Source organism: Muscardinus avellanarius, assembly GCF_963383645.1.
Source record: "Muscardinus avellanarius genome assembly, chromosome: 4".
Taxonomy (NCBI): Eukaryota; Metazoa; Chordata; class Mammalia; order Rodentia; family Gliridae; genus Muscardinus; species Muscardinus avellanarius.
In genome coordinates this window covers 401,156-523,051 of record NC_137789.1, presented here as the reverse complement: position 1 = coordinate 523,051, position 121,896 = coordinate 401,156, and the positions used below count along the sequence as shown (strand labels likewise).

At 54.7% G+C, this 121,896-nt stretch overlaps 9 protein-coding genes across 9 annotated transcripts; 2 read left to right on the top strand and 7 right to left on the bottom strand.

The window, feature by feature from the left end:
• Window positions 1–4,176: 4,176 nt before the first annotated feature.
• Window positions 4,177–7,075, bottom strand: SCRT1 (scratch family transcriptional repressor 1; the record flags this gene model as incomplete). The annotated part of the gene is made up of 2 exons (XM_080695147.1): window positions 4,177–5,081; window positions 6,961–7,075. 2 exons carry the CDS (start codon window positions 7,073–7,075, stop codon window positions 4,177–4,179), a joined length of 1,020 nt encoding a protein of 339 aa, XP_080551273.1.
• Window positions 7,076–8,773: 1,698 nt separating this feature from the next.
• On the bottom strand, window positions 8,774–21,596 carry TMEM249 (transmembrane protein 249; the record flags this gene model as incomplete). The annotated part of the gene is made up of 8 exons (XM_080694133.1): window positions 8,774–9,059; window positions 19,957–20,153; window positions 20,370–20,455; window positions 20,568–20,763; window positions 20,880–20,974; window positions 21,122–21,272; window positions 21,341–21,363; window positions 21,584–21,596. 8 exons carry the CDS (start codon window positions 21,594–21,596, stop codon window positions 8,774–8,776), a joined length of 1,047 nt encoding a protein of 348 aa, XP_080550259.1.
• Window positions 21,597–21,940: 344 nt separating this feature from the next.
• FBXL6 (F-box and leucine rich repeat protein 6) lies at window positions 21,941–24,924 on the bottom strand (the record flags this gene model as incomplete). The annotated part of the gene is made up of 8 exons (XM_080693958.1): window positions 21,941–22,091; window positions 22,490–22,736; window positions 22,823–23,072; window positions 23,313–23,420; window positions 23,494–23,622; window positions 23,887–23,950; window positions 24,074–24,232; window positions 24,515–24,924. The coding sequence occupies 8 exons, from the start codon at window positions 24,922–24,924 to the stop codon at window positions 21,941–21,943; spliced, it is 1,518 nt and encodes a 505-aa protein (XP_080550084.1).
• A 683-nt stretch (window positions 24,925–25,607) lies between these two features.
• SLC52A2 (solute carrier family 52 member 2) lies at window positions 25,608–27,225 on the top strand (the record flags this gene model as incomplete). The annotated part of the gene is made up of 4 exons (XM_080694991.1): window positions 25,608–25,737; window positions 25,828–26,701; window positions 26,797–26,920; window positions 27,013–27,225. 4 exons carry the CDS (start codon window positions 25,608–25,610, stop codon window positions 27,223–27,225), a joined length of 1,341 nt encoding a protein of 446 aa, XP_080551117.1.
• An 18,215-nt stretch (window positions 27,226–45,440) lies between these two features.
• ADCK5 (aarF domain containing kinase 5) lies at window positions 45,441–61,518 on the top strand (the record flags this gene model as incomplete). Its single annotated transcript, XM_080693734.1, has 15 exons — window positions 45,441–45,452; window positions 53,816–53,919; window positions 54,859–55,008; window positions 59,168–59,243; window positions 59,346–59,546; window positions 59,623–59,763; window positions 59,848–59,961; window positions 60,057–60,188; window positions 60,261–60,344; window positions 60,416–60,497; window positions 60,560–60,638; window positions 60,727–60,818; window positions 60,898–61,150; window positions 61,215–61,331; window positions 61,413–61,518. The coding sequence occupies 15 exons, from the start codon at window positions 45,441–45,443 to the stop codon at window positions 61,516–61,518; spliced, it is 1,743 nt and encodes a 580-aa protein (XP_080549860.1).
• Window positions 61,519–61,785: 267 nt separating this feature from the next.
• On the bottom strand, window positions 61,786–76,694 carry CPSF1 (cleavage and polyadenylation specific factor 1; the record flags this gene model as incomplete). Its single annotated transcript, XM_080693634.1, has 37 exons — window positions 61,786–61,833; window positions 61,923–62,061; window positions 62,141–62,270; window positions 62,343–62,498; window positions 62,572–62,619; window positions 62,687–62,753; window positions 62,825–63,001; window positions 63,081–63,233; window positions 63,313–63,454; window positions 63,537–63,621; window positions 63,695–63,785; window positions 63,860–63,976; window positions 64,730–64,882; window positions 64,957–65,100; window positions 65,194–65,283; window positions 65,362–65,568; window positions 65,648–65,822; window positions 65,896–66,032; window positions 66,110–66,288; window positions 66,360–66,501; window positions 66,577–66,687; window positions 66,824–66,913; window positions 66,984–67,064; window positions 67,140–67,214; window positions 67,278–67,372; window positions 67,441–67,492; window positions 67,570–67,692; window positions 67,769–67,856; window positions 67,944–68,037; window positions 68,114–68,224; window positions 68,293–68,432; window positions 68,541–68,687; window positions 68,783–68,934; window positions 69,054–69,134; window positions 69,251–69,384; window positions 69,467–69,494; window positions 76,551–76,694. The coding sequence occupies 37 exons, from the start codon at window positions 76,692–76,694 to the stop codon at window positions 61,786–61,788; spliced, it is 4,326 nt and encodes a 1,441-aa protein (XP_080549760.1).
• Window positions 76,695–80,768: 4,074 nt separating this feature from the next.
• On the bottom strand, window positions 80,769–84,690 carry SLC39A4 (solute carrier family 39 member 4; the record flags this gene model as incomplete). The annotated part of the gene is made up of 12 exons (XM_080694132.1): window positions 80,769–80,897; window positions 81,001–81,188; window positions 81,503–81,655; window positions 81,760–81,814; window positions 81,916–82,035; window positions 82,105–82,257; window positions 82,335–82,507; window positions 82,742–82,913; window positions 82,993–83,138; window positions 83,235–83,430; window positions 83,826–84,110; window positions 84,499–84,690. 12 exons carry the CDS (start codon window positions 84,688–84,690, stop codon window positions 80,769–80,771), a joined length of 1,962 nt encoding a protein of 653 aa, XP_080550258.1.
• Window positions 84,691–94,699: 10,009 nt separating this feature from the next.
• Window positions 94,700–98,013, bottom strand: VPS28 (VPS28 subunit of ESCRT-I; the record flags this gene model as incomplete). Its single annotated transcript, XM_080693736.1, has 9 exons — window positions 94,700–94,831; window positions 94,910–95,001; window positions 95,079–95,132; window positions 95,622–95,723; window positions 95,857–95,962; window positions 97,024–97,113; window positions 97,361–97,398; window positions 97,504–97,532; window positions 97,977–98,013. 9 exons carry the CDS (start codon window positions 98,011–98,013, stop codon window positions 94,714–94,716), a joined length of 666 nt encoding a protein of 221 aa, XP_080549862.1. The 3' UTR covers window positions 94,700–94,713.
• A 1,228-nt stretch (window positions 98,014–99,241) lies between these two features.
• Window positions 99,242–115,499, bottom strand: TONSL (tonsoku like, DNA repair protein; the record flags this gene model as incomplete). The annotated part of the gene is made up of 26 exons (XM_080694131.1): window positions 99,242–99,426; window positions 102,083–102,216; window positions 103,225–103,298; window positions 103,722–103,897; window positions 104,393–104,564; window positions 104,746–105,047; window positions 105,465–105,543; window positions 105,617–105,770; window positions 106,116–106,192; window positions 106,293–107,053; window positions 107,179–107,302; window positions 107,378–107,541; window positions 107,641–107,713; window positions 108,123–108,212; window positions 108,304–108,386; window positions 111,673–111,850; window positions 112,005–112,130; window positions 112,352–112,504; window positions 112,583–112,728; window positions 113,201–113,315; window positions 113,399–113,570; window positions 113,856–113,985; window positions 114,229–114,412; window positions 115,085–115,227; window positions 115,301–115,396; window positions 115,475–115,499. The coding sequence occupies 26 exons, from the start codon at window positions 115,497–115,499 to the stop codon at window positions 99,242–99,244; spliced, it is 4,116 nt and encodes a 1,371-aa protein (XP_080550257.1).
• Between the last annotated feature and the right edge of the window lie 6,397 nt (window positions 115,500–121,896).

Here is a 121,896-nt window from a genome sequence, read left to right as displayed (position 1 = left end):
GTATAGCTCAGAGGTAGAATGTTCCTGTACACAGTAAATAAATAAATAAGTAAGTAAGGCCTCAGGCTGACCCAAGGGTCGTGGAGCCATGGACTGGCCAAGGAGACCTGTTGGGGGCTGGTGGGGAGAGGCGCTTATAAGCTTGTGGCTGGAAAGTTACGTCTGTGGATGTTGAGAGGAATGAAGAGGGGCTCGTCCCAAGCCTTAGGGAGGCCACTTTCACCTTTCCACCCCTACCAACCCATCACCCTCAGAATCCTAGAAAATCGGAAGCAGCCAGCCAAGCCCTGAAGCTGTGGGGGCCTTTGGGAAGAAGTGGGCAGCTAGGAGCCTTCCTCCTTGACACTGCCACCTGCCAAGGTGTATGCAGATCCCGGAATAGGGTGGGTGGAGTACGGGGACAGGGCTATGGCAAAGGCAGCACTGCGGCCTTCATCCTTAAACAAGCTGCTTCACTCCCTGAGGCCAGATTCTTCATTGTCAATAGGGCAATCAAGCTCACCCAGTCCTGGGGCGGTGACAGTGAGGGTCCCTCTGCAGGAAGCCCTGGCCACTGACCCCCAGTATCAGGTACGCCTTGCCTTCGCTCCTGCGGTGAGCACTGGTGGAGCTCCGCAGAAGGAGCACCCATCCGCGTCAGCCCCCTGCCCCAGTCTTCAGACCCATGAGGCATGACCTGCTGGAGACACAGCTCCCCTGCTTCCCACTGGATGGAGTCTGGCCCCTGTCCTTGCCACAATGTGGGGTGTATGTGATACTGGAGATGGAACCCAGGGGCCTTCTACTTCCGGGCGACAGCCCCGACCTATTTTATATTTTATTTGGAAACAGGGTCTCACTAAGTTATTGAGAACCTAAGTGGCCGAGGCTGGCTTCGAACCTCCGCGATCCTCCTGTCTCAGCCTCCCAAGTGCTGGGATTACAAGCGTGCGCCACCACGCCCAGCTCCAGTGTGGGCAGTTTTGCTTGCTCTACCCTAGAGCTGACCCAGTTCTACCCCCTCGTGAGCAGTCTTTGGGCCACTCAACTCGTGCCTGCCCACCTGGCTGCAGGGCCATTGTGGACAGAGGTCCCCAGCCCTCTGCTCTTCCTACTCAGCACAGCCCTGTGTCCCATGAGCTCCAGGAATGTAGGTGGATGCAAAAGCCTCTTTACCCTGGGGCACCTCCCAGATGTCCTCCAGCAGAGTGGGAAGACACCCCTGGAATCTGGGCCTCAGGATGAGGCAGCAGGCCACAGGGAAACGCTTAGGCTTCAAAATCTCTGCCATGCTAATTTCTTCCAACAGCATCTCAGAGGATGAAGGACCTGGAGCTCTGTGGCTTTCTGGTCTGACCTGTGGGGAGGCAGAAGCCCCTCTAGGCAAAATAGGGGCTAGTGGAAGCATTCCAGGCCAGAAGAACACATACCTCACAGCACACACTCCAGCCATTCTGGGTCAGTCTGGGCTGTGCCTGACATGGGGCTAAAGCCAATTAATAATCGCACATCCTGGTACGGAGCAGAAAAGCCCAACACTGGACATGCCAACTGCTCTGCCTTCAGACAGGCATCCCAGCGCTTCAGACAGCCAAGAAGGCCTCTCCAGTAGAAGAAAGGCCTGGGCCACCCACCCGAGCTGCAACTTTTAGCACTGGACCTGCAGAGCAGGAAGATGTCCAGAGCCCCCCCTCCCGTCAAGACCCAGGGAAACACATCACATCAGTCAACACTCCAAATTCTATCAAGAGTGGCATTTATTCTCCTCGTGGAGGTGCGGCGCTCCGGGGGAGCTGGTGCTATTGTGCTTAGGAAGGAGGTCTGTCCGTCCGTCCGTCTGTCCGGCCGGCCCGGCCCCAAACGGGGGCGGAAGAGGGGCTCGGCCCGAGTAAAAATCCCTACCTGTTCAAGGTGGGAATATGTACAAGGCGGCGGTGGGGCGCAGGCGGGGGTGGGGGCGGGACGGGCCGGCGGCCACAGCCCCCACCCGAGGGCCCCGCACCTCGGGCCCTACTCGTAGAATCAGTACAAAATAGGTGCTACCTAAACGTTCCTTCTACCTGAATTCGCTAAGTCGGTTATTGTGCTGCTTAGTTATGGGGCAGGAGGGGGCCCATGGCTTTCCACGGCGGCAGGGTGTGGGGAAGCTGGAGGACCTGGCGGGCCCAGGGCCCTCGGGTCTTCTCCTTAGGTAGGTAGACAGGAGTGCGGGTGGGGCGGGAAGGGGCGCCTGTGTGTGCGTGTGCATGCGGCACCGGCGGCAGGCCCGGGCTCGGGAGCGATGCAGGCACCAGCCTGCTGGTGTGGGGAGGCCTGTATGTGGGCACTGCAATGCTGGGCCGGGCCACCCTGCCGCAGCCAAGCTTGGTGCTGGGATGAGGCTGGCACATCATACACTCCAGCTTGCACCTTGGCCTCACATGGCAGAGCCGCTTTTGCCAGGGAATCAGAGGACTGGGCACCTGTGTGGGCAAGGCCCAAGTCAAAAGCAGAGCCCGACTGCGCCCAGCACAGACCCAACTGAGGTGTGTGGGGCGGTGGGGGGGGGGGCGTCTGATGAGCTCAGGGACCCAGAGCTCCGCATCTGCGCGCTTCCCTGGCCCGCCCGCGCGCCTCCCCAAAGGTCGCTGCGCTCTGGCGGACTCAGCAACGGGCATGGCACAGAGTAGGTGCCCAATAAACGGTTGGTGAGCATGAACGACTGACGGAGGGGCCTTGGGTGCAGCCACCCCGCCCCTGCTCCTGCAACCTGGGCGCCGGCCGCCGGGCTCTGCGGTAGGGAGCGGGAAGGGGGTAAGAAAGTCTGCGCGGCCGGCCCCGCGCAGCATCCCTGATCTAGGGGCCTATGGGGTGGGTAGGGCGGGGGATACCTGATTCTCAGTAACTCTAGAGGCTGCGGCAGCTTCGCATGCAGTGCGCATTATTGCTCTATAGTCGGCATCGGACTAACTAAGAGGAAAGGGGAGCGGGCAGCCCCGGGAAGGGTCGGGAGGGGGTGGGGCTGCATGCAGTGACGTCACAAAGGCGGCGGCCAATGGGGCGGGCCCTTGGGGCGGGGTCGCCGCCGAGGCTTTGGCATAGACGGGCGAAAGTTGGCAACCGAGTGGGGACCGGGCCAGCCTCGGGGGAGGGGCTCACAGGAGGCAGAGCCCAGCTAGGGGCGGGGCTCGGGGCGGAAGAAGCGATCCTGGACATCCCAAGCCCGGGCGTCGGCGGGAAGGACAGGGGTTCGGCGCCCCCCCCCCGACCCGAGTGCAATCTGTTCATAAATAAAACGTACAAATACAGAAAGAAAGAAAGAAACCCGACGCGTCCGCAACCCCCCCAGGGGGCTTTACCCGCAAAGCGAATACAGAGGTGTGGAGAGGGCAGTGCACGCCTGCCTGCCGGCCCGGGTCTCCGTCCTCCGACACCGGAAGCCCGGTATGAGGGAGGGGCCCGGGGCCGGGCGGGAGCGGGGTCTGAGTAGGTCGGATAAGTCCATGCGAGTTGATATGCGTCATTATTATTCGTTATGGAGGACAGAGCCCGGGAAGATGGGCTGGAAGAATTCGGATTTGGCAGAGGATGTGAGGCGAGGGTAGGAGGGCGGCTCGGACGAGGCCCCAGAAAGAACCCGAGGGAGAGGGGCGCCGCCGCCCGTCCCCCTCCCCCAGCCCCCCGCGTCCAAGGCTCCCGGGAGTGCACGGAAGCCTGGGGGGCAGAGGCCTCTCCAGCCCACGCCCTCCTGCGGCTCCGCCGGCCTGCTGCCGGGGACGGACTGTCTCCCTGGACGTCTGGGCCCGGAAGGCTCGGGAAGGGAGGGTGAGGGAAGACCTGAGTCTCTGCCACGCGACCCAAGGGTGCAGAGGAGGGAGAAGGAGGGCGCTCCCTAACTCACCCCGCCCATGTCTTCAGAGACCCAACTAGGAGATGAGGTTCGGTTCTGGGTCTGGTCGACCCTATTGCTGGGAGAAAGCCCGGGGCACCCTGGAGGAGAGGGGAGGGGATTCGGGGTGGGTCTCCCCTCGGGACCCTATTGCTTGAAGGGGCTGGCGAGGCCCCTGGCGACCGACCGGGGCGGGTGGGCGGCTCCCTCCCCCTATTGCTGTGAGGAGGGCCCGCCCTCCGGCCCCTCGGCCCGCCCCGACGCCGGCGGAGCCTTCCCTGGGGGCCGTATTGCTGAGAGCCGGCCGGGCGGGCGCGGGCCGGGCGGCCCTAGGCCTGCACGGGGCTGAGCGGCGGCGGCGCGGGAGCAGCCGCGCCGCCGGCGCCGCCCTTGAAGCAGGCGGACTCGTAGTGCTTGTTGAGATAGGACTTGAGCGCGAAGCTCTTCTTGCAGCGCTTGCACTGGAAGTGCTTGAAGGCCGAGTGCGTCTGCATGTGCGCGCGCAGGTTGGAGCGGTCGGCGAAGGCCTTGCCGCAGTGCGCGCAGCCGAAGGGCTTCTCGCCGGTGTGCGAGCGCATGTGGCCCTGCAGCAGCCAGGGCCGCGAGAAGGCCTTGCCGCACACGCCGCACTTGTGGCGCAGGTCGTGCGTGAGCAGGTGCATGGCCATGGCCGGCATGGACACGTACACCTTGCCGCACGTCGGGCAGCGCCGCGCCAGCTGGCTGTCCAGGCTGCGGTGCGTCTGCTTGTGGCGGCTCAGGTTCGACGACGTGGCGTACGTCTTGCCGCACTCGCCGCACGCGTGCCGGCCCCCGGGGCCCGCGGCCCCCGGCCCCGCGCCCCGCGCGCCGCCCCGGCCCCCCGGCCCCGGCCCCGCGCCCCGCGCGCCCGGCGCGCCCCCGCCTCCCGCGTCGCCGTCGGGGGCCGCGGCGGTGGAGGGGGCCGCGGCGGCGCCGGCGGAGGCGGCCTTGCGGCGGGAGCGCCCGTCGGTGATGAAGAAGGCGTCGGCCGCGTAGCCCTCGCTGACCGCGGCGTCCCCGTTGATGTAGCCGCCCGCCGCGGTGGCCAGCTCCGGGCGCGGGGTGGGCGGCGGCGCCGAGCCCGAGGCCGCGGGACCCAGCTCTCCCCGCACGGCCGCCGCGTACATGGGCTCCGGGGACGGCCCTGTGAGCAGCGCCGCCTCGGCGTCTCCATCGTAGACGGACGCGGGCCCCACGCAGTCGCTGAGGTATCCTGCGAGCAGAGGCGGACAGACGGCAGGAGGGGACGGGCGCGGGCGGCGGCACACGCCGGGCCCGGAGGGGAGGCGAGCGGGGACCAGGACAAAGGAGAGGGGCCGGGAGCCGCGGGCCGGGAGGATGGAGATGGCGGGGGTGGGCAGAGGGAAGAGAGGAAGCAGCAGTGAGACCCGGCTCGGCCGCCGCCCGCCCGCCCGCCCGCACGGGGGAGGAGAGGCGCGTCTTCGGGCGCGGCCGCCCCTTCCCGAGCCTCAAGGTCAGGGGGGAGGGGCGGCGCTCCCTCCCTCCCTCCGCCCGCCCCGCCCCCTCGGGTTCTCCACACTTCGGCTTTCCTGATTATGCAACACACTGCAGCCCCGCCGCGCACAAAGCAGGACCTCCTGCCCGGGGACCCCCCCCCCCCCCGGCCAGGGCACCTCTCCCAGGCCCCTACCGGCCCTTCCTCGGCCCCCGGACCCACGCTCAGCCTTTATGCCGTCCCCCTCCGGCTGCTAGGTCCCCAACGAGCTCTAGGGATTTCTACCGACCCCCCCCACACACACACACACCCCGGCACCTCTGCTGGGTTCCCAGCGCTCTTGAGCACGCACTGGACTTCCCCCATAGCCGCTCCAGCCCACCTGCCTCCATCTACTCGTCCACCTCCACCCCTTCAGCCATCCTGGCCTTGGTCCTGCCCTGTTCACATTGCTCTGCTCTCCTCCGGCACCATGACCCCTTTGCAGGGGCCTCCCTGAGGCCTCCAGCAGGCGGCTACGGGGACTGTATGCCCGGAGACCGCTCAGCACCCTCCAGGGAACACCTCACAGACGCCAGCTGCAGGAGGTGGCTGCGTTCCTGCAACTGCAGCTGTGCCCAAGACTCAAGATGGATCTCCCAGCCTCAGTCACCAACGCGTGCCCCTTACCACCCAGGTCCTCCAGGCTGCACCCACCTCTCAGCCACAGCTAGCCCTGGGGCCCCTCACAGGAAAGTTGTATGCTGACCCGGGCACTCAGCACCCACTCCCGGTACATCCGCAGCCACCCTAGACACAGTCACATGGCGCACAGCGGCCTCGGAGTCACATGGTGCCATGTAGTGGCACACAGGCAGGCACACTCACACAGGGTCACACACAAGCGCACAGTCACATGGCCACACGCAGTCACATGGGCCCACACAGGCCCTGCTCCAGCAGGTCATGCTGCTGACACTCAGCGGCCCTCCGCCACCGCTGCCTGCCTGCTAACAGTTGCCCTTGAACCTGGGCATCCTTACACAAAGGGTTTCCCTCACTCCAGCACATGGGCTGTCCTTGCCCACATCTTCCTCTCTGACTCTGACTTCAGGGAAGACACTGCTGCTGCCTCTGCTGGTACCTTGGCCCTGACAGGTGGGCGGCCTGCTGGACCCCATGTCTACTCCCTGGACCTCCCAGCACTCTCCAGCTGGCACTAGCAGGGGTCCTGGAGGTGCAGCCAAAGAAGTTAAGAAAACAGTGAAGCGGCCCCGTTTTCTGGATGTGGGTCTGCATGTGCGGTACAGCTGGGTCCCGACGTGTCCGCGGTGTCCAGGCACTATTTGTCTCCGCGTGTGTCAGAGTGTGGGTCAGTGTGTGCTTTCCGTGCTTCTGTTCCACAGCCCTCCTCCCCACCTCTCCTGCATCCGCCTTCCCTGCCCAGCCCTGGCTGGGATCCGGCCTGCCTCTGCGCTCCCCTTTCCCCACCCCCTCCACGGCCCCAGTCCCAGCCTCAGCCTCCTGCCGTTCGGGTCCCTTCAGGTCTATTTTCCCTGACCCTGGCTCTCCGCCCCCACTCTCGGCTGCCCACTCATTCCAGCGAAGTCCCGGCGCCGCCGCCCGCCCGGCCCGCCCGGCCCAGCCCGGCTCGCACCTTTACCGTGCAGGCGTACTCCGAGGTCGCCGCGGGCACGCCCGTAGGAGCTGTCGAGGTCTGCCGAAGAGAACGTGTCAAGTTTGACCTTCTTGACCAGGAAGGACCTGGGCATGATTCCTGCGGGGCTCCGGCGCTGCGGGCCTGAGGAGCCGGGGCTCGAGGGGGCTGCGGCCGCGGCGAGGCCCAGTCACCATCCGAGGAGCGGCGGCGGCGGCACCGGTCCCCACTCTGGCCTGTGGACGCCGCCGCGCGAGTGCGGCCCTCTTTCCTCCTTCCTGCGCCGCCGCCTCTGCCCCTCCGGACCCCCTCTTCTTCGTCTTCTTTCCTTCCTTCCTTTCTCCTCTTCCTTCCTTCCTTCCTTCCTTCCTTCCTTCCTTCCTTCCTTCCCTCCTCTGGTCCCGGCTTCCCAGCCCGCAGTGCCGCCCCTGGACAGGCGGGGGAGGAGGCTGGGGGGGCGGAGAGGGGGGGAGCGGCTCCGTCCCGGGCCCGGAGGCTGCGAATGGGTGCAGGGCTGGCCCGGCCCGGCGGCCCCTTCCCCTCCCCCCCCCGCCGCGGCGGAGCCTCAGTCAGCGGCCCCCCATGCCCCCGGGGACGGCGGCGCCAGGCCCGGAGGCGGCGGCGGCGGGAGCGCCGGCAGCTTCAGCACCGCGGCCAGCGCCGGCCAGGGCAGCACCGCGGCCAGCGCCCGGGCGCGCTCCGCCGGGCTCGCCGGGAGGGGCGGGCCGCCGGGCTCGGCCGTCGGGCGGGGGTCCTCGGCGGGGGTCTCTGGGAGGCTCGCTTTATTGTTCTGCAGCCGGAGCGGCGGCGGCGGCGGGGGGCGGGGGTCCTCGGGGGAGGGGTGCGCGGAGGGCGGGCCGAGGAGGGGGAGGGCCGGGCCGGGGGCGGGGCTCGCGCTCGGACAGCTCCTGGCGGCCTCCGCGCCCGCAGCCGCCTCTGCCCGGGCGAGCCCGGCCTCCGGCTTTTAAAGCCGGGCGCGGGGGAGGGGAGCGCGGGGGGAGGCCGGCGGAAATGGCCGCGCTCCCCCGGCGTCCCGGGGATGCCGGCCCGCGCGGGGGGTCCCCTGCGGCCCGCGGAATGGCGGCCCGGCGGCCGGGCATTGTGGGCTCGAGGGCGCGGGGCGCGGGGGGCGCGGGGGGCGCGGGCGGGGCGGCGGACAGCCCTGCCGCAGTGCCCGCGGCCACCGTGCCCGCGGCCGGCCGGGCTGGGGTGCGCCCTCCCGCGGCCCGCGGCCACCCTGCCGGCGGCCTGACGTCAGGCCGAGGGCTGCGCGGCCGCACAATGGCTGGCGCGGGCGCCGAGGCTCCCGGGGAGGGCCCGGCGAGGCATTGTCCCGGCGCGGTGACCTTGCGCGGAGCCCGCCCGGGGCGCCCCGGCCGGCCGGGCAGCAGCGCGGCTCGCGGGGGGGTGGGGGGGGGCGCCGACCTTGCGGGCCGCTCCCGGGGGGGCGGCGAGGCGCAGCCGGAGGCGCGGGGCCAATTAGCAATTTGATTGCGGGGCTGGGGGCCCATCTGGAACGAGGCCTAATTACCGGGCGGACCCTGGGGGGGGGCGCCGCGGGAGCGCTGCTGCGGGCTCCGGACACCGCCCCGCCCCCACCGCTGTCCCGACTGTGCCCTCGCTGGTCCCGCCGGCCCCTGTTCTTCCCTTCTAGCCCCACTCCGCATCGCTTTCTGGGGGCCCAGGACTCTGTCCGCGCACCCCTCATTTTCCCATCCTCCACCTCCCATCTCGGCCCTCGAATCCTCTACTGCCCGTAGCTCCCCGCCTCTCGGTGCATCTCCGCCCCTCTGGCCCCCAACCCCTTGACCGACTAGAAGTCAGAACTCAAACACATGTGTCCCGCGTCCAGGAGCTCCCGAGGGACCATTCGGGCAGCCCTTGCTCGAGCTGCGCGGATGGATCCCTCAGCCCCCTGGGGCGCCCGGCGGGGAGGGGCAGCTGGGTCCAGGCCTTGGCCATCAGTCCGCCGCAGCCCGGGTGCAGAGCGCACATGGGGCCGCGCACAATTACGCGAGTCCTCCCCCGCTTCCCTGAAGACGTCCTGCCCAGCCTGCCTCATGCTCAGGATCTTCTGGAGGTCATGGTGGCCCCCAAACCTGAGGTGCGGCCAGGAGAAAGACAGCTAATGACTCGGGAAAGTTTCGATCTCTCTCTCCTGAGGAGGACGCCTGAGTCTCTCATGAAGAGCCAGGGTCTTGGGAAGCTAAGTTTCAAGAGGAAAACCAGCCAGAGAAAGCAGGTTGGGGCCCATCTCCCAGCTGCTCCAGGCCCTGCCTGCTCCTAGCTACTTCCTGCAAAGCCTCCCTGTGGGGTCTCTCCCGGCCATCTTGCTTACACCTGCAGCTCCGCCAGCCCCTCTCCCTTCTTGGTTGAGGTCCTGTTGTTGGTTCTATGGCCCTCTGACGCCCTCTGCTTCTCTACAGCTACACCCAGCAGGCAGCAGAAAGGCCAGGGGAGGGGAGGCTTCCCTTCCCACTCCCCTGTTCCCAGCACCTTCACCCCAACAAGGCCAGAGTTCCTGTGTACCCACCCACCCGAGGTCCTGTAGGCCCGATCTCAGCTCTTCCACAGCAGGGCTCCAGCTAGGGAATCAGGGAATCGTGGGCAGTCTTGTCCTGGGGGGTCCACCCCTCCAGCTGGACGGAGAAGAGTCGGTGGGCAAAGGATGAGGGGTTGAGTTGGGAAGGCCAGTGCTGTGGTTTTAGCTCAGAGGTAGAATGCCTCTGGGCTCAATCCCTAGTGGCGTGGGTGGTCACTACAGAGAAGGAGGTCATCAGCAGGAAGAAGAGGTCAAGGCTGAGGGACAGAGACGAAGGGTCATCCACGAGAATACAGAGATCATGCTGGGGGCAGTGGCACACACCTTCAATCTCAGTGTTTAGGAGGCTGGAGGTTCAAGGAGGAAGGAAGGTTCAAGACTAGCAGAAGGAGCCGGGCGTGGTGCGCACGCTTGTCATTCTAGCATTCGGGAGGCTGAGACCAGAGGATCGCGGTCGTGGACAGCCTCAGCTACTTAGTGAGGCCCTTTGCAACTTAGCGAGACCCTGTTTCAAAATAAAGAATAAGCCGGGCGTGGTGGCGCACGCTTGTAATCCCCATGCTTGGGAGGCTGAGACAGGAGGATCGCATGGGTTTGAAGCCAGCCTTGGCTACTTAGTGACGCTCTTAGCAACTTAGTGAGACCCTTTTTCCAAATAAAATATAAAAAAGGTCTGGGAGTATTGCCCGGAGGTAGAAAGCCCCTGGGTTCCACCCCCAGTACCACTAAATAAATAAATAAATAAATAAATAAATAAATAAATAAATAAATAAAAAATAGGGCAGGGGGTATAGCTCGGAGGTCAAATGCCTCTGGGTTCCATCTGCAGACCCACCAAAAAAAAAAAGGGGGGGCTGGGGATGTAGCTCGGAGGTCAAATGCCCCTAGGTTCCATCCCCAGACCCTCCCCACACACACACAAAAAGACTAGCACAGGATAACCTAGACCCTGTTTCAAAATAAAAAATGAAACGGGGCTGGCCATGGTGGCGCACACTTGAAATCCCAGCATTTGGGAGGCTGAGACAGGAGGATCGGGGTTCGAGGACAGCCTCAGCTACTGCTTAATGAGGTCCTCTGCAACTCAGTGAGACCCTGTTTCAAAATAAAGATTAAAAAATAGGCAGGGGATGTAGCTCAGAGGTCAAATTCCCCTGGGTTTCATCCCCAGACCCACAAAAAATATAAAGAATAAAAAATAGGGCTGGGGGTATAGCTCAGAGGTATAATGTCCTTGAGTTTCATCTCCAGTACCACAATAAATAAATAAATATAATGGGCCAATATTTTTTCTTTATGATACTGGGAAATTGAACCACCCAGGGGCATTCTACCTCCACGCTACATCCCCAGACCTATTTTTCACTCTTAATTTTGAAACAGGGTCTCACTAAATTGTGGAGAGACTCACTAAGTAGCTGAGGCTGGCTGTGAACCTGCGATCCTCCTGTCTCAGCCTCCCAAGTACTGAGATTCCGAGCATGCACCACCATGCTTGGTTTATTTCTTATTTTGAAACAGGGTCTTGCTTGCTAGGTGGCTGAGAGTCTCATAGCTAAGGCTGCCCTCGAACATTCGGTCTTCCTGTCTCAGCCTCTCAAGTACGGGGATCATAACCGTGAGCCATCATGCCCGACTATCAAGCTAATCTTTTTTTGGTTTTGGTGCTGGGGATTCTACCTCCGAGCTACACCCCCAGATCTGTTCTTTCTTTCTTTCTTTCTTTCTTTCTTTCTTTCTTTCTTTCTTTCTTTCTTTCTTTCTTTCTATTTGTGCTAATGATTGAACCCAGGGGCATTCTACCTCCAAGGTATACCCCCAACCCTATTTTTTATATTATTATTATTTTTTTTTTTTTTTTTTTTGCAGTACTGAGGATGAAACCCAGGGGCATTCTACCTCCGTGACACACCCTCAGCCTTTTTTTTGGGGGGCGGGGGCGGTTCCTGGAAACCCTTCTACCACCAGGCTACACTCCCAGACCTATTTTTTTATGTTTTTATTTGGAAATGGTCTCTTAAGCCAGCGCGGCTGGCTTCAAACCTGCATGATCCTCCTGTCTCCGCCTCCCGAGCACGGGGATCACAAACATGGGCCACCACGCCCGGCCCAACCTTATTTATTTTTTTAAATTTGTGTTACTGGGAGTGGAATCCAGGGTCTCACTGAGTTGCAAAGGGCCTCACTAAGTAGCTGAGGTTGTCCATGAACTGTGACCCTCCTGTTTTAGCCTCCTGGCAAATGCTGAGATTACAAGCATGTGTCACCATATGCCCAGCTCCCAACCTTTTTTTTTTTTTTTTTTTTTTGGTGGTACTGGGGTTCCCAGAAACCCTTCTACCTCCAGGCTACACTCCCAGTACCTATTTTTATACTTTTCTATTTGGAAACAAGGTCTCTTAAGCCAGCATGGCTGGCTTTGAACCTTTGTGATCCTCCTGTCTCCGCCTCCCAAACTCGGGGATTACAAGCATGGGCCACCATGCCCGGCCCAAACCTATTTATTTATTTTTTTAAATTTGTGTTAATGGGGGTGGAATCCAGGGGCTTCCTACCTCCAGGATACATTCCAGCCCTATTTTATAATTTATTTGGAAACGGTCTTACTAAGTTGCTGAGAGCTTCACTAAGTAGCTGAGGCTGGCTTCAAATCTGTGCAGTCCTCCTGTCTCAGCCTCCCAAGTGCTGGGATTATAAGCATGTGCCATCATGCCCGGCTTATTTTTTATTTATTTTTATCTTTTTGTGGTACTGAGGGTAGAACCCAGGGGCTTTTCTGCCTCTAGGATATACTCCCAGATCTATTTTACATTTTATTTGGAAACAGGGTCTAAGTTGCTGAGAGCCTCACTAAGTAGCTGAGGCTGGCTTTGAACCTGTGTGATCCTCCTGTCTCAGCTTCCCAAGTGCTGGAATTACAAGGGTGCGCCTCCAGGCCCGGGTTTTATTTTTTATTTATTTATTTATTTAATTTTTACAGGTCTGGAGATGGAACCCAGGGCCATTTGACCTCCAAGCAATACCCCTGCCCTATTTTTTTTTTACTTTTTTTTTTTTTTTTTTTTTTTTTTTTTTTTTGCGGTTCTGGGGATGGAACCCAGGGGCATTCTACCTCTGAGCTACACCCCCAGCCCTCTTTTTATTCTTTATTTTGAAACAGGGTCTCACTGAGTTGCAAAGGGGCTCACTAAGTAGCTGAGGCTGTCCGTGAACTGCAATCCTCCAGTCTCAGCCTCCTAAATGCTGGGATTACAAGTATGTGCCACCACGCCCAGCTTTTATCCTTTATTTTTAAACAGGGTCTAAGTTGGAGAGGGCCTCACTAAATTGCTGAGGCTGGGCTGGCTGTGAACCTGTTATTCTCCTGTCTCAGCTTCCCAAGTACTGAGATTACAAGCGTGCACCACAATGCCCAGCTTTATTTTATTTTTATTTTATTTATTTTTTGTGATACTGGGGATGGAACCCAGGGGCATTCTACCTCTGAGCTACACCCCTTCCCTATTTTTTATTCTTTATTTTGAAACAGGGTCTCACTGAGTTGCAAAGGGCCTCACTAAGTAGCTGAGGCCATTCTCAACCACGATCCTTTCTCAGCCTCCCAAATGTTGAGATTACAAGCATGCACTTTGCTATAAATGAACTTTTCACAGAACAAAGATGCTGAGGCCCAAAAAGGTTAACAGATGATTGGTACATAAAAAATAAGAGGCCAGTCCAGGCAGGTTAGCCAGACTCTGTCTCAAACTAAAAACCCAAAACGACTAAGCCAAGTGTTATGATGCCTGCCTGTAATCCAGTACTTGGGAGACTGAGATAGGAAGATTGCAGGTTGAAAACCAATCTCAGCAGTTTAGTGAGACCCTGTTTCAAAATAAAAAGGATTCCCAGGAGTGATGGCACAAGTCTGTAATCCCAGTACTTGGAAGGCTGAGACAAGAGGATCACAGGTTCAAGGACAAACAACCTAGCAAGAACCTGTTTCAAAATAAAATAAGCTGGGCGTGGTGGCGCACGCTTGTAATTCCCGCGCTTGGGAGGCAGAGACAGGAGGATCGTGCTGGTTCGGAGCCAGCCTTGCTGGCTTAAGAGACTCTGTTTCCACATAAAAATATTAAAAAATAGGTCTGGGAGTGTAGCCCGTGGGAGTGTAGCCCGGAGGTAGAAGGGCTTCCAGGAACCCCAGTACCACCAAAAATAAATAAATAAATAATAAATAAAATAAAATAAAATAAAAAATAAGAGCCGGGTGTGGTGGCCCACACTTGTAATCCCTGCACTTGGGAGGCTGAGACAGGATGATCGCATAGGTTCGAAGCCAGCCACGCTGGCTTAAGAGACCCTGTTTCCAAATAAAAAAGTATAAAAATAAGCCGGGTGTGGTGGCGCACGCTTGTAATCCCCGCGCTTGGGAGGCAGAGACAGGAGGATCACACAGGTTTGAAGCCAGCCTCAGCTACTTAGTGAGGCTCTCAGCAACTTAGTGAGACCCTGTTTCCAAATAAAATATAAAAAAGGTCTGGAAGTATAGCCCGGAGGTAGAAAGCCTCTGGGTTCCACCCCCACTACCACCAAAAAAAAAAAAAAAAAAAGTATAAAAATAGGTCTGGGAGTGTAACCTGAAGGTAGAGGGGTTTCTAGGAACCCCAGTACCACACACACAACAAAAATAATAATAAAATAAAATAAGAGCCAGGTGTGGTGGTGCCTGCTTGTAACCCCAGCATTTGGGAGGCAGAGACAGAAGGATCGGAGTTCGCGGCCAGCCTCAGCTACTTAGTGAGGCCCTTTGCAATTCAGTGAGACCCTGTTTCCAAATAAAGAATAAAAAATAGGGCTGCGGGTGTGGCTCGGAGGTAGAATGCCTCTGGGTCCCATCCTTATTACCACAAAATAATTAATTAGGAGGATTGGAGTTGTAGGCCCTGGGTTCAAATCCTAGTACCCCCCAAAAGGTAGGAGGGCCTGGGAGTGTATCTCGGTGGTGGAGAGCCCTGGAGGTGGAGGTGAAGAGCTGGGGTGCGTGCCTGTGATGCCAGTACTTGCGAGAATAAAGCAAGAGGAGTGCAGGCCCACAAGAGCCCCAGCAACCCTGCAAGGTCCTTCAGCAACTCAGCGAGACCCTGTTTCCAAACAAAAAATAAAATAGGGCTGGGAAACCCGGGTGTGATGGTGCATGTCTTTAAGACAGGAGAATCATAGGTTCAAGGCCAGCAACTTAGACCCTATTTCCAAATAAAACATAAACTTGGCGTGGTGGTGCACACTTGTAATCCCAGCATTTGGGAGGATGAGACAGGAGGATCGCGGTTTGTAGAGAGATTCAACTACTTAGGCCTCTGCAACTCAGTGAGACCCTGTTTCAAAATAAAGAATAAAATGCAGGGCTGGGGATGTAGCTCAGAGGTAGAATGCCCCTGGCTTCATCCCCTAGTACTGCAATAAATAAATAAATAAATTAATTAATAAATAAGGACTGAGGTATAACTCAGAGGTAGAATACCCTTGGATTCAATCCCAGTAACACACATTCACATGTGCGCGCGCACACACATCAATAAAACAGGGCTGGAGAGTACAGCCTAGAAGTAGAAATGCCTCAGCGGGCGTGGTGGGCACACTTGTAATCCCCGCGCTTGGGAGGCTGAGACAGGAGGATCGCACAGGTTCGAAGCCAGCCTCAGCTACTGAGTGAGGCTCTCAGCAACTTAGTGAGACCCTGTTTCCAAATAAAGTATAAAATAGGTCTGGGTGTATAGCCCAGAGGTAGAAAGCCCCTGGGTTCCAACCCAGTACCACCAAAAAAAAAAAAAAAAAAAAGCCTCTGGGTTCAACCTTAAATACTAAGAAGAAGAGGAGGAAGAGGCGGGGGAGGGGGAGGGGGAGGAGGAAGAGGAAATGATGATGAAAGGAAGGAATCATTTTTGGATCCAGAGACATGCAAATTAATGACAAAATGCAAATTTCAGGGGTATTTATTTATTTATTTATTTTTGCAGCACTGGGGATGGAACCCAGGGGCATTCAACCTCCAAGCTATACCCCCAGCCCTACTTTTTATTCTTTATTTGGAATAAAGAACAGGGTCTCAGTAAGTTGTGGAGGGCCTTATTAAGTAGCTGAGGATGGCTACGAACCCGAGATCCTCCTGTCTCATCTCAGCCCCCTGAGTACTGGGATTACAAGCTCGTGCCACCATGGTCCGCTTTCAGGCTTTTTTACTTAATTATAGAAAACATCAAACACGCACAGTAGAGAGAGCCAGATAATGAGGGGTCCTGGATTCCCATCACCACCTCTGCCAGAGACCAGCCCACTAACAGTCGACCCCCTACTTCCTTGTCATTTTGAAGCAAATTCCAGAAACCATTTCACAAAATGCCATTTCTTTTTCCCTTAACGAAGACTGGAAGAGCACACATGCCAGAGGGTAGGTGTGTAGGTGGCTAGCTAGGGAGCCACTCGGTGGGCCCAGCCTGCTCTGAGTCAGCCGAGCAGATGCGGCGGACGCTAACCCTTCAACTCCTACATCTTGAGACTCTGACTGATGGGGTGGGCCGGTGGCCCCGAAGCAACCCGATGTCGTCTTCTGCTCAGGCTTCAGCTGCCTGACCTGCTTAGACCATTGCCTCGGACAAGTCACTTACTTTCTAAGCCTGAGAGATGAATTATGAATTCCCTATAGTAAAACATCTTTTTCTTTTGTACTGGAGATAGAACCAGTGTGTGTGTGTGTGTGTGTGTGTGTGTGTGTGTGTGTATGTGTGTGTGTGTGTGTGTGTTGTGTGTTACTGGGGTAGAACACAAGAACACAGGGGTATTCTACTTCCAAGCTACACCACCAGCCCTACTTTATTATTTTATTTTGTTTTTTGTTTTAGTTGTTTTTTTTGGTGGTACCGGGAGTAGAAACCAGGGGCTTTTCTACCTCTGGGCTACACTCCCAGACCTATTTATTTATTTGTTTATTTATTTATTTATTGTGGTACTGGGAGTGGAACCCAGGTGCTTTCTACCTCTGGGCTATACTCCCAGACCTATTTTATATTTTGTTTGGAAACAGGGTCTCATTAAGTTGCTGATAGCAAGAATTACAAGTGTGCACCACCACACCTGGCTTATTCTTTTATTTTGAAACAGGGCATCACCAAGTTCCTGGGGCATTCTTTTTCTTTCCTTCTTTTTTTTTTTTTGTGGCACTGGGGATTTTATTTTATTTTACTGTGGTACTGGGGATGAAACTCAGGGGCTTTTTTTTTTTTTTTTTTTTTGGTAGTACTGGGGTTCCTGGAAGCCCTTCTACCTCCGGGCTACACTCCCAGACCTATTTTTACATTTTCATTTTTGGAAACAGGGTCTCCTAAGCCAGCGCGCGCGGCTGGCTTCGAACCTGCGTGATCCTCCTGTCTCTGCCTCCCAAGCGCGGGGATTACAAGCGTGCGCCACCACGCCCGGCCGAAACTCAGGGGCTTTCTATCTCCAAGCTACACCTCCAGACCTATTTGATATTTGATATTTTATTTATTTATTTATTTTGGTAGTACTGGGGATGGAACCCAGAAGCTTTCTACCTCCGGGCTATACTCCCAGACCTTTTTTATATTTTATTTGGAAACAGGGTGTCACTAAGTTGCTGAGAGCCTCACTCAGTAGCTGAGGCTGGCTTCGAACCTGTGCAATCCTCCTGTCTCAGCCTCCCAAGCGCGGGGATTACAAGCGTGCGCCACCACGCCTGGCTTGATATTTTATTTGGAAACTGGTCTCACTAAGTTGCTGAAAGCCTCACTAAGCTGCTGAGGCTGGCTTTGAACTTGTGATCCTTCTGTCTCAGCCTCCCAAGCACTGGGATTACAAGCCTGCACCACCACGCCCGGCTCGGCACTGGGGACTGAACCCAAGAACATTATACCTCTGAGCTACACCCTCAGTCCTATTTTTACTTATTTTTGTTTATATTTATTTATTTATTTATTTTGCAGGTCTGAGAATGGAACCCAGGGGCATTTGACCTCCAAGCTACACCCCCTGCCCTATTTCTATTCTTTTTTTTTTTTTTGCGGGTCTGGAGCTGGAACCCAGAGGCATTTGACCTCCGAGCTACACCCCCTGCCTAATTTTTTATTCTTTATTTTGAAACCGGGTCTCACTGAGTTGCAAAGGGCCTCACTAAGTAGCTGAGGCTGTCTGCGAACCATGATCCTCCAGTCTCAGCCTCCCAAATGCTGGGATTACAAGCGTGCCCACCACGCCCGGCTTTACTTATTTTTGGAAACAGGGTCTCCATAGGTTGCTGAGTCTTCCTACTTGCTGAGGCTGTCTCAATCTGCAATTTTCCTCTCTCAGCCTCTCAAATATTGGGATTACAAGCATGAACCACCATCTCCATCAAACCCAGGGAGTTTACAGCCCTACTTTTTTTTTTTTTGGTGGTAGTGGGGTTCCTTAAAACCCTTCTACCTCCAGGCTACACTCCCAGACCTATTCTTATTTTTTTATTTGGAAACAGGGTCTCTTAAACCAGCGAGGCTGGCTTTGTACCTGCATGATCCTATTGTTTCCACCTCCCAAGCACGTGGATTACAAGTGTGTACCACCATGCCCGGCTTTGTGTGTGTGTGTGTGTGTGTGTGTGTGTGTGTGTTGCTGGAAATGGAACCCAGGGGCATTCTACCTTCAAGTGACACCTCAGCCCTATTTTTTTTATTCTTTATTTTGAAACAGGGTCTCACTGAGTTGCAAAGAGCCTCACTAAGTAGCTGAGGCTGTCCACGAACCACGATCCTCCTGTATCAGCCTCCCAGAAATGCTGGGATTACAAGAATGCACCACCACACCCAGCTCTATATTTATTTATTTATTTATTTATTTATTTATTTATTTATTTATTGTGGGTCTGGGGATGGAACCCAGAGGCATTTGACCTCCGAGCTATACCCCCTGCCCTATTTTTCATTCTTTATTTTGAAACAGAGTCTCACTAAATTGCAGAGGGCCTCACTAAGAAGCTGAGGCTGTCTGCAAACCGCGATCCTCTGGTCTCAGCCTCCCAAACGCTGAGATTACAAGCGTGCGCCACCACGCCCGGCTTTAATCGTTTCTCTTTTTTTCTTTATTTTTGGTGGTACTGGGGTGTGTTACCCAGGGGCTTTCTACCTCCAGATTACACCCCTAGCCGTATTTTATACTTTATTTGGAAACAGGGTCTCACTAAGTTGCTAAGAGCCTCACAAAGTAGCTGAGGCTGGCTTTGAACCTGTGCGATCCTCCTGTCTCAGCCTCCCAAGTGCTGGGATTACAAGGGTACACCACCACGCCCGGCTTATTTTGAAACATGGTCTCACCATGTTGTGGAGAACCTCATTAAGTTGCTAAGGATGGCCACGAACCTGCAATCCTTCTGTCTCAGCCTCCCAAAAACCGCACCACCAGGCCCAGCTTGCCCCCCATTCTTTTTATTTATGTGTGTGTGTTTACTAGGGATAGAACATAGGGGTATTCTACCTTCAAGCTACACCCCTAGCCCTATTTTTTTTTATTTTATTTCGAAACACGGTATCACTAAGTTCTGAGGCTATTCTCAAACCTGCAATCCTCCTGCCTCAGCCTCCCTACAGGTATGCAACACCACTCCCCAGCTTGCCCTTATTTATTTTTTGTTTTTGCAGTATATAACTTACACAGCCAGTCCTGGTTCCAGGGACATAATGCCAAAAGCCCTGGGCTGATGCCACTGGACAGGTCGAGCAGATAGTGCATGTATCACTCACCTGGCACCTCTGGCCTACTGCCTGCTCCCCAAGAGTGCTGTCACCCAGGAGGGCTCAAGCGCTGGAGTGGGAGCTGGGGTGCTCTGTGGACAAGGAGCTCTAACAGGCACACAGCGAGCGCCACAGGGCCTTGCACTCTAGCTGAAGACTCTGGTATCCAACCCCAGGAAGGTGTGCAGCAGCAACTCTGGGGTATGATCCAGAATGCTGTGCAAGCCCAGGGGTGTCCTCTGGCTCTGTCCCAGTCCACTGCTGACTGCACTAGAGACAGGCCTGATCCAGACTGGAACAGTCAGATTCTGACTGACGAACTCTACTCTCTGAGGCTAGGTAGAACCAGCTTGGTGCTGCTGGCCAGAAGGGGCAGTGGGTTCTGACCTGTCAGCTGCTTGACTGTCCAGCCTCTTTGAGGTCTGGCTGCTGCCTGGGGCTCCTCTGGCCTATCCTGGGTTTGTTCCAGCCCTTGTTGAAGACAGGCTCCCAAGGCCCTAGAAGTCTGCTGGAAGGGAAGACCCTGGAGGGGAGCCCCCCAAAACAACCAAACAACCAAACAAGATACAGACATCTCTATTGAGAGGAAGGCCAGCAGGCAGGTCAGGCCTGGAGTTGGCCATGAGGTGGGCACCAAGGCTCACAGGGTGGGATGCTGTAGGGTGAAGGGCAGGGCTGGGTAGGTCCCAGACTCACACGTCCAGCTCAGACAGAGAGCCCTGAGAGCCACTGGGCGGCACACTGTAAGCTTGTTTCTTGCGCATCACAATGCCAGGGCTGAAGGCGGCCCCCAGCGGCCAGTGGCGGACCACATGTCGGTAGGACGTGGCCATGTGGTCAAAATAGTTAATGTTGAGTTTCCGGGCAATGTGACGACCCAGGTATTCCATTTGCTGCAAGAGTAAATGGTGGTGAGGTCTCCAAGGACTGGAGGCCCTGCCACCTGACCTCTAGGCACCACCTCCCTTCCCGGGGCATCCCCAACACCGCCTGACAAAAATCACTGCACCCTAAGAGGACGCCTGTATGCAAAATGCCCCCTCAGAGGCCCTGAAACTGATGGCTGATATTGTGTCCCGAGGAGGAGGTGCGCCTGGGGCAGAACCCACCTCATAGCGCTCTGACAGCTGCACCAGCACCAGCGGCTCCAGCTTATGGCCACAGAGGACCAACTGGTAAAAGCACCTCCCATAGGCTGAGGGGGGACAGTGAATCAGTGGGACCTCCAGGAAGCGACCACCTGGGACCAGCTATGGGTCACCTTCCCGTTCCTCCCTGCTTCCAGGCACAACCCTGCCCCAGCCCACCGTCAGAGCTGAGCGCCAGGCGCACGTAGACCAGATGCATGGGGCCCTGACACACAGTTCGGCCCTGGATGGAGAAGTGGTACATGCCACGTGTGTGGTTCAGCACGAGGCGGCGCTGGGCCACAGAGGAGAGCACCAGCCACAGGCCCACGCCCATGCCATAGGCCGGGAAACCCCAGGTCGTCTGCTTCTGCACCTGCGGGAGGGCCAGGGCACCAGGACCAGTGAGCGGCTGAGCCAGGGTGTCTGGGGTGGGGCGTCTCGGGAGGCCCTTGGGGAAGGAGGGCCACTGCCGGACTCCGGAGCTCAGACCTCTTTCAGGAACTCGGTGCTGACCAGGACCAGGCAGACCACGAAGAGCAGCGTCCCCTTCCAGAGTGTGTCCAGGTAATAGTCCAGCACGAAGACTGCAGGCGGTAGGGGTAGAGGGCAGCTTGTGAGGACAGCGGTGTGGCCACGGTGTGAACTGGGGCAGCGCCAGGACTTGGGCGCGGTTTGTCCTGCAGACCCGCCCAGGGCCCTGGCCCAACCCCCTAGGCTCGGCGCCTGCGCACCACCAGGCTGCTGCAGGGTGAACGGGTAGAAGCTGTTGTTCTTGAGGCGTCTGGCCAGGTGGTGCTCGGTACAGAAGAATCCTAGGGCCCAGAGCTGAAAACGGTTGCCATAGGAGGCCGAGGACAGGCCAATGTTCCGGATACTGGTGACCTAGGTCAGGAGGGATGTTTAGCCGGCACACGCCCGCTGCCGCCCACTGCCCGCAGCTATGCTCATACCTTCCTCTGCAAGTTCTCCAGGGCTGCGGTCCAGTAAGGAGCAGGAGCTCGCAGGCCACAGGTAGTGGTGCAGGCCAGGTAAAGGTCTGTCTGGCCTGTGCGTGGGTTCTAGAAGCTCGGGGCGGCAGGTTCTAGAAGGGGCCACTGTTGACCACTCTTTCTTTGTGGGCCTGCACTTCCTGGTCAGTCCCCACCCCCTGGTGACCGACCCTCTGCACAGCCTGGTTTACAGTTCTCACCTACCTAGCCTGGACATCCCAGGCTCAGAAAACTGCAGGCTGGCTCTTGTCCCTGGACCCTACTGAGAGCACGGGATCCCTCTCCCTTGCCACCAAGGCCTTGAGCATACCCAGAGACAGCTCATTATCATGCGGGACACACCCAGTCCAAGATTTGAACCCAACAGTGACCAAAGACAGCCCCGGCAGACTCCACAACACATAGCCCTGAGCTGCAACAGCCTACAGACGCTCCATCAGATATAAGCCTGTTCATCAGAAAGGGCCCACCCCGAAGACCACACAGAGTTCTTAAAAATGTTTTATTATAACAAAATGTTCAAACAACCCAAACTGGGAAACGATGCTGGGCAGGGCTGGCCTAGCTGGGGGAGAGGGGACTGGTGAGCAGCTGCTCCAGACACCACTGCACTTCCTCCAGGCCCCGGTAGGCACGCTTCAGACCCCTGGGGAGACAGCGGCAGGACTCCAGGTTGAGGTACTGCAAGCTGGGGCAGCTGCTGATCACAGAGCTGTGGAAAAGGTCACTCAGGAGGAAGCGAGCTGCTGCCCAGAGGCCTGGGCCTGGGAAGGCGGCACCCAGCCATGGAGCCCTGGCCGCCTGGGCTCTACCCCTGACCGGCCACCCACTGCCATCCTGTGGCATACCCGCACCCAGCACCTTAGCGCCCCAAAGCCAACGCCAAGCAGGAACCCAGCCAGTAGCACCCCTCCCAGACCTAGAGGTACTAGGCTAGGCAGCACACCTCCTCTAAAGCCCCCAGATGGGACCTTCTGGAAGCCGCCTCCCGAACCAGCAGTGGTCACCTGTCTGCCTTTCCCACTCCCAGGCAGCGTCCCTCTCCCTGAAAATCCTCCCCCAGGGCAGCAAGCAGTACTGGTTTCAAGGACTGGGGGAGGGGATGCTGACCTGACTGTGTGTGGTGTGACCCGGGTCCCCCTGAGGTTGAGAGCACGCAGGGCTGGGTGAGAGCCCGCAGGGGTGCCTGAAAAGGCGGCTAAGGCCTGCTCCAGGTCCTTGTCGCTGAAGCCCTGGCCGCTCAAGTCCAGTTCCCGCAGGGTGTGGTACCACTTCTGGGTCAACAGAGGGCTGCCCTCCTTGGCTAAAGTCAGCCTGTCTGACATGCCATACAAGCCCAGGTGCAGCTGCTCCAAGTCTGAGAGGAGAGGAGTGGGCATGGGCCACAGGATAGGCAAGAGCCCCCACATCCCACCTGCCCAGCACCACCCGGGGGCAGCTGACCGTGACAAGGTAGATCACGCAGACCAGCAGGTGTAATTCGGGCACAGCCACGAAGATCCAGCAGGCGCAGTTTGGGGGAGTTGTGGAGCAGGCGGCCCAGGACCTCATCGCTCACAAAGTTGCAGGTAGAGCTGGCGAGGCAGAGCTCCTCCAGGCTGGGGAAGCCTGGGCCCAGGGTTGCCCCTCGCCCAGAAGGCTTGGGCAGCCACATCAGGTTCAGCAGCCGCAGTACCTGGGGGCAAGGCTCAGGCTGCAGGTGGGGAGGAGGTGGCAGGTGGTTCAGGCAGGGCGCCAGGTACCTGCAGCTGGGGGCAGCCTTTCTGCAGAGTCTCAACAGGCAGCGGCAAGGGAGTGCTGTTGCGGTTGATGCCAGTGCTCACCTCCAGGACCTGGAGCTGGGGGCAGCAACCACCCTGCGGGGGGCGGGGGGTCAGCAGACTGCAGTCCCTCAGTGCAGCATTTAGCTCTACTCCTGCCCAGACCCACCTACCAGCAGCGCACCCAAGATGGCTGTCGTCTGGGAGCTGTAGGTCAGCCACAGCTTGCGCATTCTGGGACCTGCCTCTTCCAAAAAGCTCACGACGGCTGTGGACTCCACCTGGGGACCCAGCACAGGGTGCCTGTCACCTCCACCCAGGCTTCCTCTGGGCCCCTTGGGACTCGGGGCTCACCATGGAGTGCTGCAGGTCCAGGCTGTGCAGCTGGCAGGCTCTGGCTAGCATGACCAGAGAGTCAGGACTCACACCGTGGCAGTCTGAGAGCTTGAGGAAGGTGAGCCGAGGACAGAACTCACTAACCAGCTGTGGGAAAAGAGGCGGCCTGGGACTGGGTATGCAGGGGGAGAGAGTGGTGCCATGCCAATTTCTCCTAAGGCCCCACACGTGACCTGAGTTCTATCCAGGCAAGGCCTACCAGATGCCCCTGCCCCAGCACCTCCCCACTGAGGGGACAACAGGAAAAGAGAACCGGGCGGGCAGGCAGGCATCCCCATGGGGCAGCCCTGGGCCACTGCTGAATATCCCCAAGTGACCCAGTTGGTGTGCAGGGCAGCTCCTACCTCTCACCTTCAATACTGGGTGCACCTGAGACTTCCAGTGGATAAGGGTCAGCTTCTGTAGCTGTGAAAACCTGAGCAACAGCAAAGTCAAGCTGCTTTAGCGTCCCCATGCTGCCCCTGTGGCCAGCATTCTTTTCACCCACACGGAGAAGCACAAGCTAGGCAAGAGGATTAGGGCAACTGGGGACCCTCACCGATTGGGCATGAGCCACTCCAGGGATGCCAGGAGCTTCTTCTCTGCTTTGGCGCTCCCCTTGGCAGTGCGGCCAATCAGCGGGGGCGACAAGGTTATGGTGTGCCATAGAGCAGGCTGCGAAGCAGCCTCGTGCCAGCGGCGGCACACCCGTGCAGCCCTGGAAGAAGAGGTCCCTGAGGGTGCCTGGTCTTCGCAGGTGATGCCCGCGGTGGGATTTCCTAAAAGAGGCAAATAAGCTCCCTCGACTGGGGTCGCCACCTGAGCTCCTGGGGCTCCGAGTATATTCCCCGAGAAAACCTGCGCTCCCGCTGGGCGCAGAAGCACTAGTATATGCGCGCCCGGACGCTGACCCTCTGCACAGCCCAGCCACCCGTTTCGGGGGGCGCCGCAAGGCTAAGTTCCACCTGCGATCTATGCGGGGCCGGGGTATGTAGTGTACCTGCCGAGGAACGGCATGGGCCCATGGACGGCCACCAGCAGCCCGAAAATCTGCACCAGGACCTCCAAAGGAATGCGGTCTCCCCAGCCCGCGTCGGGCCCCTGCTCGGGCGCGGGTGCCGGCTCCGGCCGGGGCTTGACCCTGGGCTTGGGCATCGCGGCGGGGCCGGCCGGAGGTGGTCGCCGAGTGCGACGAGCGGCGCGCCGCTGCGTGCGGGCGCGGGCGGGCCCCGGGCCGGGCAGCACCAGCAGCACGCTGTCGGCCTGGAGCAGGTGGTACTCGGAGCCGCTGGGCGCCAGCCTATCCCACCACCAGTCCTCCGCCGCGCGAGCCTGCGCCCCAGCCAGCAGCCGGCCCGGAGCCCCGCGCCGAGCCCTCCGCCGAGCCCTCGGCGCGCCCGCAGCGGCCATGGCTGGCTACTGCGCCGCAGACACGCCCGCCGAGCTTGGCTTCCGGGGCGGGACTTCCGTCTCCGTAGGGCGCCCGGCTTCCGGGGCGGGACTTCCGGGGCGGGCGGGAGGCCCCGGAGCCCAGGGGAGGGTGGGAGTCCGCGACCCGCCCTGCAACTGTGGCTGGCCGCGTCCCGGGCGGGAAGGCGCGCTCGCGGGCGGGCGGAGCGCGGCCCAAGCCCTGGCGCCCCGACCCCTCCCTCGCCGGCGGATCGCGCGGGCTGCCCTGGGTTCGCGGCAGCCCTCGGTGCAGCGTGCGCCGGTCGGCGGTGGTGGAGAGAGCACGGTGGTGGTGGGTCTGCGCAGAGCGCTGGTCGGCGGTGGAGCAGCAGGGTCAGCGCCTCGGGTCCTGCGTCTCCGCCCCGGGCCGCGCCTTGGGCGGGCTTCCGGCTTCTGCCCGCTTTGCTGGGCTCTGGTCCCCGTACGGGCTCCGCGCTACGAGGGCACCCCTGGCCGCCTCTCCAGGTGCCCTGGTCTTGCAGTCTGGCTCCTCTGACTCCGGTTCGGTGTCGCACACCTGCCTCTTTCCTTCCAGCTGGAAGAGGTCTTCACCTCCCAGAAGAGCCGAAGTGTCTTAGGATCTAGGTGGGCAAAGAGTGAGCTGTAACCTTCGTGCTGCCCTGGAGGGGCCCGCGTTTGGCCCAATGGCAGCACCCCCGCTGGGCCGCCGGGTGCTGACCCACCTGCTGGTGGCCCTCTTCGGCATGGGCTCGTGGGCACCGGTCAACGGGATCTGGGTGGAGCTGCCCGTGGTGGTGAAGGACCTCCCCGAGGGTGAGTGGGGTGGGGGGGCGGCCGGGAAGGTGGGCGGGCTGCCGGCTGCCCCTCAGCCATGTGCCCTGACGCAGCCTCTTCCCCCTGCAGGTTGGAGCCTCCCCTCCTATCTCTCTGTGCTTGTGGCGCTGGGGAACCTGGGCTTGCTACTGGTGACCCTGTGGAGGCGACTGGCCCCCGGCAAGGGCGAGCGGGTCCCCATCCAGGTGGTGCAGGGGCTGAGCATGGTGGGCACAGCCCTGCTGGCCCCTCTGTGGGACCGCGTGGCCCAAGTGGCAGGGCAGCCCCACTCCGTGGCCTTCCTAGCGTTGGCGTTGGTGCTGGCGCTGGCCTGCTGCGCCTCGAATGTAACTTTCCTGCCCTTCCTGAGCCACCTACCCCCTCCTTTCATACGGTCTTTCTTCCTGGGCCAGGGCCTCAGTGCCCTGCTGCCCTGCGTGCTGGCCCTGGTGCAGGGAGTGGGCCGCCTGGAGTGCCTGCCTGCCCCCACCAACAGCACTCCCGGGCCCCCCATCTACTTCCCTGAGCGTTTTCGTGCCAGCACCTTCTTCTGGGCACTGACTGCCCTCCTGGTCACTTCGGCTGCTGCCTTCCAGGGTCTCCTGCTGTTGCTACCACCACCATCACCACCATCTGTACCCATGGGGGGCCCAGGGCCAAGCCTGCGGGTGGGAGCACCAGGAGCAGAGGAGGAGGAGGAGGCCTCGCCACTGCAGGAACCCTCCAGCCAGGCAGCAGGCACCACCCCCGGCCCAGACCCCAAGGCCCTTCAGCTCTTCTCAGCCCAGGGTGCCTGCCTGCTGGGCCTGCTGGCCGTCACCAATGCACTGACCAACGGTGTGCTGCCTGCGGTGCAGAGCTATTCCTGCCTGCCATACGGGCGCCTGGCCTACCACCTGGCTGTGGTGCTGGGCAGTTCTGCCAACCCCCTTGCCTGCTTCCTAGCCATGGGCGTGCTGTGCAGGTGCACCTGGGCCCCAAGCCTCTTGGTGGGAGTAACTTGGGAGCAGTGGCTGGGTCCTGGTGCAGCCAGTGCTGAGTCCCTGCCCATCTCTGCAGGTCCCTGGTGGGGCTGTGTGGTCTCTCTCTGCTGGGCATGCTCTTTGGCTCCTACCTGATGACGCTGGCAATCCTGAGCCCCTGCCCTCCCCTAGTGGGTACCTCTGCGGGTGTGGTCCTCGTGGTATGTATGGTGGGGTCCCCACACGAAGGGTGGAGGGGCCTGCCCTCGAGCAGGGGCATTGGCTCAGCCGCCTGCTCTGATCTGCCCCTCAGGTGTTGTCGTGGGTGCTGTGTGCAGGCGTGTTCTCCTACGTCAAGGTGTCCATCAGCTCCAGACTGCACAGCGGGGGCCGTCCAGCTCTGTTGGCTGCCGGCGTGGCCATCCAAGTGGGCTCCCTGCTTGGTGCTGCTGCCATGTTCCCTCCCACAAGCATCTACCATACATTCCGCAGTGGAAAAGAGTGTGGGGAGCAGTGTGGCCCCTAAGCCTGGCAGGTGGGACTCACCACACCGTCTCCACCTGGAGGCCACCACAGTGCCTAAGCACCTGAAGCCCAGGGAGGCTGCCCCGCAGGCCACTCATGGACGCTCCCCAGGAGAGCCTGGCACCATGGGTCAGGATGGGGACCAAAGAGCAGGCCTGGAGCTGGGGACGAGTTGGGGCTGTGGGTTTGCCCGCAGGCCTCCTGGCACCTTCATGGGATTTGCACAATAAAACATCTTTATTCAGTGGGAAGTTGTTAGTCCCACAAACACTGTGCCCTTGCAGGCCGGCCTCCCTCCTCAGGAACTGACCCTGGTCTGTTCAGCAGGGGCCACCTTTCCCCAAGATTCTGGCATAGTTCTTGGGCAGGCGTCCAGCCACCCCCAGGCTGCCTCGAGATCCTGGCACCACCCCAGCACTCCTCACTGCTTCTTGGAACGGCCCTGGGGGCGAAGGCCAGGTCCCAAGGCCCAACAGGCTGCGGCTGTGGGACTCAGGCAGTGCAGGACATTTTCAGTGAAGAGTCAGCTTGAAGCAGCAGGCTACTGCTCCGTAAGCGCCCGAAAGGTACAAAGGTCAGGTAGGATTGGGCTGTGACTGCAGCAGTTCCTTCTGCTCTTTTGTGACGGGAATGCAGAGCTTGCCCAATGGTACCCCAGAGTGGCCTGCCTGCATTTATACCAGGTGGTCGGTGCACGGTCTGGTCATGCTAGAAAGGGCTCAGTGAGGGGGACTTGGAAGAGCCAGGGTATAGATTCCAGCCTATCTTGGGACCCTCAGCCTAAGGCTGCCTGCCCTGGAGCCACTAGCCTCTAGTTTCTAGCTGCTTCTGTGGTCGGAGCCCCTAAATCCTCTACTGAGGCAGACCCTCTCTCTGGGCTGCTGGCAGACATCTGGTCCCCATCAGTCTGGGCCTTTGCCCCTTGGTGTCTGCAGGGAGCAGCTCTCCCCTTGGCCTGCCCTGGGCTGGGAGTTCTCAGGCTCTCACAAAAAAGGCTGCTGGAGCATCAGGGAAGGGGACTGGAAAGCTCACCGAGCTGGGGAGAAAGCCGCAGGACTTGCACGAAGCTGCTGCTGAAGGCTGGGCCAGGGCCTGGGCCTGGCTTTCTGTCTCCCTGCCTCCTGGGCAGGCAGGAAGGAAAGGCCCATGGGGTGGTCCCTCCGCTCAGAGAGGCAGGACACTGGCCGGCACCGGGCCTCTGACCAGGCGAGGCCCCACAGCTGAGGTCCCTCCCTTCCATTGTTCTCTTCGGATGTTCTTTCTAAACCTCAGAAGCCTCTCTGTCCTTGACTGTGTGGGTCTCCTCTTCCTCCTTCAGTCCCCCAAGGTCTTGGCAGGACCAGACGGGCAGGGCAGTATTCCTGTAGCCTTCGGGTGGCCAGCTCCCAGGTGGCTCACGGCCAGCCCTTCGCAGCTTGACCAGGTTGCATCCCTTTGAGGGTGGGACTTGGGTGCTGGTGGCAGGTTAGGTGAGCTTTGTCACTGGCGAGAGGAGAGATCCAGATGGCCTGGGATGAAGCAGGTACAGATGGCAGGGCAACCCAGCTTAGCAGGACCCAAGGTCTCATGTCCTCATCCCCAGCACCACCCCTGTCCCCTGTCAGCATCAGGCCCCAGGCCCGCCATCCCCTGTCCATCCTGGACTGGCGACTGCCAGGCTCCTTCCTGGCTTTCTTGCCACGGGTCAATGATTAGAGTCACATTCTGCAGCCCCTGCCCTGTGGCTGTGGTTGAGACTGTGTAAAGTGTGCCGGCAGCAGGCACACAAACCTGGGAAGAGGGGCAGGTCCCTGGGCCGTGCCAGCCCAGGGTGGAGGTAGGCAGTCGGTCTGGGAGCCACTGCTCTGGCCCAAGCCACTCCAGCCCCTTCCTGTTCTGCCATGGGGGACAAGGCAGAGGTCAGAACAACAAGAGGAGGAAAATAACAAGCCCTGAGAGGCAGATGACCACCACGTTGGGCTGCCCTGGCCAGAGTGCACACCGCCTGCAGCTGGACAAGGGGTCTCAGCCCTGGGGTGGGGGAGGATGGAGGAAACCCCTCAGTCCCTTGAAGCCAGAGAAAGGTCAGCCACAGGCAGCCTCCTTTCCCAGCATGCGGCCATCTCACTGAGGCGTGAGCACTGGACGAGGCCCATGCGGCTTTGGTGGCATGACCGCAGACCTTCACCTTCCTCCAGGCCCACAGCTGTCAGCCCACCAGGGCCCAAGAAGGCAGGTGTGCAGCACTCGGGTGAAAGGGCAGTTACAGCCTTTGATTTCTTGATTTATTTTATTGATTTATTTTTGCAGTACTGGAATGGAGCCCAGGGGCATTCCACTTCTGAGCTACACCCCCAGCTCTATTTTTTATTCTTTCTTTTCTTTTTTTTTTTTTTTTTTGGTGGTGTTACTGGGGGTGGAACCCAGAGGCTTTCTACCTTTGGGCTACACTCCCAGACCAATTTTATATTTTTACTTGGAAACAGGGTCTCACTAAGTTGCTGAGAGCCTCACTAAGTAGCTGAGGCTGGCTTCGAACTTGTGCGATCCTCCTGTCTCAGCCTCCCAAGCGTGGGAATCACAAGCATGCGCCACCACGCCCAGCTTTTTATCCTTTATTTCAAAACCGGGTCTCACTGAGTTGCGAAGTAGTAACTAAGTAGGAGCTGAGGCTGGCCTCGAGCCTTGGCCCTCCCATCTCAGCTGGGATTACAGGATGCTCCGCACCACCACGCCCAGCTACGGCCTTTAATTTCTATCAGTCAGAGACCCCATTGCCTGACCTGGGACCTAAGATGCTGTGCATCAAGGGACTCCATTCACTTGCTGCAACTCATGGGCTGCCTGGCCGCCTGGCTGGCAGGAAGCAAGAGCACAGCAGGTGGCCAGAGTGGGAAGGAGTCCCTGCCACCTGCCTCCGCTGTAGCTCTGTGGCTTGGAGACGGCTCGGTCTCTGGTGGCTGATCAGCACAGCCATGCTGGCCACCTTGCGATCCCTTCCGCCCATAAAACTGAGCTGGGCAGCAAGGCCTCTGTGGAATTAAGCAAAGTCCACCATTAAATATGCCTTAGGGTTTCAGTCATCTGAAGAACAATGGGAGCTGCTGTCGTGGTGCACGCTTGTGATTCCAGCGCTTGGGAGGCTGCGGCAGGAGGAGCGCAGGTTCATGGGCAGCATCAGCAACTTAGCGAGGCCCTCTGCAACTCAGTGAGACCGTTTTATTTATTTTCTTTCTTTTTTTTTTGGTGTGTGTGTGTGTGTGTGTGTGTGTGTGTGTGTGTGTGGGTTTGGGGGTGGAACCCAGGGGCATTTGACCTCAAAGCTACACCCCCCTGCCCAATTTTCTTTATTTTGAAACAGGGGCTCACTAAATTGCAGAGGGGCTAAGTAGCTGAGGCTGTCTGCGAACTGGGATCCTCCGGTCTCAGCCTCCCAAATGCTGGGATTACAAGCAAGCGCCACCATGCCCGGCTGAGACCCTGTTTTAAACTAAAAAACAAAAACAGGGCTGGAGGTATAGCTCAGAGGCAGAATGTCCCTGGGTTCTATCTCCAGTACTGTAAATAAATAATAAAGAATTATGAAAACTGTTCAAAGTATTCAGGAACCTAGCTGAAAAGAAGCACCCCAGAGGCAGCAGAGCCGACAGCTTACGCCATTCCAGGGTCTCCTAGATCCAACCCACTTGGCTTGGGTCTCCAAGGTCCCCAGGCCTCCCAGTCTTCTTAGGAACCTTATTCCACTTAATCCTACTCTACCACCTCCAGACTCCTCTCTGAGTACCCAGTACCTGGTCTCCTATCTCCTGTGTGCTCACCCTACTTCTTCCAGTTCCCTGACTTCCTCGCCTTCAGCGCACTCCAAGCTGAGCCCCCTCCCCAGTGTGCTTCAGCACCAACTCTAATGGCAGTACCAGACACTGATGACCAGCTCCACCCATCTTGCCAGACCTAAAGTCCCCTCCAATCGAGCACATGTCGGGGGAGATGTTGCTGGCCCACTGAAGGATGATTTTATCTGGCCTCTGGCTCTGTGGGGATGGAAACAGTGGCTCTTTTTATTATTAATATTATTATTATTATTATTATTTGTGTGGTACTGGGGTTCCTGGAAGCCCTTCTACCTCCGGGCTACACTTCCAGACCTATTTTATATTTTTGAAACAGGGTCTCTTACACCAGCGAGGCTGGCTTCGAACCTGCACGATCCTCCTGTCTCCGCCTCCCAAGTGCAGGGATTACAAGCATGCACCACCACGCCCAGCAACAGTGGCTCTTTATTCAGAAAACTGAGGACCTGTGATTTTCCTTTTTTGTATGTGTGGTGCTGGGGATGGAACCCAGAGGCTTTTTACCTCCATGCTATGCCCCCAGACCTATTTTAGTTTTATTTAGAAACAAGATCTCACTAAGTTGTGGAGAGCCTTACCAAGTTGCTGAGGCTAGCTCCAAACCTGCTATCCTCCTATCTCAGCTTCCCAAGTAACAGGATTGCAATTGTGTCCCACCACATCTGGCTGTAACGTTCCTCATGCCGAGAACCAGCACGATGCACCTTGCACAGCGGGCACCAGCTTGGGGGGATGACCTGGCAGGATCCTCCACACTCCCACAGCACATCCTCAAACAAGGCAAAGCTCCCGCTGGCCAGTGTGCCCTGCCTTCTCCAGCGAGCCCGCTGAGCTTTGTCAGGCTGGTCCAGCTGAGGAAGGACCTGCCTGTTCCTGGTCCAACCCTGGGTGCTCTGAGGTCAGATGTTTGCCTTACGGGGAGAGAGCAGGCCAGGGAAATGCCGTGGGAGGGAGCCAGGGCTAGTGTTGGGAGAATAGTAAACTGCCCTCAGAAAGAAAATATGGGCTGGTGCTGTGTGTCCAAAGGTCTGAGCCTAGCCCCGATGCTCCAGGGAGGAGGCAGAGCTTGGGTTTCACGACTTCCTTGATTGTGACAAACTAACACATACTTGCTTGAATTCACCAGGCATTTGTGGGCGCATGTGAGTAGGTAGCCCAAGAAAACTAGGGTTGCTCAAAGGATGGGAACTGGGGTGAAAATATTAAGGCAAGGAGTGTGACCCATCGGGAGGGCACCTGCTTAGCATGCCTGAAGACCTGGGTTCAGTCCCCAGCAGTGCAAAAACAAAAGCAAACACAGAGTTCAGCCAGGTACAGTGGCGCAGGCCTGTAATTCCAGGATTTGGGAAGCTGAGACAGGAGGGTTACAGGTTCAAGAGCAGCACATGAGCTGGGCGTGGTGGGCATGCTTGTAATCCCAGCATTCGGGAGGCTGAGACTTGGAGGATCTCGTGGTTCATGGACAGCCTCAGCTACTTAGTGAGGCTCTCTGCAATTCAGTGAGACCCGGTTTCAAAATAAATAATTAAAAATAGGGCGGGAGGTATAGCTCAGAGGTACAATGCCCCTGGGTTCCATCCTCAGTACCACACACACAAAAAAAAAAAATCAGACTAGGGGTATAGCTCAGAGGTAGAATGCCCTTTTGGGTTCAATCCCCAGTACAACACATACAAAAAAAGAAAATTAGGGAAAAGCTACATTTATTTATTTACTTATTTATTTATTTATTTACTGTAGAATGTCAGAGATTCCTCTCTGGGACTTGAGAGGGAGAGACCTGAAATTGTACCTGTATTGGGAATGGCCTAGAAAGATTTGAGAAAGCTCTGATTATTATATTTCAAAAATTGGTGAAAGGACTTGGTTTCTGCCAAAAAAGCAGGCAACTATTCCAATGTAAAGTAACCTAGCTAAAGGTAATTAGCAAGTCTATAGGAGAGGGGATCTAGGACTTCCTCATCCTCATTCTAAAGACAGGGTTACATAATAATTGGATGATCTAGCTAGGATGGGAGGACGGGCTCAACTTTCGACCATGACCTTTGTGAAAAGAGACACCTAGGTGGGGAAAGTACACCTTGGCAGGAGAGTAAGGGGAGGTACCTTACAGGGATGTTTACTATGTGAACAAGATGGAGGTCATGTGTATAAAAAGTCTGGTCCACATGTTGTATCTTTGGTGAATTCGTTCGAACCACCCCCTAATGTTACCCTTGGGTACATGAAGCTGTAACTCTCTTCTATATTTCTATCTTTTTAATAAACTTCTTTAAATCTTCAGCAAGAGTCTGGGATAATGTGTATTTATCCTTAGCTCAGGACAAGAACATGCGGTTTTTCTGTTTTTGTGGGGGTTTTTTTGTGTGTGTGGTTTTAGGGAAATTGTGTCCAGGACCCTAACAGGGGTCCCTGGGGACAGTTTCCCCAACAGAAATGGCTTGGACAATTGCCTCTCGTGCAACTGACAATTTTATTCTTTAAAACTAAGTTTTTTAGCCGAGCATAGTGGCGCACTCTTGTAGTCCCCGCGCTTGGGAGGCAGAGACAGGAGGATCGCGCAGGTTCGAAGCCAGCTGCGCTTGCTGGCTTAGGAGACCCTGTTTCCAAATAAAAAAAATGTAAAAATAGGTCTGGGAGTGTAGCCCGGAGGTAGAAGGGCTTCCAGGAACCCCAGTACCACCAAAATAAATAAATAAATAAAAACTAAGGGGTTTTTTTTATGTATAACTGCTTTATTTATTTTGGTACTGGGGAATTGAACCCAGAGGCATTCTACCTCCAGGCTACATCCTTAGCTCCCTTTTTAGATTTTTTTAAAATGTTGAAAGTCGTGCCTTATAAGTTGCTGGTCTTGAACCTGTGAACGTCCTCCCTCAGCCTTCTAATTACTGGGATTTCAGATGTGTGCCACTATGTCCCACCCCAAACACTTTATTTTAAAACTTCTGAACCCACTAACTGGCCTTAGAACCAGAATCATGAGAATTAAAGAATCGGCTCTGGCTGTTCAAACACCCGACTGGTAAGCAAGAAGCCAGAGCGCTAGGCCGGGCAGCAGGGCTGTGGCCTCCACTCGCCTCTGGCCTGGCTCTGTCTTCATTCACAGTTGGAGCTCAGGGCCGCTAAAACTAAGTTCTTTATATGCGACAGACTGGCTCAATCGTGATGGCCGCTGAGTCCGTTCGCTACCGAAATTATCTCAGAAAGGTGGACAAAGGTTTAGATGGTGGTTCTGCAGCCACTTATCTGCAGCGATTCTTTCCCTTTTATGAAATAAACTCCTTTAAGTTCCTATTCACAGCGCTAAATGTGGAGATTCCTCTCCGGGAAAGAATCTGACATGGACCAATGCCTCTTGTGCAATCGAACACTTTATTCTAGACACAAGATTTTTTATATTTCCCCATTTCCCCGTGATTCCCTAGTAGAAAAGTGCAAACACCCAAAATACAATAGTGAGATATACATGTAAATCACCAACCCTGAACAAGACAAAAGTAAGGCCTGTGACATCACAGGTCTTTGTGATTGAAATCAGTTCCATGACCCTGCAGGTGGGTCTTGTGCTTCAAGTCAGCCCCTTTGGCCTTGCCTTGCAGCTGCAGAGGCTTTTAGTGGGCAAATTCCAGAGGAACAAAAATCACACCCAAAATCACTTGAAGAATTCAATTTTTAAGAGTTTTCTTTAACCCTTTCGGAACCATTCATTCCTAGGGCTTAGTCCATATGGCAGGCATGGGGAGATATGGTGGTCCAGGGGGATGCGATGGAGGTCTCCCAGGTGTCATCTGTATTACCTTCTAAAGTCTGAAAGCTTAAGCAAGCTCATAACACAGTTTAGCAGGTAAACACCAAGAAATAACATGAAGTTTTTAGATTTAGTTGTCAGATGTACTTCTCTAGCAGCTGAGCACTTTTCCTCAAATGATAGGCTTATTAGAAGCCCATTCCTCTTTTAGTAATCCATTTCCACACCACACTCCTTCTGTAACCTGCTTTCAATCTTTCTAATTCCTTTCTTTCCCATTTGGGACAATCTCAGGATAAGCTCCTCTTCATACAAAAATGCTTTCTTATTCTCACCATATTTCCTTTCTTTCACACTTACACATCTATTATATCTGTCCTTTGTTCTGACATAGCTATTTTAACCAGGTGGTGTCGCCCTGTCTCCAGGCAGCGCCATCACTAGGTGCAAAGGTCAAGATTCCTTCTAGCCCTTGGCTCTATTTTAATGGTTAGAATGAAGGTCAAAGATAGGGAGGAATTCTGCATTTGTAATTGCGGTAGCAGGACTGCTTCCACAGTATCTGAATTCTGACTAGATTTACATCTTTGAGCAAAGCCGAGGGTGTTTAGAGGCTTAGACAAATTACTAGAAAATTTTCCACGGACTCAGTTTCTCCCACAGTCCTGATCTTACATCACTGGAGCAATTTGTGTGGAAAGTTAAAGGAATCATTACCAAAAGAATAATAATTATGAAAGAATATCTAAGAGTGGGGGAGTACTTTGGCCAGAGACAACACCTCTCCACGGGGCTCCGCCTACTTTAGGCTTTAGCCAATTTCCTGCGTGGGAAATCTTCACGCAGATGCCGAAGAGGAGGAAGTAATCTCGGCATTTATACTCAGTTCTTTATATCAAATCCTCATGGGAAATAGTAAATACCAAAATACATTGGGGGCATTAGGTAGAAACCATGTGCCATAAGTGGCTAAGATACAATCATAAAAGGGAATAAGCAAACATGGGGGGGGGAGCAGGACAATGCGACCTCGTGAAACATAGAAACTGATTAAGATCAGCCACAAGCCGAGCGTGGGGTGCAGCTTGTAATCCCAGCATTCGGGAGGCTGAGACCTGAGGATCACGGTTCAAGGACAGCCTCAGCTACTTAGTGAGGCCCTTTGCAACTTAGTGAGACCCTGTTTCAAAATAAAGAAAAAATAGGGCAGGGGGTGTAGCTTGGAGGTCAAATACCCCTGGGTTCCATCCCCAGACCCATAAATAAATAAATAAATAAATAAATAAATAAATAAATAATATTAGAAGGGCAGTGGGCATGGTGATGCACATCTGTAATTCCTGTACTTGAGAGGCTGAGACAGGAGGATCACAGTTTCGAGGACAGCCTCAGCAATGTAGCAAGACTCTCAGCAACCCAGTGAGACCCAGCTTCAGAACAGAAACTAAAACAGGCTAGTGTAGTTCAGAGTAGAACGTCCCTGGGCTCAATTCCAATCACACACACACACACACACACACACACACACACACACGCACGCACGCACACACGCACACACACACGCACACACACGCACGCACACGCACGCACGCACACACACGCACACACACGCACACACAAGCACACACACGCGCACACGCGCGCACACGCGCACACACACGCACGCACACACGCGCACACACGCACACACACGCGCACACACACACACGCGCACACACACGCGCGCACACACACGCGCACACGCGCACACACACGCACACGCACACGCACACACGCGCGCGCGCGCACACACACACACACGCACACGCACACACGCGCACACACACACACACACACACATAAATGAATACAAAGCTACTCTTAAAAAAGAAATACCAGCTGGGTGTGGTGGCGCAGGTTTGTAATCCCCGCGCTTGGGAGGTGGAGACAGGAGGATCACGCTGGTTCAAAGCCAGCCTTGCTGGCTTAAGAGACCCTGTTTCCAAATAAAAAAATATATAAAAATAGGTCTGGAGGTGTAGCCCGGAGGTAGAAGGATTTCCAGGAATCCCAGTACCACCAAAAAAAAAAAAAAAAGAAGAAAGAAAAAAGAAATACCAAGCCGGGTGTGGTGGTGCGCACTTGGGAGGCTGAGATCGAGGATCGCGTTTGAAGACAGCCTCAGATACTTAGGCCCTTGGCAACTTAGTCCCTGCCTCAAAATAAAGAATAAAAATAGGGCTGGGAGTGTAACTCAGAGGTAGAATGCCCCTTGGTTCCATACCCAGTACTGTTGAAAAAAAAAAAAGACATACCAAGCTGAATATGGTGCACACTTGTAATCCCAGCATTCGGAGGGCTGAGACAGGAGAATCGCAGCTCACGGACAGCCGCAGCTACTTATGATGCTCTTTGCCACTCAGTGAGACCCTTTTTTTAAAAATAAAGAATAAAAAATAGGTGTAGCTCGGAGATAGAACGCCCCTGGGTTCCATCCCCAGACCCAAAGGGAAAAAAAAAAAGAAAGGAGCAAAATTCCTCATACTTAGGGAAACTTCGCTTAAATAAGTTTTAGTTTTTAAATTTTTAAACAGAAGCCAGGTTTGATGGCGCACACCCTTAATCCTAGTACTTGGGAGGCTGAAACAGATGGAATGCACGTTCATTGCGAGCCTTAGCAAGTCATAGCAATGCCCTCTGCAACTTTGTGAGACCCTGTTTCAAAATGAGAAATAAAATAGAATTGGGGGTGTAGCTCAGAGATAGAATGCCCCTGGGTTCAATCCCCCTCAGTACCACACACACACACACACACACACAATTCTATGTGTTGGTTTCTATCTGCCTTAATTCCTTCCTAAAATTTTGAAACAGCCGGGCGTGGTGGCGCAGCTTGTAATCCCCACGCTTGGGAGGCTAAGACAGGAGGATCGCACACATTCGAGGCCAGCCTCAGCTACTTAGTGAGGCTCTCAGCAACTTAGTGAGACCCTGTTTCCAAATAAAATATAAAAATAAGTCTGGGAGTATAGCCCAGAGGTAAAAAGCCTCTGGGTTCCACCCCGAGTACCACCAAAAAAAAAAATTTTTGTTTTGAAACAGTCTTTTTCTCAGTTTAGATTTAGATAAAAACATTCTTTCCTCAATGACAAGAGATTGAGAGAGAAATCAAAATTTTATTTTACAGTAAAACAAGAAACAAATTAAGATCATTTATCTGTTTAAGTTGTAAGGTGCTTGGATCTTTCCTTTGGTTTCAGTTTCAAGTGAGCCTAAGAGTTAATTCACAGATGTTTACATTCCAGATAGGACTGGCTAAAATAACAAACTTCCCCAAAAATCTTGAATAGCAAGCTTATCTCAGTATAAACAAGAGAGCAGAAGAGAAAGCCAAGATAGCCAACTCTCAGCTCCTAACTGGCACGCAGGAGCTACTGAGCGGAGGCCTATTTTTTGTTATTTATTTTGGGGCAGGGCAGAAGCCACACACTCACACATAAACAGCTTGAACTCTCAGTCCTGAGGCTCTGGGCTACACTGTGTGTGTGTGTGTGTGTGTGTGTGTGTGTGTGTGTGTGTGTGTGTGTGTGTGTGTGTTGAGGGCTGAACCAGGGGCATTCCACCTCCAGCCCTATTTTACTTCTTATTTTGAAACAGGGTCTCACTAAGTTGCAGAGTCTCAGTAATTGCTGAGGTTAACTGTGAACCTGTGATCCTCCTCGTCTCAGCCTCCACAAGTTCAGAGAATACAAGTGTGTACCGTCAAGCCCAGCTTTTTTGTTTTTGAAAAAGGGTCACATTAAGTCCCTGGAGCTGGCCTTGAACCTGAGATCCTCCTGTCAGCTTCCCAACACTAGGATTACAGGCTTGGGCCACCACGCCCAATTCATGGGTTTTGTTATTAATCCAAAAATTTTCTTTTCTTTTTTTTGCGGTACTAGGGATGGAACCCAGGGGTATTCTACGTCCAAGCTACACCTCCAGCTCAATTTTTTATTCTTTATTTTGAAACAGGGTCTCACTGAGTTCCAAAGGGCCTCACTAAGCAACTGAGGCTGTCCGCGAACTGTGATCCTTCTTTCTCAGCCCCTAGATACTGGGATTACAAACGTGTGCCACCATACCCGGCATTAATTCAAAGCATGGTACATTGTTGCAGAGCCGGGCATGCAATTTGTCCTTCTAGATACTGCATACCTTAAAGACAGTATAAATGGCTGGCTGTGGTGGTGTAGACCTATAATCCCAGGATTTGGGAGGCAAAACAAAAACATGAGGAGACTCAGTAAGAAAAGCCTCTGAAATTTTTTGTTTGTTTGAGACACTAGGGATGGAACTCAGGGGCATTCTACCTCTGAGCTACACCCCAAGCTCTATTTTTTATTCTTTATTTTGAAAGAGTTTCACTGAGTTGTAGAGGGCCTCACTAAATAGCTGAGGCTGTCCTTGAACCAAGATCCTCCAGTCTCAGCCTCCCCGGTGCTGGGATTACAAGTGTGCGGCACCATACCTGGCTTCCTGTTTTTTTTTTTTTTTTTTTTCAAACAGGCATGGTGCTGCACACCTTCAAATCCAGAGGCTGAAACAGAGGGTTGCAGGTTCGAGGGCAACCTCAGCAACTTGTGAGACTCTCATCAACCTAGTGAGACCCTGTTTCCAAATATGAAATAAAATCAGTCTGGGGCTGAGCATGATGGCTCATGCTTGTAATCCTAGTAATTGGGAGGCAGAGACAGGAGGATTGCAGGTTTGTGACCAGTCTCAGCTACTTACTGTGGTCCTCTACAACTTAGTGAGACCCTGTTTCAAAATAAAGGGCTGGAGCCGGGCGTGGTGGCATATGCTTGTAATCCTGTACTTGGGAGGCTGAAATAAGACTATCGCACAGGTTCAAAGCCAGCCTCAGTTATTTAGTGAGGCTCTCAGCAACTTAGTGAGACCCTGTTTCAAAATTAAATATAAAATAGGTTGGAGTTGTAGCCCAGAGGAAAAGGCCCCTGGGTTCCATCCCCAGGATCACAACAAAATAAAGGCTGGGAGTGTAGCTCAGAGGTTGAATGCCTCTAGGTTCTACCAGTACCATAAGAAAAAAAGATTAAAGAAAGAAAGAAAGAAGGAGGGTCTTAACTAAGCTGTGGAGGGCCTCACTAAGTAGTGGAGGCTGGCTGTGAACTTGTGATCATTCTGTCTTAGCCTCCTAAGTACTAGGATTACAAGCATGCACCACCATGCCTGGCTTATTTTTCTTTCTTTTTTATTTCTTTCTTTCTCCCTCCCTCCCTTCTCTCATCTGTTCTTTCTTTCTTTCTCCCTCCCTCCCTTCCCTCATCTGTCCATCCCTCCTTCCTTCCTTTCTTTTTTTCTTTCTTTCTCTTTCTTTCTTTTGTGGTACTGGAGATTGAAACTAGGGGCATTTGCTGGGCGTGGTGGCGCACACCTGTCATCCCCGCACTTGGGAGGCGGAGACAGGAGGATCGCTCAGGTTCGAGGCTCGCTAGCTTAAGAGACCCTGTTTCCAAGTAAAATATTAAAAAATGGGTCTGGGAGTGTATCCCAGAGGTAGAAGGGTTCCATCCCCAGTACCACCAAAAACAAAAACAAAACAAAAACAAAAACAAAAAACAAAAAACAAACAAAAAACTAGGGGCATTCTACCTCCAGACCATATTTTTAAATTATGTATATATATATTTTTTCTTTTGTGGTACTGGGGATGAAACCCAGGGGTATTGTACCTCCAAGTTACACTCTCATCCCTATTTTTTAGTCTTTTTATTGGTGAAACAGGGTCTCACTGAGTTGCTAATGGCCTCTCTAAGTAGTTGAGGCTGTCCAAGAACTGCGAACGTCTGGTCTCAGTTTACCGAATGCTGGGATTACAAGCGGCAGTCATGTGATACAAATCCCCGGTCCTTGACACAGCCATGGGAAACCTGAAGCAATCAAGGTCCTTACCCTCAACAGGGATTCCTAGTGAAAGTATATACCAGCTCCTCTCCCAGCACCAGGAGGTCCCAGAAAGCCTACCTAGGCCTCTAGCAGCACCCAACCCCAGCAGTCTCAGGTCACCAAAGAACCTTAAAACCCAGGCCGGCACTATTTTATTTTTATTTTTATTTTATTTTTGGTGGTACAAGGGATTAAACCCAAGGGCATTTTACCTCCAAGCTACATCCCCAGCCCTATTTTTTTTTTTTTTTTTTTTTGCAGGTCTGGGAATGGAACCCATAGGCATTCGACTTCCGAGTTATACCCTCAGCCCTAGTTTTTATTTTGAAACAGGGTCTCACTAAGTTGCTTAGGGCCTCACTAAGTAGCTGAGGCTGTCTGCGAACAGCAATCCTCCAGTCTCAGCCTCCCGAATGCTGGGATTACAAGCATGCGTCACCACACCTGGCCCCAGCCCTATTATTTATTTATTTGCAGATCTGGGGATGGAACTCAGGGGCATTCAACTCCAAGCTACACCCCCTGCCCTATATTTTATTCTTTATTTTGAAACAGGCTCTCACTAAGTTGCAGAGGGCCTCACTAAGTAGCTGAGGCTGTCTGGGAACCGCGATCCTTCAGTCTTAGCATCCTGAATGCGGGGATTACAAGTGTGTGCCACCACGCTCGGCCCAGTCCTATTTTTTATTCTTTATTTTGAAACAGGGTCTCACCAAGTTACAGAAGGCCTCACTAAGTAGGTGAGGCTGTTTTTGAATCTGGGATCCTCCTGTCTCAGCTTCTCAGTACTAAGATTATAAGCATGCACCACAACACCCAGCTGGTACTGCTTCCTTCCTTCCTTCCTTCCTTCCTTCCTTCCTTCCTTCCTTCCTTCCTTCCTCTTTCCTTCCTCTTTCTTTCCTTCTTTTCGGTACTGGGGATGGAACTCAGAAGCCTCCACCACTGAGCTATATCCCCAACCCTTTTCTTTTCTGGGGGGAGTGCTGGTGACTAAACCCAGGGTCATTCTATCTCCGAACTACTTACATGCACCCTCAGCCCAATTTTATTTTTCTTTAGAAACAGGGTCTTGCTAAGTTGCTCAGAGCCTTGCTGTGTTGCTGAGGCTGGCTTTGGACCTGCATTCCTTGTGTCTCAGCCTCCCCAGGGCTGGGTACACACTCCCACACCCAGCTCCCAGCCCTTTTTTATATTATTTTGACACATGTTCTCACTAAGTTATAGATGCCAGCCTTGAACTTGCAATCTTCCTGCTTCACCCCGCAGCCCTGTGGAGTGATACCTGCCATGATTGCCGCTAAGTAACCATGATTGTTTCCCCCCCACCCCGAGTAGTTTCCCAGCACAACACACTCTATAAATAAACTAATCCATTAGAGTGGTATGTGGAGCTTTATGACTGGGCCCTGGCACCATCAGCTCTGGGAATCCACCCGACTCTTGGATATTAGCTTGAGATAAACCAGGTACCTTTTTTTTTTTTCACTACTGGGGATGGAACCCAGGGGCACTCTACCTCTGAGCTACACCCCCAGACCTATTTTTTATTCTTTATTTTGAAACAGGGTCTTACTGAATTGCAAAGGGCCTAAGTAGCTGAGGCTGTCGGCAAATGTCGATCCTCCTATCTCAGCCTCCTGAGTGCTGGGATTACAAGCGTGTGCCACCATGCCCGGCAACCCGGTACCTTCTGACTTGGATAAAGTCACTTTTGTCCTGGCCAAAACATATGGTGGCACATGCTTGTAATCCCAGCATTTGGGAAGCTGAGACGGGAGGATCTGGGTTTGTGGACAGCCTTAGCTCCTTAGTAAGGCCCTTTGCAACTCAGTGAAGCCCTGTTTCAAAATAAAGAAGAAAAAATAGGGCTGGGGGTGGAGCTCAGAGGTAGAATGTCCCAGGTTCCATCCCCAGTATTGGAAAAAAAAAAAAAGGTTGGGGGGTGTAGCTCAGAGGTAGAATGCTCCCAGGTTTAGTGTCCTGTACTGAAAAAACAAATAATAAAAAGCTGCCATGGTGGTGTATTCCTGTAGTCCCTGTAGTCCCAGTACTTGGGAGGCTGAGACAGGAGGATCGCAGGTTTGAGGACAACCTTAGCAAGTAGTGAGATTCTCATCAATCTAGCCTGACCCCGATTCAAAAATAAAAATAAAATAGAACTAGGGTATAGCTTGGAGGTAGAATTCCCTTGGGTTCAATTTCCAGCACAAGAAAGGAAGAAAGGAAGAAAGAAAAAAAGAAAGAAAGAAAGAAAGAAAGAAAGAAAGAAAGAAAGAAAGAAAGAATCAAGTAGGGTCTCATTAAGTTGCAGAGTCTTGCTAAGTTGCTGAAGATGGCTTTGGACTGTGACTCTCCTGTCTCAGCCTTTCAAGTACTGGGATTACAGGCACGGGCCACCACAGGGGGCTGAACTGTCCTCTGAATGTGTATTTCTTGCATTCCTAAGTACACCTGCCTGCAGTGCTACTCTTCATCTTCTCCGATCTGCATCTGCACCAGGACCAATAGGAACACAGTGTGTGTTCATTTGGGACGACAGCTGTGTGTGCGAAGAGGCTGATCCTATGACATGGTCCTGGGAGAGAGAGGCGCCAGGAGGAGGCGCTCACGTGGGAGGTGGGAATGTACCAGGGGCCAGACCTGGGGGAAAGGAGAGGTCGATCTCCAGAGGCGGGCAGGGTGTCCTGGATGCAGAGGTGGAGTCTTTCCAGTCAGGGGCATTTGAAGTCTGAGGTCGCCAACACTTCAGCCGGCTCACCCCACTGCTGGCCAGGCCTCCGGCACAGATGGCTACTCTCCTGGCATGCCGCTTGGCTGATCCAGGGCAGAGGGAGCTGGCTGCTGTGCTGCGCAGAGATGGCGGCCACCTGGGTGTGATGGGTGGGTTGGGCGTCACGGGTAGGGCCTAGAGAGGCTGTGGAGAGCTGGAGTGATGGCGCTATGCCAGAGGAGCAGGACGTGGGTAGCCATGTGCTTCTGAGGTAGGGGTGAGGGACCCTGCAGGAAGAGCCCCCCTCAGCCTCTTGCAGACCCCCACTCTGCCCTGCTCTGGAGGTCTGCCCTTGCTGAGCCCTCTCCAGCCATATTTGTCAGGTGTGTTTGGTTGCCCCAAGCACAACTCACCTCCTCCCCAAGGCTGCAGCACCCTCACCCTGAAACCAGGAAGGTGCTACCCCAGCCTGCCCTGCTGGAGTTCACCCATACTTTGGGGCAAATCCTGACATTTGGCACTAGAAATACTTCATGGTGTGTGTGTGTGTGTGTGTGTGTGTGTGTGTGTGTGTGTGTGTGTAGTGGGGATTGAATCTTGGTGTGTTCTACTTCTTTTTTTTTTTTTTTTTTTTTTGGTACTGGGGATCAAACTCAGGGGTTTTCTACTTCCAGGCTACATTTTCAGACCTATTTTATACTTTATTTGGAAACAGGGTCTCACTAAGTTGCTGAGAGCCTCACTAAGTAGCTGAGGCTGGCTTTGAACCTGTGCAATCCTCCTGTCTCAGCCTCCCAAGCTCGGGGATTACAAGCATGCGCCACCATGCCCGGCTTCTACTTCTTTTTTTGAACTGGGGATCAAACCAAGGAGCCTTCTACCTCTGAGCTACATACACCTCCAGCCCTATTTTTTATTCTTTGTTTTGAAACAGGGTCTCACTAAGTTGACGAGGACCTCATAAGCTGCTGAGGCTGGCTACGAACTGGTGATCTTCCTGTCTCAGCTGCCCATGTGGCAAACAAGTGTGTGTCACGTCCAGCTTTAGGTGTGTTCTACTTCCGAGATACAACCCCAGCCCTATTTTATTTTTTTCAGAACTGGGGATTGAAGTTAGAGGCATTCTACCTTCAAGCTATACCCCCAGCCATATTTTTTATCCTTTATTTTGAAACAGGGTCTTGCTAAGTTGCTGAGACTGGCTGCAAACCTGTGATTCTCCTGTCTCAGCATCCCAAGTACGGGTATTACAAGCATGTGCCACCATGCCCTGCTGATGTTAACCTCCTGATCAGCTGCCAGTGCTGGGCCAGGCCATTGACTGACATGCCACCCTGCTGAGTCTGGCATGTTCACCCACTCCTGGGGCTGGGTGAGTGTCCTGGAACTTCCAAGGTCCCAAATCTGCAGCAGTCCCTGAAGTCCTATCCCCAGTGACCCCATCCAGGATCCTCCTGGTCAGGCCCCCCTCAGCCTATTAGCCAGCCTGCCTCATGGCGCACACTTGGCTTCACAAGACTAAGATCTCACAGTCAGCCCCCCACCCCCACCTCACACACGGGCTGGCTGTACGTGGCCACCTGCTACAACTGCCTTTCCCCCCAAAAAAAGAAAGTGGGTCCTGAGAAGGTTAAAGTGAGACACCTCAGTCACATAGCGAAGGCTGAGCGGGACCAGTCAGGGGAACTGCAGACCTCGGGGTCCCCAGGCCCCCGCGCCTCACGCAGTCTTCTCGCTGCAGCCCTTACTGCTCCTGAAGTCCAAAGGGCCTGCGCTCCCGCGCCCTCCGCGGAGTGGTCGGGTTCTGGGCCCTGAGGCTTGGCCGCCCGTGACCGCTAGGGGGCGGCTGCGCAGCCGCGGAGGGCCTCGGGGGCGTGGCCTCAGGCCCCGCCCCGGGGCGTGGCCCGGCGCACGCGCACCGCGCGCCCTCTCGCAGGGCTTGCTGGGCACCCGGGCGCCAGCGATCGAGGAGGCGAGCGGAGCGTGGCGGGGACATGTGGCGGCCGGTGAGGATCCGCTAGTCCCGGGGCCTGACTCCCGTGGCCCCGGGCCCGAGACCCCGATCACCGCGGGCCCCGCCTCAGGGCCGGAGTCTCGCGCACGCCCAGCCCACCCCGCTCTCCCCGGACCCTGGGACCCCTCCGCCCCAGGCTCTGGGGATCCTCACGCTCAGACCCCGGGCGGCGCCGAGGCCCTGCGGGGTCCTGGCCCCCTTAGCCGAGGCCCCTGCCCGCCACGCCCTCTCGCTCCTCGGGGAAAGTGGACCCTGTTGGGGCCCGTTGGCCGCGCACCCCTCCCTTCCCTCCGTTCCTGCTGCCCTTCCCTCCCAGGCCCCCATCTTCTAACCCTGGAAATGTCCTCGCTCCTTCTGTCCTTGGAGCTGCCTGAATTATTGTCCCTTTCACAGAGCTGTTCCTTTTTTCTTCTTTTTTTCTTTCAGAACTGGGGATGGGACCCAGGGGCATTCTACCAGTGAGCTACATCCCAGTATTTTTACATTTAATTTAATTGTGTGTGGTACTGAGGATTAATTTCAGAGGCATTCTACCTCTGAGCTACACACACATCCCTATTCTAGTTTTTATTTTGAAACAGGGTCTCACTAAGTTGCAGAGGGTCTCTCTAAGTTGCTGAGGCTGACTTCAAACCTGTGATCCTTCTGGCCCAGCCTCCCAAGTACTGGGGTTACAGGCATCATGCCCTGGCTTATATTTTAATTTTGAGACAGGGTCTCACTAAGTTGCCCAGCTGGCCTCGAACATATGATCCTGGCTTGGGTTGCTGGGATACTGGCATGTGTCATTGCTGCTAGCTCAGTAGGTAGGGTGTGTGTGTGTGTGTGTGTGTGTGTGTGTGTGTGTGTGTGTGTGTTTTGTGGTATTGGGGATTGAACCCAAGGGTATTCTACCTCTGAGCTGTACTCCCAGCCTTATTTTACTTTATTTTATTTATTTATTTTTGTGTGTGTGGTACTGGGGATTTGACCCAGAGACATTCTACCTTTGAGCTAACCCTCAGCCCCATTTATTTATTTATTTATTTATTTATTTATTTATTCATTTATATATTTATTTATTGCTGTCTAGGGATAAAATCTAGGGGAATTCTATGTCCGAGGCTACACTCCAGACCGATTTTTTATTTTTATTCTTTCTTTTTTTGTTGTTTTTGTGATACTGGGGATGGAACCCAGGAGCATTCTACCTCCGAGCTACACCCTTAGCCCTATTTTTTTATTCTTTATTTTGAAACAGGGTCTCACTGAGTTGCAAAGTGCCTCACTAAGTAGCTGAGGCTGGCTGGGAACCATGATCCTCCTGTCTCAGCCTCCCAAATGCTGGGATTACAAGCATGTGCCACCACCCCCGGCTTATTCTTCATTTTGAAATAGGGTCTCAAAAGTTGCTGAGGGCCTCAGTAAGTAGCTGAGGCTGTCCACAAACCAAGATACTTGTCTCAGACTCCCAAGTACTGGGATTGCAAGTGTGCGCCACCACGCCTGGCTTCTTTATTCTTTATTTTGAAACAGGGTTTTACTACCTAATGGAGGGCCTCACTAAGTAACTGAGTCTGGGCTGGAACCTGCGATCCTCCTGTCACCGCCTCTCAAGTATTATAGGCATGCGCCACTGCGCCTGGCTCCAGTGTCCCTTTTTTTTTTTTTTTTTTTGGTGGTACTGGAAATAGAACCCAGGGCATTCCACCTCCGAGCTACACCCCCAGCCCTATTTTTTATTCTTTATTTTGAAACAGGGTCTCACTAAGTAGCTGAGGCTGGCCAAGAACCGAATCCCCCTGTCTCAGCCTCCCAAATGCTGGGATTACAAGCATGTGCCACCACACCCGGCTAGAGCATCCTTTTTAATTTAGACTTTTCTGCAGGGTGTGTGTGTGTGTGTGTGTGTGTGTGTGTGTGTGTGTTAGGGAATGCACTCAGCCCTATTTTTTATCCTTTATTTTGAAACAAGGTCTCACTAAATTGCTAAGGGTCTCACTAAGTAACTGAGGCTGGCTGGGAACCAAGATCCTCCTGTCTTAGCCTCCCAAATACGGAGATTGCAAGTGTGCACCATCATCACCACCCCGGTCTGGGTTTGTGTTTTTCTTTTTTTTTTTTTTTTTGGTGGTACTGGGGTTCCTGGAAGCCCTTCTACCTCCGGTATACACTCCCACGGGCTACACTCCCAGACCTGTTTTTTAACATTTTTATGTGGAAACAGAGTCTCTTAAGCCAGTGAGGCTGGCTCCGAACCAGCGCGATCCTCCTGTCTCCGCCTCCCAAGCGCGGGGATTACAAGCGTGCACCACCACGCCCGGCTGGGTTTGTTTTTCTCTAAAGCTGGCCTTGTGGGTTTAGATACAGATAGACAAGTAATCCCATTACCTTGCTGTGGCTTGCAGGGGCAACTCTGTTGTGTGGGAGTATTTTCTTGGCTGACCTGATGGAGCAGCGTATGTCGGGGATCAGGGATTGGGCTTTGGTACAGCACTTCTTGGTTTGCAAAGTGTCTTCACATATCCAGGCTTTTACTCCTCCAGGCAGGGCAGGTGCTGGCCTCTGCTCAGGAGCTGCTTGAAGCCAACAGGTGTAGCTGGGTCACAGAGGCTTCTGAATGCTCACTTGGTCCAAGAAGCCACACACTCTTTTTTTTTTTTGGTGGTACTGGGGGTGGAACCCAGAGGCTTTCTACCTCCGGGCTATACTCCCAGACCCATTTTATATTTTACTTGGAAACAGGGTCTCACTAAGTTGCTGAGAGCCTCACTAAGTAGCTGAGGCTGGCTTTGAACCTGTGCGATCCTCCTGTCTCAGCCTCCCAAGCGCGGGGATTACAAGCGTGCGCCACCACGCCCGGCCTGAAGCCACACACTCTTAAACAGGGACAGGGTATTTCTTAGTTATAGTAGTTCTGTGCCCATTTCCTTGTTTTGAGGTGGTAGGGCTATCTTTCCTGCTGGTAAGCTGCCTGGTTCTAGTCTCTCTCAGTTTATTTTTGTTTCAGGCCTTCTCCTGAGACTGGGCAGTTGTCTTTTCCTCTGGCAGGCTGGCTGTGGCCATACTTCATCCTTCTTCTAATCTGCTGTGTCTGATCTGCGAGGAATTTGAAAGCCTGACTCTTGTTCTGCCTAACAGCACACACTTCACTTTGTAGCATCAATTGGAGAATTACTACTCAGAGCTTGTTTTGCTACTTCATTGGTTTCTGTTTGCAGTGGAGAACTCTGGACAAGTATTTCTGCAGACAGATGTCTGCATGCTCCCTGTAGAAGCATGCCGGCCAGGATAGAGGAAGCTGGTCTCATTTTGTCTAAACTGGACCATGTGTGGGGCTGCTGGGACCAGTCAGGGCCAGCACAGTCCCAGGTCAGCGGAGATGTGTGATTGGTGGGAAGGAACTAAGGAACTGGTGTTGGGCCAGGGTCCTGACCTAGTCTTTTCTGACCGGTTTGCTGGCAGTTCGGTGGTCATGCTCTGGGTGGGTCTTGGGCACAGTGTTTGGTGGCCACAACCCTCCTGGCCTTACCTGAGAGAGCACTTTACACTGTGCTGGTGATGTGGTGGAGGCTGTACACCTGGACTTTGGTTTCCCCATCAGATCCCTGACAGCAGCAGACTGGTTTTATTTTTAAATAATTCCAATAGTGTTCTTTTCGCTAAAAGATTCACATATTTTAATGAAAGTGATGTTGAAGTTTGTCAGGTGGCTTGACTTTTTCTTTCTTTCTTTCTTTCTTTTTTTTTTTTTTGCGGGTCTGGGGATGGAATCCAGGGGCATTAAACCTGCCCTGCTTTTTTGTGTTTTTTTATTCTTTATTTTGAAACCGGGTCTCACTGAGTTGCAAAGGACCTCACTAAGTAGCTGAGGCTGTCTGTGAATCCCGATCCTCCAGTCTCAGCCTCCCGAATGCTGGGATTACAAGCGTGCGCCACCACGCCCTGCTTCCCCAACCCTTTTAATTCTTATGTTGAGACAGGGTCTTGATAAATTACTCAGGTCAGTCCGCAACTAACTTGTGATCCTCCTGTCTCAGCCTCCCAAGTACTGGGATTACAGGTGTGTGCCACCACGCCTGACTACATCCCAGCTTTTTTTTTTTTTTTTTTTTTTTTTTTTTTTTTTGCAGTACTGGAGATAGAACCCAGGGGCATTGTACCTCCAAGCAACACCCCCAGCCCTACTTTCTAGTCTTTATTTTGGTGGTACTGGGGGTGGAACCCAGAGGCTTTCTACCTCCGGGCTACACTCCCAGACCTATTTTATATTTTATTTGGAAACAGGGTCTCACTAAGTTGCTGAGAGCCTCATGAAGTAGCTGAGGCTGGCTTTGAACCTGTGCGATCCTCCTGTCTCAGCCTCCCAAGTACTGGGATTATAGGCGTGCACCACCATGCCTGGCTTGCAACTAATCTTTTTTTTTTTTTTTTTTTGGTGGTACTGGGGTTCCTCGAAGCCCTTCTACCTCCGGGCTACACTCCCAGACCTATTTTTTATACTTTTTTATTTGGAAACAGGGTCTCCTAAGCCAGTGCGCGCGGCTGGCTTCGAACCTGCGCGATCCTCCTGTCTCTGCCTCCCAAGCGCGGGGATTACAAGCGTGCGCCACCACGCCCGGCCTGCAACTAATCCTTTAACATGCATCCACTAAGCAAAATTATTCTCCTAGGTAACCGGGGTGACTTTTTATGCCCCCAAATACTAATAATCCCTTCGTGTTGTTGCTCAGTCCACACGCAGACTCGCTGTCGCCCTGGGAGCATGTCCTGGTGCGCTGTGCGGCGGGCAGGACCTGGTGGGCGCGCCCCGTGTGCTCTGCGCGCATCTGATCTGCTGGTCTGGGTCGTCTTCCCACTCTTTCCCCTGCCTCTTTGCTTCCTGTTATGAGACACTGCGAGTATCTACAGGGACGGTGCGTGCTTTCACACGGCCCGCATAGCGCTGCCACGGGGCTCATACTTGCTTTCTTTTCTCCCCTATGGTACTAGAGATTGAACCCAGGCACCTGCGACCTCTGAGCTACACCCCCAGTCCTATCATTTATTTCAAAACAGGGTCTCACTAAGTTGCAGAGGGCCTAAGTTGCCGAGGCTGTCCTTGAACATGTGATCCTTCGGTCTCAGCCTCCCAAGTACGGGATTACAAGCCTGCACCACCATGAGTGCCACCATGCTGGCTCATGATGGCTCTCTGAAGAGGCCGGGTGCTTTGCAGCACGTCGGACCCTGCGATGGCTTGTTGTATTTCAGAGCCGCTGATGTCTGCGAGCACTGGCGGCACTGGCGGTGGCCGCTGGTGATGTCTCGTCTTATTCAGTGGGCTAAAGTCTTGCTGGGAAGTTGAGAGTCACAGTGGAACCCTTGATGCCAGAGGAGTGGGCAGCAGGTGTGCGCCAGTATCATGGCCGTCCCGGCTTTCCTCGGCTAGTTTGGCTCGTCTTGCCGCATCCGTCTACTTGCCCTGCCAACTCGGGCTGGCCTCCCAGCACACGGTATCCGGCCCAGCAGAGGTGGTGGGGCCCCGGCCCAGATCCCCCTCCCCGCCCTCCCTGCAGGAAAACCCTGGCCCGACTCCAGCGCGCCCCACGCCCACTTTTTCTTCTGGAGCGCCCCCACCTCTGAGCAAGTTCCTTCCCGCGCCCGCAGGTGTAGCTCCTGCTTCCCAGCGACATCTGATCCTCTGGGGCTGCTGCGTCCACACGGAAGTCCCACCCAGCCTGTGCCGCCCTGTGGGCCCTGCGGCTCTGGCTGGTCCTTCTGGGCAAGGCTAGTCTGTGTGTGTGCTGTGGGCAGTGGCATCGGTAGGGGTGCCCCTGGGTGAGGGGTGGAGGTTGGGACCACAGCCTGGAGCCTGCACCCCGCGGCACTTCCTAGTGCCCTTTCCCTGGCCCCCTTTTTGCTGCCACTCTGGCACCGGGGGTGGCTGCGGCCAGGAGGTGCGTGTCAGATGGCCGCAGTGGGCCCGTGCCCCGTCTTGTCTGCCCGGGCCGCCCTTCCAGCCTCTGCTTTCCTTGTGAATCAGTGCTGCTCCGTGTGTCCTTGCCAAGCAGTTTGGTCAGTCCATTCTGGGACAACAGGTCATGGACCTTGTTGCTTGGCAGCCCTTGAAATTGTCTGCAGGGCTGCATGCTTGGCCAGAAAGTGATGGCCATCAGCTTCTTTGGCCCAGCATGTGCGATGATATATTCCTCTGTGCTGTGGGGGACATACAATATGTGGAGTTTTTTCCCTAAACACTGACTTAAAATTTACAGTTGAACCGAGTGTGGTGGCGCACGCTTGGGATCCCCGCGCTTGGGAGGCTGAGACAGGAGGATCGCACAGGTTCGAAGCCAGCCTCAGCTACTTAGGCTCTCAGCAACTTAGTGAGACCCTGTTTCCAAATAAAATATAAAATAGGGCTGGGAGTATAGCCCAGAGGTAGAAAGCCTCTGGGTTCCACCCCCAGGACCACCAAAAAAAAAAAAAAAAAAAAAAAAATACAGTTGAGAAACGTGTGTGTGTTTTACTAGGGAATAAGTCCAGGGGCGTTCTATATCTGAGCTACACCCCCAGCGCTATTTTATTTTCTTTATTTAGAAACAGGATCTTGCTGGGTTGATGAGAATCTCATTGCTTGCTGAGGCTGTCCTCAAACCTGTGATTCTCAGCCTCCCAGATCCTAGGATTATGATTACAAGCATGTGCCATCACACTAGCCTTGACAAACTTTTTTTTTCCCCCCAGTACTGGGAATTGAACCCAGGGGCCTTCTACCTCAAGCTACACCCCCAGCCCTTTTTTCTTTTTCTTTTCTTTTTCTTTTTCTTTTCTTGTGGTACTGAGGGTAGAACCCACGGGCTTTTCTACCTCCAGGCTATACTCCTAGACCTATTTTTCTTTTTTTTTTTTGTGGTACTAGGGTTCCTGGAAACCCTTCTACTTCTGGGCTACACTCCCAGACCTATTTTTAATATTTTTTAATTTGGAAACAGGGTCTCTTAAGCCAGCAAGGCTGGCTTCGAACCTGCGCGATCCTCCTTTCTCCGCCTCCCAAGCACGGGGATTACAAGCGTGCGCCACCACACCTGGCTCTATTTCCAATACTTAATTTGGAAACAGGGTCTCACTAAGTTGCTGAGAGCCTCACTAAGTACCTGAAGCTGGCTTCGAACCTGTGCAATCCTCCTGTCTCAGCCTCTCAAATGCTGGGTTTACAAGCATGTGCTACCACACCCGACTCTATTTTTTATTCTTTATTTTGAAACAGTCTCACTAAGTTACAGAGGGCCTCACTAAGTAGCTGAGGCTGTCCCCAAACTACAATCCTCCTGTCTCAGCCTCCCAAGTATTAGGATTACAAATGTGTGCTACCACACCAGGCTTGACAAACTTTTTAAGGCCTCACAATTCAAGTAAGATTGGAAGCCAGGCCCAGTAGCGTGTGCCTGAGTTCCAGCTACTTGGGAGCTGAGGTGGGAGGGCCACTTGAGCCCAGGAGCGCTCAAAACAGTTTGGGAGACCGAGGTTGCCAGTGAATGTCTGCAAGCCAGGGTGGCTCCCTAGCCACAGTGGAAGGCCGCATATTTTCTCCTAGCCGGGCTACGTGCATTGTCCCCTCTGCCTCTGCACCTCTCCCTAGGGAGGGGCTCCCCAGGGTCCTGCCTCTGGGGTCTTGATGAATTGTAGGCTTTCTGTGCCTTTTTTTTTTTTTTTCCAAAAAATGACCCATGTAGGGCCACTTCTTACAGTTATACTTTCTGATTGTGTAGCAGAGCATTGTTGATATTTCCTCTGTGATAGGGCCCATTTTTCTTTGGCCCCTGGTTACAACAGCAGGAAATAGGTCACAGGTACCACCAAAAGACATGGCAGCCAGGCCAGGCACAGTGCTGTGCACCTGTCATCTCAGTCCTTGGGAGGATGTAATAGGATCACAGGTTTGAAGCCAGCCTTGACAACTTAGCTACACTGTCAGCAACTTAGTAAGACCTTGTTTCAAAATAAAAAATAAAATATGGCCAGGAGTATAGCTCAGAGGTAGAGTGGCTGTGGGCTCACTCACCAGTACAAAACAAAGAGTTATGGTGGGACTTGGCAGTGATGAGCCAGGTCCTGCCGAAACCTTTCCCTAGACACAGTTGGGATAGTTTCAATGAGAGGCCAGAGGCCTTTCCTCTCCTGGTTACGCTGCCCCTTAGCCATGCTCCCGGGAGGTAGCTGTCTCTTCCGCAGCCTGGTGCGTAGCCTGGCTGCTGGCTGACCGTCGTGGTGGTGGTGGCTGGGAATGACTGAGTGCCAGGACGTGCAGCGCCGGCTCGGGCTCCCAGCCCTGCAGGTGCCTGCGGATGGTCACAGAGGCAGGGCCTCCTGCATGCCGTTTGCTCTCTGCAGGTGCGATTGTGCCACTTCCACTGGGCTCTGCTGCGGAGTAGGCGGAAGCCCTGGCGCTGTCCCGCCACGTTTTTCAGGAGGAACCTGAGGGGCTCACCTGCACGGTAAGGGGTCTCCCTAGGTATGACATGCACCCCACGGACAGGCGCAGAGGTGGAGGGCCCGTGACCTGCCGCCTGGTCGGCCCACTCCAGGGCAGGTTCTCTGTCAGCAGTGCTACCACGAGTGGATGCTGGTGAATCAGGAGGAGTGCGGGGAGCACCACCCCCTCTGGCAAACCATGGGGTGGAGGGGGTGGGGCTGCCATTAGTTGGGGGTCAAGAAGAGGTGGACAAGAGGGTTCCAAGCAGAGAGAAAAGCTGCCAAGGTTCTGAGGCCAGCAGAGCAGCGGTGGGCGCCAGGTGTGAGCAGGCCTCAGCCCGGGACAGGCAGGACGCGTGTCTGAAACTCATTGTGGCTTGGTGAGCAACGTGGAGGACCTTGCTCCCCGCACACGGCACGCAGACCTGTGCCTGGGACAGACGTGAGACTGGAAGCGACACGGCTGGATGCTCTGGTGCCGGCCGTCTTCAGCGTGTGGGCACCTGCTGTATACGGCAGTGCGGAGACCTGTTTGGTTCCTTGCTGTGAACTTTCAGTCGGGCGTGTGCTGACCTCAGCTACTGCCCAGTCTCACTGTCCCAGCACTTACTGTCTGGTTAAACGGTCAGGTGAGGGCGGGCTGTGATTGAGCAGTGCATGTGGCCTAGTCCTGGGGGTACAGACCTGCCCACAAACTGCTCCTGTCTGACCGAGAAGCCATTTCACACTGTGGCCACAGCTGGACTCGCGACAGGCTGTGGGGGACTGCCCCTGAGGGCTGCCTGGCGTCCCTGCTGTGGTGGGATTGAGGGAAGGGGGCTCACATGGGATGACGGTTCTGTGATGCCTCAGTCTGCTCATCCCCGTAGCCAGGAGTGGGACCAAACTGGGGAGGAGGGAACTGAGGAGGTCAGGCCCAGCCTCAGGTTGGGCCACGCCTCTAGCCCTGCCCTTCTCCCCAGAACCTCAAGCCCCCCGCCACTGTGGAGGACGGCACTCTGCACCACTGCGATCGGGGTGCCCCTGCTCCTCGGGGTCCGCTATTTCATGGCAGAGGCTCAGGAGAAGAGGAGGATGTGGCTTGTGGTGGACGGCCTCGGGCGCTTTGGCAGGTAGGCATGTCGAGTGGCCACATGGCCACAGAGGTCCGTCCTCCGTCTGCAGAGGCCCTGCAGCATTCTGTCTGGGGAGTGCCAGGTAGGGCGGTGAGCGCTGCTGCCATGAGGCCTGCAGATGAGGGGCCATCGATGGGGCCCTCACACTGGACGCAGCCTCCACGGACCCTTTGCCGGTTCCGCTTTGGCTTGGAGCACTTCAGCCGTGAACTGGTTGCACCAGCCCCACCTCTTTCCCACCCCACAAGGAGAACTGGCAGCCTGGGCAGAGGCTCCAGTGTCCACTCTGCTCCTAGCACTGAAGGTCTTTATTGCTCCTTCCTCTCCTGGTGCAGAATGTGGGGTAGGTGTTGAGTCTCATGGGTCCCGGTCCTTGGCATTAAGAGAATCTTCTGTTAATCCAAAGCCCCCTTGAATTGGGTGGAGGTGGGTTGGGGTTAGATATGGTCCTGTGTTTTCCAGCTCTGAGCACCTGCATCTCCCCGGGCCTGGGTCTCCTTCTCAGGGTCCTCAGGCACTTATCAGAGGTTTCCTGAGATTTGCTCCAGCAATGGCCTTGAGTGTGGGTGGCTGGATGATTGAAGATCCCAGCCTCCAAGACAAAAGGTCTCACCCCGAGCTGGTCTCCCTGCTTGGTTTTTTTTTTTTTTGGGGGGGGGTATGGGGATGGAACTCAGGGGCATTTGACCTCCGAGCTACACCCCCTGCCCTATTTTTTATTCTTTATTTTGAAAGTGGGTCTCACTGAGTTGCAGAGGGCATCACTACGTAGCTGAGGCTGTCCGCGAACTACAATCCTCTGGTCTCAGGCTTATGAATGCTGGGATTACAAGCGTGCACCACCACGCCCCGGCTCCTAATCAATCTTTTTCTTTTCCCCCTTGTGGTACTGGGATTAAGCACAGGGTCATTCTAATTCCAAGCTATACTCTCAGCCTTTTTTTTTTTTTTTAATATTGGTATTGGGGATTTAACTCAGGGACATTCCACTCAGCCCTATTTTCCCTCCCTCCCTCCCTCCCTCCCTCCCTTCCTTCCTTCCTTCCTTCCTTCCTTCCTTCCTGTGGTACTGGGGGTGGAACCCGGGGGTTTTTCCACCTCCGAGCTATACTTTCAGACCTTTTTTATATTTTATTTGGAAACAGGGTCTCACTAGTAGCTGAGGCTGGCTTTGAACCTGTGTAATCCACCTGGCTCTTTTATTTTCATTTTGAAACAGGATCTCACTAGGTTGATGAGAATTTCACTACTTGCTGAGACTACACTCAAACCTGTGAGCCTCCTGTCTCAGCTTCCCAAGTACTGGGATTACAAGCGTGTGCCACCATCCCTGGCTTTCAATTTTTATTTTAATTTATGGCCAGGCATAGTGGCGCACGCTTGTAATCCCAGCATTCAGGAGGCTGTGACCTGGAAGATCACGGTTCATGGACAGCCTCAGCTACTTAGTGAGGCCCTCTGCAACTCAGTGAGACCTGGTTTCAAAATAAAAAGAAAAAAATTAGGGCAGGGGGTATAGCTCAGAGGTCAAATGCCCCTGGGTTCCATCCTCAGACCTGCAAAAAAAAAAAAAAAAAATTATTTTTTTATTTATTTATTTAGTGGGTCTGGGGATGGAACCCACAGGCATTTGACATCTGAGCTATACCCCCTGCCCTATTTTTTTACTTTTTTTTTTGGGGGGGGGTGGTACTGGGGTTCCTGGAAGCCCTTCTACCTCCAGGCTATACTCCCAGACCTATTTTTACATTTTTATTTGGAAACAGGGTCTCTTAAGCCAGCGCACGCGGCTGGCTTCAAACCTGCACAATCCTGTCTCTGCCTCCCAAGCGCAGAGATTACAAGCGTGCGCCACCACGCCTGGCCTTATTCTTTATTTTGAAACAGGGTCTCACTGAGTTGCGAGGGCCTCACTAAGTAGCTGAGGCTGTCCGGTCTCAGCCTCCTGAATGCTGGGATTACACGTATGTGCCACCATGCCCAGCTCATTTTTTATTTTGAAACAGCATCTCACTAAGTTGTGGAGGGCTTCACTAAGTAGCTGAAGGTGGCCATGTACCTACAATCTTCCTGTGTCAGTCTTCGAATGTTTTTTATTTTTATTTTTTGTAGTACAGGGGATTGAACCTAGGGGCAATCTACCTCCAGCCTACACCCCCAACCTTTTTTTTTTTTTTTTTGCAGTACTGGGACTTGAACCCAGGGGCATTCCATTGTCAACTTCTACCTCCATTCCTATTTTTTCTTTATTTTGAAACAGAATCTCACTAAATTGTAGAGTGTTTCACTAAGTAGCTGAGGCTGGCTTTGAACCTATGTCAGACTCCCAGATACTGGGGTTACAAGTGTGCTACCACACTTGGCCTAAATAAATAAATAAGTAAAATTAATTTTTACTGTACTGGGGGAGGAACCTAGGGGCATTCTACCTCCAAGCTATACCCCAGCCCTATTTTTAATCTTTATTTTGAAACGGGGTCTCATTGAGTTGCAAAGGGCCTCACTATTAGCTGAGGTTGTCCATGAACCACGACCCTCCTGTCTCAGCCTCCTGAATGCTGTGATTACAAGTATGCACAAGCATGCCCAGCCTCAGCATTCTTTTCTCTTTTTTTTTTGGTAGTACTGGGGGTGGAACCCAGAGGCTTTCTACCTCTGGGTATACTCACAGACCTATCCTATTTTATACTTTATTTGGAAATAGAGTCTAAGTTGCTAAGAGCCTCACTCAGTAGCTGAGGCTGGCTTCGAACCTGTGTGATCCTCCTGTCTCAGCCTCCCAAGCATGGGGATTACAAGCGTGTGCCACCATACCTGGCTATTTATTTATTTATTTTTGTGATACTGAGGATGGAGCCCAGGGTCATTCTACCTCTGAGCTACACTCCCAGCCCTATTTTTTTTTTAATTCTTTATTTTGAAACAGTCTCACTGAGTTGCAAAGGGCCGAAGTAGTAGCTGAGGCTGTCCATAAACCACAATCCTCCTGTCTCAGCCTCCCAAATGCTGAGATTACAAGTGTGTGCCACCACACCCGGCCCTTCTGAGCATCTTGTCCCTTCTTGACACTGCGGGACCCTTCAGACTCATCCTGGTCTTTCCCTGCCCAGCCCTGGTCTCAGTGATTCTCCAAGGAGCCTGGTGCCTCCCTCCAGTGAGAATGGCGGGAGGGACAGGAAGGTGCACAGGCCTCTCGGGCCAGAGCTGAGGTGATGGCATGTGTGGCTCCACTTGTACCTGTTGGCCGTGTGCAGCCCTGGACAAGACCCAAGTCCCCACAGATGCCTCCAGCTCAGCACAGCCACTCTTCCTGTCTGGGCCCCTGAGTGCAGCTGGGCTCCGGATGGTACCCTGCTGCGGGCGCCTCGGTCTCAGAGCTCACGGAGTGCTGGCTCCCGGCTCACTCTGCAAGCCCTATCCTCACCTGTCTTCTGCGTGGGCCAGAATGAGTGGGGAGATCTAGCTTGTGGAGGAGTTTAGCAGGTACGGGGCACAGCCAGACCTCACTGCTTCCGTGATGATGTGGAAGGACCCGTACCCGAGTCAGAATGGGTCCTTCCTAAACAGCTACTGGCTGGGGTATTTCAGTCCTGAGCACCCCTGTGGTGGAATGGCCAGGAGTGGGGCCCTGGCCAGTCCTGAAGGGACCAGGCCTTGCGTGCCCCATCTTGAGTGGCAGGAACACCTTGCCTAGAGACCAGGATCCTCACTCCCGGGGCTGCCTATCCTAGCCTGGGGTGTGGAGTGAGTGGAGTCTTCCCAGGCCCCTTTCCCACGTGATTAGTAGTGTAGAATGAGGCTCCAGCTCTGGGACCCCCAGCCATTGGGCCCCATCACAGAGACTTAACGACTTTATGTCTCTGGAGCTTGGAGACCCTCTCGCCTCCTCCATCACTGACCCTTCCTGCCAGTCTTTACCTCCCTCTTCTGTACACTGGAGACATTATTCGGACCTGGGGATGAGACTGACCCACAGGGGCAGTTTTCCATGTAGAAGGGGCAGAGTGCTCCATGAGCTTACAAGAGCCTGAAGGCTAGAGGCTGAGGCCGGCACAAGCACTGGCAGGGCCGAGGCTGGACCTTGAGAGGGATAAAAACGGGCCCAGTGCAGGAGCCACCAGAGTCGGCCTCGGCACCAAGGCCACCTCTCTCACAGGTCCCTCAAGATCGGCCTGTACATCTCCCTGGACTACTGGTGGTGCACCAATGTCGTCTTACGTGGGGCAGAAGAGGTTTGTCCTTGTGCCCTGGCACCTGGGCACTCAGTGGGAGTGGCGGGCGCTGGGGGCTGAGGAGGTAGCCGCCTGCCCCCAGCCTTTTCCATGTCTGGTTAGAACAGCCCACGGTTCGTGGAGGTGATGTCTGCCTGTCACCAGCGGGCAGCTGATGCCCTGGTGGCAGGGGCCATCCGCAACGGGGGGCTCTACGTGAAGCTGGGCCAGGGGCTGTGCTCCTTCAACCACCTGCTGCCTCCTGAGTACATCAGGACTTTGCGTGTGCTGGAGGACCGAGCCCTTACGCGGGGTCTCCGAGAGGTAAGCCTTGCCTGCAGCGCGAGAGCAGGAAGGGGTGTACTGGTGGCCCCTGCTGTTCAAATATCCCTTCTGCCAGGTGGATGAATTGTTCCTTGAGGACTTCCAGGCGCTGCCTCTTGAGCTCTTTCAGGAGTTTGACTACCAGCCAATGGCTGCAGCAAGCCTGGCTCAGGTGCACCGTGCCAAGCTGCATGATGGCACTGCGGTGGCCGTGAAGGTACCTGCTGCCACCTCCTGATGGCGGGCGGGTTCTGGGCTGGGGTGGTGGCCCTGGGTCCTCAGCACACCCTGCCCGCTGCAGGTACAGTACATCGACCTGCAGGACCGCTTTTCCGGGGACGTGCACACACTGGAGCTCTTGCTGCGGCTTGTGGGGTTCATGCATCCCAGCTTCAGCTTCAGCTGGGTCCTGCAGGTAGTGCTACCACCACTACAGGCTAAGGGCCTGGTCCTTCAGGTTGTACAAGAGCCGGTCCTGGATGTTCACCCCACCTGCTTATGTAACCCCAGGACCTGAAGGGGACTCTGGCCCAGGAGCTGGACTTCGAGAATGAGGGCCGCAATGCCGAGCGCTGTGCGCAGGAGCTGAAGCACTTTCACTACATCGTGGTTCCCCACGTGCACTGGGACAAGTCCAGCAAGGTGGGCTGGGCCAGACCCTTCCCGGGGCGGGCTGCACAGGCCTACTGAGCTCAGCTTCTTGCTCTCTCCCAGCGCGTGCTGACTGCTGACTTCTGTGAAGGCTGCAAGATTAGCGACGTGGAGGCCATCAAGAGCCAGGGGCTGGCAGTGCAGGATGTGAGTGCCGTGCCTGGGGTGATGTGGGTGGGGGTGCCGCCCGCATCCACTGCACTTCTCATCCTCCCCAGGTAGCAGAAAAGCTGATCAAGGCTTTTGCAGAACAGATATTCTACACAGGCTTCATCCACTCTGACCCCCACCCTGGCAATGGTAAGGAGCCCAGGGGCAGGGTTTCGATGGAGGAGGCACGCGCTGACATGCTCTCTCTCTAGTTCTGGTGCGGAGAGGCCCAGATGGAAAGGCAGAGCTGGTGCTGCTGGACCATGGGCTCTACCAGTTCCTGGAGGAGAAGTAAGTTCTGGGGGCAGGGCAGGGCCCTTTTCCTGAGGCCCAGCCTTTCCTGCCTGAGGCTGGGGTTCACAGCCAGACCCCCCCACAGGGACCGGTCAGCACTGTGCCAGCTGTGGCGAGCCATCATCCTGAGGGACAACGCCGCCATGAAGATGCATGCGGCTGCGCTGGGGGTACAAGGTAAGGGCAGGTGCAGCAGCCCCCGGTCAGTCAGGCACCAGCTGGCCCCGGTGCCCGGCTCAGGTCCCTGCCTCCGCAGACTACTTGCTGTTCTCCGAGATGCTCATGCAGCGGCCCGTGCAGCTGGGACAGCTGTGGGGCTCCCACCTGCTGAGCCGCGAGGAGGCGGCCTACATGCAGGACATGGCCCGTGACCACTTTGAGGACATCATGCAGGTGCTCAAGGAGCTGCCGCGGCCCATGCTGCTCGTGCTGCGCAACATCAACACCGTCCGTGCCATCAACGTGGCCCTCGGCACCCCTGTTGACCGCTACTTCCTCATGGCCAAGAGGTTGGTGATGTGAGGGGGTGCCCGGGGGCAGAGGCCAGTGGGCTGATGCTTGTATCTGGTGCAGCGCGGTGCGGGGCTGGAGCCGCCTAGTGGGAGCGGCATGTCAGGGCATCTGCAGCAGCAGCCTACTGCGCCATATCAAGGTCACCTGGGAGGTGCTCAAGTTTGAGGTGGCCCTGAGGTGAGTGGACACCTGGGCTGGCTGGGCAGCTGGCCACAGCCAATCCCTGCCAGCCTGTGACCCCCCCTTAAACTGCCCCAGGCTGGAGACCCTGGCCATGCGGCTCGCTGCCCTCCTGGTTCGCGTTCTGGTCTACTTGGGCCTTGTGCCCCAGGCTGAGGAGCTCTACCAGTACCTGGAGACGTAGGCCCCAGGCCCGGGATGACCACGGGCTTCCTGTGCCAGCAGGGCTTCAGGCCTCACCTCAGCAGACTGAGCTGGCCATGGCCGGCGACACGAACATTCCACACCTAAGGGCAATGAAGAAGCAACCACAGCCTGCCTGCTGTGGGGAACGCATGGTGGGGCTCTGACAACATACAGACCACACACTTGTCTCAAACAAATTGTTTTCCTTGTGTTTTGTACAAAAGGGGGTGGGAGGCAGTGCACAGGGGCAGAGGCACCATTGTGGCTAGAAGTGAGCGGTGACACGGTCTGTTTCCAGCAGATCATCCAGGATCTAGGGGGAAGAGGGAAGGTCAGGCCCGGGCCCCTGGGGCGGGGCAGGGCAGGGCTGCGGGGCACCCTGCTGCGGGGCAGGGCACTCACGATGTCAGGGGTGGTGCCGATCTTCTTGGCCAGCTCGCCCCGCTCCATGGTGCTGAGGTAGAGGTAGCGGTTGAGCAGCTCCCCATCCAGCACATTCCGCACCGCGTTCTGTAGGATCCGCCGGTCAACGTGTAGCATCCTGAGGAGGCAGGCGCGTGCTGGGGGTCAGGGTAGACCTGGGTGCGTGGCCTGGGCCCAGGAAGGTGGCGGGCACTCACCGGAAGGCACGGGGGTTAAGGCCAGCGTGGTGGGGCAGCATGGTGGTCAGTGCATTCTGCAGCATCAGCAGCCGCCGGTAGGTCTTTTCCTGCATGGGCAGCAGGAGCCCAATCCCTCCATCCAGTGTGGCTGTGTGAGGAACACAGTGTGAGCCAGGCTGAGTGCACTGCACCCCATACTCACCCCCACCCTGGTACTCACCAAACCATGTGATGTGCTTGTTCTCCCACACAACTGACTTTTTGCTGGGCCCCTCAGTGGCCCCCCGGCATGGGGTCCTCCAGAACGTGTTCACGAGGGCACCCACGTGGAAGTCTGCCCGGCGCAGCAGGCGCATCCCCCCAAAGCTCTCCTTGGCTAGGTAAGAGGGCCTCAGGTTACTCCCCGCCCAGCGCCCAACTCAGGCAGGGGGTGGGCAGGAGCCACTTACCTTCTGGCAGGTACATGTACACCATGAGGTTGCGGTCTCGGTCAGACACTGGGGAGCAAAGACCCAGAGTCAGCTCAGAACCCCGAAGGCGCACACCCCCAGGCCACACACTCACCCAGGAAGCCCAGCTGGGCATTGTCCACCATGAAGTCCACACTGTACACCTCCAGAGGCTTGGCGTCCTGGGGAAGGAAGGAGCAGGGGCTCAGGACAGGCTGTGGGCCAGTGCCCGCACGCAGGCCACGCGGCGTACCCGGGACACCAGGCTCAGTGTCTTGCTCTCCTCCTGGTAGCGCAGCAGCGAGATGCTCTTCATGACATCTGCAGCCAGGATAAAGTTCTTGACGCTGATCATCTGGTGGATGTACAGCTGGGTATCGATGAAGGCCATGCCCGTCAGCTCGCTGGCCCGCAGGCTCCACAGGAAGATCTGGGGGGTGGGCAGTGGTCAGTGCAGAGACACCGGTGGGGTGAGGAGGCAAAGGTGCCAGTTAGGTGGGATGGCGCACCTTCTGGCCAATGGCCGATACCAGGTGGCCATTGCAGTGACACAGGGCAGTCACAGGCCCCTTCTGCTCCTTCTCGTATAGGACCTTGAACTTGTTCTTGGTCAAGGGCTGGCCAGGCTCAGGCACCACCTCAATCACGTCCATGATCAGGATCTGACAGGGCGATGAGATGTGTTAGGGTGGCAGAAGATCTGCTAAGGTGCTGCCTGCCCTCGGCCCGCTGGCCCCTTACCCGTCCACGGCACGTGACTTCCTCCCCCTGCATGAGGCAGGTGCCGGCGGCCACATAGCCCTTCAGGCCTGACACGGTCTCCTCACTGCGCAGTGACACCGTCTTCATGCATGTGACATGTTCCCACTCCTCCAGCTCGATCCTGTGTGAGGCCAGGTGGTGTGAGGCCTGCTCCCAGCGTGCCTCACCCGCAATGAGCAGCCTCTGCTGGGGCCCAGCCTCACCTGGCGTTGGGAATGGCCTCCCAGCTCACAGGGGAAATGAGCTGGATGGAGAAAGCCTCCTGTTGGGGGTGGATGTACCTGTCATCTGCAGGGATGAGGAAGGCAGCAGTGAGAGCCAGCCCCAAATGCGGCCCACCCCAACCCCAGGCACCACGCACCTCTCTCAATGGCCTCAAACTCCTTCTCCTCGCCAGTCATGCGCGGGATGCGGGTGCATGGTGTGTTGGTGCTGGTGGCTACAGCGTACACCTGGGGGGTGGAGGGCGTCATACCAGAGGCCAAAGTAGAGGGGCCTAAGGAGTGGGGCACAGGCAGGGGCAGACCTTGGACTCCACGTGGTAAGCCACATAGTGGGCTGTGCAGCGCAGTGGGATCTTCCTGACGGGCCAGGGGGCATCATAGGACAGGTAGGCAGGCAGGACACTGATCCTCAGTTCACCCTGGGGTGGAGGGATGGGGTCAGCAAAACCTGGATGGCTCTACTGGAGCAGGATGGCCAGGCACACTGCTGCGGCCAGGACAGCTGCGAAGGCATTGCTGCTTTGGGGCTGAGCCCCATGCCTGCCCTACAGCAAGCTCCTGTCTGTCCTAGGGGCTCACTTCAGGCCAGGAACATAGGCAGAGAGCATGGGAATTCTAGGCCCAGAGGGCAATGGAAGCTGCAGGCAGAGTGCCCAAACGGGCCATGCCAGGGAGGAACCATTGCTAGGGCCCCTGCACCTCCTGCCAACAGTCCAGAGTCCATGGCCCCAGGGAGCACTTATCACACAGCGTCCTGGGGGCCCCAGGGGCTTACTGCTGCCACGTGGGCGACACTGACAAGGATACAGGCCCAGAGGGCAGTGCCTCCACAAAGTTGCACAGCAACTAAGGGGCAGAGTGGGAGCTAAGGCCAGCTTGACCTTGCCAAGCCATGAGTTTTCGGGGCTAAACCCAAGAATAATGACGGGTAATGGCATTTACCAACCCTCACTCTCAAGTGCCTCAACAATCCCAGCACTGAGCCCCAGATTCCTCCTCCTTGGCCCTACCCACCTCCAGACACACATCCCTGGCCCTTTGGGTGCAGGTAATGGTCCCTCCTGTTCCTGACCCCGTCCCTAGCTGTCCAGGGCATTTCTGGGGTCCCAGCACCTGGTGCAGCATAGGGTGGCATCAGTGGCAGTGGAGTGGACCAGCCTGGTCCTTCCTACCTGTCTGTTGAAGTAGAGAAAGCCACGGGGGCAGTTGACATTGTGGAATGGAGCAAAGGAATCAATGGGGCCATCGATGCCCATGGGGTGCAGCCGCAGAGCCCCCCGGCCAGTCACAAGGAGCCAATGGGGTGAGGGGCCACATATGAACACCTAGGGCAGCACCAAGAGGACCGCGTGAGCGAAGCCCTGGCCCCACCCCCAGCCCCACAAAGCCGCCTGCCTACCCCAGAATAGCCGTAAATATCCTCAAAGTAGCGGAAACGCGCCACACGGCCCCGGGCCCCAGACCCCTCCTCAGTGCTGCCGCCTTCCGCCTTCTTCTTGGATGGCTTTGGCTTCTTTTCACGGAAGTTGATGTTGTGGGGGACCTGGTGGAGGCCAGTATGAATGCTGAGCTCTCCAGACCCTGCTGGCTGCACCCTGCGCCTCCCCATAACCCAGCAGGGTGCAGCTGCCAGTACCTTCTTGAAGCGGACTTTGAGGTTGCCCTGGCCGAGCTGTGAGTCATGGGGAAAGGCCTCATAGATGAGCAGCTCTTGGTCCACATGTACCTGGGGAACAGGATGGGAACAGGCCTTGAGGGCAGGGCAGAACCTTCAGGGAAAGGCAGGGGTGGAAGGGGCACTCACCAGTAGGTAGGGCCGGCTCTGGCGACTCCCCAGCGCAACCAGCAGAACCTCCTTGACCAGTGGCAGTTCCCCCTGGCGTGTGGCCTCCTCTTTGCGGGCCTCACCCTGTGTGGTAGGCTGTCCGAAGGAACTGTCCACCAGGACCCGCTGCCCCACCGGGAAATTCTTCACCAGGAACACCAGCCGCCAATCCGGGAGCTGGTAGATCTGGTGGAGGACAGTGGTTGGCAGGGGCAGCGCAGCTGTGCTGAGGGCTGCTGGGGCCCGGCTGTGCAGGAGCACTCACCTCCATAGTGCCGTTCTCCCGTACCAGCAAGCACCAGTGTGTGGGTTCTGCACGGAAGGGGGCAGGGTCACGGTCGGCGGGGGGCTGGCTGCTCCTGCGGGCCTCCTCCTTACTGGGGCTGAAGAGGGAGCCTGAGTCCCCATACAGCATCTCCTCCTCATCGTCCACGGTGGGGCTGTGGGCCGACAGAACGTCACAGCCTGCCACAGGCCTTGGGCCTGGGCCCCCAGCACCCAGCCCCCACGCACCTGGTCTCCACGCCCAGGCCCTCAGCCTCCAGGCCACTGCGGCCCCCCAGCTCATCCCGGGTGCCACTCAGGCGGCTCTCAGTGGTGAACATGCCGCTGACGTCGCGATACAGGCAGAGTGCGATCACCTTGGATTGCTGCAGGAAGTGGGGGAGGGGCTCAGCTGCAAGTTGGGGGAAAGGCATGGGGATCAGGCACTGGGGGTAAGGCCTACATGGTGTAGTGGGGGCTTCTGCAGTGCCAGGCGGTGGTGGCGGCCACTGTAGGAGTCATTCTTGAGCAGGAACATGGTGACGTGGCCCTCGGCACTCATGATGACCACATAGGGATCGGCCACAGCACACTGCACGATGGGGGCCCCCAGGTCCACGGGGATGAAGTGCAGCTGATTCACTGTGCACACAGGGCAGTCAGCAGGGCCATCAGCCCACACATCCCAGGCCCACCCAGCCCTGCCCACCCACCTCCTTCCAACAGGCGGATGCCCAGCGGTGACACTTGGACAATGTAGCGGTTGTCTCCAATGTTTCCCGCAAAGACTGTGGGACCCTGTGTGGCAAAGCCACTAGTGTCCAGTTCCATGATCTCCTGGCCTGTCTGCAGGATCTGTGGGTGACAGTGGTAAGCTACACCCATCTCCAATGGGACCCCCAGACACCAGGCCCAGGCCTCGTCCTTCACCATGGTTGAGTCTTCCCGGCTTAGGATAAGGAACCCGTGTCTCCGCCCATCGTCATCAGCTTCAGGGGCGCTGGGCTCCTGCTCTACACCTTCTGCTCTGGGCATCTCCTCCTGAAAAGACCAAGACAAGCAGGAAGAGAAGCCATGGTCTGTCGAGGCAGAAGTGTGACAGACGGAATGGATGGGCCTTGTCCAAGGCCATACACCCAGGCGCCTCCCAGCTCTCATGGCCCTCTCGCCTGCCTACCTCCTCCTTACGCACAGGGGCAATGACTGTCCACATGTCATAGCAGCCAGGAAGTTCAAAGGTTGTCACCACCTGGGGCCGGATGCTCTTCTGGAATGAAAGGGGTAGAGCCAGCTCACCCTCATCCCACCTGGATTTGCCCTGCCCCTGCACTACACACCTGCAGCACGGACAGGGCCCCATTCTTCCCGTAGCCGGAGCAAACCACGATCTCCAGGTCTGGCTCAGGGTTGTTCTGAAACTGTAAGGTGGGGTGAAGGTGCTGCCCCATCCCACCACGAGCCCGGCCCCCACCCCACAGCCACCCACCCCGCACCTCTTCAGAGAGGAAGGCAGGCTCGCCCACGGCAGCATTGGCACAAGGTCCGATGTTGAGCATGCTGTCACACACCTGCGGGCACAACAGTGGTCAGGTGGGCAGAGGGGCTGGCATCACTGCTGTTCCCAGTCTCACCTCAAAGGAGTAGGTGGCCAGCTGTGTGCCCGACTGGGCTTCGCTGCCATACACTTCGATCTCGTCCACTTCGTCCTGGGGTGCTGACTTGCTCCCTGAAGCACAAAGAGCCACCTCAGCCTGGCCCTGGCCCACCAGCCGTGCCCTGCAGGGCCAGGCTTACCTGACCAGCCCACTGCAGCGTCAACTCTCTTCTTCTTGGAAGGAGGCTCTTCCTTGAGAAAGGAGGGGAGCATGAGCAAGGCCTCGAGGCTGCCCCACGCCCTTGAGGGGGCACCCACAAGAGGCCCACCTTGTCAGCAGACTCACGAACAGTGCTGGCTGGGGGCTCCTGCAGCTTCTCTGTGTACTTGAGGAGGAGGGAGTTACCCAGGCGTGACCCCAAAAACAGGTACCCAGGCTCCATGGTGACCATCTGAGAGAGGGCGCATGTGTGAGGGCAGAGCCATGCTGCACCCCCAGCGGCCCGCCCCCGCCACACCATGACTCACACTGGTGGTGAGAACGCTGGCAGCAGCCTTGTCAAAGTGGAACGCTCGGACACTGCGCATGCCATCGGTGATGAGGGTCAGCACGTAGCTGTGGGAAAGAGGACAGGGAGGCTGAGGGCACCAAGGAGGACAGGAGCAGGGGCGTGGGGGAAGGGCCCAGGGCGGCAGGGCTCACATCTCGCCACCCTTGAGGGAGATCACCATCTTGTCGTAGGAGATGAAGGCAGCTTGCGCGCAGTCCAGAGTGATCCGCACACCTTCCTGAGTGCCTGTGAGGCAGACAGTCAGGCCACTGGCGGCCCTGCCCCACCCACAGCCCCACCTGCTCAGGGTGGCCACACTCACGCAGTGGGAAGGCAGTGGTGCCCGTGGTGAGGCTGTTGAGGGCCACACCATACGGGGGAACGCTCTGGTTCAGGTACAGCAGTGAGTTGACAGCGAAGACCACCACCCCACCTAGAGGCAGACACAGGCTGTGGGCGGGCTCAGCTTCTCCTCGCCCCTCAGTACCACCAGGACCTCACCTATTGGCTTGGGCACAGCCAGGGCCTGGGTGCAATCAAAAGGCAGGCTGGTGAGGGACCAGATGACAGGGTGCACCTTCTGCGTGATGTTCAGTGAGATGGCCACGATGGAGCACGTATCCTGCCGCACAGCCACTCGCCTGGAGCAGCAGTTAGGTCAGCCAGGGGCCCGCCGCTCTCGCAGGGCTGGGGGCCCAGTTCCCCACTTCTGAGTGAGTTCTGGCCCTCCCCAGCCAGCAGGGCCTCACCCCGGCCAGGTCTGGTTGGGCTCAAACAGGATGAGCAGCGTGGGCTCGTAGTAGCCATGCAGGAATTGCAGGTCGATGATGTTGAGCAGCTTCTCATCCAGGGCCCGCACGTCGATGATGTAGCTGGGCAGGAAGCTGGACCTCTGCCTGGGAGCCCGGGAGCCCCGTCAGCAGGAGTGTGGGCAGGCAGGGAGAATCCACGCTCCCACGCCCCTCAGAACTGCAGCCCTGGCAGCACTCACCCCTCACCCATGAGCCCTTCATGCTCCTCAGCCAAGCTCTCTCTGCGGAAGGGCAACACCACCAGCCGCGTGCCATAGATGAGCATGGCCGCACAGCGTCCATCCGGGTCCACTCGCACCCGAGGCGTGTGCACGTTTTGCACAAACCCGTCCTGAGGCAGAAGGCATCAGCCCAGCCCCAGCGCAAGGGCCGGGAAAGCAGTGGGCTGGAGGGAGGGCTGTGGGGAATGGAGGTGGGCTAGGCCTAGGGGGGCTATAGGGTTTGGCCTACCCGGAGCTCAGGCTCCTCAAAGTAGTGCAGGGATAGGGTCTTCAGGTCATGTGTGCTTGGGTCATACTCCACCACCGACAGCTGCAGATAGAAGGTCAAAACTGCGGCCCACCCGTGCCCAACTATGGCAGTGCCCACAGGCCTTTCCCTAGCACCGCACCCCACAACCCACCACTGTGCCCAGGGTCCCCCCTTACCTTAGCATCCTTGAAGCTGAGGAGCAGGGCATCACGCTTGGCCCCCGCCAGCTGCACGCTGGCCATGGACATAACATTGCCGAAGAAGGAGAAGGAGGCCACCAGCTCCAGCTTCTCTCGGTGGGCCTTCCCCTCTGGGGGAGGGCAGTGGGTCACGTCTGGCCTGTGCCTCATCACTCACACCCAGGATGGGGCCGGCATCCACCCTGCACTCACCTGTGCTCCTGTCGTTCTTGGTCAGAGCCTGTAAGGGGAAAGAAAAGAGGCAGTGAGGACTACCACCTGGGGAGCCTGGCCTCATAAACCCCTAGGAAGGACACAAATCCACAGAGGGTCGGCCCCCCCACTGTGCTGGCAGTGTGCAAGTCTCCAGCTCCCAGTAACAGCTATGCACCCTCACCTGCCTGAAACGGCTCACATACCCTTGCCCCAGCCAGCCTCAGGACCTCCCCAGAAAGCCCCTGCCTCAATTTCCCCAGAAACTCTGCTGCATACGCTCACTCTACCAGCCCCAAATCTGCCTAGCTCTATACCCGCAGGTCTGCACCTGAGCCTAAGCAGTGCAGTGCTGGCCCCACATCCACTAAAGGCAGCACAAAAAGACTCCAACCACGGCCAAGCTCCCGACAGGCTGGGGATGCAAGAAAGGAGGCCTGAAGCCAGGAGCACACCAATGCTCCAGCACCCCAGGAGGCCAGACTAGGAGGGCTACAAGTTCCAGGCCTGCCTGAGCAAGTAAGAGATACTGTCTCAAAATAAAAAGACTGGCTTGGGCATGTAATTCCAGAATTTGGGAGGCTGAGACAGGCAGTTCGTGGCCAGCCTCAGCTACTAAGTGAGGCCTTCTGCAACTCAGTGAGACTGTTTCAAAATAAAGAATAAGCTGGATATGGTGGCATACACTTGTAATTCCAGTACTTGGGAGGCTGAGACTGAGGAGGATCCCGGTTCCTGGCCGGCCTCAACTACTTAGTGAGGCCCTCCACTGCTTAGTGAGACACTGTTTCAAAATAAATAATAAAATCAGGCTGGGGACATAGCTCCGAGATAATATGCCTCTGGGTTCAATCTTCAGTACCACAAATAAATAAATAAATACGTCTGGGCATGGTGGTGCACGCTTGTAATCCCCACGCTGGGGAGGCAGAGGCAGGAGGATTGCACAGGTTCGAAGCTAGGCTGGCTTAAGAGACCCTGTTTCCAAATAAAAATATAAAAATGGGTCTGGGAGCATAGCCCGGAGGTAGAAAGGTTTCCAGGAACCCCAGTACTACCAAAAAAAAAAAAACAAAAACAAAAAACAAAACAAAACAAAAAAAACGGGTCTGGGGCTGGCTGCTGGGCATGGTGATGCATGCATAACCCCAGCATTTGGAAGGCTGAGTGAGACAGGAAGATCACAGTTCTTGGATATCCTCAGCTACTAACTAGTGAGGCCCCTTGTAACTCATCGGGACCTTGTCAAAATAAAGAATAAAGGCCGGGCATGGTGGCGCACTGCTGCCGCATATCTTGCGGATCTTGAGAAAGCTCAATCGGGATTCGCAACGGCGTAGGTCCCCTATGATGTATGTCTTAGCATTCCTTTCTTCATAAAATTATTTTAGGATTATTTGGATTCATATGTATAATTGGAGTTTTATGTATAAACATTATAACTAAAACTGATGGGCAGCAGCTTGTGAGACTCAGGCAGCAAAGATTTTTTCCCCAAGGATAAAGTTATTGGGCCAAACATCAAGTTCCAACTGACCTTAGTTTGAGCCACTGTATCAGATCGGGTTGAGTCAGCCTCGTGACGTGAGACAAAGCACACTAGGATTGTTTAAATGTCTGACACCCGCCCTGATGTAAATAATAACTTTTTCCTGTCCTTGGCATCCTGCTCGCATAGCTATGCCCCTGCTTTTCTGCCAAAGAATAAAGTATAAAAGTTGTGACAAATCCAGGGCCGGGATGTAGCTCAGTGGCAAAGCTCCTGCTTTGCAGGTGTGGTGCTCTGGATTTATCCCAGGTTCCAAAAAAAGATAAAAGTTGTAACAATCCTGAATAAAATGGAGAATGATTGATCTCGTGGGGCTTCTTCTCTCATAGGCCTCGGTTTCCCCCTCATCAACACATGAACCCTGACTCTGCTAGGGCTGGATCCCGGCAGCACACGCTTGTAATCCCCGCGCTTGGGAGGCTGAGACAGGAGGATCGCACAGGTTCAAAGCCAGCCTCAGCTACTTAGTGAGGCTCCCAGAAACTTAGTGAGACCGTTTCCAAATAAAATATAAAAAAGGTCTGGAAGTATAGCCCAGAGGTAGAAAGCCTCTGGGTTCTACCCCCAGTACCACTAAAAAAAAAAAAAAAAAAAAAAAAAAAAAAAGAAAGAAAGAAAGAAAGAAAGAAAGAAAGAAAGAAAAGCCCAGGAAAAGACCCATGTGGCAAGAAGTAACCAAGGCCTCCTGCTGACTGTGTGAGGTGGAGGACCACTGCCCTGGCCCACTGGACAGCCTGAGCAGGAGCCCTCAAGTAAGCCACTCCTGATGGCTGACCCCCAAAGGGAGAAATGCTACCTACTGTCTCAGCTTCTGAATTTCAGATGACCCACTACATGGCAAATAGTAACAAATACAATGTCCAGCAGTGAGCCCAAGCTTCACCACCCCACCCACCGCCCTCACCACTCTCCGAGGTACCCACACCAGATTCCAGAACTACTGCCCACAGACCCTAGCAAAAGGCTATTGCCCTTCCTCCTCCCTCACACCCACCCTATTCGTTCCCATGCCCCCACAGACAACCCATGGACTGCAGCCACCACTGCCTCTGGCCTAGGACGGTGGCCACCTCCCAGCTGGCCTTCCTGCCTCCGCATGGCCTCTCAACATGGCGGTTAGAGCAGCTCTTGAAAATATAAGTCAGGTCACATGACTCCTCTGTCAAAACCATACCACCCCTCTTCACTCAGTCTTTGGGAACCTGGAGCCCACCCCACCTGTCACCTCTGACCTGCTCCCCACCTTCTCTCATCCAGCTACAGGCCTCTGCTGGAACCTCTTCACCTGCTATCCTCAGCATTCTCCATCATCACCTCCTTAAGGCGGGTACTCAGCAGTACACCCTGGCCCTGCTTCTCATCCTGCTCTGCCATCTCTACCCCACCGTTCACCATTCACACAACTCTGGCTGTGAGACCTGACATCCACAGAAAGCAAACTACCCAGGGTAGGATCTGACTGCAGTGTGCATCAACCTCTCCTCAAATGCCTTCACACAACAAGCACCTAATAAATGTTTGCTAAAAGCTGGGTGTAGATGGTGGCGCACGCTTGTAATACCAGCGCTTGGGAGGCTGAGACAGGAGGATCACACAGGTTCAAAGCCAGCCTCAGCTACTTAGTGAGGCTCTCAGCAACTTAGTGAGACACTGTTTCCAAATAAAGTATAAAATATAAGTCAGGGAGTATAGCCCAGAGGTAGAAAAGCCCCTGGGTTCCAACACCAGTACCAAAAGGTAATGATATATCTCTCGTGTGCTGTGGAACTTATCTGTAATCCCAGTAGTACATGGGAGGCTGAGACAGCAGGATCGCATGTTTGAAGCCAGCATCAACAACTTAGTGAGGCTTTTAGCAACTTAGCAAGATCCTGTTCCCAAATAAAAAATAAAAGCTGGATATGGTGGCACACGCTCGTAATCACAGCATCCAGGAGGCTGAGACAGGAGGACTGCAGCTTACAGCTGGCCTCAGCTACTCAGTGAAGGCCTTAGAAACTCAGTGAGGCCCTGCTTAAAAATAAAAAATAAAAAATAGGGCTGAAGGTGTATCTCAGAGGTAGAACCCCCTGGGTTCCATCCCCAGGACTGAAAAAAAAGGTCTGGGGGTGCAGCCCAGAGGTAGGAAGACCTTGGGTTCCACTCTCTAGTACCACCAAAAAAAAAATTTAAAACCAGGTCTGGTGGCACATGTTTTAATTCCAGCATTTGGGAGAGGAGACAGGAGGCTCACAATTCAAATAAAGCCTCAGCTACTTAGTGAAGCCCTTTCCAACTCAGTGAAACTCAGTGTTTCAAAATAAAGAATAAAAAATAGTGCCTTGGATGTAGCTTGGAGGTAGAATGCCCTTGGGTTAGATTCCCAGTACCACAAAATAAAAAATAAGCCAGGTATGGTGGTGCATGTTTGTCATTCCATACTTGGGAGGCTCAGAATGGAGGATTGCAGATTTGAAACCAGCCAAATTCAACAACTTAGTGAAGCTCTCTGCAACTTAGTGAGATCCTGTTTCAAAAGAAAAAATAAGCCGGGCGTTGTGGCGCATACTTGTAATCCCAGTACTTGGGAGGCTGAGACAGGAGGATCGTGCAGTTTCCAAGCCAGCCTCAGCTATTTAGTGGGGCTTTCAGCAACTTAGTGAGACCCTGTTTCCAAATAAAATAAAGAAAAAAATAGGTCTGGGAGTGTAGCCCAGAGATAGAAGGCCCCTAGGTTCCATCCCCCGTCCCACAAAAATAAATAAATAAAAATAAAAAGAATAAAAAATAGCTGAAGTCGTGGTGCATGCTTGTAATCCCCGAGCTTGGGAGGCTGAGACAGGAGGATCACATAGGTTCAAAGCCAGCCTCAGCTACTTAGTGAGGCTTTCAGCAACTTAGTGAGACCCTGTTTCCAAATAAAATATAAAATAGAGCCGGGCGGGGTGGTGCACACTTGTAAATCCCACGCTTGGGAGGCAGAGACAGGAGGATCACGCTGGTTCGAAGCCAGCCTTGCCGGCTTAAGAGACCCTGTTTCCAAAAACATATATAAAAAAAGGTCTGGGAGTGTAGCCCAGAGGTAGAGGGGTTTCCAGGAACCCGGGTACCACCAAAAACAAAAGAAACAAACAACAACAACAAAACAAAACAATATATATATATATATATATATATATATATATATATATATATATATATGAGCAGGGTGTGGTAGCGTGCGCTTGTAATCCCAGCATTCCGGAGGCTGATACCTGAGGATAGCGGTTCACGGACAGCCTCTGCAACTCAGTGAGACCCAGTTTCAAAACAAAGAATAAAAAATAGGGCAGGGACTGTAGCTTGGAGGTCGAATGTCCCTGGGTTCCATCCCCAGACCCGCAAAAAAATTAAATTAAAAAAATATATATAGCCAGGCGTGGTGGCGCACGCTTGTAATCCCAGCATTCATTCAGGAGGCTGAAACCTGGAGGATCGCGGTTTGCGCACAGCCTCAGCTACTCAGTGAGGCCCTCTGCAACTCAGTGAGAACCAGTTTCAAAATAAAGAATAAAAAAAAAAAAAATAGGGCAGGGGGGTGTAGCTCAGAGGTCGAATGCCCCTGGGTTCCATCCCCAGACACACACACACACACACACACACACACACACACATATAAAAATAGGTCTGGAAGCATACCCTGGAGGTAGAAAGCCTCTGGGTTCTACTCAAAAAAAAAAAAAAAAAAAAAAGAATAAAAAATAGGGCTGGGGGTGTAGCTCAGAGGTAGAATGCCCCTGGGTTCCAACTCCAGTACTGTAAAATAAATAAATAAAACAGGCTGGGCGTGGTGGCTCACACTCATAATCCCAGCATTTGGAAGACTGAGACAGGAGGATTGCGGGTTGTGTACAGCCTCAGCTACTTTGCGAGGCCGTTGGCAACTCAGTGAGACTCTGTTTCAAAATAGACTAAAAAAATAGGGCTGGGGCTCAGAGATAGAATGCCCCTGAGTTCCATCCCCATTACCGCTAAATAAATAAATAAAGGAACCGGGCACGGTGGCACACGCTTGTAATCCCGGTACTTGAGAGGCTGATACGGGAGGATCACAGGTTCACGGCCAGCCTCAGATACTTAGTGAGACCCTCCAAAACTTAGTGAGACCCTGTTTCAAATAAAGAATAAAAAAAGGGCTGGGGTGTAGTTCGGAGGTAGAATGTCCCTGAGTACAATCTCCAGCACCACAAAAAAAAGTAAATAAAATAAAAAATAAAATAGGGCTGGAGGTAGAATGCCCTGGGTTCAATCCACAGTATCACAATAAACAAAAGAATAAACTTATAATAATTTAAAAAAAAAAAGCCAGTGTGGTGGTACTCCCTTGTAATCCCTGCACTTGGGAGGCTGAGACAGGAGGATCGCCCAGCCTTGCTGGCTTCAGAGACCCTGTTTCCAAATAAAAATATAAAATAGGTCTGGGAGTGTAGCCCGGAGTTAGAAGAGTACCATCCTCAGTACCACAAAAAAAAAAAAAAAAAAAAAAAAAAGATTCCTGAGCCAGCGTGGTGGCGCACCCTTGTAATCCCGGCACTTGAGAGGCTGAGACTGGAGGATCCTCAGCTATTTAGTAAGGGCCTCCGCAACTCAGTGAGACCCTGTTTTAAAATAAAGAATAAAAAACAGGGCAGGAGGTGTAGCTCGGAGGTCGAATGCCCTTGGGTTCCATCCCCAGAACCGCAAAAATAAATAAATAAAGAAAGAAAGAAAGAAAGAAAATAAAGAAAAAAATAAGAAATAAAGCTGGGCATGGTGCCACAGGCTTGTTATCCCAGTACGTGGGAGGCAAAGACAGGAGGAACCACAGGTTCGGAGCCAGCCTCAGCTACTTAGGAGGCTCTCAGCAATTTAGTGAGACCCTATTTCCAGATAAAATATAAAATAGGTCTGAGAGTGAGGCCAGAGATAGAAAGCTCCTGGGCTCCATCCCCAGTACCACAAAAAATAAAAAATAAAAAATGAATAAATAACAGGGCTAGGGGTGTAGCTCAGAAGTAGAATGCCCTTGGGTTCAATCCGCAGTTTCGCAAAAACAAAAACAAAAAAACAGTCCAGGTGGCAGGTGGTCCAGGTGCGAGGAACCGCTACCCCTCACACCTCCTCATCTCCCATCTCCCATCCTCTGCTGGACACACCTCCCCTCCCTTTCCCACCCCCGGCCCCCCCAAGAGTTCCTCCTCGAGTAACAGCTAGAAGCTGCCTCCGAGAAGCCTCCCAGGACCCGCTCCCGTCTCCGGCAACTACAGCACCCCCGCCCTCCCCCAACTGGTGGGCCTCGCACGAGCCGCGGCACCTCCCGCCAGCCCCGGCTCGGGTCCCGCCGGCGACGCCATTCGCCCGAAAGCCGCTCCGCCCGGCGCCCCGGCCCCGCGGAAGCTCGGCCTTCGGCAGCGCCTCCCTCTGCGGCAGTCCGCAAGCGCGCTCACGGCGGCGGCCACCGGCGACCCCACGGCCTCCCGCGCAGAGGCTCGCAGCCCGCAGCCGAAACCCGCGAGTGCACGCCGGGGCGGCGGCTACCTCGGCGTCGCGGTTCAGGCGGTACACGTAGAGCTGCGACGTGCCGGCCACCACGAGGTTGCGCTCGCTGTTGTTGAAGAAGTTGCAGTACATCGCAAACTCCAGGCCGGTGGGCGGGTGCGCCTGCTTGTACACCGCGTACATGGCGAGGCCGCTGCCGCCGCCGCGCGCCGCCGCGCACACTGGGGGACCGGGACGGCGGCGGACGCGGCCCGGCTGCGCGCGGAAGCCGCGCCGCGAGTTCCGCGCCCTGCGCCTGCGCCTGCGCCTGCGCCTGCGCGGACGGGCCTGCGCGCCGCTGCGGCGGGCGGTGGCGCCCCCTGGCGGCCGGGCGGGGTGCGGCAGCTCGCGGGGTCCGCGGGTACCGGCGCCCTCCTCCCGGCTCGGCGGGGCTCCAGCCTCGGGACCTGAAGTCCCAGGGAACAAAGCGCTAGAGTTAGTCACACCCCGGAAAAGCGTCGTGTTCGGCCACTCCGAGCGTGTCCCCACTGGGAGGGTGCGCCCCATCCACACCACAAAGTATTCCGAAGTCAGCCGGGCGTGGTGGGCACGCTTGTAATCCCCGCGCTTGGGAGGCGGAGACAGGAGGATCGCACAGGCTCGAAGCCAGCCTCAGCTCCTGAGTGAGGCTCTCAGCACCCTACCGAGACCCTGTTTCCAAGTAAAGTATAAAATAGGTCTGGGAGTATAGCCCAGAGGTAGAAAGCCCCTGGGTTCCACCCCAGTACCAAAAAAAAAAAGGGCAGGGGTTATAGCTCAGAGTTGAATGCTCCTGGGTTCCGTCCTCAAACCCACAAGAAGAAAAAAAGAAAAAATTCTTTTGTGCTTTAGTGAGCCAGCGCCAAGAAGGACCCTGCCTATCCAACCTCTCCATAAGTCTATTCTCGGGCCAAAACACATTGTCCCTTAACCCTTCCTATCCATTCTCCATCCTATATTATTCCTATAAAGGGTGGTGGGGGCTATGTATTGATTAGCTCTGGCCCCCTGAAGTGGCAACCATGGACACTTTTTCATCATAAAAACTGACCCAATTAATTTTGCAAGTAACACATCAGGCTTTTCCTCAAAAGACTCAGCATCTATAAACAACTGTAATTGTTTCCATTTTTACTAGTCAGATTCTTTTTTAAATAGATTTTTATTGGTGCATTGTTGTTATACATCTTAATAGGATTAAAAAAAAACTGTGTAGATATACACGCACACATCTTCCAATTAGCCCCTACCCACCATCTAACCCTTCCCTCCCCCTCCCGCCTACCCACGCTTGGCTTCCTGATTGACTTCGATATGTTTAAGTACGTCATGTGCTTTAAAGAGTTTCCCTTATCTTCCTTCTTATCCCCTCAGATATGTCACCTTTAGCCAGATTCTTTTTTTTTTTTTTTTTTTTTGCAGGTCTGGGGGTGGAACCCAGGGACATTCGACCTCTAAGCTACACTCCTGCCCTATTTTTTTATTATTTATTTTGAAACTGGGTCTCACTAAGTTGCAAAGGGCCTCATTAAATAGCTGAAGCTGTCAGTGAAGCGCGATCCTCCGGTCTCGGCCTCCCTAATGCTGGGATTACAAGTGTGCGCCACCGAGCCTGGCTAGCCAGATTCTTACTGTTTGGGATTTTATTAATTTCTGAGCATTTCCCAGGTTTCTGTGTGTGTATGTGTGTGTGGGGGGGGGTGGTACGGGGGGTGGAACCCAGGGGCTTTTCTACCTCCAGGCTATACTCCCAGACCAATTTTTTTTGTCTGTGTACGTGTGGTGGTGTGGGTCTGGGGATGGAACCCAGGGGCATTTGACCTCTGAGATACACCCCCTGCCCTATATTTTATTCTTTCTTTCTATTTATTTATTTATTGGTGGTACTGGGGTTCCTGGAAACCCTCAACCTCCGGGCTACACTCCCAGACCTATTTTATATTTTTTTAAATTGGAAACAGGGTCTCTTAAGCCAGCAAGGCTGTCTTCGAACCTCTGGGATCCTCCTATCCACGCCTCCCAAGTGCGGGGATTACAAGCCTGCGCCACCACGCCGGCTTTATAGATTTATTCTTTATTTTGAAACAGGGTGTCACTAAGTTGCAGATGGCCTCACTAAGTAGCTGAGGCTGTCTGCAAACCGCAATCCTCCAGTCTCAGCCTCCCGAATGCTGGGATTACAAGCGTGCTCCATCATGCTCGGCTCTATTTTTATTTTGAAACAGGGTTTCACTAAGTTGATGAAAGTCTCACTACTTTCTAAGGCTGTCCTCGAACCTGCAAACCTGTCTTAGCCGCTCAAGTACTGGGATTACAAGCGTATGCTACCATGCCTGGATTTTGTTCATTTATTTACTTATTTTTTTATGGGGCTGGGGATTGGACCCAGGGGCATTTGACTTCCAATCTATACCCTATCCCATTTATTTATTTATTTATCTATTTGTTTATTTTTGTGGGTCTGGGGATGGAAACCCAGGGGCATTCGAGCTCCGAGCTACACCCCCTGCCCTATTTTTTCATTCTCTATTTTGAAACCGGGTCTCACTAAGTTAGGGAGGGCCTCACTAAGTAGCTGAGGCTGTACGTGAACTGTGATCCTCAGGTCTCATCCTCCCAAATGCTGGGATTACAAGCATGTGCCACCATGCCCAGTCATAATTGTGTGTGTGTGTGTGTGTGTGTGTGTGTGTGTGTGTGTGTGTGGTCCTGGAGATGGAACCCAGGGGCCTCTACCTTTGGTTTACACCCCAACCTACTTTATGTTTTATTTTGAAACAGGGTCTCACTAAGTTGCTGAGAACCTCAGTAAGTAGCTAAGGCTGGCTTCGAACCTATGCGCTCCTCCTGTCTCAGGCTCCCAAGTACTGGGATTACAAGCGTGCACTATCATTCCTGGATTTTGTTCATTTAGTTATTTATTTATGGGATTGGGGATTGGACCCAGGGGCATTCGATTTCCAAGTTATACCCGATCCCTTTTATTTATTTTATTTTATTTTTTGTGGTACTGGGGGTAGAACCCAGAGGCTTTCTACCTCCGGGCTATACTCCCAGACCCATTTTATATTTTATTTGGAAACAGGGTCTAAGTTGCTGAGAGCCTCACTAAGTAGCTGAGGCTGGCTTCGAACCTGCGCGACCCTCCTGTCTCAGACTCCCAAGCGCAGGGATTACAAGCGTGTGCCACCACGCCCGGCTCTACCCCATCCTTTTTAATTTTATATATATTTTGCAATACTGGGGGTGGTTCAATTTCCAGTACTGCCAAAACAAAGAATCGGTGTCTCTGGGAGTTGGCTAGAGTGTAGGGCTTCTTCTGCCTCTCTAGTCCTCGTGAAACATGTCAGGCCAAGGAGCTAGCTCTCAGACATGACCCTTCCTGCCAAGTGGCCTCTCATCTGTGCAGGCAGTGGCTCCCTCCCTCCAGCATAGATGAGCCACGTCCCCAGGGACGAAGCTCTGCTGCCCTACCTGATCACCCTGGACTCACGATCCTCCTGTCTCAGCCTCCCAAATGCTGGGATTACAAGCGTGCGCCACCACGCCTGGCTGAGAGTGTTTCAAGCACCCAGTCTGTGGTAGGGCAGCCCAAGGAGACTACTCAGTCAGGATGGACACTGCTGGTGAGGCTGGGTGGCAGCTGTGGTTATGGGCCACCACACTCTAGACTCATTCCCTTGTCAGAGAGAAAGAAGCGCTGGTCTGCGTAAGCCTCGCTGGTGAGGTCAGTTTTGCCCATGCAGCCTGAAGTATTTCTTTGAGTCTCTTCTCCAGGCAGCTTTCAAATCAGAGATGACTGTTGGCTGGCTAGTGGATCCAGAGTGCAGCTGTCCTCAGCCCATCCTGAGAGGCAGCTCTCCACCGGGATGCCTTCCTCGGGCAAAAAAAGCATAGAAGAGCCAGGAGGGGTTGCCAAAGCCTATAACCCTAGTGCTTGGGAGACTGAGACAGGATGCAGGTTAGAGGCCAACCTCAGCAATTCAGTGAGACTGAAGATAGGGCCGGGGGATTAGCTCAGAGGAAGCCCCTGGGTTCAATCCCCGTACCCCCAAAAGAAAAGGAAACCACAACAGAATCCAAGAGCAAGGGTGCCTTTATTGAAGGAGGAGCTGGAACTTGGAGGAGGAGGAGGACCTCTCAAAGGCCTGGGGCCCTGGCACTGGGCCTGTCCAAGGGCTGGAGGTGGTCCAAGGGCTGGAGGAGGCAGATTCGAGGACGGGAGCCTGGGGCAGGCGCTCAGAGGGTGATGCTCTCCTCGTAGAGTGACAGCAGCAGGAGGACGGTCCAGCCGCCCAGAAGGCCAACATTGTGCAGCAGGAAGAGGAGCCAGGGCCGCCGGTCCCGCACCTTCAGCATGGCTGGGAGCTATGGACAGCAAGCACCTGTTATGCAACCAGCTCTAAGCCCAGGGTCGGCTCCCCGCCCCAGGGCAGGCCCCGCAAGCCCCCCCCCCCCCACCACCGCTAACCATGTCACAGAGTGCCACGTAGAGGAAGAGGCCGGTGGCCACCGCCAGGATCCAGGCTTCACCCTCCTCGCCGACTCCGACCGCGAGCGCCACGTAGAGGCCAGCAAAGGCCGTGAGTGCCGAGGCCAAGTTCAGCAGCAGCGCACGTCGCACCGACAGCCCCGCGTGCAGCAGGGCCGCGAAGTCCCCTAGGGACGGACACGTCACGGCCCCGCCCCCAGCCGGCAGCCCCGCCCCCGCGCCCCAGCCGGCAGCCCCGCCCCCCAGCAGGTAGCCCCCAGCCGGTAGCCCCGCCCCCCGCGCCCCAGCAGGTAGCCCCCAGCCGGTAGCCCCGCCCCCAGCCGGTAGCCCCGCCCCCCGCGCCCCAGCAAGTAGCCCCCAGCCGGCAGCCCCGCCCCCAGCCGGTAGCCCCGCCCCCCGCGCCCCAGCAGGTAGCCCCCCAGCCGGTAGCAGCGCTCGTCGCAGGCCCTGCCCGCCTCCCCACAGGCAGCCCGGAGCTCACCCAGCTCGTGCGGCACCTCGTGGCAGAACACGGCCAGCGAGGTGGCCAGCCCGGTCTTCCAGGAGGACGCAAAGGCCGCGCCCACCGCCAGCCCGTCGGCGAAGTTGTGCACCGCGTCTCCCAGGGTGATCAGGTAGGGCAGCAGCCGCAGCTCTGCGGATGGACGCGGCGGGCGTGGGTCCGCGTGCTCAGCCCCGCCCTCGGCCCGCCCCGCAGGCGGCAGGTCGGCTGCCCGCCCAGGCTCCCCCCGCGCTCACCTGGGCTCAGCGTCCGCGGCTCAGGGGCCAGCAGCTCAGGGCTCTCCTCCGCCACCTGGGAGGGGAGAGAGAGCGGGCCCAAGTAAGCGGAGGAGGGACACAGGCCTGGGGTGGGAGGCGTGGGGAGGCTCCCCTGGGCGAGGGCGGCCAGCTCACCAGGTCTACGCGGGAGCCCTCGTGGGGCTGTTTGGGTTGCCGGAGTTCGCTGGGCGCCAGCTGCAGGGCCACGCCGTGGCTGTGGCCGCCATGGCTACAGGGCACGTCCTTCTCTGGGTCCTGTGGGGACAGTGGTCAGGTCCATCGAGTCCCCTCTCTGTGAACCCGCCCTGACCCCACTGGTCTGACCTGGTCCCTGGGCAGCAAGAGATTGAAGAGGTTCTCAAAGAGGAAGAAGATGTAGAGGCCTCCAAGCATGGACAGCAGGCGCCAGGTGGATTGTGAGCTGAGACCTTCCTCCTGGGTGTGGTCCTCTCCGCTGTGTGTGTGCAGCCCCAGCACCTGGGGAACAGAGAGCTCTGGGGGGAGTCCTGGGGGCACGGGCGGGCGGGGTGGGCTGACTGGCAGGGAGGACCAACCTTGGGCATCAGGTGCAGGACAGCGTCGCCTGTGAGGGCGCCCACAGCCATGCCCAGGAAGGTCTGCATGATGTAGTGTGTGGCCGTGCTGCACCTGGCGCAGGTCAGCAGCAGGAGGCCGAGCACCGCGCAGAGGCAGATGAGCAGTGTGGCCAGGGAGCCATACAGATACCCTGGGGAGGACACCACACTGAAAGCTCCTGCTTCCCAGGAGCTGCCAGAGTCTGGGCCCAGAGGAACATTCCACAGGGCAGCCCTCTGTGCCTCAGTCCTCCTGCCTCAAAGCCTTCTCTGCTTTCCTTCCAGGACCCCATCTTCCTGCCTCCCCTTTCTGCCTCCCTCCTCCCACATGTGGGACCCAGTCCAGAGGCGGCACTCAGGGCCTGGCCTGCAGGTTGGGCACTCACTCTCTGCTTGGCTGAGCTGGTCCTGGGTGGGGGACCTGGGCTGGGGGTTGCAGGCCCCACTCAGTTGCTGCTGGAGCAGAGCGGGGCTCAGTCGGGCCCAGGCCTCAGGGCTCACCCCGGTCTGCTCAGACAGTCCATACACAGCCATCACCTCTCTGGCACTCAGGCACACCTGGGGATGGAGGACAGGGGTCAGGGACCTGAGCAGACTCACAGGACCCCATGTCCCTCAGACTGTATGGGTGACTCACCGTGTCCCATACACTGGAGTTGCTATCGGGGGCAGCAAGGGGCCCAGGGGTCTGGTTGTTGGCCTCCCTCTCCAATTCACTGTGGTCATCGTGATCACTGTGGGCCTCTCCACCCACTCCCAGGCGCTGCATCAAAGCCTCCAGCTCTGGTAGGGAGGGCAGAGTCAGTGCACGGTTGGTGGGCTCCACTCCTGGCCTCCCCATGATGGACCAGAAGCCAGGGGTCTCAGCGCAGGCCTCACCAGCTAGTGTGAGGTTAAGAGCTTCACTGCTATACTGCCGGAACACGAAGTCCACGAAGTACTCGGGGCTTGGCAGGGCATAGAAGCAGGACCCGTTCCTGATGTGGTCCAGCAGGGCGGCCAGCACAGGGCCAGGGCTGCCAGGAGCCCCTGCCTCTGCAGCCTCCTTCAGTAGCTGAGGGATGTCTACACAGGTCTGGGGAGGAGATGGGCCACAGCCCCACAGATCTGCCTTCACCCTAACCCTAGCAACCGCTGCCTGGAAGTGTCGCCCACTGACCCCCAGGGTCTGCACCCACCAGCCTCCTGGATCTGGCACCACATTTGCCTTTTCATCTAAGCCCAGGGCAGGCTTTAGTCCCGCCCTGGGGCCACAACCAAGCCCTGCCCTGGCCCTGCTGGCCCAGGCTCCCACTCCCCACCCTGCTGAGATTTCTGCAGCCCCACCCTCTGCACATGAAACCCCAGCCCACTCCAGCCTCCCCGGTGTCCCCAAACACCTGGAGGCTGTACATGGGATGGTTCCCTGCTGCAGCCAGGCCTGGCCTCTCCGTGGCCCCTCCTCCCTGGCCTGCGTGCAGGGGCTCTCACCTCTTCCCCAGAGGGCTGGTCAGCAGCCTGGGCCTCGATCCTCTGTAGTAGCCGGCTCAGGCCCGGGATCATGGCCTCAGGACTCTCCAGCAGGGCCAGGAACTGATCAGCTCGGGAGGCCCAGTGGCCAGCCTGGATGTCCAGACATGTGCCCTCTGGGTTGCTAAGATAGAGGGCAGCGGCGGCACTAAGGCGGGCCATGTACCTGGACTCCAGGGCTGCTTCTTGGGCAAGCCCTGGCTTGTCAGGACTGCCCAGGGCCAAGGCATCCTCCACAGACAGGCACTGTGAGCAGAAACAGGTGGGCAGGGGCTGGACTGAGTGCCCCAGAGAGGGCAGAGGCAGGCCCTGGCAAGGACGAGCTTCATCGTCTCTCCTGCCTCTTGCTTCTAGCCCAACTAAGAGTGCACACAGGTCCCCAGCAGTTAGCTCCCATCTCTGCGTGGTGTCTTCCTGGAGACTCTGCCAGTTTGATAGCCCCAGGAAGAAGTACAGCTGTTTCCCGGGATGGCAGGCCTACTTGAGCCCCGAGCCCGAGGGGAGGCTCTGGCCTGTGGATAGGCAGGGTGGCACTGGCCCGCCTCCTGGAGTTTGCCCAGCTCCCTAGCTGCAGGCTGCAGGGTGGAGCGGGCAGGAAGGGGCTGTGGCTGGGGGACCCGGGTGGGGCTGTTACCTTTCCACACGGCCCGCTAGTGCAGTGCACACGGGCCGCCAGCGTATTTAACAGGCCGTCCAGCGCCTCTTGATCCAGAGCACCCTGGCCGGAGGTGAGCAGGCTTAGCAGAAGGGCAGGTTGGGCCACCGCCACAGTTACCAGCATCACGGCCAATGGCAGCAGGGATGTGAGTGGGGCTGGGAGCGCCATGCTTGGGCCCAGAGTTCTCGGAGAGTGTCTGGGCCAGCTGAGGGCTGCTGAGACCAGACTGGGGCAGGGCTCTATCGGCCTGGCCTCAGGGCAAGGACCTCTCCCAGGTATTTCCTGCAGGGCTCTGTGATTGGCTGCTGTGGTGCCGGCGTTAACCATTGCAGTGGTAGGTCCTGCCTAGCTGTGAGGAGCCCAGCAGCTGCCTGGGGGCTGGAGGCTGGGGTTGGGGCCCTTCCTGGGAGTGTGGGGGGTAGGTGCACCCCCCACACACACCCAGAGCTGCAGTGGGCAGGGCTACCCACCCCCTTTTCTCCCCCACCAGCTCTAGGCATTCCGTCCTGGTCCTGTGATCCTCTCCTAGGGCTGTCCCCAAGCTGGGGGCCCTGGGGCAAAGGTGTGTGGGTGCTGCTTGGTCACACCTGGGCCCTGCCCCCGACATTTGCACCTGAGGGCCCCCCAAGCTAACTCTTGCCCCTTTCCTAGCTCCTCTCAGCAGCCTAGACAACCCCCACAACCTTGGGGTCCTACTTGGGGGTGGGGATGGAGGCTTTCTTCCTGGATCCCAGCTGTGGTCTCCGGAGGGCCCAGGATGGGCTGCAGTGGGAGGGAACTGAAGAGGTGCTTGCTGAGTCACGCGCTCCACTCCAGCCTTCCAGGGAAAATCCCCAGGAAGTGGCCAAAGCTCCAGCACAGACAAACAGGAAGGAAAGACAGGACCTTGGCCCTGGCCACCACCTGGCAGGGATCTAGGGGTTGGGGAGGTTGGGGCAGGAGCCTGAGCTCTGGGCCCAGTGAAGGTGGAGGGGGAGAGCTGGCCCTCCCTACTGGTTTCCTCCCCTACTGGTTTCCTCTGCTACCTTTGACCCCTAGGCCTTATCTTTACTAAGGTGGCAGCCTGGGGGAAGGGTGGGGGCAACACTCCAGGCTGGAGCAATCTCCTACTGGTTTTAGCCAACCCCTGACCCTGAGCCCTGTGGGGTGTGGCTGGGGTGGGGAGCTGGGAGCCTGTGGCCCCCGGACTCTGCCCCCTTTGTCCTGCAGGAAAGGGCAGGGCAGGGTGCCTCTCCTGCTTGCCACATACACATGCTGGACCGTGTGATGCCCCTTCTGGCTGGGACACCTATCATTAAAAGTGATGTAAAATGGAAGAAATAAAATAGGTAGAAAGGAGACATAGGGATAACAAGGAGAGTGTAACTTTAGTATGGAAGCCTGTGACAAGGTCTGCTAGATCCAGAGTCCTGGAGGAATTTACAGGTGACCTGAGCACTGAGCACTGCAGACTACCCTCAGGGAGCACTCATTTATGTTGCGGATTGGGAGAATATGGTTGTGGGGACACACTTTCCCCCAACCCATAACAAACCCAAAATGACCAAAAACAGAGAAACCGCGGGTTCTTGTCCTAAGCTAAGAATAAATATGCATAGCTTGGACAGTTGCTGAAGATTTAAAGAAGTTTATTAAAAAGATAGAAATACAGAACATAGAAATACAGAAAATAGTTACAGCCCTATGCCAAAATGGCGTGAGGGGGGAGGGTGGCCCGGGCCAACTCACCACTCCCCAGATACAGCAATACCGGAATTTTTATACCCATGACCTCCATCTTGTTTACGTAAGTAATTTTGACATGGTGAACATCCCTGTAAGGTACCTCCCCCAGCAAGGTGTGGCAAGGTGTCTCCTTTCATGAAGGTCGACCCCCTCCTGCCATCTTAGCTGGCTTATCATGTAGATCTGTCTTTAGATAAAGGCCTCTTCTCCTCTCCTATTGACTTGTTAATTACTTTTAGCTATGTTAATTTACATTGGAATAGTTGCCTGCTTTTAGGCAGAAACCAAGTCCTTGCACAAATTTGCCCCTCACCCAATTTTTGAAATAGTAATAATCAATAGTTTTCTCAAATCTTCCTCAGCCATTCCCAATACTGGTACAATTTAGGCCACAGAGGTCACACAAAAAGGAATCTCCCTGACACCACCCAAGAAAGCAGTGTCAAGCCTGTTGGTCCTTGAATAGTTCAAAGATTTGACCCTGAAGGTCAGAACCGGGAACACCCTAAATCACCTTGTGACCATGGATAGAGGTCACACTTCTATACCTCCTGCCTGTACCAGTATTGGGAAGAGGCGTCAAAATGTATTAATGTACCAGTATTGGGAAAGATTCTCAACTTTTCAAATATATCTTTGGTAGTAAAGAAGCCAGGAGCTTCAGAGAAGGGGGCTGCAGGATCTCAGGCACGAAGTGGAAAGACGCCATAAAACTTCAGGAGATCCGAGGCTGATAGTCATGGGAGGATGCCCTGAGCCTTCGAGAGAAACCAGAATCTGATGATCAAATAATACATTTGGGGGTCAGTACTAAAAACAGGACAGACTGGCAGGAAGGAATCCCCCACATCAAAAGGGCGGACCCTAGAGGGGACAGGTCTGGTTGAGGACTATATATAATACTCTGTATCCAGAAATTATCGGTGATTTCGTTCGAACCCCCCCCCCCAATAACTGTCTTCTGTATTTCCATCTTTTTAGTAAACTTTAAATCTTCAGTGAGAGTCCGGGCTATTGCATACCTATCCTTAGCTCAGGACAAGAACCTGTGGTTTTATGGGAACAGTCTTGGGGAGCCTAACAAAGGTCCCCAGGGACAGTTCTACCAAAGTATAACAGCCAAAACCGTAACACTGTCCACCCTTCAGGAAAGTCCCCTACGAAGAGTCCTGTACTCCCAAAGGGCTTCCTTCACTTTTGGGGTGGCTCACATTCGCCCCGGAATGTGTATTTTCTACTCTTCTGGATAATATTTGTGTGTGTGTGTGTGGTACTGGGGGTTGAACCCAGGGGCATTCTACCTCAGAGCTACGTCCCCAGCCAGCCCTATTTTATTCTTTATTTTGAATCATGGTCTAAGCTGCAGAGGCCTCACCAGTTGCTGAGGCTGGCCATGAACCCGTACTTCTCCTGTCTCTGCCTCTGAAGCACTGGGGTTTACAAGCGTGCGCCACCGACCTGGTTCTGGATAAATCTGTATGTCTCAGAAGCCAAGGACCCATGGATCCTGAGTGGAAGAATCAATCAGTCAGCTGTGACAGCTCAGGGAGGAATGAAAACAGCCCACCTGGGATGACGAAGGGGCAGCCCTCCACACTCTGCTGATGCTGGGGCTCGAAATGGCCATTTCCTCCTGAGAAGTCCTGGGAGCCATGGGCTGGCAGGAGGCCATGGCCAGCTTCTTCTGGCCACCCATTCCTCCAGTATTCACCTTCTGGGCAAAGGTCTGGCCTGGGCCTGGTCATCTAGGCCTTTCTTGACCCAGGGCAGATGGTCTGGGCCCTCACAGGTCTACACACAGCTGGTTTTCCCTCAGGCCTCAGTGCTGGCCACATTCTGGCCTGTCCCAGTTCAGGGGCCCCTTTCCTAGTACCTTTACCCCAGACCAAGAGCCAGTAGCTCCCCATACATCTGCCCACATCAACCTGGGGACAGCTTCCATGCCCATAAGGCCAGTCCTCTGGGCACTTCTGCATCATCCCATCAATCCACGAGCTCCTGTGACTGCCTCATCATAAGAAATGCTAAGCCCGTGTTAAAAGCAGCGTTGTATACAGTAATGAGCTGAAGCCAACCCAGTGTCCAGGAGGGATGGGTGAACAAAATTTACTATATACATGCAAGGAAATATTCAGCGTTTAAAAAAAGAGGGCCAAGCCAGGCGTGGTGGTGCACTCTTGTAATCCCAGTACTTGGGAGGCTGATACAGGAGGATCTCAAGTTCCTAGTCAGCCTCAGCTTAGTGAGACCCTTCATAACTTAGTAAGATCCTGTTTCAAAATAAAGAATAAAAGTAGGGCTGATAACTGTTAAGTTGGGTCCTGCACTCATGTGACTTTGTGTCACATGACCTCTGCAGGGCAAGGGAGGGGCTGAAACCCCCGCGAGAATTGGGCGTTCCCGCGAGTAAACCCTCATCTCAGTAAACCCTCATCTCGCGAGATGCATACCTTGAAAAGGAGAGCCCGCATCCTCAAGCTTCGGACAGGCGCGCGGGCCCCACGGTGCCTCGCCCTGATCCCCGGGAGAGCCGTGCCATTAAAACTTTACATGCCATGTGTACCGGACCTCTCTCGTGTTTTTCACACTCCGCCGTACTCACTTATTTTTATTTTACTCGCATTTAATTTTTTATTTTACTTATCAATAACCAGGCGTGGTGGCACACGCTTGTAATCCCAAGCATTCCGGAGGCTGAGACATGAGGATTGAGGTTCACGGACAGCCTCAGCTACTCAGCAAGGCCCTTGGCAACTTAGTGAGACCCTGTTTCAAAATAAAGAATAAAAACAAGCCGGGCGTGGTGGCACACACTTGTAATCCCTGCACTTGGGAGGCTGAGACAGGAGGATCACACAGGTTTGAAGCCAGCCTCAGCTACTTAGTGAGGCTCTCAGCAACTTAGTGAGACCCTGTTTCCAAATAAAGTATAAAATAGGTCTGGGAGTGTAGCCCAGAGGTAGAAAGCCCCTGGATTCTACCCCCCAGTACCACCAAAAAAAAAAAAAAAAAAAAAAGAATAAAACGCCAGGCGTGGTGGTGCGCACTTGTAATTTCAGCATTCGGGAGGCTGAGACTGGAGGATCACAGTTCGCGGACAGCCTCAGCTACTTAGTGAGACCCAAGACCCTCTCTCAAAATAAAGAATAAAAAATAGGGCAGGGGATGTAGCTCAGAGGTAGAATGCCCCTGGGTTCCATTCCCAGACCCGCAAAACAAAACAACAAAATAAAGAATAAAAAATAGGGCAGGGGGTGTAGTTTGGAGGTCAAATGCTCTAGGGTTCCATCCCCAGACCTGAAAAAAAAAGGTTTAAGAGCCTGGCATGATGGCTCACACTTGGAATCCCTGCATTTGGGAAGCTGAGACAGGAGGATCATGGTTCACAGACAGCCTCAGCTACTTAGTGAGACCCTCTGCAACTCAGTGAGACTCTGTTTCAAAATAAACAATAAAAGGCCGGGCGTGGTGGCGCACTCTTGTAATCCCTGTGCTTGGGAGGCTGAGACAGGAGGATCGCACAGGTTCGAAGCCAGCCTCAGCTACTTAGTGAGGCTCTCAGCAACTTAGTGAGACCCTGTTTCCAAATAAAATATAAAAAAGGTCTGGGAGTATAGCCCGGAGGTAGAAAGCCTCTGGGTTCCTCCCCCAGTACCACCAAAATAAATAAATAAATAAATAAAAAATAAAAAATAGGACTGGTGTAGCTCAAAGGTAGCATGACCCTGGGTTCCATCTGCGGTACTGAAAAAAAAAAAAAAAAAAGGAGCCGGGTGTGGTGCCTGCGCACACTTGTAATCCCAGCATTCTGGAGGCTAAGACAGGAGGATCATGGTTCCTGGACAGCCTCTGCTACTTAGTGAGGCCTTTTGCAACTTAGTGAGATCCTTTTTCAAAATAAAGAATAAAAAATAGGGGAGGAGGTGTATCTGAGGTAGAACGCCCCTGTTTCTGTCCCTAGTACCGAAAAAAAAAAACAAAAAGAAAGCCGGGAAGGGTGGTGCATGCTTGTAATCCCCAGTTTGGGAGGCGGAGACAGGAAGATCGCGCAGGTTCAAAGACAGCCTCAGCTGGCTTAAGAGACCCTGTCTCCAAATAAAATATAAAATAGGTCTGGGAGTGTAGCCTGGAGGTAGAAGGCCCCTGGGTTCCATCCCCAGTACCACCAAAAAAAAAAAAAAAAAAAAGAAAAAGAAAAAAAAATAGGTCTGGGAGTGTAGCCCGGAGGTAGAAGGGCTTCCAGGAACTCCAGTACCACCAAGAGAGAGAGAGAGAGAGAGAGAGAGAGAGAGAGAGAGAGAGAGAGAGAGAGAGAGAGAAGGGGAGAGAGAGAGAGAGAAAGGGAGAGGGAGAGGGAGAGGGAGAGGGAGAGGAAGAAAGAAAGAAAAGTAAGAGCTGGGCGTGGTGGCACACACCTGTAATTCCAGTACCTGGGAGGCTGGGCAGGAAGATCACAGACTTGAAGCCAGCCTCACCAACTTGGTGGGGCTCTCAAACTTAACAAGACCTTGTTTTCAAATAACAAACAATAGGCATGGGGGTGTAGTTCAGAGATAGAATGTCCCTGGATTCAATCCCCAGTACCAAAAAATGAAATAAAATAGAAGTTTGCTCAGAGGTTCAATTCCTAATGCCAAAGAGAGGGGAACTTTTTTGTTGATATTTGGGATTGAAACCAGGGGCTTTGCATCCCAGCCTATTTATTTATTTAATTTTATTTGTGTGCGTGTGTGTGTGTGTGTGTGTGTGTGTGTGTGTGGTACTGTGGGTGGAACCCAGTGGTATTCTACCTCTGAGATACACCCCCGGCCCTATTTTTTATTCTTTATTTTGAAACAGGATCTCACTAAGTTGCAGAGAGCCTCACTAAGTAGCTGAGGCTGGCCACGAGCTGGCGGAGGCGGCGCCATTCCTGCTGTAGGACAGGGTCGCAGCTGGGAAGAGAATTCTGCAGGGCTGGAAGACTCTGGCAAAACTGAAGCCATTATCCCTCTTGATTTTAGTTATAATAATGATAATATTAATGACACTTGAATATTGCTTTGATTGAGGATTGATGTTTTATACTAATCTGAAAATTGGTGTGAATATGATTGGAAGATGTCCTGAGATCTGTGCTGGGAACAGCACTAAGAAGAATATGACTATGAGAGAACTTTCAAAAAGCTACATAGAAAGAGCTCTCTGCTCCTCTGCTTACGACACCTGACTCACTAAGGCTTCAGTTATGAAAGGAAAGGTTAACTTCAGGCAAATTACACCTACTGTGCAGGGCCCTCCATATGACTGCTTAGAAGTTAGGGCGTCGACTCAAGGGGCTAGTGCTAATCAGAATACTTTTCCACCTCCAACCATCCTCCACTTTCCTGTAAGGAGTGATGATCATTGGAAAACAGTTAATATTACTGGAAAATGGCTTGATGTCAGGACTCTGCCGTTCCTACAGAGGGCTGGGCAGGCAGGGACCTTCTTGGTGCCTGCTCACTAAAGACAAAAGAATTCTCTTGGTAAACAACTTAATAGGTATTATAGGAAATTAGGTGTAGGCATTGTATGTTAAAGAAATAGAATAAGTTTAGTATAAATTTGGTGGTTGGGTCAAAATAAGTTATAGAATACCTAGTAGTCAAAAATAAGAGGTAATATTAGCAGCTAATTTTAGAAGTAGAAATAGTAAATTTAAAGCCGGGCGTGGTGGCGCACGCTTGTAATCCCTGCACTTGGGAGGCTGAGACAGGAAGATTGCACGGGTTCGAAGCCAGCCTCAGCTACTTAGTGAGGCTCTCAGCAACTTAGTGAGACCCTGTTTCCAAATAAAATATTAAAAAGGTCTGGGAGTATAGCCCGGAGGTAGAAAGCCTCTGGGTTCCACCCCCAGTACCACCAAAAAAAAGAAAGAAAGAAAGAAAGAAAGAAAGAAAGAAAGAAAGAAAGAAAGAAAGAGTAAGTTTAGCATTTAGTAGTTAAGGATAAGTTTAGTTAAAGTTTATTATGTGTGATGGAGAAATCGGCTAGGCAGAACCTTCTCCCCTTTCTGGTGTTTTTTTTTTTTTTTTATTAAAGATCATAAGAATTTAAGAAAATAAATTGTACATTTAGTATTTTAAAATATAAAATATAAAATGTTTTGTGCCCTTAAGGATCTTTTAAAATCTTTGTGTTCCTTTTAATGGAAAAGCCCCTTGTTTCTGTACTTTCGTTTAGCTTTAGGTTTAAATGTGCTTTGCAGAGCTGCATTGTTAGTTAGGTTAATAATTAGAATAAAATTGATGTTTGTGGCTAGGTAACCAGAATGATTTGTATGTTAATTTGGATAATTTTGGGTATTGGGATATGAGCTCACTGAGGCAGATTGAATTGTTTCAAATAAAGTGCAAAATGTACCTAGATATATTAAAAACATGTATTGCTAAAAGTTGTTTGTATCCAGGTGTATTAAGGATATGTTTTGCCAAAAGTTGTTAATACCAAATATTTCCATGTAAAAGCATACAAAAAACAAAAAACAGGAAAAACAGGTGGCTTTGAGGTGTGCCTGCTACATGGAATTCAGGTTAATGAAAAACTAGATGAAAAATAATGTATGTGTAATGTGGTTTTTTGTTTTTGGTGGTACTGGGAATGGAACCCAGGGGCCTTCTACCTCCGGGCTATACTCCCAGACCTATTTTATATTTTATTTGGAAACAGGGTTTCTTAAACCAGCTGAGGCTGGCTTCGAACCTGTGCGAACCTTCTGTCTCAGCCTCCCAAGTGCTGGGATTACAAGCGTGCACCACCACACCCGGCTCGTGTAATGTGGTTTTTAAAAACTAAATGAAAAGCAAAATACGTATGATGTGGCTTGCTGTAATTTGTCAGATTCATGTATAAATAAAGTATATTCTAGGAGACAGGCAGAGATGCCTTCCCCCTGCTACTAAGCACGGTGTTTCTCATTCTTCAGTTTCGCCCACCTTATGCCTCCTTCAAGACCTCTGGACTGGCCAAGGCTGGACCCCGGCAACGAGCCTTGATCCTCCTGTCTCTGCCTCCTGACTGCTGGGATTACAATGTGCACCACCATGCCTGGCCCAGTGGCATTTTACTTCTGAGTTATATCCCCAGCCCTATTTCTTTTCTTTCTTTCTTTCTCTTTTTTCTTTTTTCTTTTTTTTTTTTTTTTTTTTGCAAGTCTGGGATGGAACCCAGGGGCATTCGACTTCCAAACTAGACCCTCTGCCCTATTTTTTTTTGGTGGTACTTGGGTTCCATAAACCCTTCTCCGGGCTATACTCCCAGACCTATTTTATATTTTTATTTGGAAACGGGGTCTCTTAAGCCAGCAGGGATTACAAACTTACAAGCGTGCGCCACCACGCCTGACCTGCAAATGTATTTTGCTATAATAAAATAATTAAACTAATCTCCCTGGAGGTCATCCCTCTGAACTACTGCTTGTCTTAGGTGAGTCCGGTAGCCAAGATATCAAGCTGGCTTTTTCCCAGCTGCCAAGAGCAAGTGCTACTATTAAACTCTGCCACACCCAATCTGCAGCCAAGGTTGTTCCAGTGAAGCAGTGAAGTGGGCCTCTGGGTCCTGAAGCTGGCTGCTGCCCCTGTAGGACCAGGCCTGGGCTTATTCTATTTTTGTCATGGGGGAGTGAACCCAGGGGCATTCTACCGCTGGTAGAATACCTCTGAGATATACCCCAGCCCATTTAATTTGGAGACAGGGTCTCAATAAATTCCTGAGGCTGGCCTTAAGCCTGCAATCCCCCTGTCTTAGCCTCCCAAGGTATGGGATTACTGGTGCACACCGCTGCGCTTGGCTGTTTTGAGAGAGGGTTTTGCTATGTTGTCCAGGCTCCTGCCTTTGTAATCTCCCTTAGATTACAGGTATGTGCCACGACACCCGTCCAGGACCATAGGTCGTCTCGGGCAAACAGCAGGGATGCAGCAAATGGCTCAAATGGACCGACAAGGTGGCAGGCGGCCTCCAGCCAGTGAGGACAGAGGGCAGGGTGGCCTGGGGCAGGGTGGCCTCGCTGTGGTTGGGGACTGTGCCTAAAGAGCTCCCCACTGCCTGGCAATCAGAGGTCAGGAGGTTGTCATGGCAGCCACCTTGATGAACAGATTCCAGCAGCAGCACCTGGCCAAGGTGGGTGGGTCTGTTTCTTAGCTCAGTGCTGGGGAAGCCCACCCTGCTGCCCTGTAGTACCCAGACTGTGAGGGTTGCAGGGCACTGACAGCACCAGCCCAGCACACTGGCCTGGAGCAGGGGTTGCAGGGCCCCAGAAGGTTAGGAGGTAGACAGATCAGGCAGGCCAGGCTGGAGGGAGCCACCAATGACGGGTGGTAACAGCATCTTTATTATGGGTGAGATCTGACAGCAGACGCAGCTCACGTAGCTGTCTAGGGCAGGTGTGGGCAGCAGGGAGCTAGGATCTGTCCCTGTGGCAGTCCGAGAACCAGAGGCCACACAGGTTCAGGCGTGCAGGAAGCGGTTGAAGGCATTGTAGGCAGACTCCAGGTCAAAGAGCATCTGGCGCACCTGGGAGTCGTCCAGCTCGTCAGAGGCCGACATGCCGCTCAAGGTCTGCAGCCTGGGAGTGCAGGGATAGGGTGTGGGCAGGGGCTGCGATGGCGCCTCCGTGCTCTACACACCCGGCAGCGGCACTCACCACTGGCTGACTGTCTGGCGGCCCTCAAAGTCTGGGGGCAGGTGGCTCATGCGGTGCATGGTCTCCATCAGCTCTCGCAAGTCGGGCTGGATCTACAGACACAGGTGAGGAGCTGGGACCCTAGCCCTGCTTGCCTGCCCGGCCCCTCCTCCCTGCTCAACTTCTGTACCTCATCCATGGCACGGATCTCCAGGCGCAGCTTGTCCATGATTGTAATGAAGAGCTACAGGGGTGTGTATGTGAGGCAGCTCAGATGCTCAGGGTGGGGGCCCCTTGCAGCTCACAGGCCTGGTTCTTCACAGGTCGAGGGCCAGCTGTCTCCCCTTCCCACCTAAGCCTCCTTGCCACCCTGTTCCCGAAGCCCTGGGGCTCCTCCCTGCCTGGGGCCACTGCATGCAGGCCTCTGCCTAGGAAGCTCTCATAGGCTAGAGAATTTGAGGTCCTGGCTGTGTGAGAACAGGGGTGCACCCCTACAATCTCCCCAGGTCAGGACAGCCAGAAGACCCTGTCTGTGCACATCCTCTCACAGGAGTGTGGGCAGCCGGGTGGGCTTTATGAGGGGCTGCCCCTCTCATTCACAGCTTAAGGGGACACCACACACACCCAAGTGCTACTTAGCTCTGAGCCCCTGAAACTGTACTTGAGGGGTTAGCCACAGCAGGCTGTCCTGCCCTCCCAGCTCCTGCGGGCCCTCCCAGGGGGCGGGGCGCACCGAGACGACGTCAGCAATGCAGCGGTTGAGGTTGCCCTTGTCGTCTTTGATGGTGATGGGCCGGTCCTCCTTGATCCTCTCCATGGCGAGCGGGCAGTCCAGCTGTGGAGAGCTGACATGGGTGCGTGGCCTTGTAGGGCAACAAGCCCGTGCAGGCCAGGGCTTCGTTCCAACAGCAACCACAGCCGTGCCCAGATGCACCATTCCCATTGGGTGGAGGGACTGGCTCACTCACGCGGAACTTGCGGCAGAACTCATCGATGGAGCTGATTTCTGAGCCTTGAACTTGCCGGAAGGCAGCTTTGTACTGTACCAGGAGCCGGGAGCATGCTGCAGTATACCTGGAGAGAGGGCTGGCTACTGCTCAGGCCTGGGACAGTCACTGGCCTGTCCAGACACAGCAGTGCTCACGCAGGGCTGGGTGAGGAGCTAGAGACAGACCAGCCACCAGGGCTGAATCCTGTCACTGGATCTAGGACAACAGCTCTGGGCGAAAGCAGGAAGAAGCAAGGGACACAGTATGACGGCCCCAGGGGATGAGGCCAACCCTCTATCACAAACCAGCTGCTGGTGGCGCTCTGGGGCCGGCCTACTGGGCTCATCACTGACTAGACATGGCCACTGGGTTCCAGGCCTGACCAACACTGCCTCTGGGTGTTCCAGAGGCTTCTGCTCACTGATGAGCCATCTGTGCCTGGTGGGCAGGACTGGGACCACAGCTGTCCACATGCCTGTCCTTCACCAGTAAACACTTCTCCTTCCTGCAGGACTACCCTGGCTGAGAATGCTGAGGCTGTTTGTACTCGGCGGGCTCCATGGAAGTGGGCACCTGCAGTGGGGTACGGTGGCACATGCCTGTAATCCCAGTACTTGGGGGGCTGAGACACGATGATCACAGGTTCAAAGCCCCAATAATTTAGTGAGGCTGTAAGCACCTTACAAAGACCCTGTTTCTGAGCCGGGCGTGGTGGCGCACACTTGTAATCCCAGCATTTGGGAGGCTGAGACGGGAGGATTGCGGTTCGCGGACAGCCTCAGCTACTTAGTGAGGCCCTCCTCAACTCAGTGAGACCCTGTTTCCAAATAAAGAATAAAAAATTGGGCAGCGGGTGTAGCTCAGAGGTCAAATGCCTCTGGGTTCCATCCCCAGACCCGAAAAAAACAAACAAAAAAACAAAGACCCTGTTTCTAAGTAAAAATAAATAAATAAATAAATAAAAGTAGGGCGGGGGATGTAGCCCAGAGATGGAATGTTCTGGGTTCTATCCCCAGCAGTGGGCACCTCCAGCTCAGGCATTAGACCTTTGTTTCTGCTCCTACTAGCCCTCCATGCCCTGCAGAGGGTGGACAGACTTCTGGGGTGGGGCGCCCACTGGGTATCTGAGGCTGCAGACTCACTCACTCATTGGGGGTGACACAGTCCTTGATGTATGCTTTCTCCAGAGCTTGCATCGTCTTCACTACAGCAAACAGCTCCGCCATGTTGTCATACCTGACACAAGCTGTCCATCAGACCACAGCCCTGAGGCGGGAAGCCCAGGTCTCTGGAGCTCAGGGTGGCCAGCCCGTCCTGGGAATAGCTGTGGTAGAACTGCCAGCCCACCTCTCACCCCATCCCTGGCAAATGTTCAATTTTCCCAGCCTGACCCCATGTTCTCCCAAGCATCAGTGTGGCTGTAGGCTGGGAGAGGCTGGATGGGTGTGGGTGCTTGCTGGGGGAGCCTGGATGCCTGACTTACTTCTCCCGCTCCCGGGCATTCTTGTACAATTTCACTTCCTGTTGGAGAGTTAGTAGCAAGTTAGCCAGCATGAGCTAGTGGCTACAGGAGCACAGGGGCGTTTGTTGTGAGCCAGTGCTCACAGGTGGGCAGCTGCCACTCACCTCATACAGCTCTGGCTTGTTCCCGGGGGCTGCAAGAGAACAGAGAGTGAGCAGGCCATCCACAAGGTGGCCTCAGGCAGTGACCCAGCCCCATCTCAGCTCCCTCCTGAGGCCTCCCCCAAGCGGGTCCCAGGGAGCTCAGAGGGCCCTGGAGGATGGGGGTTCTAGCCTCACTCTATCTCAGTGAGCATGACACCTTTGGCAGGGGGAGAGGCTGCACCCTGTGTGACAGGGAGACCCCAAATTGCTGGGTATACTCTGATGTGGTGCAAACAAAACTTGTCACACACTTCGCAACCTGGGCTCAACCATGCTGGGGTGCCAGGACAGAGGCTCTGGCATTAAAGCTCTTGATCTTCACTAGCAGGGCAAGGCCCTCTCTGCCTAGAGGTCTCTGGGCCACCCCATACCACCCAGCAGCCCCCTACATGGAGAGCCTGGCCTTTCAGGTTACCCCTGGCTTGGGCACTCACCTCCCAGGCCTGGGGTGGCTGGTATTCCATGAAACATCCTGCAGGCTCAGGTGACCACAGCAATGCGACCTGGGAAATGCAGCCAGTACCGACTGAAGAAGACCCCGATGCCCCAAGAGCCAAGAACAGGCCTCACGAAGAGCGTCTCTACCCGCCCTCCACAACCAGCAGCACTGGCACTGTGCTCGCCCAGAGGGGGTCTGGTGCTGGGGAGATGTACCGAGGGGCAGAGCATTTTGGATAAAGAGCACACTACCACAAACCCTGTCAAAGAATGAATTTGGAAGGAGAAGCTGGCAGACGAGGCTGAGTGCGGGATGGCCTAGGACACAGAGATGGGTCTCGTCCTAATGCAGTGGGATATTGGGGCCAAGTGGCAAGCTGGTCAAGGCTCCTTGGAGGTCAGTTAGAAACAGGAGGCAGAGACCAGGGTAGGGTCCTGCCTGGTAGGGAAGTTGGGACAGGGGGAGGGGCCAGCTCTCCACTCCTGGACATGGAACCACAGACCCATTGAATTATTTTATTTCCTGGTGGTGCTGGGGATTAAATCTAGGGACATTCTACCTCCGACCTACACCTCCAGCCCGTGTTTTTGTTCTTTACTTTTGAAACAGGGCCTCACTAAGGAGCTGAGGCTGGCGTGACCCGGACCCTCCTGTCAGCCTCCCAAGCACCGGGATTACAAATGTGCACCACCACGCCTGGCTTCCCAATGAATCATTTTATTATCATTTTTTGCAGGTCTGGGGATGGAACCCAGGAGCATTCAACCTCGGCCCTATTTCTCATTCTTTATTTTGAAAGTCTGTTGTGGAGGCCCTAAGTAGCTGAGGCTGTCCGCGAACCGCGATCCTCCGGTCTCGGCCTCCCGAATGCTGGGATGACAAGCTTGCGCCACCACGCCCGCTCAAGGAATAATTTTAAATAGGGCTGGGTGAGAGGGGCAGGAGCAGGGGAACGGGGTGAAGCACAGGCTCGGGCGGGCCGCGGGGTGGGGGCAGCAAGGGCCCGCGGCCGCCGGGCGCCTGGACGAGCCGGCAGACGCGAGCGCGGAGCCGCGGGCCCGCCGGGGCCCTCCCGCACCCGCGGAGTACCTGGACGCGCTTCCAGCTCCGGTGCGGTGCTGGGCGAGGCCTCCCGACAGGCCGGCTCGCGAGCCGCGGATCGAGCGATCGCAGCTCGGCGCTCCGCTGCCCGGCCTGCGCCCGCGCCGCCCGCCCACGTGACCGGGGCGGAGTCCTTTACTGAGGGGGTGGGGAAGAGGGTCAGAAGCGCCGGAAGCAGAGTGCCGGGCTCCGCTCCAGCGTGCAGGCGCCGGGGCCCGGCAGCAGCCGGCGCAGGGCGGCTCGGTCCTCGCTGCACAGGCGTCTGCTACAGAGCTGAAGCTCACGAAGCTGCGTAGTGATCTTGTCCCAGAGATCCGGACCCAGGGGGCCCTGGACAGCACAGCCTGCAGAGGGCGGGAGACAGGCAGCCCAGCTGGCGGTCAGGGCATGGGCAGTGCCCCCAGTGCTGGCATCCTGCCCGCCGCCCCCGTGTGCCTCCACCTCACTTCGCCCCCTCTCATAAAATGGACTCATGGGGCCGCTTCAACATCTGGGATCAGGAGGACACAGCAGCCAGGACCCCAGAAAGCTGGGTGACTGGAGCAGGTGCTACGGGGTCCCGTGCACCTCTGAAGGGGAGAGCCTGCCGTTCTGCCCAGATTCCAGCTGGGTATGCCAGGCTACTGGCCAGCCAGTTCACCCAGTGCCTCTCCTAGAGTTAGTTGCCCTCCAGACAGCTCAGGGGAGATGCCCTAGTGTGGTAAGACAAGCTACATCAGGCCACAGCCCCCAGGTAAGTCTGAACAGCCCCTGCCAGGAGGTAGGATGGTCCATTCTTGGTGGTCCTCCAGCCACCAAGAATGAGGATCCCTGGGGAAGAGGCCATCCCACCACTATCTACTCTGAGGACCAGGCTAGACGGGCCCAGAGGCAGAGATCCCGGACCTCCTCGCTGGCTTATGCCCTTCCTGTCATGCACACTGCCTCCCATTGAACCAGCCCCATGGAGCCTGAGCAGCTGGCTGGCAACACTGACAGCCTCTTAGGAGGAGATGGCTGGGCTTCCTAAGATAAGCCTTTACTCTATATTATTTTCTTCCATCTGCTTAGAGTTTAATTTTCATAATTTCTTTTTTGTTGTTTGTTTTGTGGTACTGAGGATGGAACCCAGGGGCATTTTCCCTCCGAGATACACCTCCAGTCCTAATTTTTTTTTTTTTTTTTTTGGCGGGCCTGGGGATGGAACCCAAGGGCTTTTGACCTCTGAGCTACACCCCCTGCCCTATTTTTTATTCTTTACTTTGAAACAGGGTCTCACTAAGTTGAGGAGGACCTAAGTAGCTGAGGATCGCGAACCCCAATCCTTCGGTCTCAGCCTCCCGAATGTCCAGTCCTATTTTTTTTTTTTTTTTTTTTTCTGGTGGTACTGGGGATGGAACCCTTCTCCGGGCTACACTTCCAGACCTATTTTTTTATATTTTTATTTGGAAACAGGGTCTCTCAAGCCAGCAAGGCTGGTTTCGAACCTGCGCAATCCTCCTGTCTCTGCCTCCCAAGAGAGGGGATTACAAGCGTGTGCCACCACACCCAGTGCCCAGCCCTATTTTTAATTCTTTGTTTTGAAACAGGGTCTCACTGAGTTTCAAAGGGCCTAAGTACCTGAGGCTGTCTGCGAACCACAATCCTCCTGATTACAAGGAGGAGCCACCACACCTGCAAAGTGAAAACTCGGATTCGTGTGTGTGTGTGTGTGTGTGTGTGTGTGTGTGTGTGTGTGTGTGTGTGTGTGTGTGTCTGGGGATAGAACTCAGAGGGATCTGACCTCTGAGCTACACCCTCTACCCTATTTTTTATTCTTTATTTTGAAATAGGTTCTCACTAAGTTGTGGAGTGCCTCACTAAGTAGCTGATCCTGTTTTAGCCTCCCGAATGCTGGGATTACAAGCATGTGCCACCACGCCCAGTTTAAGACTCAGATTCTTGATTTGAAACCTTCCTTGTTTTCCTTATAGTAGTAAAAAAGAAAAAAGAAAACCTGTGTAAGCTGGGCGTGGTGGCGCAGGCTTATAATCCCAGCATTCCAGAGGCTGAGACCAGAGGATCCCAGTTTGCCAGCCTCAGCTTACTGAGGCACTCTGTAATTTAGTGAGGCCCTGTTTCAAAATAAAGAATAAAAAAATAGGGCCAGGCGTGGTGGCGCATGCTTGTAATCCCTCCACTTGGGAGGCGGAGACAGGACCCCTGTTTCCAAATAAAATATAAAATAGGTCTGGGAATGTAGCCTGGAGGTAGAAGGGTTCCATCCCCAGTACCACCAAAAAAAAAAAAAAAGAAAAGAAAAGAAAAAGAAGAAAGAAAAAGAAAAGAAAAGAAAACCTGTGTAAGCACTACTTCAAATCTTCAAATGTATTTCTTTTCTTGCTTAACTGTCCTGGCTTGGGCTTCAGTGCTATGTTGGGGGGGGGGGACTGCCTGGCATGGTGGCGCATACTTGTAATCCCAGTACTTGGGAGGCTGAGACAGGAGGATCTTGGTTCTCAGACAGCCTCAGCTACTTAGTGAGGCCCCTTGCAACTCAGTGGGACCCTGTTTCAAAATAAAGAATAAAAAATAGGGCTGGAGCCAAGTGTGATGGCGCATGCTTATAATCCCTGCACTTGGGAGGCTGAGACAGGAGGATCGCACAGGTTCGAAGCCAGCCTCAGCTACTTAGTGAGGCCCTCAGCAACTTAGTGAGACCCTGTTTCCAAGTAAAATATAAAATAGGTCTGGGACTACAGCCCGAAGGTAGAAAGCCCCTAGGTTCCACCCCCAGTACCACCAAAAAAATTAAAAAAATAGGGCTGTGGGGTGTAGCTTGGAGGTAAGAATGCCCCTTGGTTCCAGGGTTCTATCCCCAGTCCTAGAAAAAAAAAAGTCAAGACTGGTATTCTTGTCTTCCCCCAAATAACAGAGGAAGAGTTTCTACCTTTTCACTACGGAGAAGCACAGGAGGTAGGGGTTTGTTTGGGTGGTCCCAGGTAAGGTATGGAAGGAGTGGCTGCCACACCCAGCCCTCACCTGACAGGCCAAGGAAGTGGAGGCCTTGGGGTCGCTCCTGGAGGCTAGACAGTATCTCCTGTAGGCCAATGCAGCTGATCTCAGGGTTGGCAGACAGGTCCAGGGAGATGAGTGAGGGGCAGAGAGGGAGACACCTGAGACAGCACAGGAAGTGCAGAGATCAGCTCTCCATTACTAGGGAAGGAAGCAACAGATGGACCCAAAGCTCTGGAAGCCTCGGGCCAGACAGCAATGGGCAGCTGAGCATGCCTAGACAGCCTTGGGGACCCCTGACAGCTGGCCAAGGGGCATGAGAGCAGTGGCCCTTTGTGGGTTGATGTATAAGGGTACCAAGAAGTGACATACCAGAGGCAAAAACTCTCAAGAGCTGTAAGACGCTAGGTATAGATCTGTAATCCCAATGGTTTGGAAGGTTGAGGCAGGAAGATTCCAAGTTTGAGGTCAGCCTGGGCAATTTAGCAAGACTGTCTCAAAATGAATTAACAAGGGCTGGAGGCCACCGAGTGGTGGCGCATGCTTGTAATCCCAGCATTTGGGAGGCGGAGGCCAGAGGATCGGATTGCTGTTTATGGACAGCCTCAGCCACTTAGCAAGGCACTTCACTATTCAATGAGACCCTGTTTCAAAAATAAAAAGAGCTGGGCGTGGTGATGCACACTTGCTTGCAATTCCAGCATTCCAGAGGCTGAGAGGCTGAGACTGGAGGATAGATGTTCACAGACAGCCTCAGTTACTTAGGCCCTCTGCAACTCAGTGAGACACTGTTTCAAAATAAATAATAAAAAATAGGGCTGTGGGTATAGCTCAGAGGTAGAATGCCCCTGGGTTCCATCCTCAGTACCGCAAAAAATAAATAAATAAATAAATAAATAAAAAGTTAAAAAAGACTAAAAAAAATAGGGCTGGGGGTGTTGCTTGGAGGTACAAACCCCTGGGTTCCATTCCCAGGACCGCAATAAATTAAGTGGGGCAGAGGTGTGGCTTGGAGGTAGAGTATCCCAGGGGGTGGGGGAGAACCACGAAGGTGGTAAACACAAGGAACATCTTTGCCAGGGCCAGCCCTAGAGACAGTGTAGAAGCTAGGAGCCTGGGCCAGCAGTCAAGCTTAGCCCCAGGACAGCAGGGGCAAGCAGGGGTGTTACCTGCTCAGTTCTCTCACAGCTTTGTCACTCAGGTAGTTTGCAGACAGGGTCAGGTGGACTAGAGCACAGCCTTCCTAGGTAAAAGTGCAGGCCAAGGGGGCTGAGCACAGTGGACACCTGCCCTCCTTTTCCCCACAGTAACCCCACCCTGAAACCCTTCAGGTAGAGATTGAAAGGACCCTCCTCCCAAATATGAGTCACATTTGACAACTTCTGACATGAAGGTTAAGGAGACCTAACCCTGTCCAGAAAAGCCCCAAGGAGCACAGTGCCCCTTGGGCCCTACGTGGAGTGGGAAGGCCACCCTGTCCCAGGGGTCCTTCCTGGTAGCCGGGGATGCACAGTCCAATGCGGTTTCTGTATAGTTGTTCTACAGGTGTTCTTCACAACCAATCGTCTCTCCATACCCCCTCTCATCACCCACAGGCCACACCGGAGGGTCCTTCAGTCTCTGAGGCCTCGTGCTCTGGCTTGGCAACCCCTTCCCCACTTCATACCTTGGTCAGGTATCTGACAACAGGGCCCACAAGGTCTAGGTCATGCTTGCTGGTTGCCACGGAGCCAAGCTCCAGATGCAAGAGGGCACGGACAGGCAGGCTCTGCAGGGCCCTGGCGAGGGCAGAGGCACCCAAGCCGTTGTAGGACAGGGACAGCGTCTTCAAGCATTCAGCTCCTACACAAGTACCAGAATCAGTCCTATGGGACTACACAAGTACAAGAACCAGCCTCCACACATACACACGCCAAGTTTGGGGCCCAGAATCCTTGTGAATTTTGTGAGGAAACCGAGGCAGAGGCAAAGGCTTTCACCTGTTTTCCTGGGCCCAGTTTCCTCAACCTAGTCCCAGGCTGCTGGAGAAGCAATCCCACCGCTGCTGCCCAATCCAGCCCTTCACGCTGGGTTCCCCTAGTCCCAGCCTCTTGGCACTGGGGCTGCCGTGTCTGCAACTGTGTGGGCTCACAGCAGAACCGCCTCAGGTGAGCAGAATGCTCAAGCCATGAGCGGGGTGGGGGGCAGCCTGTCTGGGTCCCTGCCTGTGGTATGCTGTCTTGGAGGCCAGCCAAGAACCCACATGTCCACCCATGTACTCACAAAAGCTTCTCTGCCAAGGCCCCTTAATTCCTTCAATATTTGGGCTTAGGAAACAGACCCGCCTGGCCAGCTCACCTTGGAAGGCACTGCCTAGGGCCACCTGGTGACTCAGGAAGAAACTGGGGCCAAAGCCACAGGCCTGTAGGCGCAGAGTGCTGAGTAGAGGACAGGCCCGCAGGAGGGAGGCCAGAGCCTGACCACAGCCATCCCCCAGCGGGTTCATGCTTAGGTCCAGCTCCTCCAAGTTCTGTGGAAACATGGGAAGGCACTGAGCTCCCAGATACCTGTGAACCCAGCCTCCTTGGAAGGCCTGGCCTCTCGGCACAGGTCCTGCTCCAAGTTGGGCATTGGCCAGCTCCCCAGAGACCAGCTGAAATGGGAACACAGAGGCCTCCCTGTCACTGGCCTGCTACATACTGGGCCTTTACCTGCAAGCTGGCCCGTCCTGGGGGGCCCCCAGCAAGCTGGCGCAGACCTTCCTGGCCCAGGTGGTTGGAGGAGAGGTCGAGAAGGACCAGGCTGGGCATGGTACTCAGAGCGGCCATCAGCTCGGCAGCACATCCATCCCCTAGCCGGTTCCCTGATAGGCGCAGCTCCCGGAGAGTGGTCTGTAGCTTGAGGGCTCGAAACAGGGGCGTGAGCTGGGCCTGGCGCAGGGCCAGGGAGCAGGCACTAAAGGAGGCGCTTGAGCCCTGGCGCTCCACAGCCTGCAGCACCTGCTGGTGCTCTCCTGGGAAGGGAGATGCGGCGTCACAAGGCCAGAACCTACATCTTCTGCCCTGAGTCCCATGGGCAGACCAGCAGCCCCAGGAGGCAAAGTTGAGTCCACTCCCACAAGCCTGAGATCCAGTGCCATGTGAGCCCCTACACAGGGTGGGTCTAGAGGCCCTGACCGGCCAAGTGCACCTCCAACCCTCAAGACAAGATTCCCGGCAGCCCCCTCCCGGGGTCTGACCTCTGTGGCTCGGGCTGCTTTCCCTCATTCCACCACACCCCATGAGTTCAGAGCTGTCCACCCCCACCTGTTCCCACATGTGCATGCAGGTGCCAGGCTGGGGCCACGATGTGGGAATGGCATGACAAGTGGAACCTCATGCCCGACCCTCTGCACAGGCCATCTCCAAGGCCAGGCTTTTTCGGGCCTCACCTTGCCCCAGGCTCTGGCAGGCCCTGTGGTAGCGGTCGGTCAAGGGGGGAAGGTCCCATGAAGTTACTTCAGCCAGCACCTAAAGAGCACCATTATTGAACGACCTTGGGCATCCAGAAAGGGCAGCCCATGCCCACCGTGTGGCTGCCCACCTCATCGTTGCTCTGCAGCACATCAGGGATGGGGTCCTGTGGGGCCAGCAGCGCCCCCTCCTTCCGCAGGGTGAGCCTCGGCAGCAGCCCGCAGGTCTGGTAGTAGCGCTGGGCGGCCTGCTCAGCTAGCCATGCCACGGAGTGGATCTCACTGCTGTGGGGAGGGAGGCGCATTGTGCCCAGGAGGTGCCCCAGGCCCCACCATCCCTGCCTAGGCCCACAGCGCCCTCTCCTGGACAGTGCCTCTGGTCCCTGTAGCCCCACACACTGCCTAGGAGTGGCAGGGCTGCCCAAGCTACTTTAGGGACCCTGCCTGGGTTGGTGCGGGGCACATGCATTCTGACACCCGGGCACTTTGTGGGGGTGGACATCAAGTCAGAGGTAGCCCTCACCATGCATTCCACCCTGATGTACCACGAGGGTACTGTGTCCTCTGCTGTTACTGGGGCCCAGGGTTGGCAGAGGGCCTGGGGCTGGGAGGGGGCAGATGACTCCTTACCTGTGTGGGACAGGGATGAGGAAAAGGTTATCCTGAACTCGCACTCGAACCCGGATGGGAGGGGGCTGGACTAGACCCTAGCAGGCAGGGGCAGGACAGGCACTCAGGAAACAGAGCAAAGCCCACCCTCCCCCGGCCCTGCATGGAGCTGATTCTGCCCCTAGCTTGTGTACCCACCGAGGGCTGGCCTGCAGCAGGACGCTCCCCACTGGGTCCCGAGGTCCTGGGCACGCCGAGGTTCCCTGAAGGATCTATGGCCAAGCTGATATCTATTGCTTTGTCCAGTGCACTCCTACTCTTGAGGGACATCAGGCGGCTCTGCCTGGTTCGCGACCTGATAGGGTGCTCCTCCTTTGACCCCAGGGCACTGGAACTGCTACTGTCCCCGCTAGTCTGGGAACAGGATGGGCGGCTGTGGGTCAGAATTTGTGCATCAAGTTCCAACCAGTCCCCAGTGAGGTATTCCTCCTCAGGAATGAGTGCTGCCTGGGGTGTGGGGGCTTCACTTGGGCCCCGAAGGGGGCCAGGCCCTGGGCCTCGGCTCTGGGCACTGCCCACACCCCGGATGGCTGCCTGGTAGGCTGCCCGGCTGGCATTCGCTGCAGCTGCCTCCCTGCTGCTGGCAGGGCCAGGTGTCCCGGCTCCATCCTGCTGCGGTGCAGCTGAGTGCCGAGGCCTCTTCTGGGATGGCTTGCAGGTCCCCACGCTATCCTCAGCTTCTGAGCTGCTGCTGCTGACCAGCTTGTGCCGGCTCCTTCGGGGCCTTGCTACAGCTGGTGTATCCTGCTCTGGGGAGACCCTAGCAGAGGCCAGAGAAGCCTCTGGGGGTCTAGGAATATTTGAAGAGAGTTCTGTGTAGGGGGTCGAGGGAGGAGAGGTCTCAGGGTCAAACAGGTGGTTACTTGGAATGGTCCGGGGGGCCAGGGTGCTGTGGGAGGCTGTAGAAGGGAGAATCATGGTGAGATAGGGACCAGAACCCCTCTCCCATTACCTCTGCCAAAGCATCCCCTCAGAGTCAGGGTCCAAAGGCAACATCCCCAGGGACAGAGGAGGCCTTGCTTGCCTGGCCCCATGGAGGCCACCTGGAGCCTCTTCTCCATTGCCGCTGCCTTCTGTCGTGTCTCCAGGTCCAGGTCCCTGTAGTATAGCTTCACCCACTGCTGTAGCGTCTCCAGTGCACTGTGGCCCTGTGTGGCACCCAGCTGAGCAGGGGTCAGGGCAGCCCCCTGGCACCCTCACTGCCCTGCCCACACCAGGCTCACCTTCCTGGTTCGCAGGGTGACAGATGCCCCTCTTTCAATAAGCAGCTCAGCCACCTCAAAGTGGCCACAGTTGAGGGCATCGTGGAGGGGAGTGATGCCTTCACACCCTTGGCCACCTGGGTCATCTACTGCGGCCCCATGGTCCAGCAGGAAGCGCACGATCTCTGAACAGGGAACACAAGCCCAGCTGCCAGTGCCTGCTCAGACCCCTTTTATCCCATACACCCACTGTGCCATGTAACAGGCCCTGCCCGTCCACTCACCTAGATGCCCATAGTTGCAGGCTTCATGCAGGGGTGTCCAGCCACAGTAGTCCCGAGGGTTCAGGGGGTGGCCCTGTGATGGCAGACAGGAATGAGCCTGGTTGTGGAGTCCTCCCTAAGAATTCAATGCTGTGCCAACTTGGGCCCGGAGCAGGCCCCAATGGTCTACGCCTTGCCTCTCCTCCCCTGGCCTAGGTCTCACCAGTGAGAGTGCCCCCACTCCACCCCAGGCTGGCTAAACATCCACAGTGCAGACTCTAGCCTCTGTCGCTCTGTGCCCTGGTGTGGAGACAACACCTGGTTGAAGGACCTAAGTCAAGAGGGCGGGCGCAGGGTCTCAGTCTGGTCCCTGTCCTGGCCAGGCCAGCCCACTTACTCACAGGATAGATGCTGCACTGTGTGCCTAGCATTGCAGGCCCCATTTTAGCAGTGAGGACGATCCTGCACAAGCTCACTGCTCCTTCACTGAAGTCAGGGCCTACCTGCCTCACAAGGTCCTGGACGCGGCTCAGACGGCCTTCGATGCAGGCCCGGTGCAGCAGGGTCTCCCCCATGTCATTGCGCTGGTTCCACTGTGGGCACAGCTGCCCCAGCTCGGGGCAGAGGTGTGAGGGGCAGGCAGTGCTGCTGGGCACAAGCAGGGCTCGGGCGGGCCATCCTTACCTTGTTCACCTTCCGCCGGCCCAGGCATCCCTGAAGCTCCTCATCCTCCTCCAACTGACAGGATAGGCCATCAGCGTCATCCTCTGCAAAAGAGCAGAGCCCACGGGGCCTGAGCCTGCCCTGCCCAGGCTCCTGACCTGCAGAAGCAGCAGCCGCGAGAGATATGATGGGACTCTGAAGGGGAGGGCCCTGAGCTCCACAGCCAGGTGGGGCCGAAGCTGACCCTGGCCCACTCCAACATTGCTGGCAGCCCACTTCCACCCACTGTCCCTCCGTCCAAAGTGACAATCCACTGATGTTCCTGCTCCACCTAGGCCCTGAGGGCAGGCCCTCTCGGTGGAATTGGCCACCTGACCTCTTGCCCCTGTATCTAGGGCCTATCTTGTAGCACAGCTTCCAGCCAGACCTCCTGCCACTCTCCCTCCTGGGAAACACTCTTGCCAGACCAAGCCTCCCCCTTAGGCCCAGGTGCCCTGCACACTCTTGGCTGCCTAGCTCCCCCAACCACTTCTGGTGATTCATCTTTTTCTTTTGTGGTATTGGAGATTGAGCTCAGAGGTGTTCTACCTCTGGGTCACGCTCCCAGTCCTATATTTTTTGTGTGTGGTACTGGGGATGGAGCCCAGGGGCATTCGACCTCCAAGCTACTCCTTCAGCCCTATTTTATTTATTTTGGAGGTCTGGGGATGGAACCCATGGGCATTCGACCTCCGAGCTACAGTCCATGCCCTATTTTTTATTCTTTATTTTGGAACCAGGTCTCACTGAGTTGCAGAGGGCCTCACTAAGTAGCTGAGGCTGTCCCCAAACCACGATCCTCCAATCTCAGCCTCCCAAATGCTGGGATTACAAGCGTGCGCCACCACGTCTGGCAGCCCTATTTTATTCTGAAACAAGGTTTTATTAGGTTGATTGAAGACTCCCTTCTTGCTGAGGTTGTTCTCAAACCTGTGACCCTGCTGTCTCAGCCTCCCAAATACTAGGATCCAGGTGTGTTCCACTATGCCCAGCTCTAGCCCTATATTACTTTTATCTTAAAACAGAGTCTCACAGGTGAGCATGATGGTGCATGCTTATAATTCCAGCATTTGGGAGGCTGAGACAGGAAGATCATAAGTTCACAACCAGCCTCAGCTACCTAGTAAGGTCCTTTGCAACTCAGTCAGACCCTATTTCAAAATAAAGAATAAAGCCGGGCGTGGTGGCGCACGCTTGTAATCCCCGCGCTTGGGAGGCAGAGACAGGAGGATCGCGCAGGTTCAAAGTCAGCCACGCGCGCTGGCTTAGGAGACCCTGTTTCCAAATAAAAATGTAAAAATAGGTCTGGGAGTGTAGCCTGGAGGTAGAAGGGCTTCCAGGAACCCCAGTACCACCACCAAAAAAATAAATAAATAAAATAAAATAAAGAATAAAAAAAAGGGCTGGGGATATAGCTCAGAGGTAGAATGCCCCTGGGTTCCCCTCCCCAGTACCCAGCATTCAGGAGGCTGAGACTGGAGGATTGTGGTTTGGGGACAGCCTCAGCTACTTAGTGAGGCCCTCCGCAACTCAGTGAGACCCGGTTTCAAAATAAAGAATAAAAATATAGAGCAGAGCCGGGCGTGGTGGCGCACGCTTGTAATCCCCGCGCTTGGGAGGCTGAAACAGGAGGATTGCACGGGTTCCAAGCCAGCCTCAGCTACTTAGTGAGGCTTTCAGCAACTTAGTGAGACCCTGTTTCCAAATAAAATATAAAAAAGGTCTGGGAGTATAGCCCGGAGGTAGAAAAGCCTCTGGGTTCCACCCCCAGTACCACCAAAAAAAAAAAAAAAAAATAGAGCAGGAGGTATAGCTCGGAGGTCGAATGCCCCTGGGTTTCATCCACAGACCCGCAGGAAAAAAAAAAAGAAAAAGAAAAAAAAAAAAAGAGTCTAAGTTATAGAGGGCCTTGCTAAGTTGCTGAGGATGGCCTTGAATTTGTGACCCTCCTATCTCAGCCTCCCAAATACTGGGATCACAAGCGTATGCCACCACGCCCTGCTTGCCTCTGGTGATTCTTACAGAGCCCCCTTCGCCCAGCCTTCTGCCCTTCTTTCTGTAGTACCAGGGATTGAACCCTGGGGCAATCTACCACTGAGCTACATCCCAAGCTGTATGTATGTATGTATGTATGTATACATACATACATATACATGTTTAGTGGTACTGAGGATTGAACCCAGGGCTGTTCTACATTCCATTTTTCATTTTGGAACAGGGTCTTGCTAAGTTTCTGAGGTTGGCCTCAAACTTGTAACACTGCTGCCTTAGCTTCCAAAGTTGCTGAGATTAAAGGCGTGCCCCACCTCACATGGCTCCTTCTAGCCCTTTCTAATTTTTTTGCGGGTCTAAGGGTGGAACCCAGAGGCATTTGACCTCCGAGCTACACCCCCTGCCCTATTTTTTATTCTTTATTTTTAAACAGGGTCTCACTGAGTTGCAGAGGGCCTCACTAAGTAGCTGAGGCTGTCCACGAACCGCGATCCTCCCGTCTCAGCCTCCCAAATGCTGGGATTACAAGCGTACGCCACACCTGGCTATTCTAGACCTTTCTAAACCACAGATCCTTGCAATGCCCGCCTGCCAAGTAGCACTCCTTAGAGTTCCAGTCCTTGATCCTCTCCCCCACCACACACACACCAGCAATATACAACCTGACCCCTTCTCTAAGGCACGGACCAACTTCCCAATACTGCTCAGCCACTCACCTTGAGGTTCTAGAAGTCCTTCAAGTTCATACCTAAAGTCACAGCTGTTTCAGGAACCCATCCCCAAACCTCAGAGACAAGGTCTCCACAACCACTCAACCAGAAACCAGCCTGCCACTGCCCACCTCCCACTGACTGCTCTCACCTCAATCCTTCTGCCTTGTCCCTACAGCCAAGATGACTTCAGTGCACTCTGCTCTAGCCAGGTCCTCCCATTCACTCTTTGCACAACTGGCTGCACTGGCCTCTGGAGGATTCTAGGAATGTGCTCAGCTCTGGCATGCAGCAGCAAGGCCCTCCAGGATGCAGGCTATGTGCCGCCTCTGGATGTGAGACACTATGTCTCCCTAGGCTCTGGCTCTGTACAACTTCTCCTGGCTGGCACTCACCCACATCACTGGGCCTGCTCCAGACTCCCTGGAGGCTGTCACATCACTGGGCCTGCTCCAGACTCCCCGGAGGCTGCCAGCCTCCTCTGTCCACATCCACAGTACAAGTTGCCCTGCCTACAGCTATGTCCCTAAGCCCTCCCCAGGTTCTGAGCAGGCTACGTGAGTCTTCACAACTAGCCCAGTACCCAGACCAGACCAGGAGCCAGGGGACACAACCAGGTGCAGCCAGAACAGCAGCATGCGGCCCTCACCGCTCTCTGAGAGCTCCAGCTCACTGGCCTCTAGGGTCTCACTAGCCTCCACCTCTTCCTCCTCTTCTTCAGCCTCCTCTTCAGCCATACTCAGCTCCTGCAATCTGGTTTCAGTGCCAAGGGCCTCTTGGGGCTGCAGCTTCAGCTGTACGGCATGAAGGTGCTGCAACACCTGCCTCTGAAGAGCAGAGGGACACTGGCTCAGGGTTAGGGACATGCAGGGTCAGGACAGAGGATGCAGGGACAAGAGTATGTGCAGAAAGGGGAACAGGCAGACAACATGAATGCTGGACTTGCTGGGGATCCAGTGTGGGTAAGGTAGGCTCTTGCACCTGCAGCTGGGGCTGCTGGGCCTGCTGGGCACAGCTAAGAGCCTTCTGGAAGCACGGTGCCAGCAGCTCATACTCATCACCCGCCTCCTCACGGGACTGTGCGATGTTGAACCAGGTCTTGGCCTCCTGGAGCAAAGATGGAAGCACGAGGTTGGGGGTTGCTGCCCACCCCACCCAGCTGCCCAAAGTGGAACACCTGCTATGGCTCTGCCCTGTCTGCAAACAATGGAATTTGACAGGAAGTTCTGTCCAGTGGGAGTATCCATCCATGCCTACTGGAGAACAGTGGTCCCAAGGCAGAACTCTGATGAGAAGCCTGCCATGTAGGAAAGGCAGGGATACATCACCTCCAGAGCATTGCCATGGCGCAGCCTGAGTTCCTCCTCATAGTGGTGCACGGCCTGACGGTGGTCCTTCATGTCTCCCAGTGTGGTGGCCAGGGACACGTGGATGATGGCCAGCTCGAGGTCTGGTCTGTGTAGCAGCTCAGCAAAGTGCAGCTGTAGGGTGGGCACAGTGAGGCCCAGGCCCACACTGCACCTTGCTGGCCCTTCCCTCCCACCCCACCAAGGCCATACCTGCTTCTGGTAAGCCTCCGCTGCCTTGGGGAAGTCTCCTGCCTTCGAGAACAGGTCTCCCAGCTGCTCACAGATGGCCATGGCATACTGAGGGTCACTGCTCTCAGCCTCCTCCAGCTGCTGCTGCAGCCGGACCACTGCCAGCACTGCCGGAAGGAGTATCATGCAAGGGGTGCCAGCTGTATGCCCTTAGACAAGCCGCCTGCCTTTCCATGCCTCCACAGGGGCACTCGAAAGCCAGAAAGAGGATGCTACCAGCCTGGGCTGGTCCTGTTTGCAGCAAGGGCTCACACCAACACCACGTCCAGTTACTATGGTCAGTGGGTGGGCCATGCATGCCACCTGCTTTCCCATCCTGCTAGGTTGGGGGATGACTGTTGTCTCCAGGGCAGTCTAACTATTCTTCAGTACCCCCCAACATGTTCTGCTACATACAGGCTCAGACAAAAGCAAGGGCTTCCTTCCAACAGGAACCTACTCTCCTGTGGAGAGAGGCCCCTGAGGGGGCTGCTTCCACCCCAAGAACACATGCTTAGATTTCCTCTGCTGAGCGGGGGCAGAGAAAACACTTCTGACCTACCAAGGGAGTTTAGCCTTCAGACCCCAGGTAAACCTTACCGTACTTGAGGCTCTGACAGATGGCTGCTCTCTGCATAGGTTTCTGGGAACCTAACCTGTAGGCCTTCTTCAAGGCTCGTTTGGCAGCCAAAAAGTCCCCCAAGTCTTGGAGGACCTAGAGAGCAAAGGAAGGTGAGGTGCAGATGCCCCCAGGCTCTAGCCCACCCAAGGACTGAGCCCAGAGCAAGAGAGTGGCACCTGGGAGATAAGCACACAACACTCGCTCTCCATGAACGGCCTCTTCAGGGCATGCGCACACTCTCGGGCCCCTTCCAGGCAGCGGATGGACTGAGTATGCTGCCCTCCCCTCCAGTGGATCGCACCCAGGTTGTAGCGGGCACGGAACAGGTCTTCATAAAAATGGTTCTGCCTATGGGGGCAGGGGTATCAGGTGCTTAGAGTGTCCAGGACTCTCTGGCTTTGGAACAGAGGGCAGCAAAGTGCTTACAATGTAACTGAGGTACAAGGGCCATCTAGCCAGTTATAGCTTCTGAAGCCACCCACACCTCAGGGCCCACACCTGCTCCTTCCCTGCTTGTAGTATAGATAATGAGGGCCTCTCTGCTCATGGAAAATCAATAGCCCAGCCAGCTGTCCTCTTGGGAGGATTCTGGGAGCCACCCACTCCCTCCTGGGGTTGGGACTGTTGCCTCACTCAGCGAGAAAGATGCTCTTCCTGAAGTAGTCATTACACAGGGCTGTCTGCTGCAGGCTCTCAAAGGTGAGGCCCAAGTTGAGGTAGAGTCGAGTCCTCATCTCACTCAGCTCTCGCTGGGCCAGTGTCCCTGGAAGATGCCCCCTCCACTCAGCTGCTCTCTCTCCACAAGGGCTTCCCAGCCTCTTCCCACACTCTCCCACCTCCCACTGTGGGAACCAGGGGTCCAGCTGCAGACAGAGTATAAAATGTACAAAGGGAAAATGCCTGCCAGACTCAAGGTGGTGGGCAGCACAGCCTGTCACACAGGAACCTTTGAAAAGGAGGGTTCTGGGAGGCAGGAGGTGGGGACAGGTCAAGTGAAGGGACCCACCCTCCAGCTTCTCATCCACAATAGCCAAGCTCTTCTCAAAGGCGGCCTGCGCCTGCAGCAAGTCATCCCTGGACTGGTAGTGGTCATAGATGTCCAGGTGGGTGCGACCAATGGTGGCCCAGGCCCTCTGCAGCTCAGTATGGTTGGACAGGGACCTGGCCAGCTCCAGGTAGCAGTGCTGGTGCTGGTGTGGAAAGGAAAAGCAGCTGAGCTAACCCCACCTCCAGCAACCCAGATCCAGGATAAGCTAAGCTACTTTTTTTTCTTGTGGGGGGTCTGAGAATGAAACCCAGGGCCATTGGACATCTGTGCTACACCCCCTGCCCTATTTTTTTTTTTATTCTTTAATTTGAAACAGGGTCTTGCTGAGTTGCAAAGGGCCTCACTAAGTAGCTGAGGCTATCTGCGAACTGCAATCCTCCAGTCTCAGCCTCCTGATTCTGGGATTACAAGCCTGTTCCATTATGTCCGGCTAAGCTAAGCTATTCTTGCCCGGGAAAGTGTGGACTTCCCAGAGGCCCAGTAGAGCCTGCTACATATGTCCCATCTGCTCTGTGCCAAGGGTTCTTTGTGATGACACCGGCTCTATGATGCCACCAACCAACAGGAGATGAATGAGTGTTGGCTAGGGTCCCAGCAGCAATGGCTCCTGATGCTACCCCCAAAGCCAAAGCTGGAATAATAGTTCCTTAGTAGTTTCTATAGCCAGGCACCTACTCCTGCCCTAACCCTGGAAGGCCCCGAGAGTGAGGCAACCTATCGGTATCCCCACCAGCCTGAGGCCCCTGAGTGGAGACTTGGCCTCCCTCCTCATGAAGCGGCCCCCTAAGCGCAGGGCGCAGCGCTGGGTGCCCACCCGCAGGGCGGCCGAGTAGTCCTCCATCTCGGCAAGCCGCTCTCCAATCTTGCGGTGAGCCACGGCGCAGCCCAGGGGGTCCACGGCACTCTCCAGCAGCTGCAGCTCTCTCTGGTGCTCTTCCAGTGCTTCCGCGTAGCGGCCTGCGGGAGGACATGGCGCGCGTCACGGCTGCAGGGAAAAGTCTGTCCTCCACCGCCAGTCCTGTCTACATACCATGGCTGGCCAGCAGCTCCCCCAGTTGATTGCAGAAGGCCGCCTCCTCGCGCAGCTGCCCGCTCCTCTCGGCCCTGGCCTTGGCCTTGCTCAGTTCTGCCGGGAGGGAAGGGAACTGTGGCGAGGCCGGTTCTCCACCCCGCGCTGCCCGCACAGGCTCCCCGAGGGACTCACGGCGGAGTTCCCGCTCCAAGCTCATGCCGCCGCCGCCGCCGCCGCCGCCGGGATCCGGACTTCCCGCGCCCGGGCCCGCCCCGCCCCGCCCCGCCCCGCCCGCCCCGGAGGCGGTGCGGAGCGCGCAGGGCAGCGTGGGAGCTGTAGTCGCCCGCCCGAGGCATCCTGGGAGTGAGCCCGGCGGCGCAGGCGCAGTTCGGCGGTGGGCGCCGAGCCCCCGGCGCAGGCTGTCTCTCGGCTCCCGGTTCGCAGGCTGCCAGGCGCCGATAGCGCGGCGGGCCTCAGCACAGCCTCTGCGGTGTTCTCCTGGGCCGCAGCCCGACCCGGCTGTCCGTGAGTCCACTGTTCTGTAACACCGCCTCACATCCTCCTAAAATTAAAAATACACCACCCACACACTTGCAACTTTTGCGTGTAGTGTGTGTGTGTAGTACTGGGGATTGAACCCACAGGCATTCAACCTCCAAGATATGCCACCAACCATGTTGTGTGTGTGTGTGTGGTGCTGAGGGTTGAACCCAGGGGTATTCTACCTCTGAGCTACACTCCTATCTCCGATTGTGTGTGTGTGTGTGTGTGTGTGTGTGTACTGGGGATGGAACCTATTCTACCTCCAAGCTACACCCCCAGGCCTATTTTTTAGTCTTTTTAATTTTATTTATTTATTTGCTGGTCTGGGGATGGAACCCAGGGGCATTTGACCTCCAACCTACACTCCTTGCCCTATTTATTTTTATTTATTTTTAATTTTTTATTTATTATTTTTTTTTTTTTGCGGGTCTGGGGATGGAACCCAGGGGCATTCGACCCCCGAGCTACACCCCCTGCCCTATTTTTTATTCTTTATTTTGAAACCGGGTCTCATTGAGTTGCAGAGGGCCTAAGTAGCTGAGGCTGTCCGCGAACCGCGATCCTCCAGGTCTCAGCCTCCCGAATGCTGGGATTACAAGCGTGCGTCACCACACCCGGCTAATTTTTTTTTTTTTTTTTGGTGGCACTGGGGTTCTACCTCCGGGCTACACTCCCAGATCTATTTTATATTTTTGAAACAGGGTCTCTTATGCCAGCGCGGCTGGCTTCGAACCTGCGCGATCCTCCTGTCTCTGCCTCCCAAGCGCGGGGATTACAAGCGTGCGCCACCACGCCCGGCCTCCGGCTAATTCTTTATTTTGAAACCGGGTCTCACTGAGTTGCAGAGGGCCTCACTAAGTAGCTGAGGCTGTCCGCGAACCATGACCCTCCGGTCTCAGCCTCGCGAATTCTGGGATTACAAGCGTGCACCACCATGCCCGGCTTATTTTTTATTTTGAAACAGGGTCTCACTAAATTGTGGAGGGCCTCACTAAGTAGCTGAGGCTGTCCCCGAACCATGATCCTCTGGTGTTAGACTCCCGAATGCTGGTATTATAAGTGTGCACCACCACACCCGGCTGTTTTTATTCTTTATTTTGAAACAGGGTCTAAGTTGCAAAGGGCCTTACCAAGTAGCTGAGGCTGCCCTCAAACTGCAGTCTTCCTGTCTCAGGCTCCCAAATGCTGGAATTACAAGCGTGCACCAACACGCCTGCTTTGATTTTTTTAAAAATTCTTTTATTTTTTGCAATACTGGGGATGAAACCCAGGGATATTCTACCTCCTAATTCTACACCTCCAGCCCTATTTTTTATACCTTATTTTGAAACAGGGTCTCACTAAATTGCAGAGGGCCTCACTAAGTAGCTGAGGCTGGCTGAAAACCTGCTGTCTCCTCCTGTCTCAGCCTCCCAAGTACTGGGATTACAATAATGCACCACTACACCCAGCTCCTTATGTCTGTTTTTTTATTATTAATTTATTTATTCATTTATTTTGCAGTATTGGGGGTGGAACCCAGGAGCATTGTGCCTCTGAGCTACACCTTCAGCCCTATTTTTTAGTCTTTTTTTTTAATTTTTGAAAAAGGGTCTCACTGAGTCACAAATAGCCTCACTAAGTAGCTGAGGCTGTCCATGAACCTCTGGTCTCAGTCTCCCGAATGCTGGGATCACAAGCATGTACCACCAAGCCCGCCTCTTATGTCCATTTTAAAAGTTGCAAGAGTAGCCGGGTGTGGTGGCTCACACTTGTAATCCCAGCATTTGGGAGGCTGAGACCAGAGGATCGCAGTTGGTGGACAGCCTCAGCTACTTAGTGAGGCCCTCCACAACTTAGTGAGACCCTGTTTCAAAATAAAGAATCAAAAATAGGGCAGCTGCCAGATGTGGTGAATCCCAGCATTCTGGAGGATGAGACTGGAGGACCATGGTTCGCCGACAGCCTCAGCTACTTAGTGAGGCCCTTTGCAACTCAGTGAGACCCGGTTTCAAAATACAGAATAAAAAATAGGGCAGGGAGTGTAGCTCAGAGGTCAAATGCCCCTGGCTTCCATCACCAGACCTGCAAAAGTAATAAATAAAAAGTTGCAAGAGTAGCCTAGTGTGGTGGTGCATAACTAAAATCCTTGTACTAAAATCTAAGTACTAAAATCCTAGTACTTGGGAGGCTGAGACAGGAGGATCACATGTTCGAGACCAGCCTTGGCAAGCAGTGAGACTCATCAACCTAGCAAGATTCAGTTTCGTAGTTGGCAGCCAGCCTCAGCTACTTAGTGAGGTCCTTTGCAACTCAATTAGACCCTGTTTCAAAATAAAGTCTAACAAATAGGGCTGGGGGTGGAGCTCGGAGGTAGAATGTCCCTGGGTTCCATACCAAGAAAGAAAGAAAGAAAGCTGGACGTGGTGGTACATGCTTGTAGTCCCAGCATTCAGAAGGCTGAGACAGGAGGACTGCAGTTCAAGGACACCTTCAGCAAGTAGTAAGTCTCTAGAGCCAGGCTTGGCACAAGCTTGTAATCCCAGTACTTGGGAAGCTGAGACAGGATTGTGCAGGTTTGAAGCCAGCCTCAGCTACTTAGACCTTGTTTCCAAATAAAATAGAAAATAGGTCTGGGAGTATAGCCATAGCCCGAAGGTAGAAAGCTTCTGGGTTCCATCCCCAGCACCACAAAAAAAAAAAAAAAAAAGTAGTAAGTCATCAACCCTAAAGCTTGTTTCAAAATAAGAGAAAAAAAAAGCCGGGCGTGGTGGCGCACGCTTGTAATCCCCGCGCTTGGGAGGCTGAGACAGGAGGATCACACAGGTTCGAAGCCAGCCTCAGCTACTTAGTGAGGCTCTCAGCAACTTAGACCCTGTTTCCAAATAAAATTTAAAAAAAGTCTAGGAGTATAGCCTGGAAGTAGAAAGCCTCTGGGTTCCACCCCCAGTACCACCAATAAAAATAAATAAATAAATAAATAAACAAACGAATAAATAAATAAAAGAAAAAAATAGGGCTGGAGGTGTAGTTTGGAGGTAGAATGCCTAAATCCCCAGTATCCCCACATGAAAGGGCTGGGGGTGTACCTTAGAGGTAAAATACCACTGGGTTATTCAGTCCCTAGTACCACAAAAATAAATAGCCAGGCATGGTGGCACATACCTGTGATCATGGGAGGCTAGGACAGGATGCTTCCAGCTTCAAGGACTCAAGGACAGCCTCAACAATTTAGTGAGACCCTATTTCAAAATAAGAGAATAAATTGGGCGTGGTGGTGCACGCTTATAATTCCTGTGCTTGTGAGGCAGAGACAGGAGGATCGCGCAGGTTCGAAGCCAGCCTCGTTGGCTTAAGGGACTGTTTCCAAATAAAAATATAGCCGGGCGTGGTGGTGCACGCTTGTAATCCCAGCATTCGGGAGGCTGAGACCAGAGGATCGCGGTTCGCGGACAGCCTCAGCTACTTAGTGAGACCTCTGCAACTCAGTGAGACCCGGTTTCAAAATAAAGAATTAAAAAAAAAAAATAGGGCAGGGGGTGTAGCTCGGAGGTCGAATGCCCCTGGGTTCCATTCCCAAACCCTCCAAAAAAAAAAAAAAACAAATAAAAATATAAAATAGGTCTGGGAGTGTAGCCCGGAGGTAGAAGGGTTTCCAGGAACCCCAGTACCACCAAAAAATAAATAAAAATAAGAGAATAAGCCAGGCGTGGTGGCACATACTTGTAATCCCAGCACTTGGGAGGCTGAGACAGGAGGGTCACACAGGTTTGAAGCCAGCCTCAGCTACTTAGTGAAGCTCTCAGCAACTTAGTGAGACCCTGTTTCCAAATAAAGTATAAAAATAGGTCTGGGAGTATAGCCCGGAGGTAGAAAGCCCCTGGGGTCCACCCCCAGTACCACACACAAAAAGTAAGGCAGGGGCTGTAACTTGGAGGTCGAATGCCCCTGGGTTCCATCCCCAGACCCGCAAAAAAAAAAAAAAAAGAAGAAGAGAATAAGCTGGATAGGAGCGTCATGGGCTTGCAGGCCAGCCTCAGCTACTTAGCGAGGGCCTCCACAACTTAGTGAAGCCCTGTTTCAAAATAGAGTTAAAAATAGGACTGGGAAGCCAGGCGTGGTGGCGCACGCTTGTCATCCCAGCATTCGGGAGGCAGAGCCGGGAGGATCGCGGTGCGTGGACAGCCTCAGCTTAGTGAGGCCCTCTGCAACTTAGTAAGACCCTGTTTCAAAATAAAAAATAAAGAGCTGGGTGTGGTAGCACACACTTGTAATCCCCACGCTTGGGAGGCTGAGACAGGAGGATCGCACAGGTTTGAAGCCAGCCTCAGCTATTTAGTGAGGCTCTCAGCAACTTAGTGAGACCCTGTTTCCAAATAAAATATAAAATAGGTCTAGGAGTATAGCCTGGAGGTAGAAGAGCCTCTGGGTTCCACCCCCCCCCCCCCCGTACCACAAAAAATAAATAAATAAGGAAAGAAAGAAAGAAAGAAGCCAGGTGTGGTGGCACACCCTTGTAATCCCTGCGCTTGGGAGGCGGAGACAGGAGGATCATGCAGGTTCAAAGCCAGCCGCGCTGGCTTAAGAGACCCTGTTTCCAAATAAAAAAGTATAAAATAGGTCTGGGAGTGCAGCCCGTTGGTAGAAGGGTTTCCAGGAACCCCAGTACCACCAAAGAATCAAGAAAAAGAAAGAAAGAAAGAAAGAAAGAAAGAAAGAAAGAAAGAAAGAAGAAAGAAAGAGAGAGAAAGAAAGAAAGAAAGAAAGAAAGAAAGAAAAAAAAAATAGGGCAGTCCCGGAGGTAGAAGGCCCCTGAGTTCCATCCCCAGTACCACCACCAAAAAAAAAAAATAGGGCAGGAGGTGTAGCTTGGAAGTCAAATGCCCCTGGGTTCCATCCCCAGACCTGAAAAACAAATAAGTAAATAAAGCTTGGATATGCTTAGAATCCCAGCATTTGGAAGGCTGAGACAGGAGGATCGCAGTTTGTGAACAGCCTCAGCTACCTAGTGAGGCCCTTTGCAACTCAGATCCTGTTTCAAAATAAAAAATAAGGCTGGGGGTGTAGCTTAGAGATAGAATGCTCCTGGGTTCCATCCCCAGTTCTATAAAATAATTAAGTAAAAAGTGAAATAGAGGCCAGGCTTGGTGGCACATGGGAGAATGGCACAGGTTTGAAGCCAGCCTTTGCTACTTAGACTCTCAGCAACTTAGTGAGACCCTGTTTCCAAATAAAGTATAAAATAGGTCTGGGAGTATAGCCTGGAGGTAGAAAATCCCTGGGTTCTACCCCAAGCACCACAAAGAAAAAAAAAGTAAAATAGAGCTGGGCGTGGTGGCGCACACTTGTAATCCCAGCATTCGGGAGGCTGAGACAGGAGGATCCTGGTTCACGGACAGCCTCAGCTACTTAGTGAGGCCCTTTGCATCTTAGTGAGACCCTGTTTCAAAATAAAGAATTAAAAATAAGGCCGGGGGTATAGCTTCGAGGTAAAATGCCTCTGGGCTCTATCCCCAGACCTGAAAAAAAAAAAAAAAAGTAAAATAGGAGCCGTGTGTGGTGGTGCACACTTATAATCCTAGTACTTGGGAGGCTGAGACAGGATCACAGGTTCTTGCTAAGCCTCAGCTACTTTTTTTTTTTTTTGCGGTACTGGGGATGGAACTCAGGGGCATTTGACCTCCAAGCGATAACCCCAGCCCTATTTTCTTTTTCCTTTTTTTTTTTTTTTTGGTGGTACTGGGGATGGAACCCTTCTACCTCCAGGCTACACTCCCAGACCTTTTTTTTTTTTTGGTGGTACTGGGGTTCCTGGAAGCCCTTCTACCTCCGGGATACACTCCCAGACCTATTTTTTATACTTTTTTATTTGGAAACGGGGTCTCTGAAGCCAGCGAGGGTGGCTTCGAACCTGCGTGATCCTCCTGTCTCCGCCTCCCAAGCGCCGGGATTACAAGCGTGTGCCACCACACCTGGCTCTTCCTTTCTTCCTTCCTTTCTTTCTTTCTTTCTTTCTTTCTTTCTTTCTTTCTTTCTTTCTTTCTTCTTTCTGTCTTTCTCTTTCTTCTTGCAGGTCTAAGGATGGAACCCAG